Source organism: Papaver somniferum, chromosome 7 (assembly GCF_003573695.1).
Source record: "Papaver somniferum cultivar HN1 chromosome 7, ASM357369v1, whole genome shotgun sequence".
Lineage (NCBI taxonomy): Eukaryota > Viridiplantae > Streptophyta > Magnoliopsida > Ranunculales > Papaveraceae > Papaver > Papaver somniferum.
Window position 1 is genome coordinate 93,811,749 of NC_039364.1, and position 144,179 is coordinate 93,955,927.

General features: G+C 37.8%; 2 protein-coding genes across 2 annotated transcripts; one reads left to right on the forward strand and one right to left on the reverse strand.

The window, feature by feature from the left end:
• Positions 1–37,061: 37,061 nt before the first annotated feature.
• Positions 37,062–38,753, reverse strand: LOC113297889 (ABC transporter I family member 1-like). Its single transcript, XM_026546459.1, has 2 exons — positions 38,536–38,753; positions 37,062–38,004 (listed from the first exon to the last, which is right to left on the reverse strand). Exon 2 carries the CDS (start codon positions 37,986–37,988, stop codon positions 37,314–37,316), a length of 675 nt encoding a protein of 224 aa, XP_026402244.1. The 5' UTR covers positions 37,989–38,004; positions 38,536–38,753; the 3' UTR covers positions 37,062–37,313.
• LOC113297890 (probable steroid-binding protein 3) lies at positions 38,753–39,411 on the forward strand. The gene has a single exon (XM_026546460.1). It carries the CDS (start codon positions 38,837–38,839, stop codon positions 39,134–39,136), a length of 300 nt encoding a protein of 99 aa, XP_026402245.1. The 5' UTR covers positions 38,753–38,836; the 3' UTR covers positions 39,137–39,411.
• The last annotated feature ends 104,768 nt before the right edge of the window (positions 39,412–144,179 follow it).

Sequence of the window (144,179 nt, forward strand, 5' to 3'; positions counted from 1 at the left end):
AATTCTTTTGAAGAAATAGCAAGCTCATTCTCCAACTGCTCATTGCTAGCTTGAACTGTAGACTCAATTCTGTTATCGTTAGTAGCTTCAATAGTACTTGAATCTGAAGCACAAATTGTAGTTTCCTGATTTGCATGAGCTGCATGGGCAATTGCAGCCTTGTGTTTCTCAAAATCTTATTCAATTTGATTAGTATTACCATCCATGCCCACACTAACTTTTGGTAAAACAACTTTAGATTTGATTTGCCATTTCTTTCCAGCATTAGGATCATAACTACCTTTAAAAGTCTTCTCTCCCACGACTACTTGTTGTTGTTTCTCATTGTTCCCATCAATTTTAGTCGACTTCTTCTTGCATTCAGCATCATTATGACCAATAATATTACATTTTGAACAAAACTTTGGATACTTTTTGTCACAGAATAGAAATGTTTTGTGTATAATGGTGAGCGTGTGATGTAAGTGTGTCATAACTAACACGTACAGGTCAGTGTGTGTGTGCGCTACCGGCTGAACCAGTTGGCGGTATTTAGCTGTTTAAATAGTCCTGCTCTTTACCTTTCCTGTAATGAGAAATGTTAATGAATCTGAAAATCAATTGAGAGATTTGTCCAACGATATTGTTCTCTCTAATATGGTATCAGATACATTCTTTAAAACCTAAATTCAAAACCAATTGCATCTTTCAATCAAATCAATGGCAGAAATTAACAAACACATCTCATTAACTTTCAAACCACCATCAAAACTAAACACTACAAATTATCCTCTATGGAAATCTCAGATCGTTCCTCTTTTGCGTAACTATAACCTTTTTCGATTTGTTGATGGTTAATTCCATTGTCCAGTGAAATATTATCGAAAAACATCACCAGCAGGCCAAGAAATCATCACAGCAGCAGGTTTTATTGATAAAGATCCAGATAATGAGTTTGTCTTCAATCCACTATATGATTATTGGGTAAATCAAGATCAAGCCATTCTGTCCTGGTTATTCTCTGCCTGTGTTGAAGAAATTCACTCTCAGGTAATCGATTGCACTTATTCTCATGAAATTTGGAATCGTCTTGAACATCATTACAATGCTACTACTAAGTCTAGATTGATGCAATTGAACACTGATTTAGTTCATCTGAAGAAAAGTAGTGATCCTATGCTAGCATATTTTAACAAAGCAAGATCTATATCACATCAATTAGCTCAGATTGATCAACCTATATCTGATGAGGATCTAGTATTTCACATTCTTCAAGGATTACCTTCTGAATATAATGCTTTCAAAACCTCAGTCACAACTCAACAATTGAAGACTGATAATCTGATTACCTCGGCTGACCTTTTAGGATTGTTGTTATCTGAAGAAGCAAGAGTTTGTTGCGAATCCAAAATAGATCTCACCACTGCTTCTGCAAACATCTCTACTCAAGAACATCATCCTCATACCTCATTACCAACCTTTTATTCACAACATCAGAATTATCCTCCACCTTCAGCTTACTACCAACATTACTCAGGAAATTCACGTTATCCACCTCAATCTCAATTTAATTCTCAATCTCAGTGGAATTCTCAGCGAGGAACTTTCAACAGATTTGGTGGTGGTTATCGTGGTAATAAGTCTGGTGGCTCTCGTGGTGGTTTTAGAGGTGGCAGATTTGGTTCTGGTGGCCGTACTGGTAATAGATCTGGTGGTTATTCTAATAACTTCTTCCCACCACAAAATCCTGTCAAATATGATTATTACATTGAATGTCAGATTTGCTTCAAGCCAGGTCACTCAACAAATGAATGTCGATACAAATATGATCCTAATGATAACTACATGGCTCAAGCACACTACACTACTTCTTATTATCCTGGTGATGACTATGATGATTTCTGGTGTCCTGAGCCAGAAGCCTTTGCTGTCTACAATGATAACTCTGCTTCTAGTAGCTCTGGATGGGTACCTGACTCAGATGCTACACATCACATTACCTCTGATCTGTCAAATTTGAATATGCACTCATAATACCAAGGACATGATCATGTCAGAGTTGGCAATGGCTCAGGTTTGAATATCTCTCATATTGGTACTTAAATTCTTAAACATGATGATTGCACATTTACACTTTCAAATGTTCTCCATGTTCCATCGATTACTAGAAAACTAATTTCAGTACACCAGTTTACAAAAGAAAATAACTGCATCTTTGAATTTCATCATGACAAATTCTATGTGAAGGATGTGATTACCAACAAGGTTCTACTCACTGGTCCTGTTAGAGATGGTTTATATCACTTGGAATTCACTGTTGCTCAACTTAAACAGGCTCTTAATTCATCTTCTTCTTCATCATCCACATGGCATAATAAACTTGGACACCCAGCTTACAAGACTTTGAAGAATGTTCTGTCTTCAGTCAATGAGGTACTTGATAGTCATTTGTCTGCAACTCTTTGCTCAGCCTGTCAACTGGAAAAGAGTCATGCTTTACCATTTCCATCTAGATCAAACTCTGTGTATGGTCCCTTGGATTTAATCCACTCAGATGTATGGGTTTCCCCTCTTTGTTCTATTAATGGATTCAAGTATTATGTGTCCTTTATTGATTCATTTAGCATATTTACATGGGTATATCCTTTAGCATACAAGTTAGAAGTACTAGATACCTTTATTAAGTTCAAAACTCATGTTGAAAATCAACTTCAAAGAAAAATCAAATATGTTCAATCTGATTGGGGAGGAGAATATAGGAATGTATCTGCATATTTGGACAATTGTGGAATTGGTTACATGGTATCTTGTCCACATGCACATGCTCAAAATGGAAGAGCTGAGAGGAAGCATAAACATATAGTTGAAACTGGTCTAGCGTTACTATCTCATGCCTCATTACCACTTTCTTTTTGGTCATATGCTTTTGAAACTGCAAACTTTCTTATCAATAGGTTACCCACTCCTACACTCCATCAATTATCCCCTTTGGAAACATTATTTCAAACTCCACCTGATTACAACTTCTTACATACATTTGGTTGTGCCTTTTTTCCATGTCTCAGACCATTTAATGCTCATAAATTAGAACCAAGGTCTGTCAGGTGTGTGTTTTTGGGTTACAGCCAGCTACACAAGGGGTATAGATGTTTCAATCCTCTCACTGGGAAGATCATTATTTCTAGAGATGTAGTGTTTGATGAACATGTTTTTCCATATGCAAAGATTTTTCAACCTAAAGATTCTTCTAATGCAGCTATTACTTCTGTAACTGTTTTGCCTTCAAGTACTTCTGCTACTGCTATTGATCCACCTACTGCTATCACTAATGAAGTAGACACATCACTATCTGACACCATCTTCACCTACTTTTGTACCTAATTCTTATGTTCGTTCATCAACTGTCAATGCTCATTCCATGACCACAAGAGGTAAACAAGGTATTTTCAAACCTAAAGTGTATGCATCTGAAGTTCAAACAGTTTGCGAGGATATTATTGTTCCTACATGTTACACTGAGTCCTGCAAAGATCCAAAATAGAGATCAGCTATGGATGAAGAAATCACTGCATTATTGAAAAATGGTACTTGGCAGTTAGTGCAAGCAGATTCAGGATATAATGTCATTGGTTGTAAGTGGATTTTCAGAATTAAAAGGAACGCAGATGGAACCATAGAGAGATACAAGGCCAGACTGGTTTCAAAGGGCTACAATCAAGTTGAAGGCATTGATTATCATGATACATTCAGCCATGTTGTCAAGCCAACAACAATTAGAATGATTATTTATTTCTCTTTACAAAGTCTGGCAGATAAGGCAACTTGATGTCAAGAATGCTTTCCTTCATGGGCATTTACAAGAGGAGGTGTTTATGGTTCAACCACCTGGTTATGCAGATAAGTTACTACCTCATCATGTCTGCAAATTAAAGAAATCCCTCTATGGACTGAAGCAAGCACCAAGGGATTGGTTTGCAAGACTTAGTCAGTTTTTAATGCAGCATGACTTTCAAGCTTCAAAGACTGATACATCTCTCTTTTTCAGAGTTACTGCTTCTGAAGCTTTGTATGTGCCCATCTATGTGGATGACATTCTTGTCACTGGTAACTCAAGTTCTTCCATTGATCAACTTCTGAGTACTCTTAGCAGAGAGTTTGCCATTATAGATTTAGGAGAACTTCACTTCTTTTTGGGCATTCAAGCATCAAGGAATTCAGCAGGTATTCACCTTTCTCAAGAGCAATATATCCAACTTATTACACAAAACTAAGATGACATTTGCTAAACCATATTCCACTCCATTTGCACCTTCTACCACTAGTGATCCGTCCCCATTGTTTGAAGATCCTGTATTATACAGAAGTGTTGTAGGTGCTCTGCAATATGCTACCATTACCAGACCTGACATTTCTTTTGATGTCAATAAAGCTTTTCAGCACATGCAATCTCCCATAGAGGCTCACTGGACTGCAGTTAAAAGGATTCTAAGATATTTACAAGGTACACTTGGATAAGGCCTGCAGTTCAAGTGCTCCAGTTCACTTCAGATACAAGCTTTCTCAGATGCTGACTGGGCTGGTGACATCACTGATCGTTGTTCTACTGGTGGTATGGCAATCTTTCTTGGCCCTAACTTGATTTCCTGGTGCTCTCGCAAACAGAAGACTGTATCTCGTTCAAGCACAGAAGCCGAATATCGTGCATTAGCTGATGCAACATCAGAGGTTGTTTGGATTCAATCTCTTCTGACAGAACTTAGCTTTAACTTTCCAAGAGCTTCAGTTCGTTGGTGTGACAATATGGGTGCCACTTATCTTACTGCCAATCCAATCTTTCACAACAGAATGAATCACATCGAGATTTCATTTCATTATGTCAGAGAACTTGTTGCAGCTCGCTATTTAGAGGTCCAATTCATCTCTACTCAAGACCAATTAGCTGATATCTTCACTAAGGGTATGTCTTCTTCAAGGTTTGCTACTCTGCGACTCAAGCTCAGTGTCTCTGAATCCTCATTGACGCTGCACTTGCGGGGGGGTGTCAGAGAATAGAAATGTTTTGTGTATAATGGTGAGCGTGTGATGTAAGTGTGTCATAACTGACACGTACAGGTCAGTGTGCATGTGTGCTACCGGCTGAATCAGTTGGCGGTCTTTAGTTGTTTAAATAGTCCTGCTCTTTACCTTTCCTGTAATGAGAAATGTTAATGAATCTGAAAATCAATTGAGAGATTTGTCCAACAATATTGTTCTCTCTAATACTTTTGAATATCAATATATTGCCAAAACTCTTTTCCACCTGAGGTTATATGAATTCTCTCTGGAATATGCTTAGCAAAATCAATATCAATTAAAACTGAAGCATAAAACCCATAATCAAGTTGTAATGTTTTTTCATCCACCACAATTGGATTACCTAGAATCTTACCAATTGAAAGCAAAGACTTTTCAGTCCAAAGCTCAACTGGTAAATCTGGAAACATAACCCAAACAACATCATGTGAAGATCGTTGTTTGTTTGGATTGAAACCTGGATACAATCTATTAGCTTCAACAAGTGATTGTTAACTGTAGCAGCTGGACCATTACGAATCTTCTCTTTATCCTCAACACATGAAAGCATAACTATGCAAAAACCTTTAGCCATTGGAAGAAATTTTATATGTTGAAGTTTCCATTGATCAAAAAGTTGTTTCTTAACTTCAGAAAACTTCAAACCCGTGAAGTCTAACCTAGCAATAAAACTATGTTAAAATCTGATGCAACCTTCTTGAAACAATTCCAAAGGGATTTCTAACACAGGTTCTCCTTCTTTTAGAGTTGGATTAGGTAACTTGGAAAGATCAACAAAAGTTAGAGTTAGGGTTTTCTTCCCTTTGAATATATCAGCAAACGAACCATGACTACCAATAGGATTTTTAGACCCTGATGCTGTAGCTATTGTTGTTTCAATCATCATAAACCAACCGTAGCTGATTTAGATGATCAAAAACGTGAGAAAAAATCAAAACCTAAGCGTGAAAAAAAAGTTGGAGAAAAAATCGCCAAGTAGAGAAAAAACTGGTCCCAGGCAATCGAGCGATGTGATTTGAGGATTGGTTAACCGTCCACCCACTACTTTGCTAACTCCTTCAACCGCTTGCACAAATTACTCACATTTCTCATCGTGGATGAACACGCGTGCCGTAGGAAGCCAGACCAAAACCCTAAGTAATATCCCCCCATGTGACGTGATTGATGTCTCACGAACGTGGGGTCTGCAAAGCAGACGTGTATCTGATTAGTCAGTGGTTGACTATTAGACAATGAGTCTAAGTTTTGTTGAATCGAGCATGAGTGATTGAATGCTCAATGATTCTTGGATTGAACATGTTAGACGTACAGTTCTTAGATTTTGTTCGTCTGAGCAAATATCGTAAAATTCGAGCAATTGAACATCAATTCGATGAATTACTGAATATTGATAGTTGGATCAATATTCGAGCAACTGAGCAAGTATTGCTCAATTCGACGAATTACTGAATAAATTACTGAATATTGATAGTTGGATCGATATTCGAGCAACTGAGTAAGTATTGCTCAATTCGACGAATTACTGATAAATTACTGAATATTTGATAGTTGGATCAATATTCGAGCAACTGAGCAAGAATTGATCAATTCGACGAATTATTTATTGGTGACATGATCCAATAAAATATTAATTAAAATATTGGCAGACTACCAAATATTAATTAATCCAGATGTTCATTGCTGGATCAACATAAATTTATTAGTGTTTGAACTTACTCAGAATGATAATTTGTGGAGCGTTTGTTCAAAACCCTAATTTTGATCAATTGTTCGTCAATTGATGAATTGTTAGAAATAGGTCATGAGTGAGGGAGGGAACGAACAAATGGTATGATGGACGACCATGTGGTGCCCAAGTGCTCTAGTGAGCGTGCACCAGGGTCCTTAGTTGACCGGTTGGTGAAAGAATGATGATAAAATGCCGGTTTCATCATTTATTAAAATAGTGCCCGTGTGAGCGTTAGGTGATAAAACCTAATTATGGAGAAGTGATGGACCGACCAAGGATCCCTTGGTGGTCGTGGGACCAGCTGACGGTCGTTTGAGAAAATTCCAAGTTGTTGGAAAGAGTTTGGACCCAATAAGAGTAGTTGAGAAAATTAGGTCAAAATTATAAGAATACGTGGGACCGGCTCCTTGCAAGCCTTAGGGACGGCCTTGGTCGGTCAAGGAGCATGGCCGGGTCACCATAATGTTCGTGTCTCAGTCCTGAGAGTTTCGGTATTTTCCGGTGTGCGTTTGAGCAATATCTCGGATTTTCAGAAGAGTTCGATCTTTGACTGAAATTCTTGATTTTGCTCGAATGAGCAAGTAGGACTTTGCTTGTTTGATCAAAATTTGGAGAATATTAAAATAATAATATTTTAGTATTTGGCGTGAGTAACCTAGTCGGTCATGTGATCATTTGAGTTTTTGGCTTTTTCATGGTTTGAGCAATATTTGAGAAAATATGAAGAAACCATGATTTTTGCTCAAACGGAGGAGTTTCATGAGATGAGGGAAATAATGATTATGAAAATAAGGGTTTGAAACGTGTGGGACCGGCCACGGCTATGGCATGGCCGGACGGCTAGGTATCCCGGTCCCATGACACCTTTCCCTATTTTATTATTTTTCATGAAACCGTGAAAATATGGAGAAACCGTGAGTTTTGCTTAAACAAGGAAAGTTGCTTGAATGAAGAAGTTTTCATAAGTTCATGAAAATAAGAAAAATAAAAGGAAGAGGCGTGGGGGACCGGCCACGGCGGCATGGACGGTCGGTAGGCCCGGTCCCTAGGCGCCTCTTTCCTAATTTTTTATTATTATTTTCTCTCTCCTGTTTTGTGTAGGATTCCTCATCTGTCCATATTGTCGAATGCTCGTTCGTGCATTTCGGTGCTCTTTCGTGCATCATTGTTGAGTACACTTGCACCATTTCATTGAGGCTTACTCGGTGATAGTCCAGATGCCCGGTTATTGTGTACTTATTACTAATTTATGAAATTCAATGGAGAATGGTTCATGAAACTGAGTAATAAAGGTGAGTAATTATTTATTATCAATCCATAGGATCATACGTGGATGCGACCATGGATTCAGAATAATAAAATAAGTATTTCCATTCCATGGGATCGTGGATTCGACCATAGAATCAGAGTAATAAGATTATCTATTACCATTCCATGAGATCAGCCGTGGATTCGATCATGAAATCGGAATAATGAGATAAAATAAATTATTTTCTAGGAATTCAGTGGTGAATGTCACGGTAGAATTAATCTATTGTAGAACCGAGATATGAGATAGTTGAAGCATCATACTCGTTCTGAAAGGTGCATAGTCAGGGAACAATCGTGCAGCGTGTTAACGTCCCGAAGGCGTTTATCCCCCTGAACAAAAAATTATGTAGGATAGCCGCCTGAATCTATACACGGTCTCTATATATAGTCAGGGAACAGTGAGTGTCGCCGACGTCCAGAAGGCGTTTTTTCCCACTCAACAAACAATTATGCAGGAGGACCGCCCAATCATTCTTCTATGTAGAGGAGGGTCTCTCTATGTAGTCAGGGAACAACGACTGTCGCCGACGTCCTGAAGGCGTTAAGCCCTCTCAAAAAATAATTATGTAGGAGGACCGCCCAATCATGTTATTTTACATAGAGGCTCATGATGAAATGTGCATCATCGAACGTTCAGCTAGTGGGAGGCCTTTCGAGAATCATATTCATCATGGCTCTGAGAGGAACTCGATCAGAGATCGTGAAACGGTTCACAGATCGTAGATCATGAATCGTCACATGCGTTCCTGAAGCCGGGTCAGAAACATGCAGTATCATGATTTTACGATTTTGACCTTTGTCGAAAATCCACCAACAACATTAAGTCCTCTGCTTAGTGAGGGACAGTCATGTTCCGCAGTAAGCATTAGATGGTGATTTTCCAGTCGACGAGATAAGTAGTTGAACTCGGTCGCACAAAGGTATTTTCAGAATCCTCGATTTACTCCAATGGTGTCATGTACGAGGAAATGCTCAGGTAAGGACCCTGACAGTATGATAGAGCGTCATCCCGTGAGCATGGAGAGATGAGGCATAGCTGATTTGGCCGGTCAAAAGTCCAATTTTGGTCGGTTTAGTGTGAAAAAGCGGGGTACAACAACCACACCCAATATATCGCTTAGCAATCTGTATGGACAAACTCCAATATACTTTCTAGAGAATTAACTACACAGTCAGACTCAATCTAGATAAAAAGTATATCAAAGAGTTTATATCTCAATCTCTCGATTTGATCTTTACTCAAGCAAACAGAAATCTGTGAGTCTTTATCAAATACAAGAGAGATAACTTGGATAGTACCAAAGACCAATATCCAAGTATCAATCAATTTAAATCAATAACCAAAAGGTCGGATATTCTAATTGATTGATCAACGCACAACCTGTGATATTTCAATTATATAAGAAAACATAATGCGGAATAGAAATAACACAGACACCACAATTTTGTTAACGAGGAAATCGCAAATGCAGAAAAACCCCGGGACCTAGTCCAGATTGAACACACACTGTATTAAGCCGCTACAGACACTAGCCTACTTAGAATAAACTTCGGCCTGGACTGTAGTTGAACCCCAATCAATCTCACACTGATCCAAGGTACAGTTATGCTCCTATGTCTCTGATCCCAGCAGGGTACTACACACTTGATTCCCTTAGCTGATCTCACCCACAACTAAGAGTTGCTACGACCCAAAGTCGAAGACTTTAATAAACAAATCTGTATCATACAGAAAAGTCTACGGTAGTAGATAAATCCGTCTCCCACGAATATACCTACGAGTTTTGTTCCGTCTTTTGATAAATCAAGGTGAACATGAACCAATTAATAAACTGGACTTATATTCCCGAAGAGCAACCTAGTATTATCAATCACCTCACAATAATCTTAATCAACGCAGCGAAAAAAGATATTGCAGAATCACAAACGATGAGACGAAGTGTTTGTGATTACTTTTATATCTTGACTATCGGAGATATCAATCTCAAGCCAATTATTACAATTGTACTCGTACGATAGAAATAACAAGATCAGATCACACAACTACAAGAAAGTAGTATCGGTCTGGCTTCACAATCCTAATGAGGTCTTTAAGTCGTTAACCTGGTTTAAAAGAAGAAACCAAAGATTAAAGGAAAATCAACTCTAGCTTAACACAACTAGTATCACACAGAAGGTGTGGGGATTAGGTTTCCCAGTTGCTAGAGTTCTCCCTTATATAGTCTTTCAAATCAGGGTTTGCAATCAATGTTAGCTTGGCAACAAAGTATTCAATATTCATCGCTAGATAAAAACCTGATTAGATTCAAGCTAATATCTTTCAACCGTTAGATCAAAAACTAGCTTGTTACACACAAATGAAATGCACGTTTCTAGGCTTGTGTAACCGTACCCAAACTTGTACATTTTTTGGTTCAACAATAGTCAACCAAATGGTTAGCCATATGATCACTTTCATATCAACCATATTCTTCTTCACCATAACTAGTTCAAGTGACTCAAATGAACTAGTTAGAGAGTTGTTCAATTGCAAGGAAATCTTATGTAACTACACAAGACACAATCGAAGCAAAAACGATTTGACTCAGTCGAATCGGTTCATGAACTATATAGCCACGGTTTGCAATTTGTATTCCTTAGTTTATATAAGAATAAGTTCACAAACAACGTTTTTAGATATAACATACTCAAGTTCGCGGACTGGGTTTGCGGACTTAAGTTCCCGGACGGAGTTCACAAACTCCAGCAGAATTTCCCGGGTCGAGAACTTCTGCCAGTTCGCGGACTTGGCTCACGCCACCATTCCGGTTCTCTTGATCAACAAAATTCGCAAACTTCGGTTCAAGGAATAAGGACTTGTACATATATGTGTTTCCATAACAATGCTTATATCCTCCAATGGTTATATAATCTAAACTCTCATTTCAATCATTGAAACATTCTTAGAGGACGTTGATATTCTATAGTTGTTATTCACAAACTATTTTTCGTCAAAGTAAGCAATTTTCAAAGTGATTGAAAGTTGTCATGACTTTCGTCACTACGTAAAGATGAACTTGGCTAAAGTGAAAGCTTACCAACACATATTTCGAGAAATAGATAGGCGAGATAAACTCGGCTCGAAATAGCAAATGTGTATAATCTAAGTCTATATAGCAAAACGACTTTTGTCTCAAGATAGGAGATAAATAAACTTTTGATCGATAGATAAGTTCAAGTCTCCACATACCTTTTAGTCGACGAAGATCCACCGGTTCCTTGAGTAGTCCTTCGTCTTGTATGATGATTTCCATGGAGTTCTTGAGCTCAACTACACTTTCTATCCTAGTCCGAGACCTTAGCTATAGTAGACTAGAAATCAAGACTTATAGTTTTGATCACTAACATTTACAAACATGATTGAGATAGCAACGCATGCGATTTCGACCGAGCAATGCTCTAACAATCTCCCCCTTTGTCAATTTTAGTGACAAAACTGTCAATACAAATGGAATACAAAAAATAAATAAATTAACTTTTGTAGCTCCTATTCCACATGTCTAATCTTCAACATTACTCGAAATCTTCGTCACTTCCAAGTACTCCAATGATCCCAAAGGTTGTAAGTTCAGCATCATCGTTGTTGAAAATCCGTAGCTATAACAACGAGAAAACAAGAGTTCCAATCATTGTTATACAGTGTTATAGTATCATTACACAGCGTCAAAGTTCAATTGTATCACAACTTCAACAACAATACTATGGTGATTTATATCACTTCCCCTTAGTCAATACTCCATCTCACATGGAAACCACTACCCCTTACATAATGATCCGAAAACCATATGTATTTGTAGTGTGAACTACATATTAATTCTCCCCCTTTTTGTCAATAAAATTGGCAAAGGTACAAGAACGAGATCCTAATGAAATTTCCGAAAGAGACATTTCATGACCAAAAGAAAGAAACACATATCATCTTATTTAGATGAAATTATAAAGCCGAAGCTAAATGCATTCATCAAGGAGTTTACAAAGATACAATATAACCCCTATAATATTTCACAGCCGCACTCCCCACAAAGATTTGGCAATTAAGCACAAGTTCAATTAAAACTCTCCCCCATAATATGTCATTCCCGAAAGAACAACAAGAGCGATCTTAATTTCGAAAGAAAAGAAGGATTTCTTTGGACATAACAAATCACATACAAGTATGAATTTGAATCCAAAATACTCAGTTAAATTAACCACAAGACAACCCATGATTAACTTAATCGAAAATGCTCAACATAAGTGAACTTATGGAGACTCAAAAATATACAATTAGATTAATCACAAGAGAACCCATAATTAATCTAATCGAAATACACAACCAAACTAATCACAAAAGTAATCAATTTAATTGGTCATGCTCGACATATGAAAACTTACGGAGCAACAACTAAATAACCAAACAAGATGATTAATTTAGTTGAATATGCTCGACATAAAGTACCTCTCGGAGCAACAACTAGGCAAAAACAATAACTCAGTCGATAGAGCTCAAATTAAAACACCTCATGTAACAACACAGTATATACACAAAAATTGTGGATCGGAGATCGACCTTATACCGTGGAATAAGCAAGGACTCATTCTATTTTCCATCACCATTTGCACAATGACATACAATAGACATAATCCTTGTAAACAAAAGATTTTAACCTATCTTCCATCAATAATTGACATAATAGGCTTAACTTTTGTATTTTTCAAAAGTTCATTCCTTCTTTTATCAACACATGCATATCGACATATAAAGGACTTAACTTTCGACAAGGTGTGGGACAATCACGGTTCACGGACGCAAACACATATCCCATAGCAAATTGCAATATATAAAACCATAAAGATAAATACTGCAAAAATCATCTTCCAAACAATTTTTGAATTTAAACCAATAAATCTAAAAACATGAAGATGAAGACGTTGGACATAGCTATGTGTAATCACAATAATGGCTGATCCAAACTCTAGTAATCCTTCTCAAAAAAAGAATAAATTCTCATAAGAAGTTTCCTAGGCATCAGGACAAACTCGTAATGCACATATAAGATGATTTGTCCTTAGATGGTAAAATCAATCTTTTTCGCCTGGATTTACAGCAAGAATAGCTACCAAAGGCGTATAAAAAGATTTTCTTAACAAAGAAGAACATACAAAGTCATTAACGACCATGCACTACAGTTCACATAAGATGATTGTGAACATTCAAGAATCCCATAGTAATGCATACTACTGCCCGTTCTTGAACTTCCTTCTTTGTGATTCACCAACAACATTCTTGTAAAAGCTACGATGAGCTTAGAAGAGCAGTACTCTAAGAATACAAGTGACCGAGTCCAAGAGAAGTGGAACAAGTGCAACGAAACGGAGCAAAACACTCAAAAACAAGAGACAGGACAAATACCAATCTTAACTCATCCAAATTCAGAAATTCTCATCTCCATTTTGAAGAGAAATCAAAGAGGAAGAGAATGCAAAAATAACTAGGTCGTTCCGAGTTCGGACGAAGAAATTACGGTCAAAACAAGTTTACCGAATATCGACGTCTACAGGCAAGTAAGCATACGGGTTTGCGAACGAATTTTCATGACTTGGAGCAGTTTGCAAACTGGGTATGCGAACTTAAACCCCTGGATTTTTATTTTAAATGATGGTATGCATACTTGGTATGTGTACCATGAAGTCGAAACATCCCGAACTATTATTTTCAAACCTAAACATTTAAGAACCTTAAACACAGATCAAGTTAGGTAGAAAATAAAGATAAGAAAGGTACGTGACTTATTATAAGTTCTCTAAGCAAATAAAAGCACAAATCTTGCTCAAGTTTATAGACATACCTTTTTAGAAGAATCCAGTCGAATTCTACAACCTTACCAAACATAAACTAAGCGCCCCAATTTTCGTGCTTCCCTCACCGTATACAAGGCGGGGCATTCCTTGGTGAGGATGCACTAACAACACAATCAGTTGTGTTGGGGTGAACAATGTCTTGCTTACCACAAGTGACCTTTGGATTATCATGAAAAAGATCGCTTTTAGAACCTTTCACATCCAAATCCATCTTTCCAAAGAACTTGTTAAGTTCCAACATCATGGATATGCCTCCTCCATAGTCATGGAATTTTCTGGGAGATCATTCCTTTCCACACTCAAAACATCATTGACTATCTTTAGTATCCACTTCTGAGTGCGTTTAGGAACAATCAGAACCTTCTTCCCATTACTCTCTTCTAGAATTCTCGGAATAGAATTGGATTGACTATTATTTTGCAAGTTAGTCTTTCTCCAATTGGGAGCATCGGATCTTGTCTTCGTCTTTACGAAGTTATCCTTTTGATAACCATTACGATTGTGAAAAGGATTCATATGACGTTTATAGGCAAATCTAGGTTTATCACAACACTGATTCCTTTGCCTAAAGGTTGTACAATTACAACCTGTAACGTCAAGGGGATTAGTCTCAACATATGATCTTGGTTTCACAACTTCTTGTGATGCCCAAACAAGAACATCAAGAAGTTTCTCATTCCTTATACGGAAACAACATCTCCTTTCCAGGTGACCTTTATTTCCGCAATAGTGGCAAACATAAGGAATGTTCTTACCTCGATCTGTGTGTGCTGACTTTGGAGGTTGATAAACTTTGCTCTTTTGAAACTTAAATGCCGGTGAAGGTTTTTCACTTTTGCCATCAGTGGAAACCTTTTGTTGAGAAGAATCACTAGCCTAGACAAATTTTACCTCTTTGCTAATACTTGGAGCATCTAGTCCCTTATAGCCCAATCCTCGTGTATCACGATGATTTTTACTTGCTCCTATCATAGTGGTTAATTTGCTTGAACTAGAATTGAACTTTTTCAAGTCATCTTCCAACATCTTGATTTTATCAAGAGCAACAGTTAAATCAGCCTCAAGGCGTTTTTATCGAGTGAGATAAGCGCTTTCTCTGTCGTCAAAACTTGTTTGCTGGGAGTTAATCCTTGCTTCAGATTCTGCAAATTTCTCTTCCAACAAAAAATACTTTTGATGGAGATTATCACATTCAAGTGACTTCATACGTAGGTTTCCTCAGAATCCTTGAGGATCGATTCATTAGATCGATTCGAAACATAAACACCTACGTAACATCTTCTCAATTTCTTGTTTTCTCGACAAAGAGGAGTCAGAAGACGAGTGATGTAAGAAGTTGTCATCTTCTTCTTCTCTAACGAATTCAAAACCTTCACATACTCAGAGACTTCCTCATCAACATTTCTATCAATATCTGAATCACCTTCATTAGAAAGTTCATCCAACTGTTCTTCTAGGCGTGTTTCCCAGAATTCAACAGGTTTTACATTAAGAGAATGTTTAGATACTGACCTAGATGTGACAGTCCTCTCTGGTGAATCCAAGCTTTGAAAATCATATGGTAATTTATGAACATGTACGTTATTAGAGATAGACTCGTCCATAATCAGATCGCTACAAACACAGACTTATGAGGTCTTAAACGTGTTTGCCTGCTCTGACACCAATTGAAAAAGAGGGGGTACAACAACCACACCCAATATTTCTCCTAGCAATCTGTATGGACAAACTCCAATATATTTTCTAGAGAATCAACTAGACAGTCAAACTCAATCTAGATAAAAAGTATATCAAAGAGTTTATATCTCAATCTCTCGATTTGATCTTTACTCAAGCAAGCAGAAATCTACGAGTCTTTATCAAATACAAGAGAGATAACTTGGATGGTACCAAAGACCACTATCCAAGTGTCAATCAATTTAAATCAACAACCAAAAGGTCGGATATTCTAATTGATTGATCAATGCACAACCAGTGATATTTCAATTATATAACAAAATATAATGCGGAATAGAAATAACACAGACACCAGAATTTTTTTAACGAGGAAACCGCAAATGAAGAAAAACCCCGGGACCTAGTCCATATTGAACACACACTGTATTAAGATGCTAAAGACACTAGTCTACTCCAAATTAACTTCGGTCTGGACTGTAGTTGAACCCTAATCAATCTCACACTGATCCAAGGTACAGTTATGCTCCTACGTCTCTGATCCCAGCAGGATACTACGCACTTGATTCCCTTAGCTGATCTCACCCACAACTAAGATTTGCTACGACCCAAAGTCGAAGACTTTAATAAACAAATATGTATCATACAGAAAAGTCTACGGTAATAGATAAATCCGTTTCCCACGAATATACCTACGAGTTTTGTTCCGTCTTTTGATAAATCAAGGTGAACATGAACCAATTGATAAACCAGACTTATATTCCCGAAGCACAGCCTTGTATTATCAATCACCTCACAGTAATCTTAATCAACGCAGCGAAAAAAGATATTTTGGAATCACAAACGATGAGACGAAGTGTTTGTGATTACTTTTATATCTTGCCTATCGGAGATATCAATCTCAAGCCAATTATTACAATTGTACTTGTACGATTGAAACAACAAGATCAGATCACACAACTACAAGAAAGTAGTATCGGTCTGGCTTCACAATCCCAATGAAGTCTTTAAGTCGTTAACCTGGTTAAGAAGAATAAACCAAAGATTAAAGGAGAATCGACTCTAGCTTAGCACAACTAGTATCACATAGAAGGTGTGGGGATTAGGTTTCCCAGTTGCTAGAGTTCTCCCTTATATAGTCTTTCAAATCAAGGTTTGCAATCAATGTTAGATTGGTAACAAAGCATTCAATATTCACCGTTAGATGAAAACATGATTAGATTCAAGATAATATCTTTCAACTGTTAGATCGAAAACTAGCTTGTTACACACAAATGAAATGCACGTTTCTAGGATTGTGTAACCGTACCCAAACTTGTACATTTGTTGGTTCAACAATAGTCAACCCAATGGTTAGCCATATGATCACTTTCATATCAACCATATTCTGCTTCACCATAACTAGTTCAAGTGACTCAACTAGTTAGAGAGTTGTTCAATTGCAAGGACATCTTATGTAACTACACAAGACACAATCGAAGCAAAAACGATTTGATTCACTCGAATCGGTTCATGAACTATATAGCCACGGTTTGCAATTTTCATTCCTTAGTTTATAAAAGGATAAGTTCACAAACATCGTTTTTAGATATAACCTACTCAAGTTCGCGGAATGGGTTCGCAGACTTAAATTCCCGGACGGAGTTCACAAACTCCAGCAGAATTTCTCGGGTCGAGAACTTCCGCCAGTTCGCGGACTTGGCTCACACCACCATTCCGGTTCTCTTGATCAACAAAATTCGCAAACTTCGGTTCAAGGAATAAGGACTTGTACATATATGTGTTTCCACAACAATGCTTATATTCTCCAATGGTTATATAATCTAAACTCTCATTTCAATCATTGAAACATTCTTAGAGGACGTTGATATTCTATAGTTGTTATTCACAAACTATTTTTTCGTCAAAGTAAGCAATTTTCAAAGTGATTGAAACTTGTCATGACTTTCGTCACTAGGTAAAGATGAACTTGGTTAAAGCGAAAGCTTGCCAACACATCTTTCGAGAAATAGATAGGCGAGATAAACTCGGCTCAAAATAACAAATGTGTATAATCTAAGTCTATATAGCAAAACGACTTTTGTCTCAAGATAGGAGATAAATAGACTTTTGAGTGATAGATAAGTTCAAGTCTCCACATACTTTTAGTCGATGAAGATCCACCGGTTCCTTGAGTAGTCCTTCGTCTTGTATGATGATTTCCATGGAGTTCTTGAGCTCAACTACACTTTCTATCCTAGTCCGAGACCTTAGATATTGTAGACTAGAAATCAAGACTTATAGTTTTGATCACTAACATTGACAAACATGCTTGAGATAGCGATGCATGCGAGTTCGACCGAGCAATGCTCTAACATAGTGTTTACGGGCCCGAGCCCAAAAAAGGAAATCTATATTTTATTAGGTTTTGGAAATAAAATTGATATAAAAGGGAAGAAGCCCTAAATTTTTTTTTTAATTTTTTGATTGACCGACCACTCTCCCTCTTCATCACTGATTATATATTTTTCTGTGGTTGTAGTAATAAAGGTTCGAACTCTAAGATTTGTGAAGGTGAAGGATTTTTATATTTATAAAAATTATATACAAATATAGACAAATTGGTAGAGAGTTACCGGGACTAAAGATTCGGCCATTTTTCATTTTCAAGTGGTTCAGAATTTAATTCTAGGCGATTATAGTTCAAAACAAAACAAATATTAACTCTAGTTTATTGCCAAGATAGATTTTATAAAATATTACTTGTATTTCTTAAGCATGGAATATCAAAAATCCCTAGGACTAAGCATACTCCATCAAATGAAATCACAAGTAATTAATTTAAAATCTTATTTCAATTAAAATTGTTGCAAAAAGTAAATAAAGAATTAATTTAAATTACCACATGGATGAAACACAGCCTCCTCCGTCGTCCCAGTGTTGGGTTTAGCTCATCATGGTGAAAAACCTCTCAAAATATTTCATTGATGCTCAAAAGTGTTTTACAATGAAGAGAAAGATATGTAAATGTTCTAAAACAGGATTCTGCAACCCACAGAAGGCGTCCAATATAAACGACAGAGATGAGGTGCTATTGTTACCGAATCCCTAAGACCCGCACCTACGACCCACGGCTTTGAGTCTCTTTCACTGTTGATAAACGACTGCTTCTGCGAGTCCGTTCTTCGTGTTCTTGGTGTTCTTCATCAGCAGCAGCAGCAGAGTTTGATCAACTCTTGATTTCTGCGTCTGTGGCTCTCCTCTCTTCTACAAACTCTCGACGGCCTCTCTAGTACTCCCAGGGAACATATTTATACACCTACAGCTCGTTTAATCTCCCTCAATTACTCCATATAATTTTCTTTAACTCGGCAGTAAAGAAAAATATTCTTGGGAATATTTTCTTTCCATTCTTGCTCTGGTACGCATAGATTTCCATCCTGGTCACTCTAGAAGTGTTTAAACACGACCCACAACGTTGCTAGAGCCCTCATGCATGAGAAGAACACGCTCAAATCTTCTCCAATCCCGTGTCCAACCCGTGTTTCCCTGTTTTGCTTCCGTGAATTTTCCAGCTAATTGTGGCCAAATTTGATCGAACCAAAAGCCCAAAACGTGTTTTATAGGACATAACACAACTTCCTCCCAAAAATCAGCCGTTGAATCGCCCTAGAACACGTACAAAAATTCCAGCAAACATCTGCCAGTTGATATATTTTTTTCCCGCCAATTTTTGGTTTTTGAATTTGGGAAGAAGATGTCCTCCCCCCTAACCAGAACTGGGGTGCGAATAGCAGCTGCCTTGGGGTGACCTGGGGGTGCCCCTTAGTAATTAGGTTACCCCTTATCCAAAAGCGAGAGTCCGAATAACACTTGTCCTCCGGGTGACAAAATCAACTTTTCGAGCCGAATTTTCCAAAAATGTTTATTTCCAAAAAATACCTACAAATACATAAAATAACAAAATTAGTAAAAAATCGAGTGCCAACAATATATAGTATTGAGATCAAATTAGACACAAAAATGTGTCTATCAATCACCTTCACGCGAGCAGTAGGAGAAGAACATAATTTTCCCGCCGGAATACCAGTCGCCGGCGTTGACCAGGTACGTGATTATCTTTTTTCTTTCTTTTTTTTTTTTTTTTTTTTTTTTTTAAGTTCAGCTATGTATTTTTCATGAGTTGTTTGAAAACAAAAATTCATAGGTATACATGCATGTGTAGGTTTTATGAAAAATTGTTTTAGCAAATATACGCTCGTTTGTTCGCTAGTTTAAGAAACTAGCAATAATCCATAATATGAAAGAAGTACATAAATACTTGAATGAATATGATTTAGTTACAATAGATAAAGTTTTGTTTATGCGATTTCATAAAAATCAAAATTTTACTTTGAAAGCATGAATTTTTCACACAAATACCTTTAGGTTCGTACGTATCGTTCGTAGTTAAAGTAATAAACAATAATCCTAAGATATTTTTTGAAATAGACCTGCACTTCATGATAAAATTTTGTTTGTGAACTTTTTTATTTGGTATAAATGGACCTTTGTAAAAATAGAAAAGACCCTCGTTTCATAGACAAATGCTCGCTTGAGCAAAATAAGTTTTTTTTTTATTAACTCATGTAAAAAAGAATTTTTTTTTTTAAAAAAATTCTGATAAAAAATCAAATAACAATTTTTTAGTAATTGTTAGGGATAAAGAATTGTATTTTATGATGTGCGTTTGCGGCATAAAATCATGGAACGTTCACATGAAGAGTTTATGTGAATTGTTTATAGTTTCGTGAAAAGTCAGTGTCGAATCTTGAATGATAGATTTTGCTCGTCTTCGCAGGTTTGAAGGAGTGAGCAAGATCTTCGAAGTCTTACGTTATTATCACTAAGTTCGTGAATCGTAAACAGGTAAGAGTTAAGGATTACAATTTTCGTAGACGCTGGTGTGAGCATCATAATTATTACATTGCTTTAATTCCATTGTGTTGATGAAATTCGTGTATGGATGTCACAGCAACTTCGCAAAGATGACTGATTCCCGTGGTAGAGCTTCTGAAAATGATGCTTCTAGAGAGGAAACTTCCAGAGATGATGTTTCTACAGACGCGTCTTCTAGAGATGATGATTCTTCCAGAAATGATGGTTATGGGACTTCTAAGGAGAAAGAGGAAGCTCCTAAAACCAAGAACATCCCAAATGCTGATGACGAATTCTTCTTGTTTCTGTATAGACCCAAAAAGTTTCCCTCGGGTTCCTCGTTTCGGCTGCTCATAAATTCCAGGAATACTATTCAGAACAAATTAGTATCTCCTCAAGCGAAAATTAGGTTCTGTTTGAGTGGGAAACACTATTTGGGTTCACACGTAGAACTTAAGCTTTCTCGAAAGCCCCTGACACATTTCTCTGGATGGGCAAGGCATATGTTGGGTCATAGTCATGTAAAGACCATGCTAGATCGTGCACAGGTGACACGATCTATTCAGGTTGCTGGGGATTTGATCATTCATCACGACATACCAGGTGTAGATGGGGAAAGAAAAAGATTTGCTGGTTTTCTAGGGAACGAAGAGATGATCGAGCGATCGAAGACTCCTCAACCGAGCAAACTGCCTAACCTCAAACAGATGCACTGCACGGGAGTGCTTTTAAGTTCGATAGATCAATATGTAGGACTCCGTCCTAAACCAAGTTAATGGCCGTTCCAGAGTCAATTCGGTCACAAAGAGGGAAGAGGGTTGATCTGTAGGAGGGAAGCTGAGAAGTGTGTGAGATCAATGGTAATCATTGAATGTTTTGTGGGTTTCTGCAAATGATGAATAAGTTTGAGTGATTGAAAGAGTGTTGGTCACACGATTCTTGGTTAGACGATGAATTGTCTGTTCAATATCTCGTGGATTTTCTGTGTGTTTTTCGTACTTCCTTTCAACCATGGACTCAGAGACTTATTTATATTGCTGGGAAATGTAAAACACATTGATCTCCAATAAGTGTGACAGTTGCTCGAGTGAAAGAGTGGGAAAGTGGGAAATCGTGGTTTCACCATTTCCTCGTACATGAGAAGGTTGGTTAATTGTCCACCCACTACTTTGTTAACTCCCTCAACTGCTTGCACGACTTACTCACATTTCTCATCGTGGATGAACACACGTGGTGTAGGCCGCCAGACCAAAACCTTAATGGATATCCCCCATGTGACGTGATTGATGTCTCACGAACGTGGATTTGACTAGTCAGTCGTTTGATTTGATTAGACAATGGGTATAAATTTGTTCAGTGGAGCATTCATGGATCGAACGTCTGCTATAGTCTGAGTAAATATTACTCCAGAAATTGATCGATAAATTACTGTGAATCGAGCGTTAGAGAAAGTATTGCTCACTCGATGAATTACTGAATATTGATAACTGGATCAATATTTGAACAACTGAGCGAGTATTGCTCGTTCACTGAATTACTGAATATTGATAGTCGACAGTTGGATCAATATTCGAGCAGATGAGCAAGTATTGCTCATTCGATGTATTATTGGTAGTGTGACCAAATAATAATTAATTAAAATATTGGCAGAGCCGAATATTATATAATTAATTTAGATGTTGATTGCCAGATCAATCATAATATTATTAGTGTTTGAACTGCTCAGAATTGTGATTCAGTGAGCGTTTGTTCGAAACCCTAATTTTCGATCAATTGTTCGTCAATCGATCGATGAATTACTGAACATAGGCTATTGAGTAAAGGAGGGACCGACCAATGATCGCTGTCGTAGGCGTCAAAAATAATTACACTTTCTTACTACTCAAAATATATAATGAAGCAAGGGCGAGAAAGGATCGTTCCCACAGAGAGGACTTAGGTTGTCAATATGTTTTGGTTTCCTAAAAGTAACAAGGGGGTTTTCTGATTTTTATGTAAATCAAATTATATTAAAAACAAATAAAGCAAAGTAAACACACAAATCAAGATGTAAAGTTATTGGTTAAGGATTCGTTTTCATTCACAAACATGTTCTTGTCTTAATAACTAGAATTGATATTTAATTTCTCATTGTCAAAATCCCTAGAATACCTTGTCGAAAGGATGTCCCGCTAATTTCCTCTTGTCATCAACAAACACATTAAAAGATGCGAATATGAATTCTACCAAAAGAATAACCTAACGCCTTGCGCTGATCAAGTTCAATTCCCATGGAGCATTAAGATTCATGAAATTAGGCTAATCATTGTAATTGAAATACATTGCGCAAACAATTTAACAAAGGCCACGATTCACATATGATTACAACGATGTATCACTACAAGCTATAACCATATTTATGCTACTTGTGTTAAAGGATTATCCCTCGATGATTAACCCTAAACTAGCAACAAATGTGATTACAAGTTCTACCAATTTTTAACTTGACAAAACAAACAATCAAATCATGTTATAATACATCAATCATATAACTATATTTTCAGAGAATCATGAACGATAATTATGAGACAAAACTAATTCATTAAACCCAAAATCATGTTATGTGAAATCCAACTATTCCATAACCAATAATAAAATTAAGTACTCATGCTCAAGGAGTTCATAACAAGAAGAAAGAGAAGAGTTTCCATGTCTCTAAACCCTAGAACAAAGTAGAAGAGGAGATTAGATATCAGAATTAGATCCCCTTTTATATATTCTCTCCAATTCCTGTGTTTAGGTCACGACCAACCTTGCTGGTTGTCCTCTCGATCAGATTCAGTCCAAATACAGCTCAAAACTCTTCTCAAAATGTTCCACAAGAAGTTAGGCCCGGAGCCCATTAACTTGATATACTTGTTCAACAGTCTGTTCTCTGGAACTGACAGTGCATTCTATCATTCATTCCACCTCCAGGCCACGACAATTTTAACCAGCTCATTCCCTGCTGCTGCTTCAACTAACAACCATTGTAACACATCCTGCACTTCAGTTCATACACCAAGAAACTGCACTGTAGTTGCAGGAAATCCTACGCTACACCCCTCATATGATTTCATTATTAATCAACTCATTTTTAGGTTTACACTCTTAATTTTATTGATCAATCTTTGAATGTTCTTACAAGAAAATATAAAGAAATCAAGAATGATCTCTGCTCTAGATTTTCTCTCTCCTATTTACTTGTTTCTTATTCAAAAATATCTCCCCCTCTCTTTACAACTTGAACGACTATTTATAAGGAAATACATAGTGGATGACAGCTAATCTGTCCTTTATTTTCGGGTATGGTCTGCGACATTCTCGCAACCTTACAAATGTTAATTTCGCAAGCTCTCTAATTTTCGCAGTACTATCATATCTTTCTCGTGATCTTAGCTGACGTCATTTATTTTATTCTTCCTGAAATTGTTCTGCGACGCTGTTGTATTGTGTTGTTGATAATTTCGCTGAAATATTATCGTTGCGAGATTCTGATCCTACATCTTGCCTCTTCTCATATATTCTCTGCAAAGTAGAGAATGATGTGAGAAATGCTGCAGCTGTTCATCTTTTCATATTCTGCATTTATCACACGTATTATTTCTTCCATTTGTTTCTTGACACGTCTTCTGTAACCGCTGCTTTTCAACCGCTCACGTCTTTTCGTCTTAATGGTATTTATTTCTTCGAGTAAAAAAATCTCCTTTATATACTCTTCTTACTCTTCTTTCCACTTTTCTTTTTACTTTCTCTTCTATTTTTATTTTTTCATCTCTGCAACTCTGTTATTCTTCTGCAAGTTCTGCTACTGTAATTTTTTCCCCCTTCAATCCTCTTACTTTTTATTCATTCCCATACTCTATATTCAAATATGGCTCCAAGTGGTCATAGACATGAGAAGATTTTAAAAGATGTCCAGAAAGATCTTGCTGATAAAGGTTTCACACTCTCCATCATTCCTGGTGAAAATGCCAAATCAATTCTTTCTGTCAAACTTTTCTCTGATCAGTATTGTGATGATCAATCAATCATAATTTCGCTAGGTCAGATTCTCGCAGGTCTCCATATTCCTCTTTATAACCCATATCTTCCTTTATTTTATGAAATTCTCACTCACTCGGGATTTTCGCGAGCTATCTTCCAACTGAGTGGGGACTGCATCCGTTTGATGCTAGAATTCGCTACCCGTGGTGCTGGTAAAGGATCTCTATATTCCAAAGAACTTAGGGATCCTAAATTCGCATACTTAGAGATAATTGCTGAGAAATACACAGTAGTGAGTTTCTTTGAGAACTATGAACTGATCTCCATGAAGAAAGAGAATACTCGCTGGGTATTCAATTAAAAAGGAACGATAACAATGATGAAGCCAAAATTCTCATGCAAGATATTGACTGGAATTCTGGTAAAAACACAACTCCTCGCCAATCCAAAGATGATAAATGGTGTGTTTTTCCTTTAATGCTAAAAGGACCCTACATTGCTGGGTCAAATGTTCTTCCTGCGAATCTCGCTGCTTATCAACCTTGGGTTTTCTCTTGGCCCGAGAAGGAGAAATAGGTATGTTTCTTCCAATTTAACTCACTTTATATTTCTTTATTGATTTTTATTATTCTGTTCGCTAACTCTTGCGACATTCCGCAGATCCAAAAACTGAAAGATAGTTATAACAGGACTGGGAAAGATAGTACTCTGTTAGCTCTTCGCTCATACACAGATGAGGTAAGAAATTTTCTCTTATGACTCTTATGATTTTAAATTTTCTTCAATTTTCTTATGATTTTAAACAGTATACTGTTGCTTCCATGCTTCCATTTTTTATTTCTATCTGTGTGTGAAGATTATTGCTGAAGTAGAAGAATCTGCAGATGTTGCAAAGATTGGTGATAAAGGTAAAGGTGCTCTTCGCAAGGAAAAATCAACTGGTCCTCCTCCAAAGAAAAGGAAAGTTCGTTCTTCTTCTCCTTCAAATATCCCTCCTCACGAAAATTCCGAAAGTGACAAGGGTGGTGAGGACAATGATGATCTTGCTGCAAGTGAAGATTCTCCACTTGAATCTTCTATGTCTAAGATGTCTGGCCTCTTTTCTGATTCTCTACAAAGCTCTCGCTACCCTTTGCGATGTCCCTTTACTGGATGGTAATAGCTCTCTTCGTGGAGTTTCTAGATCAGTGACTCCCGACTTCTTGCATTCTCTCAATAGTCTGGTATACTTTTATCCTTTTACTTCTTCGTTGTTATAACTCAAAATTTCTTTCTATATTAATATTTTTTTTATATATTTTCTCGCAGGCTGGAAAAGCTTCTTTTGTTGTTTCCTCAGATCTAGAGAGAAGACGCAAAAATCTTGAGAAGAAGAATCTTCAATTTCGCAAAAAGAATGAAGAATTGGAAGCTGAAGTTAAAGGTCTTCGCGAGAAAAATAGACAATTAGAAATTGATTCTTCCTCGTATAAGAACAAAATCTCTAGTCTTCAGCAAGATAATAATCAACTTTACTGTATGTTACTTTTCTCTTTTCCCTTTATTTATTCATCCTGTTGTTTTATCTTATTTAAATGATCCTTTTTGCATACATTTATGGTCTTTCTGATGAAGCTACCCTTCTTCGTTCATTTCCTAATGCCTTGGATAATGATACCCTTCTTGAGCGTCTTAACAATTCCTTAAATAGTTTCTCAAATGATAGAATTTCATCTCTTTCTCTAAATGAGCTTAGATCTAAATTTCTCCTCTTAGAAATTGACCATAGATCTAGTTTAGGCTTAGCCAACCGATTTAAGTGTCTCCTTCTTGATTCTAAAGAGAAAACCAATGAGTTAAGAACCAAAATTAGCGATCTCATAGATGATAAGGATCGCATCTCTGATCAAGGTGCCAAGGCTTTGGCGAAATTCCAAGAGGCTCTTCTTGAAGTTCAACTTGAACGAGATGAAGCTAACCGCAAGAACGTCGAACTCTGCGAAAGGGAAAATCAAATTCGTTCTCGTCTTCTTATAAGTAGTGAGGATGAATTTGTTTGGGCTGCGAAAATCTTAGATGATGCTAGAAAAGATTTAGGTGTAAATGTTAGTCTCCAAGTTGAGCATACAGCCTTGATTAGAGATATGATTTCTGACAGAGAAGGTTACTAACTGCTCTTCTTTACTAATCTTTTGCTTCTTATGAATTCTCATCAAGTTAATAATTGATTGTTTTGCTCGCAGATTCTGAAAATAGATATCGTGAAAAGATTGAAGAACTCGAAGCTGAAAAGGAGGAACTCGCAAAGAATCTTTCTTCTCGCAACGACAAGTATTCTAGATTAAAGAATCAAATCAAGATCACTGTTGCGAATTTTAAGAATGATGCTATGCATTTTCGCAATCAAACTATCCAAATGGTTTGTGACGATCATAATATCCCACATTCTGATTATCCTTGTCTCTTGGAAGAAATCCCACAGAATACTCCCAGTTTGATTATCTCTGATAGCGAAGCTGACGATGAAGAATCTGATAGTGATGGAAGTTCTGATGGTGATGAAGATTCTGACGCAGACGAAGAAGGGAACAAGTCTGATGAAGATAATGAAGGATTAACTAAGAAGTAGTCTTTATTTCTTTCTTTGATTCTTTGTAATACTTGTACATTTATTTCTTCTTTCTGTATATTTGTGTTTCTTTCATTTTGACCTGCAAATTAAAACAATTCTTCTTTGCAATACAGTTAATCATAATCATTAATTCTTGAATCTTTGAGTAAATCTATCATATGGAGACAAATAACATTTTCTAATTTCATACATTCCCATACTTGCCTCTGTTATTTGAATCCAAATGAGAGATTTCATAAAAATTATTTTATGTCTTCGGTTAATTATGTATAACTTCGCAATCTTATGCGAAGTGAATTTTGTTTCTTTTCAAAATCTCATTCCTGTGTGGTCTTATTTTGCCTTCCTAATTAAAGGTCTTATTATGCCACCTCTTGTCATTGCGACAAAATCGCAGGACGTCCTTGCACTTTCATGCAAAAACCCATTGATCTTGCCTTAACTTTTTCTTTTGTATTATGGCCTCTTCAGGAATGTTGCGACAATATGACAGGCCTAAATATTCTTGCGAAAATGAAGCCCCATGACATTGCCGTCTTGCGACGAAATCGCAGGACGTCTTCGCACTTTCATGCGAAAACCCATTGATCTCGTCTTATCCTTTTTTTTGTATTATTGCCTCTTCAGGATTGTTGCACAAATATGACAAGCCTTAATATCCTTGCGAATAAAAAGCCTCATGACATTTGCGTCTTAAGACACTTATCAGCTCCCTAATGGAGGGTGCCGCCCTTATCCCCCCTGGTTCCCCTTCAAGGAGGCGTACTTCTACCATACAAGGTTAGCTCCTCCCATCCAGTCTTAACAACAACCAGTGTTTTCGCAGCCTCTTATCCCTTTTACCTATAGGGCTTATGGTTACGAGACTGCACCCTAAGTGGGGTTTTCTTCAGGCCGAGTGCAGTATAAGCCAAGACTTGTCAAGAATGGCAAAGTACGCTTCAAACGTCTCTGGCACTCTTGACTCAACCGTGTACCTCGGCGCCTTGATCAGATCTGCACTCCTTGGGAGAGTCCTTATTACCTTAGTCGCCCAACCTAAGTCATATGCTTAAGCTGAGAATCCAAGGTGCCTCTCCCGGATGGGCTTCATTGACCCCAAATCTCCATGACTCAGGTTCCGGTGGCGGTGTAGCCTTTCCCTGAGCCATGCAACAGGTACCCCCTTATATGACGTACTTTAGGTCTTACATTTGCCTCTTGCGAAATTGTATTCGCGAACTAGGGTGTACGCCATAAAGGTTCGCCTCTTTCTCTTTTGTCATTTTTCTCTGATTATTTTCTGTAAAATTCATTATCTCTGCGAGAGTCTCGCAAATCATCATATTGTATCTGAATTTCGCAATCTCAATTTTGTCCATTCAATCAAATGTATTTTTGAGAATTTTGCTTATTGCGAGAGTATCGCAACAACTTAATCATTCATACATTTCTTGTTTTTATTACCTTTGTCATCCTCTGCTTCTTTATTATTTTCTGCTACTGCTTCCTTAGTAGTGGTATGTTCATCATTTTTATTCTGAGCTAGCATTAGTTTCGCAACATCTCTTCTCCTTTCCTTTCGATTGTATCCACCATCAACCTCTCACTTCTTTGTGTATCTTTGATTTTGTGTCGCCAGTTTTCCTTCTTGTTTGCTCTTCCTTCGCAAGATTCTATCTCAGTTTCGTAACACCTCTTTCCTTCAACCCAATCTCCCTTTATGATTCCTACACCACTGGGGTGAGGGAATTTGATGCACTGGTGGAAAGTTGAAGCTACACCTAGAATCCCATGTAGCCAAGGTCGACCAATTAACGCATTGTAGGGTGATTCTACATCAACGACACAGAATAAGATTTCAGAAGATATTCCCTTCAATGGAATTCGCATAGTAACCTCCCCTTTAGGCTTGTTAGCAGTACCATTAAAACCATATATCTTATATGTTGATGGTATAAGATCATCATCTCTTCCACCCATGGTTTTATAAGTATGATAAAATAAGATGTTCACAGAGCTTCCAGTATCGATTAGAATTCTATTGATTGCCCATGAATCTTCAGCTTCATCATCCTCATCTTCTTTCGGTTTTGGATTAATTTCTAATTTTACTACCAATGGATTGTCATGCACCTCTTCTCCTTCGGGAATTTCTTCTGCGGTAAAAGAAATGATCTGTTTCTGCCATTCCTCTAGTGGCGAGATTTTCGCAATATTCATAATTTCTCTTCCATCATTATCTCTTGCGAACACTCTACTCAAAACATTATCATGAAAATCTTCAATTGTATATGAATGTACGATAGAGTGACAGAATAGATTTTTTGCTTTTGCACCAACTTCTATGAAGAATGTTTCTTTCTTTTTCATCGTATTCACTTTGTGATGTTCTGGTGGTGGTGGCAGTGGTTGAGATTGTGGATGCCCTACCAGAAAGTCGTTTAGTTTTCCTTGATCTATCATTCTCAAAATAATTTTTACATTTCTGCAATCATTTGTGTATGTCCATGAAAATGATGATAAGAACAAAACTCATTGAGTGTTTGGAGGTGGTTCCGTTCCCATGTTCCATGGTGTTGGTATATTTCCATCAAGATTATAGCTTCCCATATCTTCTCCACACTTGCATTTAGAGGTGGCATCTTGATTTCTTCCCATACTACCTTGTGACCTCCTTGTCCTCTATTATAGTTTTGTCTTTGACCTCCATAAGTTTCTTGCGGTTGATCGAGTCTTTGAATCTTGTTATTTCCTCCACGATTGTAGAAATTTTTCTCTTTCATACTCTTCTTGATCTCGGCTTCCCATAGCACCAGTTTCTGTTGATTGTTACTTGTCACCTTCTCTTGTTGTACTTGCGAAGTATTCGCCACTGTGTTTATTAGCTTGGGTAATAAGCTTGCATTCGCTGTTTGTGAGCTGGTGTTCGCAACTGGATATGATTCCATTTCATTTTGCCTTTCCTCTAGAGCAATGTATTCTTCTTGAAGTTCTCGCAATTCAGTCATTGTGATCGTATTCTTGACTCTGAAAATTTGGACATACAATAGGTTTGTTGCAAACATAGCATTGATAAATGATAATATAAGATATCTCTCATCTACACGGCCAGCCATTTCGCTACACATAGTTCTCCATCTTTTAGTCAGGTGTTTCAAACTTTCGCCAATCCTTTGTTTTAATCCAAACACATCTTCTATACCAGGTCGCGAGGAATTATTACTTATATATGCCCCCAAGAATGTAGTCTGCAAATGATTGAAGGAGGTTATTGTGTTCTTTGGTAGACCTTCAAACCATTTTAACGCCTCTCCTGTTAAGCTGGATGCGAAATATTTGCACAATACGCATCATGATTTTCCCATTGTAACATGCACCTCACATAGGCTTTAATGTGTTGAATTGCACAAGTTGTTCCATCAAAAATGCTGGTTAATGCGGGCAAATTGCATTTCGGTGGTATTCCTCCTAATTGTACTTCCCTTGTAAATGGAGTTTTCGCAGCTTCTTCTATTGCTTCATCCAATTGTCTTCTACCTACTTCTCCTCTATTATTTAGCATTCCTCTCATTTCTTCTAATTCTTTCAAGATTTGTTTATTTACACCTGAATCTTGATCCATTGGTCTTTTAATTTCGCCTCTCTTCTTCTGCGTTCATGTCTATCTTCTCTCGCGAAATTTTGCATTTTCTTCATTATCCTCATCTCGTCTTCTTCTGCGATTCTCTTCCTCATCTCTATCTTGAATTCGCATATGATGATGCCTTTCATTTTCCCCTCCATGATTTTGTTCATTTCTTATCAATTCAATTCGCTGTCTTTCAGCCATCCACTTTACTCTATCATACTCCTCATTGAGATTACCGTTATTCCGGTTTTGTGTACGCCTTCTTTCTCGATTGTCGTGATTGTTCTGGCGAATTGTCTCCTGAATCTCTTGTTCTTCCATTTCCGCTCTCAATCTTTCACATTCGCAGATTAAACGTGCTTGTTCAGCATAATGTCTTTCAATTTCTTCTTCAATTGTCTGTTGATTTCTTTGAATTTCTCTCTCATGTAAAATTCTTCTTCCTTCCTCTCGATTTCCTTCGCCATCTTGGTCATTTCGTCCCTGATGTTGTCCGGTCTCTTGATTTCTACCATTTTGCCCATCATCAAAAGTTTCATTTTGTGGAACGTAACGATCATCATCTCTTTCTCTATTTTAGCGATATTCTTCATTAGGATTTGATATTTCTTCTTGAATATTGTTTCCGGCATTGATTGTGGGTGAGCTTCGCCTCATTTCTCTTCTAGTCGATCTTGAATATGATTTTGTAATACTTCTCGATCTTCTATTCTGTAGTCTTATATTCTCCATCCTTAATTTGTGATTTTGCCTTGTTAAATTTGCACGTTCTTCTGCCTCAAATCTTCTTTCTTCATGTATTCTTTGTCTCAACGTTTCTAGCGCTCCAATTTCCTGATCTCCATGAATTATTCCTTCATCTGCTTCTTGATTTCTCTCTTCCTGTCTATAATTTCTGTTTTGTTGCTCTTCTTCTACTTCTTCTGCCGAATTTGATTGCCAAGTGTGTATGCTCACCCTATCATAATCTGTATTCCTCCCTTGAACTAGTATTTGCTGAATTGGTGGTTGAATTTTATTTTCTCTATTACTTCTCATTCTAATAGATTCTCCCATTTCACTTCTTTCTCTTCCATCAATTCTCTTGCTTCTTCTAACAGTAGTCGGTTGTTCGGATGTATTTCTTCTTCTAGCCATTTCTTCAATGTTAACAATATTGCAAGAAATTATGGAAAATTCTTAATCAATCACTCTAAATTTTCACAAATCTAAATATCAATTTTCAGCTTTTTTCTAGAATAATCTTCAATACCTCCCTGTTTCTAGCGCCATTATGTAGTTGCAGGAAATCCTACACTACACCCCTCATATGATTTCATTATTAATCAACTCATTTTTAGGTTTACACTCTTAATTTTATTGATCAATCTTTGAATGTTCTTACAAGAAAATATAAAGAAATCAAGAATGATCTCTGCTCTAGATTTTCTCTCTCCTATTTACTTGTTTCTTATACAAAAAGATTTCCCTTCTCTTTACAACTTGAACGACTATTTATAAGGAAATACATAGTGGATGACAGCTAATCTGTCCTTTATTTTCGGGTATGGTCTGCGACATTCTCGCAACCTTACAAATGTTAATTTCGCAAGCTCTCTAATTTTCGCAGGACTATCATATCTTTCTCGTGATCTTAGCTGACGTCATTTATTTTATTCTTCCTGAAATTGTTCTGCGACGCTGTTGTATTGTGTTGTTGATAATTTCGCTGAAATATTATCGTTGTGAGATTCTGATCCTACATGCACTTTATGGAGCTTCTCCATAAGCTTAAGCTCCAGAACTGTCTCCATTGCCATCTGAAACCGCTTCGAAGTAGACGTTCCACCAGTCATATTCTCATTATCATCTTGTAATTCTTGCTCATAACCAAACCATTAACCTCAAGTCCCTGAGATCCCATTCATACACACAACCAGCTGCATCTCCTCCAGATTCTTGTCTATCTGCATCAACCAACTACAACTGTATGCCTTTACTTCCCTGACTTCATCCAATCTCTGCACCAATAACTCCATCTCTTTGCGCTCAGCTGCTTCCATTGCCGTCTGCAGCTAGCCATCAGCTGTTTGTAAACACTCAGAATCACCACCATCTTGAGCCACTTCTGCTGCTTTGCAATTGAAACTGACTTGACTGCAACCACAACACCACCATTCCATTTCGATTCCTACCATCTCAACTGCACATCTTCAATCCACTATCTCTGCAGCTTCAACTGCGTTCCTTGCTGCAACAACAAATTCACAATACAAACACCACTGCTAACCGAGTTCAACCCTTGAGCATCACCAATTCAAAAATCGAAACCAGATTCGAACAACATCAACATCTTCTACTTCTCCTCTATCCCTGATTGGATCTTAACTTTGATTTCTGAATCTCACATCTTCATCTCTTCTTCACATCTTCAATGGTAGCATCAACATCATTTACTAATTCATACCCATTTCCTTCTCCTTTGAGTTGAGTCTTTGAACTCAATTTCTTAATCAAATTCTGACGTAACTTTAAATTTCATCACAAACCCCCTTAACAGAAGTATCTCCTCACCATGATTTCTTTCATCAATTCGAACAGAACCCATTCCTCTAAACTTTCTCAATCTCAGAATACCCATGAATCTCCAACAGAACCATGAATTTATTCTTCTCAGGATCATCAAACCCTAATGCATCAATTATAACAGCCTCAGATCCTCTTTTAGATTCGAACAACATCATCTCATTCTTCAACACCAACTGCAACACTTAGCTCAAGAACCCATCTATCTCTTCTGTTGCTAACTCAGCTCCTTATCTTCCATCCAAATTCCTCATCAAAATCACCTCAATGAACGTCTCCAGCTGCTGCAGAACGAAGAAATGAAAAGAAAAAAAATGTGTTCCTCTTCAATTCGACCCATGTTTAGATAAGGATAAGGATAGCACCTATGCTTCAGTTAAGGGCCACCCTGATAGCTTCTAACTGACAATACAAATTCCTCATTCTTTCGTTGTTGGCTCCGTCTTTTCGTTCTCTTCAAGATGATTGAGAAGAAGCCCTGGATATAGAGAGTTCCACTTCCCTTTGCTCAAATGACTCCAAAATACCTAATCGACTCAAAAACAAACATAAGATACATAATTTACAAGAAAACTCGCAGAGAAAGCATAAACAATAGATAAATATCAAGGTGATTATGACACTTATCAAATTCCCCCACACTTAGACTTTGCTAGTCCTCGAGCAAATCAAACAAAACAATTCCAAAACATACATACAACTCCGTGTCGTCGAGGCTACAGTCACACTTAGCACGTATAACAAGCCTTTAAACCCCTAGGTTTCCCTAATGGACAAGTTATAGTCTCGTGAAGGTTTACAAGAGGTGTACCTACAAAACCTATACTTCCAAACTCCAGCCACCTGTGAAAAGTCTAAAAATGACATTAAACATTTTGTAATTGGCACACTATCGATGATTACAGGAGGAAGTACCCACTTTCAAATCCAATTCATAAATTAGTGATATAGTTTCATTCGGAAAGTTGAACACAACCACAATACTCGGAATCTAATCAACCACAATCACATGAAAGATTAAGAAGATGAATATAGAAAGTAGATGGTGGCGGACTGTTGACTAAGGTGAACGGTGTTTCCCATATCTGTCTGAAGGTCACTGCCAAAAAAAACCTAAAAATCCTATTGGATTGAGCTGCCGGTTTGAATTCTAATATCAACACAACTGGCATATACAAGGGAACCAACGGCCGACAAACTTAATTCTAGATCAATTCACTGGCATATACAAGGGAACCAGTGATCGGTTTTATTCAACACAATAATAATATTTTTTTCTTCTTTTTCCTTTCTTTTTAAAATTTTTTTTCTCTTTTTCAAATCGACAACATGATTGGATCTTTTTGATCCAAGCGCATGATTCTTGTCAGCAGATTACATGGTAATTCCCATGGATCCTGCATTCCACGCTTGTTTAGGCGACAGAGACAGGGAGAACACACACATATTGCTATCCAAGTGTCAATCTTTTCTTTTTTTTGTACACCGTTTGGTCAAATTGGTTTCGTCTCTTTTTTCTTTTTTCTTTTGTAGTAACTCAATCACTCTATTTCATCCTAGCAGTGACAACAATTCGATGCTGGTGCCCCACCAAATCACTTAGAGAAACAATAGATAAATATGGAAAAATAAAAATAGAACATGATATGGTGAAGACTCCGAGATATGGTGACAACTATCATGTTATTTGTTTTTATATTTTATTTATTTTTATATGAATAGACTCTACTAATGGGTTTCTCAACTCCTACAACCATAATGTTTCCATTAGTGTAGAGCACAAGTTTCTAGACTTAGGAGTTTATCATCTTCTTTATTTCTTAGTTTTTCTACTTTTTTTTTTCTTATAAACACAAGGGAAAACTAACAAGGCTAAAAACTCTATATGAGAACACTCCCCCACACTTAAACTTTACATTGTCCTCAATGTAAAATTTAGTCAATCAAAGTAAAGTTCAAGATGGGAATTTCATAACATGATATATATACACAATAAGAAAATAAAATACATAATAAAAATTGATACTCCAACTAATAGCTATTTCTGAACAATAGAGGATAAACACTAAACAAGCTATTTAGTTGGCATCTAATCCCAACTCAGCCAATATATACCTCATCGTCAAGAAAAAATTCCATCTACTTAAAAAGGCTAGTGTTTATTCTAAACTGTTCAAAAATCTCTAAAAGTTGGAGTTTTGATATGCAAATATCCAAAATAAGAAAATAAAGATAAAATACTAGAGAAATAAAAAGATAGAGATAGATACACAAAACCAGTGGGTTGCCTCCCACTTAGCGCTTGGTTTAAAGTCGTCAGCTCGACTTGCAAGACGAATTCTCCATACACCAACAATCGGAAAAGTTGGGGATCCACCCATAGCACCTGGTTCGCAAACACTAGCTTCACACAAATATTAGTAATATAAAACAGAAATGAAGCTATTAACCGATAAAAGTTTCCCCCACACTTATTCTTATCCACACTTGGAAGTGGGTAAATAATATAGAATTCAGAAACTTCCAGGGTTTCTTGTTCCAAAACCTGCATAGTAAGAGAATCAAGTATCTCTAATGGCAGAAATCGAGAAACAAAGTCATTCAACAATATTCTCGAAGCACATAAATTCAAACCAATAAGAGGTAAAGGAGAAGAAACAATATGCAAAGGGTTAGACAAACCTATCACAATCTCTTGTATCACGGAATCCTCTTCATCCTTGAAAAACTCAAGTGAATTATTCACCTCTTGTGTATCATGGTCCTCTATCAAACCTTGCGACCATTCTTCATCCGTTTCTACCTTAACTAAAGTCTCGGCATTAACATCATCATTACAATCCTTTGCAAGATCAATTGGGTCTTCCACAATATTGGTCATATCGGTTTCATTCTCAACACACTCATCTTCGTTAGACTCAAACCTTGTTGCAAAGTTCTGTAAAACACTAGTTTCATCATACTCATATACCTTTTGAATAGGTGCTTGATCATTATAAAGATCAAGAGTTGAGTCAACTACACTAATGTCATCAAATATCTCCAAAGATTGGTCCTTTTCAACAAAATCATCTTCGTCTTCATTTTCAGACTCACCGTAATAAGAATCGTCGTCAGTTTCCCAACCTTTATCACGACGTCGTTTAAGTTCCATATGGATGGTCCTACTAATTTCATCGACAAGCTCTTCTGAGGCTCCATCATCTTCCAACTTGTATAATTTCTGTGCAAGTTTTCTAACGTTCACACGCTTACCACCATTGGCTACAATAGGTTCTCTTTCCCATGACTCTTCCCTTTGAATGGGTAAATGATCATAACTACGATCTAAAGTCGGGTAAGAAAAAGTGTTGCAGAAATTGGTTTGTGCGACGTTCTCTCTAACACGGTCAAGCTGGTTTAGTCTCTGTTGCATGTCTTGCAATCCATCCATAATCTGCATACAACTCGAATAAAGCCAATTAGAAATACAATTATCTCACCTTGGTGCTTGACTTACATACGCATCGTTTTATTCCGCAACTTGAGAACATTGCGTCGCATGCTCTCAAAAAATGATTTTGGCAACTAATGATTTGAAAAATGTTTCCCGTAAAGAAATGTGTATTTTGCTTGATTTCTGTCTTAAGCTTCTGTTGTGGTTATAAGAACAATGGCTGATAAATGAATAGACAGACAGATCAAGCATGCAGTTGATAGGAAAATTGTGCATCATGATGCTCTTGATGAAATATTGGTCTTTGTCATGAGATGATCATAATTATTTCAACAGTTAATCAACGTAAGGACCCTTTTTGCTTAACCGTTCTTGGTTTTTTTACAAGTCCAGGTGTGTCTCCAGAGTCTAATACTCGGTGACAAATTGGGAGCACGCCGTGTTAAGGAATGAGTGAATTGATTAGTCAATGACTAAAAAGGTCCCGCTCCCAATACCACAAAACAAAACCCCCAAGTAACCCTCTCAATACACCACTTCATAATCAATCAAGCAAATCCACCATGGTTTTCCTTCTTGGGAACCTCTCTGGCAACCTCAAAATCATCGCATCATCGATCTGGATAGGTAAATGAGTTGCGACGAACACGATCCCACCTTTCTTTCGATGCTCAGCAATAATGTGCTCAAGCAATTTCACACCTTCAGTATCCAATGCCACTGACGGTTCATCGAGCAACCAAATTGGACGGTCAAGTGCTACTACTCTAGCAAGCTGGAGTCTTTTCCTTTGACCCATGGAAAGCATCCTTGCCTTCTCATTAATAAGTCGGCCTAGACCCATGAGTTCCAAAGCTGCCTTTGATTTACCAGACTTGCCTTCAAGGACTTCAAACCATTGAACGTTATCCAGAACAGTGAACTTCTCTTTGACAGCATCTTTGAGGGATAACCAGTTGAGTTGGAGTTTGTATTGCTCAAAAACTCCTGACTTTGTGATGTCATGCCCATTCCACAGGATCTCTCCAGCCGATGGTCGTGAGAAACAAGCTAACATTCGTAAAAATGTGGATTTCCCCGCACCATTTGCTCCTGTTAACACAAGCGCACCTCCATCGTGAACTGAGGCGTTGATGTTGCGAAGAATTAATTGGGCATTTCTCATGCAAGAGACGTTGTTTAGGAGCATCCGAGGAAGTGGGGGTTTCCTTATAAACATTTTTATGTCAATCTACCTGCAAGGATTAAAACATAGAAGTCGGATGGAATTTCAAAAACGATTATAACATTTCAAAACCTAATCAGTACATCAAGTTCCCTAGAATCACACAATCTCTATAACAGTTCTCAACATAACAAATAAACTCCAGTTGAACACCCCAAGCCTATGTGCCAAGTAATCAGTCTCCTAGCAATGTGATCCCTCACCAACATTCTGTCGAACATTTGTCATATAATATCTACGTCGGTAGAAACCATGAATTTCGAAGGTGCAGTTGATCTTGGAAAGGTTAAACTCGAAACCGTACATATTAACTATCAAATTATACAATTGTTATGAAGTATAAACAAACACCCAAAAGTCTAGGGTCATGTATTTGTAATCAAGGTTTCTCAAGATTACACAATCAAACATATAAATTACCAAGAAATGTGAATCAAGATTCCTACTTCCTACAGCACTCAATCATCATATAAAGTAAATAAGTAGTCTCTATGCATTAGAATCCAGATGAAATAAATACCAGAGTTAAAAATCAACTAACCTTCGAAATCTGGGAAATGGATTAAGGGTTTGGTTTTAGACTTCGTAGAGATCCTCAGTCAGACTATTTGACCTTTAGGTCTCTTAAATCTTAAATACTCCGACTCCGGTCTCTGTTTGTATGGTCCAGAATAAATAAATAATGAGTATCCAACGGTCAAGATTGACGCATCTTGTATCAAGGCCTGTATAATAACCCAGACCCTTTCATTTCTTCCCCGATTTCTCAAATTCTCAAATTCATCTCTGCAAAATCAAAATCCTAATACGCACCTCTTTCTACGGATCGAATCGATTCAATCATGGAGTTAACTATACAACAGCTTAAACAATTTGATGGTTCGGATGCAAGCAAACCAATTTACGTGGCATTAAAAGGAAAGATATTTGATGTTACAACTGGGAAAAGTTTCTACGGTCCTGGTGGATCTTACTGTATGTTTGCTGGTAAAGATGCAAGTAGAGCTTTGGCTAAGATGAGTAAAAATGATGAAGATATTTGTGCTTCTTTAGATGGTCTCTCTGAGAAAGAAATGGGTGTTCTTAACGATTGGGAGAAGAAATTTGAAGCTAAGTACCCTGTTATTGGTTCTGTTGTTTAGATTGGGGATTCTCTATGGACTACTCCAATCAAAATTTGGGTCACTGTACTTTGTAATTTCTTGAATTATTTGCAATTTATGTTCCTGTTTAGGGTTATGGTGTACGGAAGAAATTAAGAAACAGATAAATAAAAGAAGGTTGTGTGAATCAGGAGTTGTTGTTCTCTAATTTTGTATTTTGAATATGATTTCAATGTTTCCTTGTTGTTTTGTGGTTGTCTGAGTTCTAAGGTTAGGTTATGATTTGTGGGTTAATGGATCAAGGTATTTACTGACAAATGGTGTATGAACTTGTGTTTTGGTATATTGTCTCTCGATTGAACCTTTTATTTGTGAATTTCTTTCAAGTACTTTTTTTTTTTACTCGGTCAACAAAAATAGAATAAAAAAACGAATCTGTACAGGGACTAGACTATATTAGCGCTAAGCCAAAAGACTGCACGCCAATAAAATCTATTTAAAACGAAAATAAACCTCTTCAGGCCATTCAACAGATTGAATAAAACCTGGCCTACCCTCATAAAACTCATAATTTTCCTCAGCCAACAAACAAGCTTGTTTGGCCGAGGCATCAGCTGAAAAATTAGCCTCTCTGTAACTATGAACATAACTAATATTGTTGTAAAAACTCTTCGCCATTCTCCACTTCTGCATTAGCTGCCACGACAACTCTCCTTTTTGGAGAGCAAAAATGCAACTCATCGAATCCGATCTGACGCATAGATTTTTGACATTCCATCTTTGAGCAACAACTGCGCCATAGATAACCGCACAAACTTCAGCATAGAAGTTGGTCTGCCAGCCCAGTCCAACGCACAAAACTCCCAAAACTGCCGAGTTAGAATCACGAAAAACTACACCAGAACCAGCTTGGCCCGGGTTGCCAAGTGATGCACCATCACAACAGATCATAAGCTCACCTGGATTAGGCGGCGTCCAAGTAACTTCAATTGGAACAGAGTGCTTGCAAGATCTATGCTTCAATCTAAAGAAATTCAAAATTCACAAATCATCTAAGGCATTATACATGTGGCCCTTCATTCTAATTGAGTTATCACGAATTACCTGATGAACCCGTCCCAAATTTCTTTCAAGTACGTAGATAGATATGGGTTAGTTATTTATCCTGGCTTGATTGGGGTATACCCAGATTAATTGCGGTATACCCAATAAGATAAAATCTGGTCATTATGAAGTAAAACCAAGCCACCCCTTAACCTTATATTTTCTAAATGGCTAATGTCCTTGTTTAATTAACACTAAAAATTCTGATTAGGTAATTAATTGAGTTTAGATTAAAACTTAGGAATTGAAGTTATGAAATTTTGTTTTTGACTGAACTTTTGTGGGATGATTTTTGATGAGATTTTTCTTTTTTTTTTTTGAGAATATCTCATGCAACGAAAATGAAGTACACAACCGAAACACTTCTAAAATGTGATTGCACATCTGTTGTATGAAATCATACTTAAAATCAAAGAAAAAAAATCCACACTTTCAGTTCTGAAAGTTTGAAAGGTCGGCAAGGTCGACTAATGAAGATCATGCCGACCATACTAGGCCGGCAAGGTCGACGAATGAAGAAAGTGCCGACCTAGTATGGCCGGCAAGGTATACGAATGAAGAAGATGCCGACTGTAATATTTTTTTGACACACAAGAGACTGTTATAAATGCGTAGGTAGTCGGCATGGTATTGATTTATTACTTTGTCGGATTTTTTTAGTCGGCATTTATTAACTTTCTTACCTTGCCGGCTAGAATTTAGCCGGCACTGTAGTAATCTTATAACCTTGCCGACTTTGGTTATCCCAAAAAAAAAACTGAATTATAATAGATGCAATTCACTTTATTCATGCAATTTTGGTTACTACATTGATTGAAACATAAAATACAACTCCTTGTCGACGGAAAAACGAATGCACTTAGCATGTGCATCAAGCCTTTGAACCCCTTGGCGACCCTAGTGGACGAATTATAGTCTCGTGAGGGTTTACATAGAGGTATACCCATAAAACCTATACAACAACTTCTAAAGCCATCAATCTTCCTCCTCCGAAGACGATACAACATCCAAGTAGTCCGGGTTATCCTCCGGAATTCTTTCTGCCATGAAGTGATAACTTGCATCGAATGCGAATGCTTCCCCCTTTTCCTCCAAGTAGCGCGCTTTCACAACTTCGTGCTACAAAAACACAAAAACAAACTTACATTTGTTAGTGGTGTTTCATTGGAAGATAAAACAACATGGATCACGTAAAATAAACCACAAAATTACTTACAAATTGTGCAACGGACAAGGTGAAGGGGCGAGTGTTAAAAATCCGAGGTTGGAGAGATAAAAAAGCAAGTATCGCGTTTTCGATGACTAGGTGCCTCTCATGGACTTCTTGAACACTTCTTGCATTAGGATTACCAAACTCTTGGCTAAATTTGGTGTGTACCCTAGCTCAAAAGGTTGTGGAATCCACCCTTTCGGAGGATTGACGTCTAAGTTGTTTTTCCGCATACCAAGCTTTGGTGATTTCCAAATATTCATTAGAATCAAATGAAGTCATTGTTATATGTAGAGAGTTATTGGTGAGTTAAATGGAGTGTATGATGATATGAGCTTTGGAGAGTATATGCAAATAGTTGTGTGTTGTTTTGTGGAGATAAGTAGTGTATTGATATGATGGTGCCCAAATTTGGTCGTTATAGCGTATAAGTACAAGTCAATCAATGCAATTGTACTTGTAAAAATTTGAAATTTGAATCCGCCGGCACGGTTTTTATTTCCCCAGTACGCCGACTAAGTTCGGCCGGCAGGGTCGAAATTTTGTTACCATGTCGACCTTATGATGATTTTAGGCATCAGGAGATCATTTTCTTCTTTGTAATCGCCGGAAATGTATTTGGTCATTAACATGTCGGCTATAATAAGGCCGGCAGGATAGGAAATTTATTACCATGCCGACTTTATGACTTTTAGGCATCAAGAGAACATGCAATTTTCTGTTTAACCGTCAGAACGGTATTTGGTCACTAGCGTGCCGGCCATGATGTGGTCGGCAAGGAACATAATTTATAACCATGCCGACCTTTGATGATTTTAGGCATCAGGAGAAGGTATTTGCTGCAACACATAGACGACATGGTCTATAATATAATACCCTGCCGTCTTTTGAGAAGCCTGCTAGGTTTTGATCTGATTACCCTGCCGCCCTGGTTTGCAAATAATTTCTGGTGTCAGGGTCGGCAGTATGACAGTTCAAAACCTTGCCGTCCCTGGTGTGGTCGGCACTGTAACTTAACAAATCCTTCCGGCATAAGTATTGAAACTTTACATAGCTAAACAAACCATTCATTCAACAACTAGAAATCCATCACTTTTTGTCCAAAATACGAAAACATGTCCCATAAACCTTAAAAAAACATTTGTCCAACCATTAACTTAAACATTTGTCCACCACAACATAAAGAAATAAAGAAGGAAAGGATTCATTCACGACCCCGACCACGACCCTGACCACGACCCCGACCCCGTTTAGGAACACTACTACTACTACTACCTTCACCACCACGACCGCTACGAGTCCTCTTTTTGTTAGCATTCATCTTGGATTGTGATTCACTCCTGGCTTTTTCTTCCCTCTTTACTTTAGCATCATCTTGCTTGAACAATTCATGGGCATCCTCATTGTCAATATTGCAAGCATAGTCAATGTGCTTGCTTTGCTCTTCAATCGACAAAGGCTCTCTTCTGTCTTTCGTGCAACACAACACCTTCACAAAGGTCTTCAACTGCTCCTTCTATTTTCAATTAAACAACAAACAATTAATAGAATGATTCGATAATGTAATCTTAAAACAGTAAGAGCAACTCTAAAATACTTATAAAGAACTTAAGACTTGTTGCTGGGTCTTTCGATGCCAAGTCTTCAGCAGTCGGTCCCCTAATCACAGTAGGACGAGACAAACCAAGTACCACGTCATGTATTTCTCACTAGCTTCATGACTGGTGGTCACCTCGTCCAAAAGACTCACATCGATTTTACTGGTACCTCTTCTTTCGTCCCAATGTTCTTGAGTTGGTGCTGGAGCGTAAGAGACGTTAATAGTTTTTTGGGACGTGGTGCATTCAGCCATGTTCACAATAAAGAACGGATTTTTTTCATCTAAATGAGGTTCTTCTTGGACGTAACTCAATTGTCGCATTGCCCGATGTGGATCGTACATTGAATATCCACCATTCGTAGTCATTAAGGGTCCATAGTATAATGAAACTTCATCTCTCCTTTGGATTAAACCTTGATTTCTAGCATCTCGATATGGATCAAATAACACATCACCCGCAGGCAATTTTTTGATGGCGATTCGGAGTTTTATAAGATTTTGTGGCATTTCCTTATCTTGAGTACCCTTAAAACTGTACCTTTGCGCTCTTGGCTTATCAACCGCAACATTCGCATCCACTTTGATGTAGGAGTTGGCTTTCACCAAAGAAGGGAAGTTCTCATATATCCAAACCTATGCAAACACAAAGTTTAGTAAGAATCTTATCTTACGAGAATTTTGCAAATATAAATGATTTAGACAATAAAATTACCTGGAGGAGACATGTGTTTCCGTTAACTTGTGCAGTGAGTGCCCTAGAACACTTTGTCAACTCATTGTTCAAGAAGGCGACCACCGCAGTACCCCAAGAATACTCATGCATCTTATCTAAGGGATCTAATAGTTGCATATAACTGGCTTCGACCAAGTTTCCAGAACTGTCTTGGAAGATACATTTGCCCAGGACGTATAGCAAATAACCTGACGCGTTAGCATTGATTCGCACCGGGTTCACCCTTCCTTCCTTATCAAAGATTTTCTTGGTGTCAAATAATGTGTCCCTCAACTTCTTCAGATTAAACTTCTTGCTTAGAAGACCATCATTCTTCTCAAGTATAGACTCCGTCTCAATCTGATTCCAACCTAACAATTTCCGGCTCAATTTGTAATTATCCTTGAGTGAAAAATCATCATTGAAGCCCTCACTGACTGTTTTTCCCTCAACCTCGAGGCCTAGAATTTGATGAGCATCATCGGGAGTTATCGCCATCTCACCGAATGGGAATAACATTGTATCAGTCTCTCCGTAGAACCTCTCACAGAATACAGATATAATAAATCTATCATGCTCAATATTCGAACTCTCCACCGCAGGCCACAACCCGAAGTTCTTGACAATCACTTTCACCTCCTCATATTCATCCTCAAGATCCCAAGTCTTAGTCACTGAACATGAAGCTTGGCACCTGACAAGACGGACGACATGCTTGTGATCCTAAATACCAAAAAAACAAAATGAAAAGAAACAGAAACACTTGACGCAAATTTAAGATAGATACACACTTGAATAAAAAATAAAGACGGATTGAGATTACTTACGATAGTATTATGGATCGTACATGCCCATGAGTCTTTGTATCCAAAAAGAACATTTTCACCATCTCTTGGGGTCCCCCTTGGAAGCTCACCTTTTTTCAGTCTAAGCATCAAGTGAGGGGGAGGCATGTGGGAATTAGCTGGTTTAGTGATCACCCTCTTCTTCTTTCCTGTTTCAGTTGAAGTTGAAGCTTCAGTTTGTTGAACAATATCTAGAGTTTGTTCTCCATCTCCATCTTCTTCTTCTTCTTCTTCTTCCACTGCCTCTTCAACAATTTCATCGTCGATATCCTTATCTTTATCTCCATTACCATCATCATCATAATCATCATCATCACCTCCTCCAACATTAGGCATTTCTTGATCACCATCATCATCATCATTGTTACCTCCTCCAGCAGCCGGAGTGCTTTCATCAACATCATCATCATTACCTCTTTTACCAGATGGAATTGATTGGTATTCATCTGGAGTCTCGTATGAATCACCGGGTTCCGATGGTGGTTGAGAATTATTCAGTACACGGATCTTGAGCGTTCCCGGCACAACGTATGCCCCTCGATGTGTTGAAGTCAAGAGTTTATCATCAACACGATGAGGTCTTGAAGGAGGACTAAGAGCTTTCATAACTTTCTTCTTTGCCTTTTCCAACCTGAACACGAACAATTAAGAAGAAAAAAAATTACAGGTCGGCAGGGTCGACATATATAACCTATCCGGAAGAACAACGGCCGGAAGGGTCGATATCCAAATTACATGTCGGCTAAAGCGCAACCGACAGGGTATTATTCACATAACCTGTCGGCTTATAACAAATATGAACACAGTAGAAACAAGTATTTTTCACCAAACCAGTCGGCAAGGTCCATTACCCATACATTTCCGGCCAACTAACAACATGCATGGTTTTATCCAAATACCATTCAGGTTTTAAAAATTCAAGGCATCAGGAAACACAAAAAACTTGAAATACAGCCGGCAAGGTAAAAAATTATAACCAACCCGGCTAAAAAAAAAACTACCGTCGGCAGGGTCTAAGGTTGAATAACTTGCCGGCCCTGCAAGTACCAATTACAGGTATTCAACAACCGGAAAGCTCTTCAACCTAAGAGCCCTGGCCAAACCCTAACTATGAAAATCCGGCAAGGTCGATAACATAATACCTTGTCGGCGTCGCAACTTCCAATTCACAATTTCGATTTTTCTGACCTAATTTAACATGCAAACATGAAATCGAAGTAATAGAGTGAGTTTAAGTAAGCCCCTACTTTCTTAAGCGCACCATTTCTCGTGTTTCAGCGGCTGCAAATTCTACTTCTTCGACGGTTTTTTTCTTCACTTTCTTTTGAACCATACTTGCAATTCCAGGGTTATACTCATTGGGTTTTCGATTAGCTTCTTTCATACGAGTTCCCTTCCGACGTGGTGGATCCATTGATGAAGATTAATCGGAGTTTTCGAATCGACGATTTCAATGAATTAATCGACGAGTTTTGATGGTGGTGAGGGTGATGGAGCCGGTATGGTTGTGGAGGAGAAGAAGAAGAGAAGAAGAAGATGAAATTAAAATATTAAAACTGATTTAGGGTAATAGGTTTTTAAAGGTGTAGGTTAGTTTTGTAACTTACCCATTATGACTCCCCATAAAACCCTTAAAAAGAGTCCCTTTTAAATTGGGTATACCCCAATTAATCTGGGTATACCCCAATCAAGCCAGGTTATTTATGTATTTTTTGGTCATCATTTTAGTAATTGATATTGATTCCTTAACATTGAAATTTGATGTTATTATCTTGAGTTTGGAAAATGAGTGGGAGATCTAGCAAAGAACTTAGAAACAATACATCATGCACATGGGTTGGTTGATTATGTGCCCAGCTATATATTGCTTTGTTTGGTGCAAATTCTAATGAGTGAAGATTGAACAACGATTAGATTCAAAATAAGATGAAAGAGGTTGGGGGATCAAACATAGAGGTATCTGGTATTCTGGTGAGTTTGATAATATGTTGGTGTTACTTAACCCTAATTTTTATGGTGATGCAAATTTATGGCGTTGTGGTCTCTTCAATAGAACTGTCCTTCAATTCTGGGTAAATATTAAAGTCTGAAGAATCTGAGTTAATTGATTTGATTGTCCTTTTACTCGGATCTGATTTTTTTTATCAAAAATGATGTTGTCTACGCCTGCGGGAAGAACAACTCATCATGAGATTTCAAATTTTCCTCTCTGTTGAACGGCGGGCTTCAATTCAACGGGTCCTCACTTCAAGTTCCTAGGAGTACTGTTCATCCTCTCTATTTCTGCTGTCTTCTCAGTTCCATTTTAAAACTCACCCTTGGAGATGAAGAAATTGAAGTGGAAATTGGGGATTTAAACAGGTAATTCTAAGCCTATTTTCTTGTTGTAACCAATTTCAATACATCAACTACTGCCCCATGAAAAACTGCTTAAAGTCTGGTCAGGCTATCAATTTCGATAAGTCGGGCTTCATCACCAGTGGTAAGATGCATCAGAGGCATATAAAATTGTTATCTAGAACTCTGAAAATGAAATTTCTTAGTAGTTCTGAAAAATATCTTGACACTCCTTGATTTATAGGAAAAGATAAAACTAAATCTTTTGACTTTCTCATTGGGAATTTTTATTCTAGATTAAGTTCTTCAAAAAAGTCAAATTTAAATGTCGTTGGTAGAACTGTGGTTACAAAACATGTTCTTTCTAGTTTAGCAGTTTTTCATATGGCTTGCTTTTCAATGCCGAAAACGGTTACTTATAGAATTGATTCTATTCAAAGAACTTTTTGGTGGTCTAAAAAGAATCCTAAAAATGCTGCTTATTTTCGGTCTTGGGACGATATAGGTAAGTCCAAATTGAGTGGTGGTTTAGGTATCAGGAACACTTTTGCTACTAATAGAGTTTTCATCTGTAAACTTAGTTGGAGAGTTATGAATAATATGAATATCCTGCTAGCAATTTTCTTAAAAGACAGATATTTCCCTAATCAAAATTTACTTGAAATTGATAAAGCTGCTGACACTTCTTCGTGGATCTGGAAAGGTATAGTAAACGGTTTACATTTCATTAGAGCTAATTCAGTGGTAAAAATTAATAATGGGGAGTCCACAAGAATCTGGAGTTCTTCTTGGATTCCAGGGGATAGTGCTCCTCCTGTTTCATCTCATCCTAATCATGGTAACTATATCTTTGTTAAAGATCTTATTGATACTCAAAGTAGAGGTTGGAATGTTAATTTGTTATCGTCTTTATTCTCGCAAGAGGATGTTATCAGAATTAGGTCTATTAGGTTAAACCTCAATCATAGTGACAAGTTAATGTGGGCTCATATGAGAAATGGTAAGTTTACGATTAAATCAGCTTATAAAGTCTATATGAATGATTTTAGTTCCTCTGAAGACTCAGCTTTTTGGAGAAAAGTCTGGGGTGTTGATTGTCTGCCGAAAATTACATACTTTTTGTGGAAAATATTTGCTCATATGATTCCTGTTAACTCCTTGCTTCAGTTTTATTACCCGTATGTGGATATTACTTGTCCTCTTTGTCATAGTAGTGAATAAACAGTCATGCACCTTTTTGTGAATTGTTCTATTGCTTCCCATATTTGGTTTGAACTCTCTCTTCATCATTTGGTTCTTACAGATTTTGATGGGTTGGATGATATTTTTCTATATTGGCATAATTCTGATCTTGGTATTTCTCCTTTTAAAGTCTCTTGGCCTAGCATAGGTGTTGTTGTTATGTGGTCTATCTGGAAGTTAAGATGTAATGTGATCTTTAGAAATTCTCTGATTGATCTGAACAAGATCATAATGGAAACCAAGAAAATGATTAACTCTTATATTTCTCCTAAGTTATGCTCTGTTAGTTTTTCCAGGGATTTGAAGTTCCCTATAGATGAAGTTGATCATTTTATCTTTGTTGATGGTTCTTATAAACATTTTAAAATGGGTCTGGGTCTCATTTGGTATGATACATCAGAAAATATAAGAGGATCACGCTCAGACTTTGGCTTGATGCAATATGCAGTGGGTGCTGAAGCTGCTGCTCTTATTTTTGCGTTCTCTTGGGCAGAAGAGATGAATCTTATCAAAGTGGTCTTCATAAGTTATTGTCTCCATCTGGTTGATTTTGTAAATGGAGGCAGTTCAAACATTGATTGGAGAAGTTGTGACCTTCTTGCTCAGTGTCGGAATTTATTTTCTTGCTCAGTGTCTTCTAACATTATGTATATTAACTGTGTGAAAAACCTTCTAGCAGACTTCCTTGCACGTCGGGCAAGAAAACTTAGTCTTAAGGGTCTTTGGGTCTCCTATCCTACTTTTCTCAGTTCTCTTGTTAGGAAGGAAAACTTGAACGATGTTTGTAACTCTTTTCTTTGTTAATTCCATGGTGTTTTTCTTAGCAAAAAAACTACTGCCCCATGTTTTCTGCTGAACCTTTTCTCACAGAATCAATTTTACAAAGAAAAAAAAATTAAATTTTCACCTATAAATTTGGCTCAAACCAAACACTTTTACCTAACCCATATCCTCTTCTCCCTAGTTCCTTGCCTGATTTTATTTTCTCCTTTAATGTTCTGTTATCTTTTATGTTGGTTTCACTATGTGTAGCCGTAGTTCTAGATATGTTGCATACAATGGTTTTCTTGATGCTCATGCCAGGAATGCTTATCTTCCTGTTGGAAATTGGCAGCATCAGCTGGTTGGTTGTTTTTTTTTAACAAAAATGAAGAAAAACTCCTTTTATTTAAAAAATGCTCTAAGATACAGATGGAAGTTTTCTGGTGAAATTTCAGTTAGAAAGCTTGGTAGGGGCTTTTATTTGATTAATTTTGAATCCAGCCTTGAGTTTTTTAATGTCCTTAGGCAAGGAACTAGGGTGATTTATGGAGACACTTTCATGTTTCAACCATGTAACTTCTCAGTTCTCCCTGAAAACTTTGAAATCACTACTGAAATTTTTGAGATTTCACTCCACAAACTTTACCCTGAGCAAACCAGAATCCTAAATGTCATAGAGAACACTCAAAAATTTGGAGTACTAATAGCTTTTGACGACCCTATTCACCACTATAATGGTTACATCACCATGAAAATGAGGCTTAGAATTGATATTACTCAGCCACTTCAATTTGGTACAACTGCACCTAATGATCAGGGGAGTGTCAACAGGATTGATTTTGTTTATCAAGAGCTTCCCCGATTTTTTTGCAGCCATTGTCACAAACTAGGTCATGAGCACCAAAACTGCATTGATGTTTACTTGCTCAACCACCAAGAAATGCTGCTTCAAGATCCACCACAAGTACCTCTCCAACCTAATCTTCATGCTCTTGGACCTTTCATAAAACCTGAGTATGATGATGACTACTTTCAAGAGATGCTGCACAATATGGACTTTGAAGACCCTGATCCTGATTGGAGTGACTGGGTTTCAACCCATTTTGGCTCCCATGCTATCTCTGATCAAGACAAGTCTGAGAAATCTTTCTTCTACGGAGAGGGTTACCAGCAGGAAGGCTTTCACTCTCACACATACTCATCAAGATCCATATCTGAAACATGGCTAGTTGAAGAAAATGGCATATTTGAGGCTCCTAGCTCTGAACTTGTCTCTCCCCCACCATCCCAACCTTTTGAGATACAACAGCCTTTCAGTCCTACAATTTTCCTTGTCTCCGACATAGAAGAATCGGAGCTCATATCATATTTTGACATGCCAAGTCCAGCCATAAAGATACTCAACCCTGAGCAGCAAACTTACCTTAACAATACATGCATTGGTTCTTCATCAGCACCAGATTCTTCAAGACTAGTCACTAATGAAGAATTTGATCAGTGGATTAATGTTTATCAGCATGCTAAAAAGTTTAAGCATGACAATTTGGAACAACCAGTATGTTCTCCATCTATCAGTTCCATCATTTGCACACTTAGTACAACTTCCATTGGTGACAGTTCTACACAGCCAACCACTATTGCACCACCTGCAGACAATTAATATTGATAACACCAACATCTACCTTAGTCATACAAACCCAATGCAACAAAGACACATTCAAGGGCCGGTGGATATCACTTAATATTTGGTTCACTCTGTTAAAAGTCAATATATCTATGTATAGTATGCTTGCTAGTCTCTCAGTTACTAAATATTTTGATCCACTCTGTTAATAGTCCATATATCTATGTATAATATGCTTACTAGTTTCTCAGTTAATATCTAGGTTGAGCTGGTGGTTACCACCTTTTTTTGCTTGCTCACTCTGTTTGTGTGTTTCATATATATATATATAGATATTTTCTTGGTATTGTATGCATATATTTACTCTGTTAAATTCTTCCCTTTAAGTCTTATAGTCTGTACACTAGTTTAAGTTAACATCCATACCCCTTCCCCTATTAGTCTGTTATTTTGAATTTCTTTGAATTCCATAAGCTTACCTTAAACTACCTTTAATCTGATATTGCACTGATTTGTTTAGCCCAGTAATACCTCAAATGGACTAAGACTACTTGAGGTTACTTCTATATTTTTAGATTACTTCATTACAGTCCCAATCTATACTCTTAAGTTTCACCTTGGTTTTGACCCAAAGTTTTATGAATTGTTTTAATTTTTACCTAAAACTTAGTCTGTCTTTTGTATTCTTGAACTCTGCTGTTTTTAGCATTTCCTCAACTTAGTACACAACAACTCCCTTAACTTAATCTTACAATTCCTATATTAATCCTCACTGTGTGGTTATAGAGTCTTCATAATCCTTGTATTTACCTGAGTTGACACTTTTAAAATCCCAATTGATATGTCACAACTCTTTTTTTTAAAGTACGCAAAATACTCTCTGATGTGAGCTATAAATTTCCTTGTCTAACTTTTTCTTCTCCTAATTTTCACTAGGACTCATTTCTTTCTCATATCTGTTGCAGGACCTTCCTCCATAAAAGCCCATTTAAACCTAATTCTTTCAACCCAACTTAAACTTCTCCTCTCCATCCGGATGCAAAGCTCATTCAGACTAGTACTACCAATTTCATAATGACTATTCTATCTTGGAATTGTCAAGGAATAAACCTCCCATCCTTAGGGATGGCCATTTGCCCCACCCAAACCCATCCCCGTGGATACCCGTCCCTATTGGGTAGGATTTTACCCGTACAAACGGGGTTGGGGTTGGATATGGGTAATACCCGAAATTAGTGAAGCTGGGATGGGGCGGGAATGGGATTCTAGGTCCCCGCCCCATACCCGCCCCGTACGTTCCCATTTTAGGATTTTATATTTTTATTAATTATTTATATTATATTTAAACTAAAATATTATATTATAAAAGAAAAAGTAAAAGTATAAGATATCATTAATTATTTATATTATATTTAAACTAAGAAATTATATTATAAAAGAAAAGGTAAAAGTATAAGATATCATTAATTATTTATATTATATTTAAACTAAGAAATTATATTATATTATAAGAAAGATACTTGATAAGAAATAATTAAGAACTAAAATGAGTGATGCTCGTTTATAGACCAATTTGTTTTTCTTTGCTTGTTTTACGATGAATTTATGAGTTTGAAATTTTAAATTATTATTATTATTATTGGTTGAACTTAGGTATTGATTATTAAATTAACTCATCATATTTGAGCTTAATGTTATGGGTAACCCGTAAAAAACCCGTCCCGTACGGGTATTTCCCATACCCGCCCCGTCCCAGATCAAACGGGTAATGGGGAGGGTGTGGGTTTTTTTTTTGAACGGGGCAGTGACTGGGATACAAGATCCCCGCCCCATACCCGCCCCATGACCATCCCTACCCACCCTCAATTCATCATTTGAAAGGACTAGTTTCTCTATACAAGCCTAGCATATTATTTCTCTCTGAAACTCTAGCTAACAATCAACACATAAGAATATTATCACAATCCCTTCAATTCAATAATTTTTTCAACATTCCAAAAATTGGAAGGCGGGGCGGACTATGCTTAATGTGGGAAGATAACCTAAATATCCAAATATTATTCCACTCTCAAAATTACATCCATACAAAAGTTACGCCACCACTTCCTGAACAACCATGGTTCTTCACGGGTATCTATGGCCCTTCGCATCCAGATACAAGGAAAAATCTTTGGCAAGAATTTCCAACAATCTTCAACAATATCAATCCATCTATACCATGGCTATTAATAAGAGATTTCAACGACTTCCTAAATCAATCGGAAAAAAAAGGAGGAAGGCAAGTAAAATATGCTCAATCTCAACCTCTCCTCACTCTGATGGACCAGATGGGTTTTATAGATTTGGAATTCCGAGGAGACCCATACACTTGGACAAACAACCAAATGGGGCAGGATAACATCCTAGAAAGATTAGATAGAGCTTTGGAAAACCAAATGTGGCGAACGACAAATACACATGCAGCAGTTACTCATCTTCCAAGAATAGCATCTGATCATGCCCCAATAATACTTCAGAAGAAAGCAATGGATTGGTAGGGAACAAAAAACTACAAATTCGAACATGTATGGCTCTCTCATCCCCAACTCAAGCAAGTAGTCGAATCGGCTTGGGATCAACAACAAGATAATGAACCTACCCTCGATTTCTAACTAAAGCTCATTACAACAGGACAAACTCTCTTAGAATGGAACAAAGAAACTTTTGACCACCTACCAACTAAGATCAAGAAATCGATAGCCAAGATAAAGCACGCTCAACACCAATGTGCATCCCAAACAGGCCTAGATCTGGAATTTTGGCTGCTTCAAGAAAAACAACTAAGAATAGAACATGAAAAACTATTACAATGTCATGCGACATACTGGCAACAAAGATCTAGAATTCAATGGATTCAATCAGGCGATCTCAACACAACATTTTTCCATACTAAATCTACCATTCACAGATCCTGTAACAATATGCAGCAACTACAAGACCCACAAGACAACTGGATTAGCAAAAACGAAGACGTTGTTCAGCTCATTCTAAATCACTATTCTTAACAATATACGAACCCTCCTACAGAGATAAGAAGATATTTTTACAAATATCAGGCTTAGGTTAACTCCTAGACAATCAGACCTACTTACGAAGGAAGTAACTACAACAAAAATCAAACAATCCCTTTTCTCCATAAATTCCGAAAGCGCTCCGGGTCCGGATGGCTATACAATTTTAAAGTTTTCTGGGAAACAACTCACCCCCAATTGATAGCAATGGTTAAGAGTTTCTTTAACAATCTTAATATGCACCCTCTCATGAACCACACAAACATAACACTAATACCTAAAGTCGACCGCCCTTCAAAACCTTCATAATTCAGACCAATAGGACTCTGTAACATCACATATAAAATCATCTAAAAAATATTAGTGAACCGAATTAGACCTATTCTACCCTTTTTAATAAGCCCTTACCAAAGTGCTTTTGTGCCGCAAATATCAATACACGACAATATAGCAATTGCTGGATAAGTCTTCCATCATATCAGAACCTCAAACCTCACCAAAGATCCAAAAATAGCTCTCAAACTAGATATCCAGAAAGCCTATGACAACCTAGACTGGGGATTCATCAAAACATCATTTACAAAACTTGGATTCCCATCATCCTTTATAAACTACATTATGCTATGTGTCACAACAGTTACTTACTCAATCAAAATAAATGGTACACCCCATGGATACATCACCCCAAATAGAGGTATCAGACAAGGAGACCCACTATCGTCGTATATTTTTATCATATGTGCTGAAATCCTATCTACAAACCTAGGAAACCTTCAAACCCAAAAATTAGTTCCAGGACTTAACATATCAAAAAAAGCACCACCCATAATTCATCTAATGTATGCAGATGATCTTCTGATCACCTATAAAGCGTCGGATCAGAATAACCAACACCTTAAAACCCTCCTCCACTCCTATAGCTCCTCTGCAGGGCAAGTAATTAATACTACCAAATCAGTAATCATCCATCACCCTAATTTAGACCCAATCAAGATAAATGATCTTCAACAATTCTTTAATATGCCGGATACATCAAAACCTCCAACCTATCTAGGCATCCAGTTTAAACAAGGAAGAACATCCATTCAAACTTTCACTCCCCTCCTACAAAAATTATACAGAAAAGCAAAAGGATGGATGACAAAATGCCTAACTCCATCCAGAAGACTCGTTCTCATCAAAACCTCCCTAATCCCCACCTCAAATCACATAATGCAAACACAAAACCTACCCAAAAATATTCATAAACAAATAGATCGTGTCACCAGGAATTTTTTCTGGGGACATGACTCAACAATTAAAAATCTCCACCCTATAGGATGGGATAAAACAACAAAACCATTATCCGAAGGAGGATTGGGAATAAGGAAAAACAGTGATCATAATAAGGCACTTCTCATGAAAAGAATCTGGAATTTGCATGTACAACCTAAATATATCTTCGGAAGTCTCTGGCAGGCCTCGAAAAGGGTATAGAAATTATGCGCAATGAAATGGGGGCCTACAGTAATACCGCAAGTGCACGGTCGTCAGTTGTAGCTCGTGCAAGTACGGGTCGATCCACAGAGATCGGGTGTGTTTCGGAAGTGTTTTAGCTAATTGGGTTCCTAGTTTGCTATTGGGCTTTGAATACCCCTTTGGAACTGTTGGGCTTAATGGGTTTGTTTTTTAACAATGAAATACTTTAGGTTTTGGGCCTTTGAATTGAACTGAGCCTTGGACTCAGTTGGTTTGGTCTTGGGCTTTTGAGTTTAGGCTTATGGATTAAGCCCACAGGTTGGTTGAATTGGGCTTCAGTTTGAGTTGAGCTTTGGTCTTTGCTTGGCTGCAGGAACTGGACTTGGCTTGGCAGGAGAAGAAGTGGCAGGGCAGCAGCAGCTTGGCATCAGCATCAGCAGCAGCAGCAGCTTCAGGGCAGATAGTGATGCAGCAGGAACTGCAGGAAGGCAGCAGCAGCAGCTGCAAGGGAAGAAAAGCAGCAGCACTGCAGCTGCACAAGCAGTGCACAGAAAGAAGGCAGCAGCACTGTATACAGCTGCACAAGCAGGGGAAAGCAAGAGAAAAGCAACAACAACAGAGGCAGCAGTGTAGCAGAAAAAGGCAGTGCACAACAGCAGCAGCAACAGAGTTGCAGCAGCAGCTGCAGACAACTGCAAGGCAAGTGACAACAAAGCAAATAGCAGCAAAACAGTGAACAAAAGCAAAACAAAACAAGAATGAACCAAGGCCTAAGGCCAAGGGCAGGGTTGTGGTGAAGAAACTGAAATGAAGCAATACTAAGGCAGCATACAGGCAAACAAAAAGAATGGGAAGAAAACTAGCTTGCTATGAGCACTAGTTTCTCCCAATGCTCAATCAAAGTGCAACCTAAGCATACACAGGGAATGGCAAGAAAATCAGCTTGCTTTAAGCACTGATTTCTTCCATTACACAATTAGCACAAAGCTTCAAATGTATCTAGCCTAGCATTCCATTATGTAACTGACAGTGACAGGAGCAACAACAAACATGATCACAACTAACTGAACTAACATTGAACAACATCTAAACAGGACACATGTTAACAGGAGATGAAACTAAAAACATTAACAGAAACATCACACTAAACAGGAATTAACAGAACATGAACATTAAACAAGCAGCAAATTGAACTAAAAACATTAAGCATAACAAGTGAACTGTAATTGAGCAAGTGAACTAAAAATTAACAATTTTAACATTTAACAGAACTTGAAAGTTCTGGATGTTGGCTACTCCAAGCATAACTATTACAACACACACATAAGGCTATTTATAGTCACAGACCCAAATTTCTCAAAATTATAAAATTAGGGTTTATAGAAAAATCCCCAAATTCCAACAGTGAAATTAGCTCACCTAATCGTCAAATTGACGTCGACCCATCCTTTCTCTGACTCTCCTGTATCACTCCATGCCTTCAATTTCACTCTAGCTCGACCTAATTTACCAATTTTGCACGCCTAGGGTTTCTGAAAGAGAACGTGCAAAAATTGAGAAATTAGATGGACTAGGGAGATGGGAGTAGATGGTATTGGTTGTTGGGTGATGGGGTGATGATGGTGTAGGAGTGGTGGTGGCAGTGGAGTTGGTGGTGATGATGGTGGTGCGGCAGTTGCAGGGTGATGGCTCTGCAGAGGGGGTTGGTGGAGAAGAAAGGGTTCGATGGTTTGGGAGAGAAGGGTGTTTGGTTAGGTGGATGGGTTCGGTCGCTAGGGTATTAGGCAGGTTCATCGAGTTCGATGTTTCGTGAGATGGGACGCGATATGCGAAGCTGGTAGGTGAATCAGACGGTGATGCGGAGTGAAGCTTGTAGCGACCGTCAGATTATATGATACAACAAAATCAACGATGCCAGATGGAGTTAGGTGTTGTAGTGTTAGGCGGAGATATCAAACTTTGATGCACAGCAAGGGAGCGACCGTTGGATTCAACTACCATCTAATCTGAAGGCTTGGAATTTCAGCGCTGTGGTGCTCGGCAGAGACTTCAGATTTTGATGCTCTATGAAGGAGCGACCGTCGGATGCTTCTGAGAAATGATCTGATGGCTGAGAACGGAGGCGCTTTTGTGTGTAGAAAATGAGGTTGTGCGCACCATTCTTCGCGGCTTCCTTGCGTAATTTCTCCCGGCTTTTCACTACTTTTCTGCTCTTTTCGCTCCGCGACTCATCCGAACTTTATTTACTACCTAAAAATGCAAAATTAATTAATAAAAATATTTATTCTTGAAAACAATGAAAATACAGAATATGGGATAAAATGTAGAATTAATGCATAAAAGATGAGTTAAAATGCCAACAAAAAGGGATAAATATATAAAATATTTGGCACTCATCAGTCTCCTCAGTGCAAAATACCTTAACCAACAACCAATTCTACAAGGAATCGATTTCATTCCTTCTTCCTCCAGTCCTCAATGGAGACAACTCGCGTCAATTGTTCCTACCATGCAAAATTTAATTTTCTATCGTATTGGAAATGGGTTATCAACTCCGATAGAAGCCAATTGGATTCCACACTCTCCCAATCTGGACCCAACACAATGTTACCTAATCCAAATGGTAGAAGATATCATCGACCCAATCTCCCACTCCTGGAATCATGAAAAATTGAACACCCTTCCCAATCCTATAAATTAAAAAATCATCAACATCCACCTTTTCCAAAATAATCCCCCGGATAAAATTATCTGGTCACACTCAAAATCTGGAAACTACACTACCTCTTCGGGATACAAATGTCTAACCCATGGTCAACCAACTCACACCCCTCTACCACCTACCAAATTCCCGTGGACTTTACCATGTTCACCAAAAATTCGGATTTTCTTGTGGAAAGCCATTAATGAAGGATTGCTAACCTTCTCTCTCTTACATCGAATTCATTTGACCAACTCAGACATATGCCCAGATGTACTACTGATGCGGAATTAGCAAGCCACCTATTAATTCATTGTCCAACGGCAGCTACTTCGTGGAACACCTTATTCAATCAACTTACAAATTCACCAAACTCCAACCCCACCCCGACCTTCACCTTAACTCCTCAAACAACCATATCCCAAATCCTGCAACAAACAACATCAACATCTGTAATCTCCTCATTCTGTTTTCTATTCTGTACCTTATGGCTAGCCAGGAATGATCTAATTTACCCAACAAAAGCAAACAACTGCGGAAGAAATCCTAGCCTGGGCACAACAACTACAACAAGAATATTCCAGGGCACTGCACGCATAACTACCAATCATACCAGGAGATACACCAACACTCAACCACCCAACAACAGATAAAAGGATAGCAACAATATCGGTAGGTTGGTCCATTCCGAACATAAACTGGATTAAGATTAACACGGATGGAGCAGCCAGAGGCCACCCGGGATTTGCGGGGGCTGGGTTCGTCTGTAGGGACTCTGATGCACGTAACTTTAATAACAATGGCCCAACCACTGGGAATTACGACTGCCAACTCATATATTCAAGTGATTCTAATATATTGCAATAATTAGATTTTTAGAAATAACAACTGTTTATCGAAAGCATAGAACATCAAACCCCAAGCAAGCATGCTCTATCAAAAGAAATCATAAATGTTTAACAAAAATCAATAAATCAATTTTTCTCATCAAGGAAAATAATCATAAAAAGAGTTGCAATAATTAATTAAATAAAAAATTACCACACAAATACTGGAAAATAGCTTCCTCCGTCGCCTCTGCAAAAGGGATTTAGCTCCTCATGTTCTAAATATGCTCAAAATTTGATTTCACTGCTCAAAAGATGTTCACAAAGAGGAAAAGGTATAAAACAGTGTATTCGTAACTGATATAATTGTTACAGAACCCACTGTTACAGAGAAATGCTAACAGAAGTGTTGCGAACTCTAAATAAATGTCACAGAATTATAAAAGTATTGATTTTGAAAGATACGGTAACGGTTTCTGCGACTTTCCAGCTGGGTCTTATGTTCTTCACCTTCTTCCTCTTCGCAATAGCAGAAAAACTTTTCTGCAACTCGACTGTTTTCTCTATGCAACTGCCTAAACTCCCCCAAAGTGTACGTACGTCCTCCTTGACCTCCCCACAGCTTATATATACATCACAGGTCGGCTAAAATCTCTTTTACTTCCACCAAAAGTCTTGGAATTCCCCATATATTTCTCACCTTCTTTTCACGGAAATAATCCTTCAGGATTTACTCTCTTTCCTTTCTTTCACGCCTCTCTAACTGATATAGAAAATCTGCAGAGATATTCTCCATCCTACTAGCTTCTCAAACTGCAGAAACCTGGGCTCTGCCATTGGCTTCAAGAACAACAACAGGGAGACAATGGCCAAGAATTCTCTTTAAAACAGACTCAGAGAACCTCCTGCGTTACATCACATCACCTACCCCTCCACCTTGGCACATAGTAGGAATGATTGAAGAAATAAAAAGTACGCTTAACCAGATCCTGCAAGTTGCTATACAACACAATTACAGGGAAGGAAATCAAGCAGCTGACGGATTGGCAAATCATGCAGCAGATGGAAGCCAAACATGAAACTATTCAACCAAAATATAGGACCAGGCAATCCCATCTTTTATCAGTCACATTTTATTTCAAGACTCTGTGGGTACCATATAACCACGACAAGTTGTAATCTAATCTTTTTCTAATAAATACATGCTTCAAAAAAAAAAGCTAACTTAATGTGTGTTCAAAAGTAGGATACATTGATTGTAGACACTATAATTATATTGACATGTGGAGGACGATTTGAAGCCGCATCTAGATATAATTATACAACAACACGCACAAAATCAATCATAAGTCTGCTTCAATATTAAGCTAAGGATAAAAATATCATTTGTCAGAAGATATTTTCCCCTTAAAAGCGTAAAGATTAGGTCGGACATGGGGGACTTCTTTTTCTCTTCCTACTATCTCTCAAAAATGGTCTGAACTTTGTAATGGAGCTTAATGTAACCTCAAATATCAATAAATACCTTTATCCCTTTTACCCATGGATGTAGACACTTCGTTGTCGTACCACGTATATGTAATATGCTTGTGTTGATTTCTATTTTGTTTTACTACACTTAATCTTGTTCATGATTTAAGTTTATATCTTAATTTAGCTATCGCTTTATCATTTTGATCAATTGGTTGTACTATCAAGTTAATGATAGTTACAATTTGGCGCTAGATACAGGCTACGGGTAAAGAATTTATTCTACCCGTTCAAGATCTATTTTCTTTTAAATGTTGTACTAATTTTCTAAAATTCGTTTTCAGTTTTCTATTTCTTCACATCAGTTTCCTTGAATTTGTTGTTTTTACATGGAAAGTTTACTTGGGTGCCCCCAAAATCTAACGATTACTGTGTAAAAACTCATATCTGAAAATGCTTGTAATCTGTTTAAGAAAATGATTTTGTGAATTAAAAATGCTATGTAGATACTGAGGCTTTCGTTTCCCAATTAATTATAGCCTTGTACAATTTTTTTGCAAATGTTTATATCTTTGATTAAAGAAACGGTTTAGTGAGCTTTCTCTCCTAAACCTATTTTTTGTTTTCTACCTGTTCTAAATCTATCCAATTTTAAACTTTTTACGGAGTTTCTGCGATGGGTATTAAACCCTGTACATAGCTGTGTAAACGTGAATGGAATGCAGGATTGTGTTAAGATTACAACTAGTTCCAACTGATTTCCGAACTATCACCATTTAAGCTTTCGAGTTCCTTTCTATCTTCATGATTTTATCAATTTGCAAGGGCTAGTCATTGACGGACGCTATCATCGGACATCTGAAGCACATCAGTATACACAACCAACTTAAGAAACGATGAAAGCAGTTGCATCTTCTATCTTGGAGTCAAGGCATTTGACGAACAACAAGGGACCAACGATGAAACAAAATCCGAAGACGAAAATGTAAATCCAGACGATGATTCAAAACCCGATACATGAGCGCAGCCAAGATGCTTGATTAATGTCTGGTTTAAGACATGGTGGAATACAAATACCAAAAGCAAACAGAAGGATGATTGCTGAAAGATGATGATTGTTGCTGCAAACACCATCCAGTTAGCTGCTAAGGAGCATAAGAAGCTTGGCAAGTGCGGAATAAGTAACCTGATGATACCTGATAAGCACGTAAATGCTACATTTTATACCCATATTTATATTAGATAGGACTCGATATTTGCTAATGACACCATTTTAGTGCTTTCGTAGAAAAGCACCGACGAGTGCCATACATGAATATAAACACCTAAAATTGGATCTTAAAAGGCATTTTCGACACAAATCAGTAATGATGCCATTCAAGGCACCAAAATGAAGAGGGAGTCCACTATGGCTAGTTATATTATCCTGTGCTGGTTACTAGCACCACTTACGGCCAGACCCTTTTAGGGTGGAAATAATTATTTCGTTTTACTTCGTGTCAAGCACCAGAAGGCCAACTAGCGGGAAAATGAACGTGGCCTCAGTATCACTTCTAATTGTTAGTGGAATGTAAAGTGTATATTCTTCTCTTAAACAAAACAAGAGATCCACATTTCTGAAGAAGCAGCAGATGGGGTTTGTGGCCGGAGTCAGGTGCAGATGTCTGCGAACACAGGGAGAACTGATGGGTTTATCCCAGATTTGGTGTTGATTTACAGTGCTAATGGCGGAGAACTGAGATCGTGCGAGATGGGGACTTTGAGATTAATATAGCAACATCAGGACTTGAGGATGCTTTTGAATTCAAGCTGTTGGTGGATGGCTATGAAGTCTCGTCATTTTTGTGTTGGTTTCACGTCAATATTAGATGGAACTTGGGATTTGTATGGTGCTGTGGTTGTACTACAGTGATTGAGATTCATCGGAGAACACAAATGGCAACAGTTTTGAAATGATTATGATTTATGAATGTGTATACCTGCAAACGTAATGAAGACGGAATCAAAGCTTTGAATCTAGATGATGGTGTTGGTGATCGACTGTCATTGGCTTGGACTGTGTGTTAGCTGAGTTGAGTTTTCCATGGTGCTGATGCATCCAAGATTACAGGGACCGAGATTAATCATATGAAGTGATGCTCAGTTGTTGTTGCATGGTAGTCGATGTATAGAGAAGAGGTCGGGCAAGAAATGAAGAGGATTGGCAGTGGTGTGCTCACTGGTGGAGGCTCGAGTAGAATGTAATGGTGGTTGTTAACTATCTCGGTGATGATGGCATGTGTTTTGAGATGGATTACATGTTGGCTGGATTTCATGAGAAATTGAGGAGACATAATAGCAGGCAGTGATAGCTGGTTGTGATATCATCATGGTTATGGCAGCAAGCAAATGCTTTGGACGTGACTGAGATGTTTCGCATGGGGTTGTTGATTCGAGTGAAATGGTTTGTGTTTTGGAGAGATGGTCTTAACAAACCAGCCTAGATGACCAGAAGAATGGATTGGCTGAGCTATCGGCAATCGGCAGCAAGAGCTTGCACTGAAACTGGTGAGATGAAGATGGAGAAGGTTACGTTCGTGTATTGGCTTGGTCATTTGTGTCGGCAGGAATTAGATGCTTGAGCTGACTTTGGAAACGCTTGTGTTGGCTGAATGGGATTTACTGTGAGTTGTTGGTCGGATTCAGGGAAGTGTTACTGTGGACTGGAGTTAGGAGTTGGATGGTCAGGCATTAGCCGGATTTTGGAATGGCTTGGATGTTGAAATTGGTTTGGGTCCTGTTCATTGGACTGGGCTTGAGCAGTTCACTAGGTTTCTATCACATTCTTTGGGCACTTTAATAGTCGAACAGAGAGCGAAGGGGGAGGCCGGCCGCACAGCCGAGAATTGGAGGAGAAGAGACAGAGGCCTACACTGGACTGGAGTGCGGAGACAAAGCTTCGAGGGTTTGGAGTTTTTATTCTTTCAATTCCTTTTTGTTTGGCAATTCATTCTCGTTAACATATGTTTATGGTTTTTGAAAAAGTCATGTTTTGCTAAACTTTATAATTAGGGTTTATAGTAGAAATCATTTTGAGCATTAGACCACTTTAAATTGAAACACATGATTTGGAGGCTATAATGCATTGATTTGATCGATTCTATAATTTCGTTTATTCAATAAATGATGATATTAGTTGTTGTTTCGCCGGTTTGCACAAAACCTCGTGCGCATAATCGATAGAGTACTGCGAATATATTTGTTTCATTGTTTGATAATCTATGCTTGGGTAAATGTCTTTGATGGGTTATGCTTAGAATAATCAAATATCATTCGTGAATCTATATTTAGTTTCGTTAATTTTCTCACTGATACAATTTAATGGTGCATGCTTGGGTTTAGTCTTTTGATGTGCCATGCTTAGGGTGTCCCAGTGGTGTTTGCGACTCTATACAAATAATAGGTGATGTCAATAAAAAAGAATAACAAATAAATATTTTTAGAATTGTCTCTTTGCATAAATTAAATAGAAATAGTGGTGGATACCAAGAAAACCCTGGTTACCAACTTACCGTCTTTCCCTTTGAATTTATTTTATTAGTTTAATTTTCTTATTTCGTTTTCAATTCTAAAAATCCAAAAACACCATTGTCGGTTAATCTATTGAGAATATTGATTATTGGTATTTCCACCGCTCCCTGTGGAAACAACCCGTACTTGCCTCTGTCTACTAGTTAGACACCGTGCGATTGCGGTTGACACATATAGGGTTTCCCGAAACCCTATCAATTTTTGGCGTCGCTGCCGGGGAGCGGTTGTTGAATATTGTAATTAGTATTTTTGATTTTGTAAATAGTTAGATTTTTATTTTATTTTTGTACAGTATTTTTATTTTATTTTAGGATTTCTTTTTCCTTTGACTTGTTTTGTGTTGTAGAACTTTATTTCAGGTACTTTTTGAGGATGATGAGTGCTACTCAGGAGACGTCATCTAAGATGACACTTGGAGAATATATGCGTAGAAGTTCACATCCTCAGGAGACTTCATCTCATATGATGCTTGGTGAATACATGTACGGGTCACGGTATAAGGCAGTTCTTGCTTATAATCGTCTCAGGTATGGAATTTGGAATCCACGTAATTTCGTTATGGGTGGTTATTCAGATGAGTATCAACCCCAATACCATGAGGGTGGAAATGACACTAGAAGTGATTTTAGGAAATGTGATACCGATATAATATCTGAATCTATTGTATCTTACTCAACTCATGATCATTTAACTGATTATTTGTCTATTCAAAAGGACGAGAGTTGTGTTAGAGACGCCACTTATTCAGATAATGATGATTTAGAAGAACATATTTTTACAGAAGATACTATTGTTGAGTCTGATGACTTAGAGATAGTAGACGTGCATAATGAGATATTTTCTAATCATTCAAATAATGAGTTTCCTATAAGTCACTTAGTTGCAGATAGTGATGAGGCGATTATTCATGATATTGTTGCTCCTTTGTGCTCTTGTTTTTCTGATCCATCTAGTGATTTTCTGGATGCTGATGTGAATGTTGAACCTATTAATATTGGTTAGATAACTTGTGTCGATGATTTTGAGCCCTTATCTGTTTGTTTAGCCCACTTTTCTGATTCCGATGACCCTATGATTATTGATATTGTCAATGCATTGCGGTCTCCACTGGATAATCAAGGTAACTCAACAACGGAAGTTATTTCCGCGGACTTAGAACCAGATTTAGAAGTTACTGAATTTGATGAACTTGAACCACTAGATTCATGTTTAAATCATTGTGCTGAGGTTTATGCTGTTTTTCCTTTTGACATTGTCAATTCATCACTTCCTATGATTTTTAATGAAGATATTGTGTCGATGGAAGTTATTTCAGCTGATTTAGAACCTGATTTAGAGTGTGCTTCCTGAGTAGAAACTAATATACATTCTATGTTTGTTGTTCATGTGAGTGATTTACTAATCTCGACCTTGCATGACTTGATGACTAAGGATTGTTTTCTTTTGGGAATGGATTTACACATCTCTTTGGAGGTTTATAATGTTTGCAGGTTCATATTCGCAGCTGACCTGATTTGTTGGATTGATCCCCAACTTTTCAGACTTTATATATATGCTTTGCTGCTTACTTTGGTGCAACCTCACCTTGTTTGAGGTTCTTTATGTGCGCAAACATGGATACAAAGATTATGCTTTATGGGAGTTAACCTATACAATTTCGCTTCATGGGAGTCAACCCATAATAAGATATGTTTTCTTTCCTCTATCTTTTATTTGTTTGCTTGAATTTCCCATCTTAGTTCCTACGTTGGATGACTCAATTACATTGAGGACAATGTAATATTTAAGCGTGGGGTAGTGGCACTTTCGTAAAATATTTTCAAAAAAAAAATGATGACCAGCTGTGTAGCGGGTCTAAAAAAAAAAGATGATCAGCTGTATAGCGGGTCTTAAAAAACTTTATTATCATTATGATTTCTAGGGTTATGACAAGCTGTGTAGCGGGTCTTTTGTATGGTATTTTCTATGACAAGCTGTGTAGCGGGTCTAACTCTCTCTTCTCTTTTATGATATGACCAGCTGTGTACGCGTCAGTTCTTTGTTTTGCTCGAGGACTAGAAAAATATAAGTGTGGGGGTGTTGATAAGCACGTAAATGCTACATTTTATACCCATATTTATATTAGTTAGGACTCGATATTTGGCTGACGACACCATTTTAGTGCTTTTTTAGAAAGTACCGACCAGTGCCATACATGAATATAAACACCTAAAATTGGAGCTTAAAAGGCATTTGCGACGCAAATCAGTAATGATGCCATTCAAGACACCAAAATGAAGTGGGAGTCAACTATGGCTAGTTATATTATCCTGTGCTGGTTACTAGCACCACTTACGGCCAGACGCTTTTAGGGTGGAAATAATTGTTTCGTTTTACTTCGTGTCAAGCACCAGAAGGCCAACTAGCGGGAAAATGAACGTGGCCTCAGTATCACTTCTAATTGTTAGTGGAATGTAAAGTGTATATTCTTCTCTTAAACAAAACAAGAGATCAACATTTCTGAAGAAGCAGCAGATGGGGTTTGTGGCCGGAGTCAGGTGCAGATGTCTGCGAACACAGGGAGATTTGATGGGTTTATCCCAGATTTGGTGTTGATTTACAGTGCTAATGGCGGAGAACTGAGATCATGCGAGATGGGGACTTTGAGATTAATATAACAACATCAGGACTTGAGGATGCTTTTGAATTCAAGCTGCTGGTGGATGGCTATGAAGTCTCGTCATTTTTGTGTTGGTTTCACGTCAATATTAGATGGAACTTGGGATTTGTATGGTGCTGTGGTTGTACTACAGTGAGTGAGATTCATCGGAGAACAGAAATGGCAACAGTTTTGAAATGATTATGATTTATGAATGTGTATACCTGCAAACCTAATGAAGACGGAATCAAAGCTTTGAATCTAGATGATGGTGCTGGTGATCGACTGTCATTGGCTTGGACTGTGTGTTAGCTGAGTTGAGTTTGCCATGGTGCTGATGCATCCAAGATTACAGGGACCGAGATTAATCATACGGTGTGATGCTCAGTTGTTGTTGCATGGTAGTCGCTGTATAGAGAAGAGGTCGGGCAAGAAATGAAGAGGATTGGCAGTGGTGTGCTCACTGGTGGAGGCTCGAGTGGAATGTAATGGAGGCTGTTAACTATCTCGGTGATGATGGCATGGGTTTTGAGATGGATTACATGTTGGCTGGATTTCGTGAGAAATGGAGGAGACTTAATAGCAGGCAGTGATAGCTGGTTGTGATATCATCATGGTTATGGCAGCAAGCAAATGCTTTGGACGTGACTGAGATGTTTTGCATGGGGTTGTTGATTCGAGTGAAATGGTTGTGTTTTGGAGAGATGGTCTTAACAAACCAGACTAGATGACCAGAAGAATGGATTGGCTGAGCTATCGGCAATCGGCAGCAAGAGCTTGCACTGAAACTGGTGAGATGAAGATGGAGAAGGTTATGTTCGTGTATTGGCTTGGTCATTTGTGTCGGCAGGAATTAGATGCTTGAGCTGACTTTGGAAACGCATGTGTTGGCTGAATGGGATTTACTGTGAGTTGTTGGTCGGATTCAGGGAAGTGATAGTGTGGACTGGAGTTAGGAGTTGGACGGTCAGGCATTAGCCGGACTTTGGAATGGCTTGGATGTTGAAATTGGTTTGGGTTTTGTTCATTGGACTGGGCTTGAGCAGCTCACTAGGTTTCTATCACATTCTTTGGGCACTTTTAATAGTCGAACAGAGAGATAGAAGGGGGAGACCGGCCGCACAGCCGAGAATTGGAGGAGAAGAGACAGAGGCCTACACTGGACTGGAGTGCGGAGACAAAGCTTCGAGGGTTTGGAGTTTTTATTCTTTCGATTCCTTTTTGTTTAGCAATTCATTCTCGTTAATATATGTTTATGGTTTTTGAGAAAGCTATGTTTTGCTAAACTTTGTAACTAGGGTTTATGGTAGAAATCATTTTGAGCATTAGACCACTTTAAATTGAAACACATGGTTTGGAGGCTATAATGCATTGATTTGATCGATTCTATAATTTTGTTTATTCAATAAATGATGATATTAGTTGTTGCTTCGCCGGTTTGCACAAAACCTCATGCACATAATCGATAGAATATTGCGAATATTTTTGTTTCATTGTTTGATACACTATACTTGGGTAAATGTCTTTGATGGGTTATGCTTAGAATAATCAAATATCATTCGTGAATCTATATTTAGTTTCATTAATTTTCTCGCTGATACAATTTGATGGTGCATGCTTGGGTTTAGTCTTTTAATGTGCCATGCTTAGGGTGTCCCCGTGGTGTTTGCAACTCTATACAAATAATAGGTGGTGTCAATAAAAACGAAGAACAAATAAATAGAATTGTCTCTTTGCATAAATTAAATAGAAATAGTGGTGGATACCAATAAAACCCTGGTTACCAACTTACCGTCTTTCCCTTTGAATTTATTTTATTAGTTTAATTTTCTTATTTCGTTTTCAATTCTAAAAAATCCAAAAACATCATTGTCGGTTAATTTATTGAGAATATTGATTATTGGTATTTCCACCGCTCCCTGTGAGAACGGCCCGTATTTGTATCTATCTACTAGTTAGACACCGTGCGATTGCGGCTTATTACATATAGGCATCTCCGTATCAATACCAATAACCAGGAATACAACCCATACAACAATTTCGATCCAAGGACGACGATAATACAACTCTGATCCTCACCCCAATATTGTTGCTCTACTCCGATGATGCAGCTCCGATTCAACATGGACCACCAAGCTAAAAGAATAGTGGAGAACGATTAAAAGAGAACTAGATGACATGGATGGATTGAGTACTGCCAAAGTCCGAAGACGGTGGACCAAAGCCCGATGGTTCATATCCCGGTAACAATGATGCAACTCACCTCAATTCCGATGATTGCTCTTCATCTCCGATGAAGACGATGTAAGCTGGAGGACGATTCAAATTCTGAAGCCGACAATGCAAAGCCATGCAACAATGAGCTAAAGTACAGATGGTGCAAAGTTCTTTGATGATCATGAAAAATCTGATGACGTTGTATCTGTGATCCCCATCCCGATGGTCAGCTTCGGTTTCATGTTCCGATGATACTGTTCCAACAATACTCAAGTAACCAACATGCTAGACGATGATGCAAAGCTTTGTGACGACGTGCCAAAGTCCGATGATCAAGATCCAGTTCAATACTCTGCTGCCGATGACACCAACCGAAGTGCAAACCCGATTATATCTCAGGTCCTCATGCCGATGATCATATGCACAATGATGATGCATGCCAGAGGACGATGATTCAAATTTCGTAATGATTCAGTACAAATTTCACCCCCAAGTACAAGTCCAACGATGATTCAATATCCAATGTGGATGTAAGTAACCCGAAGTGTAAAGCTGCTGCATATCCACCAATGTTGCTGCCAACGTGAAGATACAATATGAAGACAAAATCACTTTGAGGAGAGGAGATCCAGAGGAGCGAAAATCAACGCAGGTACCTGACCAGATGGTCTATCCACTAAAATCTCACTAGCAAATGGTTCAACTCGAGGTGAAAATGACATAAAGCCACTTTTGACCTACCCGTGTTGCTGCCATGAAGAGGAGATCCAAAGTTCGATAACGAAGGTGAAAATTGTGCAAAGCCGGCGATGAAGCAAAATCCTGCACCGAATAATCAAACTATCATGCCAATGATGCAATCCAAGCAACGATGTTAAGACCAATGATGATGACCGATGGGGATGATTAAAGTAATCCGATGATCTAAAATCTGACGACAGACCATTGCTCACGCTAAGAGTATTCTTAGTTGTGTATATTTCATACTCTATTAGTCACGCTTCATACTTTTTATACTAAGAGTGCTACTTCAAGAATCGATACTTCCTCTTTATAGTATTCTAGTTTTTCATACTTTTCCAAGGATCGATATTTCTTATTTCTTGTACTCTATACTTCTTATGCGAAGCGCACCCCTTCAGATTCTTCTTGTTAGAGCATTGCTCGGTCGAACTCGCATGCGTTGCTATCTCAAGTATGTTTGTCAATGTTAGTGATCAAAACTATAAGTCTTGATTTCTAATCTACCATAGATAATTCTCGGACTAGGATAGAAGTGTAGTTGAGCTCAAGAACTACATGGCAATCATCATACAAGACGAAGAACTACTCAAGGAACTGGTGGAACTTCATCGCCTAAAAGATATGTGGATACTTGAACTTATCTATCACTCAAAAGTCTATCTACTCTATCTCCTATCTTTGAGACAAAAGTCGTTTTGCTATATAGACTTTGATTATACACATTTGCTTTTTCGAGCCGAGTTTATCTCGCTTATCTATTTCTCGAAATATGTGTTGGTAAGCTTTTGCTTTGGCCAAGTTCATCTTTACCTAGTGACGAAAGTCATGTTATGTTTCAATCACTTTGAAAATTGCTTACTTTGACGAAAAATAGTTTGTGAATAACAACTATATAATAACGTCCTCTAAGAATGTTTCAATGATTGAAATAAGAGTTTAGATTATATAACCATTGTTGGATGTACGCATTGTGTGTCAACACATATATGTATAAATCCTTTTTCCTTGAACCGAAGTTTGCGAACTTTGTTGATCAAGAGAACCGGAACAAGAGTTGTGAACTCAGTCCGTGAACTCAGTCCGCGAACTCAGTCCATGAACTCAGTCCGCGAACTGGCGGAAGTTCTCGACTCGAGAAAATCTGCTCGAGTTTGTGAACTCCTTCCGGGAACTTAAGTCCGCGAACTAAGTCTGCGAACTTAAGTTGGTTATATCTGAAAACGATTGTTTGTGAACTTATATTTATATTAACTAAGGAATGCAAAATGCAAACCGTGGCTATAAAGTTCATGAACTGATTCGAGTAAATCAAATCATTTTTGCTTCGATTGTGTCTTGTGTAGTTACATAAGATTTCCTTGCAATTGAACAACTCTATAACTAGTTCATTTGTACTAGTTATGGTGAAGAAGAATATGGTTGATATGAAAGTGCTCATGTGGCTAACCATTTGGTTAACTATTGTTGAACCAACAAATGTACATGTTTGGGTACGGTTACACAAACCTAAAATCGTGCATTTCATTTGTGTGTAACAAGCTAATCTTTCGATCCAACGGTTGAAAGATATTATCTTGAATCTAATCAGGTTTTCATCTAACGTTGAATATTGAATGCTTTGTTACCAAGCTAACATTGATTGCAAACCCTGATTTGAAAGACTATATAAGGGAGAACTTTAGCAATTGGGAAACTAAATCCGCACACCTCCTGTATGATACTAGTTGTATTAGCTAGAGTCGATTATCCTTTAACCTTAGGTTTCTTCTTGTAAACCAGGTTAACGACTTAAAGACTTCATTGGGATTTTTAAGCCAAACCGATACTACTTTCTCATAGTTGTGTGATCTTATCTTGCTGATTCTATCGTTTTGAGTACAATCGTAACGATTGGCTTGAGATTAATATCTCCGATAGGCAAGATATAAAAGTAGTCACAAACATCTTCGTCTCATCGTTTGTGATTCCACAATATCTTCTTTCGCCGCGTCGATTAAGATTATTGTGAGGTGATTGATAATACTAGGCTGTTCTTCGGGAATATAAGTCTGGTTTATCAATTGGTTCATGTTCACCTTGATTTATCAAAAGAAGGAACAAAACTTATAGGTATTTCTGTGGGAGACAGATTTATCTATTACCGTAGACTCTTACGTGTGATACATATTTGTTTATTAAAGTCTTCGACTTTGGTCGTAGCAACTTTTAGTTGTGGGTGAGATCAAGTGCGTAGTATCCTACTGGGATCAGAGACGTAAGGAGCGCAAATGTACCTTGGATCAGTGTGAGATTGATTGGGGTTCAACTACAGTCCAGACCGAAGTTAGTTTGTAGTAGGCTATTGTCTGTAGCGGCTTAATACAGTGTGTGTTCAATCTGGACTAGGTCCCGGGGGTTTTCTGCATTTGCGGTTTCCTCGTTAACAAAACTTCTGGTGTATGTGTTATTTCTTTTCCGCATTATATTGTTTATCTTTATAATTGAAATATCACAGGTTGTGCGTTTGAATCAATCAATTGGGAAATCCAACCTTTGGTTGTTGATTGATACTTGAACATTGGTCTTTGGTACCGTTCAAGTGATTTCTCTTGTTTTCAACTAGACTCACAGATTTCTATTTGCTTGTGTAAGTATTGAATCAAGAAAGAGAGATATAACTCCTTGATATACTTTATTAAGATTAAGTCTAGTTGATTCTATTGAAAGTATATTGGAGTTAGTCCATACATATTGCTAATCGAAATATTGGGTGTGGTTGTTAGACCTCCTCTTTTTCAATTGGTATCAGAGCAGGAAAACACGTTAAAGACCTTATAAGTCTGTGTTTGTGGCAATCTGATAATGGACGAGTCTATCTCTAATAACGTACAAGTTAAAAAATTACCAGATCTTTTTCAAATCTTAGATTCACCTGAGAGAACAGTCACATCTAGGTCAGTATCTAAACATCCTCTTAATGTAGAACATGTTGAAGTCTGGGAAATACGCCTAGAAGAACAGTTGGATGAACTTTCTGATGAAGGCGATTCAGATATTGATAGAGATGTTGATGAGGAAGTCTCAAAGTATGTTAAGGTTTTGAATTCATTGGAAACGAAGAAGATGACAACTTCTCATGTCACACCTCTTCTGACTCCTCTCTGTCGAGAAAATAAGAAATTGAGAAGATGTTACGCAGGTGTTTATGTTTCGAATCGTTCTAACGAATCAATCCTCAAGCATTCTGAGGAAAACCTACGTATAAAGTCACTTGAATGTGATAATCTTTATCAAAAGTATGTTTTTTTGGAAGAGAAACTTGCAGAATCTGAAGCAAGGATTAACTCCCAGCGAACAAGTTTTGATGACAGAGAAATCGCTTATCTCGCTTGAGAAAAACACATTGAGGCTGATTTAGCTGCTACTCTTGATAAAATCAAGATGTTGGAAGATGACTTGGAAAAGTTCAATACTAGTTCAAGCAAATTAACCACTATGCTAGGATCAAGTAAAAATCATCGTGATACACGAGGATTGGGCTATAAGGGAATAAATGCTCCAAGTATTAGCAAAGAGGTAAAATTTGTCAAGACTCGCGATTCTTCTCAACAAAAGGTTTCCACTGCTGGAAAAAGTGAAATACCTTCACCGGAAGTTAAAGTTCGAAAGACCAATGTATACCAACCTCCAAAGTCAGCACACACAGATCGAGGTAAGAACATTCCTTATGTTTGCAACTATTGCGGAAACAAAGGTCACCTGGAAAGGAGATCTCGTTTTCGTATAAGGAATGAGAAACTTCATGATGTTGTTGTTTGGGCATCACAAGAAGTTGTGAAACCAAGATAATACGTCAAGACTAATCCTCTTAACGTTACAGGTTGTAACTGTCAACCTTTAGGCAAAGGAATCATTGTTGCGATAAACCTAGATTTGCCTATAAACGTCATACGAAGCCCTTTCACAATCGTAATGGTTATCAAAAGGATAACTTCGTAAATACGAAGACAAGATCCGATGCTCCCAATGGAGAAAGACTAACTTGCAAAAGAATAGTCAATCCAATTCTCTTTCGAGAAATCTCGAAGAGAGTAACAGGAAGAAGGTTCCGGTCGTTTCTAAACGCACTCATAAGTGGGTTCCAAAGAAAATCAATGACGCTTTGAGTGTGAAAATGGATGATCTTCTAGAAAATTCCATGACTATGGAGAAGGCAGTATCCATGATGTTGGAACTTAAAGAGTTCTTTGGAAAGATGGATTTGGATGTGAAAGGTTCTAAAAGAGATCTCTTTCATGATAATCCAAAAGTCACTTGTGGTGAGCAAGACATTTTTCACCTCAACACAACTTGATTGTATTCTAAGTGCATCCTCACCAAGGAATACCCTGCTATGTATACGGTGAGGGAAGCACGAAAATTGGGGCGTACTGATTTTGATCGGTAAGGCTGTAGAATTCAACTGGATTCTTCTAGAAAGGTATTTCTATAAACTTGAGCAAGTTTTGTGTTTTTATTTGCTTAGAGAACTTATAATGATCCACGTACCTTTCTTATCGTTCATTTCTACCTAACTTGACATGTGTTTAAGGTTCTTATATGTTTAGGTTTGAAAATAATAGTTCGGGATGTTTGGACTACATGGTATACTTACCAGATATGCATAACATCAATTAAATTCAAAATCCAGGGGTTTAAGTACGTATACCCGTTTGCATGCTGCTCAAGGATACGAAAGTTCGTTTGCAAACCCGTATGCATACTTGACATCGATATTCGGTAAATTTATTTTGGCCGTAACTTCTTCGTCCGAACTCGGAATGACCTCATTCTTTTTGAATTATCTTCCTCTTTGAATTCTCTTCAAAATGGTGATGAGAAATCCTAAATTTGAATGAGTTGAGGTTGGTCTTTGTCCCGTATCTTGTTTTTGAGTAATTTGCTCTGTTTCGTCGCACTTGTTCTACTTTTGTTAGACTTGGACACTTGGATTCTTGGAGTAATTCTCTTATAAGATCATTTGTAGCTTTTACAAGAATGATGTTGGTGAATCACAAAGAAGGAAGCTCAAGAATAGGCAAGTAGTACGCTGATTGACACATTTTTGTGTCTAAGTTGTCCTCAATTTTCTGTATTGTTGGTACTCGATTTTGTACTTATTATGGTGTTTTATATGTTTGTAGGTATTTTTGGGAAATAAACATTTTTGGAAAAATCGGCTCGAAAAGTTGTCTAAAGCACCCGGAGGACACGTGTTATTCGGACTCTCCATTTTGGATAAGGGGCACCTCAATTACTAAGGAGCACCCAAACTGTTATTGACACCCAAACAGCTGGATAAGGGGCTCCATCACCCCCTTCGTTTGAAACTGGTTTTTGGCGGGAAAAGGTCTTCTTTAGAAAACAGAATTAGGGTTCGTATTTTGGAGGCAATTTAAGTAGACTCAATGGATGAAATTGATTGGGAAGACTTGATTAAACTTCACAGGCATGGTATGATTAATGTTTTGGATGAGAATTGGCTGGAAATTCAGATTGTATAACTCAGGGAGTTTACGTATTTTGAAGAACCCGATACTGCTGATTTGGTTCTGGAAGTCGTCTAGAGAGATTCAACCGCTAAAATATGTTGTGTTGAGCATGTTTCATATAAACATGAATGGTAAGTCCAACAAATTCGAAGAAATAGGGTTGCAACGCCGGAATTGAAGAAATAGGGACGTGTATTTTTTTCGTGAGAAAAACTCGAGGTTCTGTGGGTTTACTTGTGGAAGATACGTGAATATTTGTTGCTGCATGAGTGTGAATCAACATTATATGGATATACAACGTGTTTGGAGCGTATCTGTTGATGATTATCGCATGCAGGAGAAGAAACAAAAAAGAAAATATTCCCGTGGATGGCAGCATTAATGAGGATGATTCCGGAGTTATTACAGTAACTTTTGGAGTCCTGAGAGTATATAAAGGTGATACGAGACTCAGAGATGGGATATGAAGTGATAGGGGAGCGAACAGAGAGTTGAGGATGGAGAAAAACAAGTTGCAGAGACGAACCAGTTCTGCTGGTGAAGAAGAACACGAAGAACATAATACCATAGAAGACAGTCGTATTTCTACAGTGCCAGCGACATTTGATAATTATCATTTTCTGCAACAGTTCAGTTTGTAAAAAATATAATTGTTACAAACCCCATTTTTATTAATTTTCTCCTATTTCATTATTGTGAACACCTTTTTGAGCAATGAAAAATTCCTTTGAGAGTGTTTTCACTATGAGAAGTTAAACCCCATCACAGGGACAACGGAGGAAGCAACTTTTCATGATTGTGGTAAATGAATTAATTCTTTTATTGACTTTTTGCATAGATTTAATTGCTTTATGATTTCTATTAATTACTTGTTATTTTGTCTGATGTCGCATGCTTAGTTTAAATTACTTTTGATGTGTCATGCTTACAACTTATAAAAAATGTTTTGTGAAATCTATTTTTGGCAAAGAATTAGAGTCACAACTTCTTTTGTTTGAGCTATATTGTCTAGAGTTAATGACTGAACCATAAGAATATGAAAAGTAGTTGAAATCCTGCGTCTCAGTGCCTCTTCATCTTGTCACCATAATTTGTATATTTTTTGGTAGTTTAAGTATTTTTGTTTATTAATTATTAAAATCAATCTCATCAAGTCCGAGTGAACGACAACTTACTTACCACTATATAAAATTTGATCAATTTTTGGCGTCGCCGACGCGGACTTGTTTTTAGGTTTTGCTTTATTTTTATTATTTTGTTCGTTTTTATGCGTTTTGGTATTTCTGTTTGCTTTCAGACTTGGAGCTAAGCTAAAGAAAAAAAGAAAAGAAGTGCTGAAATGAAAAGCAAAGCCAAAGACAGAAAGAAAAGGAAAATCCAAAATGAGTGAAGAAGAATATTATATAGTTATTTCAGTTTTATTAGATTTTTTTTTTTTTAGAAACTGTAATTAGGATTTTATTGTTGTAATTCTTCTTTTTATTTTTGGACAATTTTTGGACTTTATTTTTGGACTTTTGGACATTATTATTTTTAAACCCTAAGGAAGGGTTAAGTTAAATAAAGCTGCTGCAGGGAAGGACGACGGTTACGATACCGTCTCGGCCCCCCAGGTTCGTACACTGACATAGGAGTCGGTGGCCTGAGTCGACTTCAACGGTTCATCCCCGTATAGAACGGGAGGTAAGTTTTTCTGAACACCCGCGAATCCCCTGTCAGTGGGTTTATTTTGTGTTGAGAATGTCGAACCGGTATTATAATAGCCAATACAACAAATATCCGACTGATTTTCAAAATGGACATTACTTTGACCATAGTGTGAATAGTGGTTGGGAATGCCAACCTTTTGAAGATTATGGCTCATACCATGGTGAGCCCAATTACTATACACATGCGTACCGGTCATGCGAGCAAGATTCTTATATTTCTCCTCAACTAGAGTCGGCACGTAGGATAATTGAGTCAACACGTAAGTTACTTGAGTCGACATATGAGTCAAATGAGACAAATGAATTAGTTATGGACGAAATAATCGTAACCAAGAGTGAACCTTCTATACATGATACCATCAGGAAGTCTTGTGAGTCGATTCAGAAGCATTTGTTAGAGGCGCAGAATGCTCGATATAGTGTTTCCAATAGTACCCTTGAAAATGAGGACAATTTTTATAATCAAGATGACGAGGTTAGAATTTTTAACACTACTTGTTTAGATGAGGTTCGATCATTTTCATGTTATTATAATGATGATCATGATGTGGATAGTGTTGATGAAGAATCCGAAGTTTTTAGGCATAGTGATCAGGAATTTGTTACTCCAATTGAGCTTTATAATGATAGTAATATTTCTGGTTTAAATCCAAATAATTTTAATAATTATTCACCTATTCAAAAGGATGAGGATTTGACTAGAAATACTCCCGTTTTAGACGATGTAGTATTTCCTTTTTACGAAGCCGATGATAGTTTTGAGGAACGAGTTTATTCTGAGAATATTATTTTAGAGTCTAGCGATTTAGAAACATTAGACTTAGAAAAAGAAAATGAACTCGTAGAGATGAGTGAGGATGAATCTGACTTAGAAGAATCAATTGACCATTTCCAGGAATCTGATGACCTAGAAATTAGGGAAGTTGTGACTAGTCTTTCTAGAGACCCTGAAAACTCTAAGTTTGGGGGTGATTATCATTCTCCATGTGCTTTAACTCTTAGAAAGGTCCCTCACTTGGGACTTGACATATTTGCCTCAACCATTTTACAAGATTATCTTCATACACGTTTTCCTGAACCTAATGATGTTTAGAAAGAAGTTCAGTTGTTAGAAACTCATCCTCTGGTTGATGTGGTTACCCAGGCTACGATACCTCGAACGACTTTGTTTTCCCACCAAAAGATTTTTCTTCAATTGTGGGAACTTATGAAATTCAAATGTGTCAAATATTAAGTTTTAAGACTAAACCTAATTACTTTAGGAGATTAGGGTCGACACATTTGTTTAAGGAAGACCACCACTCTCATTGTGGTCAGCGGTGTAAGTCAAATTTGATTGACTTTAAGGATCCATAATTATTTAGGTTATTATTATGTGCTTCTAAGTTTTTATTTGAATTTTTCCAGACTCTAGAACCTGAACATTCGGATCTAACTTATGAGGAAATGCAACCCATGAAAATATTTTATCTAGACCCAGTTATAGAACCTGAACCTGAACCACAACTAGTTGTAGTTGTCTTAAACAGGAAACTATACAAGGGTATATGCTTTATTTGTTAATTTTATTGTCATGTTGCAGATTCCTTTTACTTGTGATAGCCCTATTTGGTTTTGGTTATCCGAAGTTATTCCGGCTATTACTATATGATTCTATAAGGTGGCTAATTCTTTCTTAGTCTGGTTGAAGACTTAAATTTAGCACTTTTTGGGAGGTAACCCATGCTCATGCAACACGGTAATATCTTTCCTTAACTCTTTTTTTCAAGTAGTAACAGTTTCTCCTTGTTCATGCTTTTAATTTCATCTTTAGAACATTGAATACAATGTTAGATTTAAGTTTGGGGGTATAGGAGAAACTTTTTAGTTGCGATATAAATAAATAAACTCCAGAGCGTAGAAATTTATGCTTATTAAGGTTGGTACTAACCAATCTAAGTGGATGGGAACATCTTGATTGTAGGAGTTGAGGAACCAATCTGATTAGATGTAAACATCTATAGAGTCTATTCATAAAAGCACAGAGCTCAGGTGTTAGGAAAAAAAACATGGTAGTTTCGCCATATCTCGTTGAATCCTTTTCACTTATGTTTTTATTTTCTTTTCTTTTAAATATGTTTCTAAGTGATTTTGTGGGGAACACAATTCAAGTTGTTACCATTGTTAGGGTGAAATAGAGTGATTGAGATAAAAAAAAAAAGACCAGACTATCATACCAAATGGAATAAATTCAATAAAGTCGACCACTCGTGCCCTTGTATATGCCAGTTGTGTTGACCTAGAGTTAGTATTATCACCCGCTGGTCCCCTTGTATATGCCAGCTGTGTTGATATTAGTCAGACCGGTATCTCAGTCCATTAGGATAGGTTCATCCTAGTAGTGGCCTTCAGACACATATGGGAAACACCGTTCACCTTAGTCAACGTCAAAACCATCTACGTTTTTCTCTACACCCATCTTCTTAATCTATCCATGTGATTGGTTGACTCCGGTTATGATGTACAGAAACTATCTGAGTAGAGCTCTGTCACTTATATATGAATTTTAGTATGCTTGAGTGCAAACTCGTGTACAACAATTGGAATTTCACATCGGGGTACTTCCTCCTATAGTCAATGATTATATGACAACCAAGGAGATTCTTTAGTGCCTTTCAAGGTTCTTCATAAATAGCTAGGGTCTGGAGTAAAGGTTTTGTTGGTACACGACCACCTAGCGGTTTAACGGCTTGCTGCACGTGCTAAGTGTAGATTTTTTTTTCTAGATTAGATTTGCTCGAGGACTAGCAAATAATAAGTTTGGGGGTATTTGATTGACACGTTTTTGTGTCTAAGTTGTCCTTAATTTTCTGTATTGTTGGTACTCGATTTTGTACTTATTATGGTGTTTTATGTGTTTGTAGGTATTTTTGGTCAATAAACATTTTTGGAAAAATCGGCTCGAAAAGTTGTCTAAAGCACCCGGAGGACACGTGTTATTCAGACTCTCCATTTTGTATAAGGGACACCTCAATTACTAAGGAGCACCCAAACTGTTATTGACACCCAAGCAGCTGGATAAGGGGCACCTTCATCCCCTTCGTTTGAAACTGGTTTTTGGCGGGAAAAGGTCTTCTTTAGAAAACAGAATTAGGGTTCGTATTTTGGAGGAAATTTAAGTAGACTCAATGGATGAAATTGATTGGGAAGACTTGATTAAACTTCACAGGCATGGTATGATCAATGTTTTGGATTAGAATTGGCTGGAAATTCAGATTGTATAACTCAGGGAGTTTACGTATTTTGAAGAACCCGATACTTCTGATTTGGTTCTGGAAGTCGTCTAGAGAGATTCAACCGCTAAAATATGTTGTGTTGGGCCTGTTTCATATAAACAGGACTGGTAAGTCCAACAAATTCGAAGCAATAGGGTTGCAACGTCGGAATTGAAGAAACATGGACGTGTATTATTTTCGTGAGAAAAACTCGAGGTTCTGTGGGTTTACTTGTGGAAGATACGTGAATATTTGTTGATGCATGAGTGTGAATCAACATTATATGGGTATACAGCGTGTTTGGAGCGTATCTGTTGAGGATTATCGCGTGCAGGAGAAGAAACAAGAAAAAAAATGTTCTCGTGGATGGCAACATTAATGAGGATGATTCCAGAGTTATTACAGTAATTTTTGGAGTGTTGAGAGTATATAAAGGTGATACGGGACTCAGAGATGGGATATGAAGTGATAGGGGAGCGAACAGAGAGTTGAGGATGGAGAAAAACAAGTTGCAGAGACGAACCAGTTCTGCTGGTGAAGAAGAACATGAAGAACATAAGACCATAGAAGACAGTCGTATTTCTACAGTGCCAGCAACACTTCATAGTTACCGTTTTCTGTAACAGTTCGGCTATATTTGTTACAAACCCGGTTTTTATTAATTTTCTCCTATTTCATTATTGTGAAGACCTTTTTGAGCAATGAAAAATTTCTTTGAGAGTGTTTTCACCATGAGAAGCTAGACCCCATCACTGGGACAATGGAGGAAGCAACTTTTCATGATTGTAGTAAATGAATTAATTATTTTATTGACTTTTTGCATATATTTAATTGCTTTATGATTTCTATTAATTACTTGTTATTTTGTCTGATGTCGCATGCTTAGTTTAAATTACTTTTGATGTGCCATGCTTACAACTTACAAACAATGTTTTATGAAATCTATTTTTGTCAAAGAATTAGAGTCACAACTTCTTTTGTTTGAGTTATATTGTCCAGAGTTAATGACTGAACCACAAGAATATGAAAAGTAGTGAAATCCTGCGTCTCAGTGCCTCTTCATCTTGTCACCATAATTTGTATATTTTTTGGTAGTTTAAGTATTTTTGTTTATTAATTCCTAAAATCAATCTCATCAAATCCTAGTGAACGACAACTTACTTACCACTATATAAAATTCGATCATACGCATTGTTATGGGATTCTTGAATGTTCACAATCATCTTATGTGAACTATGATGCATGGTCTTTAATGACATTGTATGTTCTTATTTGTTAAGAAAATCTTTTTATACGCCTTTGGTAACCACTCTTGGTGTAAATCCGTGCGAAAAAGATTGATTCTACCTTCAAATGGGAAAGATTGTTTTTGCAGTATTAATATTTATTGGTTTTATATATTGCAATTTGTTATGGGATATGTGTGTTTGCGTCCGTGAACTATGATTGTCCCATACCTTGTCAAAAGTCAAGTCTTTCATATGTCGATATGCATGTAGTGATAAAAGAATGAATGAGCTTTTGACATTACAAAAGTTGAAGCCTATTATGTCATTATGCAAATATTGATGGAATATAGGATGAACTTTTGTTTACAAGGATTATGTCTCTTGTATGTCATTGTGCATATAGTGATGGAAAATAGGATGAATCCTTGTATATTCCGCAGTATTGGTCGATCTCCAATCCATATTTTTGTGCATATACTGTGTTGCTCCATAAGGGTTCTTGTGTTTGAGCATAAACGATTGAGTTGAACATTCTCTTATGTCTAACTTAGTTGTTGCTCCGTAAGTTCTCTTATGTCGAGCATGATCAATTAAATTTATCACTTTTTGTGGTTAATTTGGTTGTAAATTTCCGATTAAGTTAATCATGGGTTTTCTTGTGGTTAATTTAATTGAGTATTTTGGACTCAAATTCATATTCGTATGTGATTTGTTATGTCCAATGAAATCCTTCTTTTCTTTTGAGATTAAGGTCGCTCTTGTTGTTCTTTCGAGAATGACATTTTATGGGGGAGAGTTCTTAATTGAACTTGTGCTTAATCGCCAAATCTTTGTGGGGAGTGCGGTTGTGGAATATTATAGGGGTTATCTTGTATCTTTATAAACTCCTTGATGAATGCATTTAGCTTCGTCTTTATGATTGCATCTAAATAAGTTGATATATGTTTTCTTTTGGTCATGAAATGTCTCTTTTGGAAATTTCATTAGGATCCCGTTTTCGTACCTTTGCCAATTTTATTGACAAAAAGGGGGAGAATTAATATGTAGTTCACACTACAAATACATATGGTTTTCGGATCAATATGTAAGGGGGAGTAGTTTACATGTGAAATGGAGTATTGACTAAGGGGAAGTGATACATATCACGATAGTATTGTTGTCGAAGTTGTGATACAATTGAACTTTGATATTGTATAATAATACTATGACACTGTATAACAATGATTGAGAACTCTTGTTTTCTCACTGTTATAGCTACGGATTTTCAACAACGATGATGTTGAAATTACAACCTTTGGGATCATTGGAGTACTTGGAAGTGATGAAGATTTCGAGTAATGTTGAAGATTAGGCATGTGGAATAGGAGCTACAAAAGTTAATTCATTTATTTTTGTATTCCATATGTATTGATAGTTTTGTCACTAAAATTGACAAAGGGGAAGATTGTTAGAGCATTGCTCGGTCGAACTCGCATGCGTTGCTATCTCAAGCATGTTTGTCAATGTTAGTGATCAAAACTATAAGTCTTGATTTCTAGTCTACTATAGCTAAGTCTCGGACTAGGATAGAAAGTATAGTTGAACTCAAGAACTCCATGGCAATCATCATACAAGACGAAGAACTACTCAAGAAACTGGTGGAACTTCATCGACTAAAAGGTATCTGGAGACTTGAACTTATCAATCACTCAAAAGTCTATCTATTCTATCTCCTATCTTTGAGACAAAAGTCGTTTTGCCATATAGACTTTGATTATACACATTTGCTATTTCGAGCCGAGTTTATCTCGCCTATCTATTTCTCGAAATATGTGTTGGTAAGATTTTGCTTTGGCCAAGTTCATCTTTACCTAGTGACGAAAGTCATGTTATGTTTCAATCACTTTGAAAATTGCTTACTTTAACGAAAAATAGTTTGTGAATAACAACTATATAATAACGTCCTCTAAGAATGTTTCAATGATTGAAATGAGAGTTTAGATTATATAACCATTGCTGGATATAAGCATTGTGTGGCAACACATATATGTATAAGTCTTTTTTCCTTGAACCGGAGTTTGCGAACTTTGTTGATCAAGAGAACCGGAACAAGAGATGTGAACTCAGTCCGCGAACTGGCAGAAGTTCTCGACCCGAGAAAATCTGCTGGAGTTTGTGAACTCCTTCCGGGAACTTAAATCCGCAAACTAAGTCTGCGAACTTAAGTTGGCTATATCTAAAGAAGATTGTTTGTGAACTTATATTTATATTAACTAAGGAATGCAAAATGCAAACCGTGGCTATAAAGTTCATGAACTGATTCAAGTGAATCAAATCGTTTTTGCTTCGATTGTGTCTTGTGTAGTTACATAAGATTTCCTTGCAATTGAACAACTCTCTAACTAGTTCATTTGAGTCATTTGAACTAGTTACGGTGAAGAAGAATATGGTTGATATGAAAGTGCTCATATGGCTAATCATTTGGTTAACTATTGTTGAACCAACAAATGTACATTTTTGGGTACGGTTACATAAACCTAAAATCGTGCATTTCATTTGTGTGTAACAAGCTAAGTTTTCGATCCAACGGTTGAAAGATATTAGCTTGAATCTAAATCATGTTTTCATCTAACGGTGAATATTGAATGCTTTGTTACCAAGCTAACATGGATTGCAAACCCTAATTTGAAAGACTATATAAGGGAGAACTCTAGCAACTGGGAAACTGAATCCCCATACCTCCTGTGTGATACTAGTTGTATTAGCTAGAGTCGATTCTCCTTTAACCTTAGGTTTCTTCTTGTAAACCAGGTTAACGACTTAAAGACTTCATTGGGATTGTGAAGCCAGGCCGATACTACTTTCTCGTAGTTGTGTGATCTGATCTTGCTGATTCTATCGTTTTGAGTACAATCGTAACGATTGGCTTGAGATTAATATCTCCGATAGGCAAGATATAAAAGTAGTCAGAAACATCTTCGTCTCATCGTTTGTGATTCCACAATATCTTCTTTCGCCGCGTTAATTAAGATTATTGTGAGGTGATTGATAATATTAGGCTGTTTTTCGGGAATATAGGTCCGGCTTATCAATTGGTTCCTGTTCACCTTGATTTATCAAAAGACGGAACAAAACTTGTAGATATTTCTGTGGGAGACAGATTTATCTATTACCGTAGACTTTTCTGTGTGATACAGATTTTTTTATTAAAGTCTTCGACTTTGGGTCGTAGCAACTCTTAGTTGTCGATGAGATCAGCTAAGGGAATCAAGTGCGTAGTATCTTGCTGGGATCAGAGACGTAAGGAACGCAACTGTACCTTGGATCAGTGTGAGATTGATTGGGGTTCAACTACAGTCCAGACCGAAGTTATTTTGTAGTAGGCTAGTGTCTGTAGCGGCTTAATACAGTGTGTGTTCAATCTGGACTAGGTCCCGGGGTTTTTTCTGCATTTGCAGTTTCCTCGTTAACAAAACTTCTGGTATCTGTGTTATTTCTTTTCCGCAGTATATTGTTTATCTTTATAATTGAAATATCACAGGTTGTGTGTTTGAATCAATCAATTGGGAAATCCAACCTTTGGTTGTTAATTGAAATTGATTGATACTTGAACATTGGTCTTTGGTACCGTTCAAGTGATTTCTCTTGTTTTCAATTAGACTCGCAGATTTCTATTTGCTTGAGTAAGTATTGAATCAAGAAAGAGAGATATAACTTCTTGATATACTTTATTCAGATTCAGTCTAGTTGATTCTCTTGAAAGTATATTGGAGTTAGTTCATACAGATTGCTAATCGAAATATTGGGTGTGGTTGTTAGACCCCCGCTTTTTCACTTCTTACGTCTAGTACTTCACATACTCCTTATACCAAAAGACTTGCTCGAGAACAGTGACCATTGTTACTTCGTGTACTTCTTGGCGACGATGATCCTATATCCGACGGAAATGATGATAAACGAAGGAGCACACTGGTCGATACTCCAATTCGAGATAAACAGACGTAAAGATGCTTCTTATCCACCGATGTCACTGCCATGATGCGAGGAGACCAACCAGATGCATACCAGCTCAACTCCGACGTAGCGCAGCTCAATTCATCGAGATGAACAGAAGTTCGAGTTGAGATGGCACCAAAATGAAGGAAAAAAGACGGTAACGAAGGAGTTCAGTTAAGGACGCTGGCAGTGATATTTTGATGCAGTTCCGCTCCTCATCACAATGATGCAGTTCCACTCCTCGATGCAGTCACCATCATACCAAGAAGAAGAGAATTACCAGTTCCTAAATAGGAGCAAGGGACCATCCACAAGCACCATATACGAATTATGGTGCAACCATAAATCCCCAGATTCACAAATGTAAGAATTTCTGTGTTTATCTTCGTAGATACCCTATCTGAAACAGAAGTCTAATTTCACCCAAAGAAAAAATTCTAAGACAATGCTTCGGACGAGTCCAATAGTGTTGTACAGCTGAGGACAACGTAAAATCCAACAACGATGATGTCAAGTCCTATGACGACGATGTCAAGTCTTGTGACGATGAATTAAAACCAAACGATGATGCAAATTCCGATGACCTGAAGCATTTGTTCCCCCTATATGACTTGTTACGTGATGACTGCCCTTTGATGCAAAATCCGATGACACTAAGTGCAAAATCCGATGATAGATCCTATCGGCCTTGCCGAAGCCGAGGACGATGATAGTGCCAAGCCCTCCGATGATGGTACAACGCCTGATCACAAGGATGTTCCAACAACGATGCTGAAAGTACTTGGTGGTGTAGCTCATACGATGACGCTATAAATTCTGTCGATGCAAAGCGCAGTCTTGGTCCAAAGATGCTTAGTCATGTAACGCTGAAGAAAAATTGGACGATGATGACGAAAGCCCGAAGCACAATTCATCTAGCAACCAGCACAAGCCTGACGATAGCCCTGATGCAGTTCCAGTACCACTCTGATGATAGAGCTTCGTTCCCACAGCACCATGATGTTACTACGCTCCAAGGTTTTTGAATCACAACTGTTCAAACCCACCAGTTCTGTGGTGGAGAGTTCAATTTATGGAAAGTTCAAAGTCTTCGTCTCTATGAATACGAAGCACATGCAATTCAGCTCAAGTTCAAGTTCAGGTACAGCCGCGATCTCACTGGAACGACAGGTAGGATGATCAGCTAATGCACTAGTACGAAGTACAAAGGACCAATGTGATACAACTAGTGACGATGATGTCAAGCCAGACGATCATGCTTAATAGGAGGACGATGACCAACGCAACACGAATCACGGCTTTCAAATGGGACGTGTAGCATTTCAGTTCAACACGGTGGTCTCCAAAGATGCACAACACAAAAGAAGACACATGTTCACTTCGCAGATGCTCAAAACTCTGCCATTGAGGAGTGCAAGTCATGGGGACATATAAACTTCAACATGCCAAAATTAATTAGTCGCAGGGAAGCATAGATGCAGACGCAGCAACTAGCGTGAAATTCAGACGACAAATGATCAATGGGTGCATAACGTGGAATATCAAAGAGCTCTTCTGTTGTACAGGTATCAATGTTGACAATTTTGAAAGACTCATCGGCCGATCAATCATCGGCATCTCAAATAGAAGATATGGACAGTAACTCGATTTGAAGGAAGGGGCAGCAGTTCCGTTCAAAGGCCAATAACGCACGCAGCGGCAGAGACGTATGACAAGATCCAGGAGCCCAACAATTCAAGTGAAGATGCATAAGTTCCCTAGCTCTAGACAGATGTACATACTCTACAATTAAGAGGAGGATGCTCAAGGAGATCCATACTTGCCATATGCCGCACATGCAGTTCAAAGTGTATTTCGCACATGCAGCAACTCCAGCCGACGACCAACAATTTAAGGGGTCTTATGAATTACGAAGCTCCATAATTCCCAAATTAGGCATCCACAAAACCGCAACAACAATGAGCACTTGAACCTGAGCAGCAGCAACGACGTACTCTTTATAGCAAGAGCTGAATCCGCAAAGGTTAGGAAGAAAAGAGGCTGGCGCTACTTTGGATTAGTCCGAAGGCATTGGAAATACAGCAGTAGACGAGGCGATAGGCGAGCCAAAGACCAAAAGGCGAAGGCGCTCTCGCAGCTCATCTGATGATGTTCCCATGACATAATACGAGAGACATGGCGCACGAAGCTTACGTCCCAGCAGACCAAAGTTCTGCCACAGACAAGCGCAAGTCAAAGAGACACACCAAGGTTCAGAAATTGTGCTTGCTTGGCAAGGCAGTGTCATTGCAACAAAGGATTGGACATGTAATTCAACTTTTCCAGCACCGCAAGCGCATGACCTAGTCAACAAAGACAAAAGAGATTGTGATCGTAATTAGTGTCCAACCTATGATCTGCAGACATCCCAGAGAAGGTGGCTACAACGATAACATCTGCAATAGAGGCAGAGGCAGTAGAAGCAGTGACAGACATATACAGAACTGTATGTCTCCCGTATCAACTACCTTCCGACAGGATACACATTATGATTGAAGAGACGATGAAAACCAGCTACCTGCAAGCATATCATATACAACTTACTACGAAGAGTCGAACTTCAGCATCAACAAAAGCTTACTCGATGTACCTGCAAAGACCCTACCAGGACAATTACTTTTGCTTTCACAAGCTTCGGCAATCAGCTTCCAAAATCAAAAGGGGGATGCACACATCACCCACAACAAAAGAGTTTGCAAATTCAATACTTGTGATCCTTAATCCTTTTAACACTTCTAAAATTCACAGAATCGCATATGTTGTATATACACATACATTTTCAAAGAACTTCGTAGTTTCGTTTCATACATTGTGAATAATGCATACATTCCCAGAAATTGCATACATTTTTTATACTAACGCATACAACGGAGAACCGGGGCAAGCACTACCGGTCTCATATCATCATACTGGGGAAAGCATTTGCATGCAATCTCTCCGGACTCCCCCGTAAGCGTCTATGAGTGTATGACCGGAGAAGACATCCAGCAGAAAGAGATACCCAAAAACCAAAAACCAAAACTCATTTTCCAGTAGCAAGTATCGGGTTTGGGTAGGAGACTAGCTCCCAAAATATAGGACATAGCTTTTACGCCGTCCTGAACAAGCCTTGCACAACCCGTAGGCAAGGCTTTAGACCGAGACTAGCTCCCAGAAAGAAATACTCATCATGTCTAAACTTTAGACCCACCGTTCGGTAATCCCTTATTCGGGATTGGCCAACGGGGTGACAGGTCCCAAATATAGCACAAGGTAATCCTTTCGTGACACTATGGTCTCAAATACTCACTGTGCTCAGCGATAATGAATTCATAAATCTGCACAAGGCAGGGGCAAGAGCACCCATATAAATACTTAATGAGCCTCTTACTGCTTAAAGAATCTTACATTTATTCACTAATCTTTATTATTTATGCCATTAATTTATCTTATTACTTAGAACATAGAAAACATTTATTTAAGAATTCCGTACACTCATGCTATTTTGAAGTTACACAGGAACGTAAAATTTCTAAGTGATCCAACGAAGACCATTCGTACAGATGGACTCAACGTTGCCAGCAGACGAACAAGCATTGATCGATGAAGGAGAAATAATTCAAAATGGAGCATAAAATCCTCAACGTGGAGCAATCCAAGCAAGAACAATTGGAGATTAGGCTCGATTAAAGAGAGTAAACCAAGTCACCGACCAAAGAAGGGATTAGCAAGGTGAGAAGTTTTTACTCGAGAATCATTTGCCAACGATCCAGTCCATGATGTTGCGAACAAGGTGATGTTGCAGACGTGCTCTTGCTACATCGTACCTGCTGCCGACGCGTCTATGTGATTAAAGCAATGCCGCTGCCCGATAAAGCTCATTTCCACACCCTGATCAAGTATTCGGTCTAAGGAAGACAAGATATTAAGCTGCTGCATTGACGACGGATGCACGGGTTCATGCTGCTGTTATTTCACAACACCACTGATACTACTTGATGGCGTTATTCACGTGACGCTGAAAACTGCTTAATCAAGACGATGTGCAGGACTGGCGCATTAGTACTGTGGTGACGCCTTGTAAATCAGTATTAAGAGATGGCTGGTAGTCGAGAAATCCCTTGCTCTTTGTTGGTACCCTAGGAACGCTGACTTATCAATAACTGCGACCGCGGATCAAAACTTTTAGCTTGGAACAAGGAGCAATAAATCAACTCTCTCAGCACTGTGGTTATATCACGATCAAAGCATCAACTCAGCTCAAAGCAGGGGCGGTAATAGGAGCATACCATGAACAATGCAGTTCAGATAAATCGCTGACATTATGCGCTGTGATGACACGGACAAGATGGTGGTACGAACACTGACAACGTTGGATACACAAGGATGTGGAGTTGATGCTACAGACAAGTTTACGGATCTGGAGTTGTTGCTACGAACAATATGCTGCCGACGTTACAAGACCGATGGTGCTATTATCAACATAACGTTGCAAAGTTGCTGCGATGCCTAATCAACTAATGGAGGACCATTGTCGTCACGCCACTGTTGCTGAGATGATACACCCAAAGTTGCTGAGGAAACGGAACACTGCCGCCCAAATGCCAATCGCCACCTTATCAAGCATTACATTAAGCAAAGCGCATCGAATCGCTATTATGGACGTACCTGAAGCCATATTGACATACCAAAAGCATACAGGGGGCAATGCCGTGTACTGCCATGTCGAACAGTGTTGCGAAGCTTCTAATGATGCAAGCTGCTGCGTACAAACTGAGACTGTGGTGTAAAAGCCATAATTTGCAAGTTGTTGCCGCTACTACTACAGACAGTCCCGCTGTGGCGTATACGAAGCTACTGCAAGAGTGGGGCGCCACTGCATAACTGCATCTAACAATTGCATCCGACAACTACAGCTGCTGCTATATACCCAAGGACCTGCCAAACGGAGCAGTTATCGATACACCGAACGCAAGGAGAATGAAGCACCACTTCCCATCGAATACTAAGTACCAACATGAGAAGAAAACAAAGAAGACTGGAGAAATGATGATAGACCCTCCGTTACTGTGAACGCCGTTAGTTTGGTTCCACAACCAAACTATTGAAATAACAAAATAGTAGACAAATTGAATGAAAACAAGAATCATAAGCAAAATATAAAGTACAATAAAAGTAAAAGTAAGAAAACTTTAACACAAGTGATTTATGTGGTTGGGCATTGCCTACATCCACGGGTAATGACAGTGTCAGTTTTATTAAGTTTGGGTTTGATTATACTTGATAAGATCATGAACTCTTTAGTTCATGAAGATAGAAAGAGGCAAGGAGTAAATGGCTAGATGAACTCTTCAGTTCATGAGAAAGCAAGAGATATCTTCATTTCTATTTTGTCAGGGATATCTTCATTCATGATGATATAAAAGAGATATCTTCATATATCCTATCTCTATTCATGAAGATATCAGAGGAGAGGAAAAATGGGGTTTCCAAAGGTGTCGGTGCAAGAAGGGAGGAAAAAGTCTCCCTTCAGCGAACATAATTGGCCCCTATTTATGGACAAAATATGTTCTGGCAGATTACGCTTCTATCCTTAGTTTAGGATTGAAGCTGTGTTGGGCTGATATGATGCGCACTGCCATATGGTTATATCTTGCTTCATCTTGCTTCAGCTTACGATCTCCGTCCATGTGTCATGGTATTATTTTGTGTATACAGTTACGATGTTGCTGTCCTGGTCATTTTTCCAAAAATACAGCTCCCGATCATACACTCCACGGATGATTGCTCCGACCAGGATGTGAAGTCCGAAGAGGGTGACAACAACCTCTACCACAGTCGAGGCAGTACTCAATCCCTGATTTCCACCACCTTTGACGAAGGCTACTGGGACGTCCAATAGTGTCTCGAAGTGTATGATGGAAGGTCTCATTACAAGCAAAAGATCTGTGGACCAGGAGGAGCAAAAGATCTGTGATCGTTTGAAGCCTCAACGCAGTCGAAACGAGGACATTTCTCCCCATCTACCTTGACGTGATTCGTTGTCACGAAGCAGGAGAAAGTAAAGCAGTCTATCCAGTCCAAGGATGCAGTCCCGACCATCCAGCCCGACGATCCAGTTCCACTCCGATGATGGCAATCACAATCATATAAACCAAGGAAGCAGTCACAATCCCGCAGATGCATGAAGCAGTCACAATAATGCCACGAAGAAACCTGGATGGTTGATATGCAGACCATGTTATAAGTTGTAGTGACAAGGGAAAGTAGAAAGACGAGTCATTCTATCATCATTCCAAGCGGAACCAGTAGACTCAACAAATTCTACAGACGCTAACTGTGACCACGATGCATCAACGCGTCTCAAAGCAGTGGCAGTGCTGGATGGCCAAGTCCCGATTAACGACGAACAAAGCATTGACGTACATACATCGACAAGCCTGAGGTGTTGCAAAAAAGCTAGGGTTGTCCATGGGTCCAGGTCCTCCCGGGTACCACTAGACCCGGACTCGGATCCTACTTAATAAAAACTTATGGTGACGGTGTTGCCTACCCAAAGCTATACAGACGTTGGTGTCACGGACGAGCCAAAATCTTGCTACGATGGTCCAAAGCACGAAGATGACACAAAACCTAGCTAAGCCAAAGTCCGATGCATGGATAGATGACAGTATTATTCTACATTAAGCCAATAGTCGAAAAGATATTATTTTGCGAAAGACGAAAGAAGTGTTGTGAACCTGGCTCCTAAAGTGATTATTCAGGACATAAAAGCTATTAGCAGTACAACTATATACACCAACGCGAAACCCCATAGACGCTATGATGCTTGTTGCTGCTTCGCACATTGCTGATGATGTACGTTGCTACTACTCAATGAATGCTATGGAGTTCTTTCAACCCGCAACAGAGCATGGGGAAAGCAGATAACCAATATCGTTCAAACCGAAGCGAAAGGGTAAGATATATTTAAAACACTCGACTTGCAGGGACGTTTCGGAATTCCGACGAAAAATAGGGACAAGTATTAATACTTTGACGTAGTGTATTCTTCACCAAAATTTCTCTACAAAAATCGCAAAAACTGAACGAAGGAAGTACAGAAGAACAAGGCAAAAGTAATTTTCTCAAGTATCGTTCACCAACAATCCTCAAGAAAATGGGCAAATTGTAGACACTATAATCTATATTGGCATGTGGAGGACGATTAGAAGCCGCAGCTAGATATAATTATACAACAACACGCATAGAATCAATCCTAAGTATGCTTCAACATTAAGCTAAGGATAAAAACGTCATTTGTCGAAAGATATTTTCCCCTTAAAAGCGTAAAGATTAGGTCGGACATGGGGGGACTGCTTTTTCTCTTCCTGTTATCTCTCAAAAATGGTCTAAACTTTGTTATGGAGCTCAATGTAACCTCAAATATAAATAAATACCTTCACCCCTTTTACCCGTGGATGTAGGCACTCCGTTATCGGACCACGTATATGCTTGTGTTGGTTTCTATTTTGTTTTACTACACTTAATCTTGTCCATTATTTAAGTTTATATCTTAATTTAGCTATCGCTTTATCATTTTGATCAATTGGTTGTACTATCAAATTAATGATAGTTATATTGATTTATGAGTGCACGGAAAAAGAAAGATTATTTGGCTTAAGATGTGCCGCCAGCTGTATAGCCACCTGCTGCTCCGGCCAAATTTCATTTAGACCCATCAAGCAACACGTTATTGGCATAAGAAATCTTGGCGAAATGTAGGAGCCATGAGCTCGGCCTTTGAGAATTTGAAGTTTACGAGTTAGACCTTGCCAGAGCTGACAGAGACTTTGCAGAAGGGTTCACCTTTGTAAGGAGTTCTTTTTTTGGTTTGTTTATAAGCAACTAGCAATAAAGAGTTTAGTTGCAGTGTGATTCAATTTGGTGTAGGAGGCCTGAGAAAACTAACCTCACGAACAAGGTGTACAATGGTATTGACAATAGTTGACATTCCCTTCTCTTCATGTTTGCTACATACCTCTAGTATTAAGAATTATGGCCAGGATAGACAAATGACATATGCCCCGCCTTCGTCAAATGAGTTTCTGTTACTGAAGGGAAAATTAGATATTTTCCAGAATGTTAGTGCATAGATTGCCTTATAGTAAATCCTCAAACAGGAGTAGCAATTAGTGAAAATGCAAATTTTGAGCTTATTTGGTCGGTAGTCAGTACATGTGAAGTCGAACTCGGAAATCTAGGGATTTTCAGCAGTAAGGCCTTCCGGTGTTTTGATCATATCTCTTATATTGTATCTCAGAATGTCATGCCCTTCTAACACATGGTAGTAGGGACATAGACGAATATCTTTCATCAATGGAGCATTGTCTAATTCTCTACCCAATTCTATCAGTTCGTCTAGTTAGCTGGCTGAAAGGTGAGCCAAGTCTGAGTAGAGTAGAAACTATAGACTCTTCTTCAACTCGATTGCAAACCCTAATTTGTCTCATGCATGCATCTAGATTTGAGGGATGTTTTGAATTTTTCTTCTACTTCATTTGAGTCCTGGTGCACGCGTAAAACATCTTGTAGCAACAAAACTATCCTGTACATAGTTGTAATTGTTGAATGTAAAGAAGATACTGGCGGCAATAAGTTCGACAAGAAGAGAGATGAGATTTTGATCTCCCGAGTCGCAGATAAGCTCCCCTCACCACTTTGAATGCCGAGCTTTAGTCCCCAGTCCCCAAGTAATAATATTTGGGTATGTTGTGATGTGGGTGTAAGGACTGAAACGTGCAACAATAAGAAAATAACCATGTCGAAATGTGTTTGGTTATCTTTGGTGATAAATCCTTAACTCTGAATGTTCTTGATGTACTCCACTCTCCAGAGACCCTTGTTGATGGTGTTCAACTGCTATCTGAGAATTGAATGTCTAGGTCGCTTTTTGTTGGACATGCAGATGTCTGATGTGTGGTTCTTCGTCAGTCTCCTGTTTGAGACTCGACCAAGGCTTCTTGTTAACTCGGGAAGCTTGGAAGTTGAAGTAAGACCCTCATAGCATTCGAGATTGAGTCTTCAGGATGAGATAATGACACTTTGGGGACGTATGTAGAGAGTCATGTCGAGGTTTATTTTTCTTTTGGGAGATGGTAAACCAAACTTGAGAGTCGTAAACGCCTTCTAGTACTAGCAGAGCAATAGATACACTTCAGGGCTAGCTGAACAATCGATTTGTGTTGTCCCTGTTGATGGCAGAGTTCTCTGGAAATCCGCTAGGTACTGCTTCACGTGGAGGAGTCGTGTGTTGACCTGAGGAAGTTGTAAGTGGTCGTCGTATCTTTTCTACTGGTCATCACATATAACTCCGAAATATGGGACAACTTGTTGAGCTGGTCTTTTTGAGAGAAGAGGCTTTGACTGCGAGAACTTCTAGAAGCTATCTGAATGAGTAGCTTATGGACTGAGTGATGAAGAGTTACGTTCTTGGATCCTTCCCCTATTTACTTCAGTGACAGAAGCTTCTTGTGGTTGTACGTCGAGTAGTGGAGTTTTTATTTGAATAGTTGACCTCACGAGTATCACTACAAATTTATTTTCCCTTGGTAAGTTTGGCAGCAAAGGTATTCTCTTTCTCTGTATTGGTCAACTGAGGTCCCATCGTATAATAACACTGGATAATCATTGGTGCATTTTGTTTGGAGGTTCATCGAGACTTGGTCATACAAGTGTTACGCCTAGTTCATCTTATTTATGAAAGAACATGTGTTAAGGTAGCATGTCGATTAGCAACTTTGCGTTTTTGGATAAGTATGAGCTTTGGTTGATATTCGTCTTTGGATCCAGTCTCGTATCATACTTTTGTCACGTTTTGGTCATGAAACTCTATAGCAGGAAGTGCGACAAGGTATATCTTGAATGTATATGGTAGTCTGTGACAGTAGGTGGCTCTGCAATGTTTTTGATTAGGTGGAGAATATTTTGGAGCCTTTCCAAGTATTTACTAACTTTATCTAGTAGAATATGAAATAAAAAATCCAATGAAAAAAGAACGAGGCCAATCGGATAAAGAATGAAGGAAATGTGAGTAAAATAATGAAGTGTAGTAAATTTCCTGAGTCCCTTGTAATTGAGTTGAGGAGCCTTGACCTGAGAAAATTTTTGAGTAAAATTTCGTCAGAATCTTCAAGTTTAGAGCGTCATATGGTCATTGGGAGTGATGAGTTTGGATAGTTGGAGGGTTGCGGTTTTGCTATGTCACATTTATTATGAGCTCCATCTTCTCCGGTAAGGCCGATTGCACAGTAGCTCCCATCCGTACAATTCTCAATAGTTTTAGTACTCCTTCTTTGTAAAATGGGTACTCGATTTTGATTTGTTGTATCTATCCCTACTGGTTATTTTACAAGTATTTTCAGATAAGTCAGGATGTTGATCTGAGGTTTTGCAAGATTCCGTTGAGTCCCCGGGAGCTCTCTTAGGTCCTTACCCAACGTTTTCATGGTTTAGTGGTAGATTTTTGTGGAATAGGTTAAAAATATATGTTTTCCATGAAGGGGAAAGATTCAAGTTATTCAGAACATTATTAACCTATTCAACAAGGCCAAATAATCGTCTGAGATAAAAAAATGTTGGTAAGGATAACCTTCTCGACTACGTCTGTAGTGGATTTACAGAGACTGAATCAATGAAACGTCTTTGTATTTGGACTGATAAAATCAACTTCCTTCCTAATACTGGCCATGATTGAGATCTGTAACTGGGTGAATAACCTCCCATTGTGGTCGCCAAATTGTATTTACCTAAAATCGGTGAGGCACTGAAAGTGGGATTCTAGGGTTTTAAAATGAGTTACGGGAGGTTGAGCATGAATAGTCTTTGCCTAAACCACGCATAGTGTTCATTAAAATGTTGCTTCAGTTACATGGAAGGAGGCTTAGGTCCGGTCTTAGATGGATCAGAGAATATTAGGGTTTGAAGAAGAATTGTGCTGAGAGTTCATGAAAAAACTTTGTGCTAGCTTGGAGAAATAAAGGACCTATTTATAGCTGAATTCTTTAATCTCAGGTCGGTGAAGATAGGGATTACTTGTCGTTCGGATCATTTTTCCCGTCTCTTCCGGAATAGATAGAGATAAACTAGGTTGAGTTTATCTGCTTATTCCAACACCTTTACTTTATTTTTCGATGAGTAATAGGCCGGCTAATTCTCACACGTTTCATAGACCGCCAAACCAAAACCCTATTTGATATCCGTCATTTTTGTATGACTAAGTCATCCTTTGTGATGATGTATTGAGAGAGAAATATTATTTATAGCCAAGTTGTACAAGATTGAGAATTATTCTCTTGATTTGTGATCAGCATGACTAGGATGAGTCACGTGAAAAAGCAAAGAATGTGAGAGGAACTGAGATTTTTCTCTCACATTTCATGGTCGGTCACACAAGCCACGTGGAGGTCGTATTATTACTGTTGGGTCCCTTTGTTGAATATGAGAATCTCAAAGGGGTTTATCCACATTTTTGGATAAACATGCACAGTTTATGCTCAATATACTAGCCGCGAGTGTGTTTGGGACGCTGAAAAAAAGGCTTGTGACCTAAGCAAGGTTTGTCCCTGAGTCTTGTGCTTGTACAAGATTCTTCATACGAGATGGTTTAGCTAGGATCATCATGAGGTCGGTTTGAGGCTTAACTCATAAGATTGAGCCTCTTCAGAGTCAGTTGAGACATGTTTGAGACAAAGAGGGAGGCTTGCACGTATAATAAGTGACACCTCCACTCACTCGCTTTGACCAGTGTATTTTGCAGAGATGTGCTAAGAGTCAATTACGATTGTTCTTGTATGGTGGGGATGTAATAATCCATATATCTCGCGGGGAGGTACTAGGAATCTGTCGAAAGGGGCCCAAGGATGAATAACCATTGTATCTAGCGGGGGTGTACTAAGAATTATTTAGGAAGCCTCAGTAAGTCGAGACGAGGCCTAGAGTAGACATGATCAGTGTATGTCGCGATGACTTACTAGGTGTCAGTCACTGGTCTCAAACAGGGAAAAATTGTTACGGGAGACATAAATGTCTCTGCTTTGGGTCATAAGTCCGTTGGGGATGTTTTTACGCATCTACAGATCCTACGTGACCAGTAATGTCCGCATGGACGTATGGTAAGGATCACGACATCAGGGTCAGCCGCGTCTTGCGAAGACATGCTGAAACCATGGTTGTTTAGTTTCGTAAGCCCGTCGAGGAAGTTTTTACGCTCTAAAAAATCTACGTGACCAGCAGTGTCCTCCGGGGACTATGCTAAGGATCACGTCTTCATGACCAGCAGTGTCCACCGGGGACGTATTCCAGAAATCGTGGTTGTGGGTACCTTGGGACCAAGGGCTTAGTATCTCCCTAAGAGTTGAGTTTTGTCCTATAGGACCGAGCTTATCTTTTGGCTATGAGGATCGAATTTTTTTTCAGAGCTCTTTTTTTACATCCAACTCTCTCTCATTTTGGTCTTTGTTGAACTTTGAAGACAATTATTGGCTCAGACTGTGACTCACTCCCTAGTCATGGAATTACCATTTTTCCTTTGGTTTTGAAATGAAAAGTTTGTGTTTTATCAAAATTTCACTATCTACAGACTGGTGCATAACACGAGCACAAATATAGTATATATAAAGGTAGCTTATACTAATTTTAAGCTCCGATTGAAATTGATTTTTTCTACCTAAAGCATTTGTAACAAACTTTACCAAAAAATGGGTTTGGTAATTTTTCTCAAAGTGCTTTTATAGAGAAGCACCTCCATTTTAGACCTGTTTTAAAAAGTTCCTAAAGACTAGCTTTGAAAAGTTGAGAAAACAGAAGTTGTGGACCCACATGATTTTATTTATTTGACTCTCCATTTCAACCGTGTTATTTTACTAGAAATAACTTGTATCGTGTCAGCATGCATTACCATTTTGCCTCTGGTTTTGAAATGACAAGTTTGTATTTTATCAAAATTTCATTATCTACAGACTGGTGCATAGCATGAGCACAAATCTAGTATATATAAAGGTAGCTTAGACTAATCTTAAGCTCCGCTTAAAATTGATTTTTTCTACCAAAAGCATTTGTAACAAACTTTACCAAAAAATGGGTTTGATAATTTTTCTCAAAGTGTTTTTATAGAAAAGCACCTCCATTTTAGGCATATTTTTAAAAGTTTCTAAAGACTAGCTTTTAAAAACTGAAAAAAGAGAAGTTGTGGACCCACATGATTTTATTTATTTGACTCTCCATTTTAATTGTGTTATTTTACTAGAAATAACTTGTGTCGCGTCAGCACTGCATGCTTTCTTCTTCTTTTTTTGTGAATGGTGTAACCTATTTAATTTGAATCGTTTGAATTTTTGGAGCTTCCATCCACATATTTTAGATATTATATACTCAGAAGGAAGGCCCTAAAAACTCCAAACTTATGTGTTGGTGATGTGCATAACTAAATTCCCAATACACACGAATTCTTTTTACACAGAACTGATGTTCAAAATCTGCAAAAGTAAAAAAAGTCTACGGACAATGTATTCACAAATAGAAAATGATTTATTTATTTATTATTTATGTTGGCAAAGGTTCTGATGTTATTCTTTGTTTACATGTTAATGAAAGATGAATAATTTCTTAAAAATAATAATATCAATTATGCATGTCAAACAAAGGTCTTAGAAATAATCACATTAGAGTTTTCTAAATGAACTTAATTGCGAGCGAACCCAATAAATGCATATATATATTCATAATGAAAAGATGCTACGACATTTACATTTGTCAGATGTCTTTGGCTGGGATGAGATTCAGATGGTCGGACATAACGTTTGTCTCTCAAAATATTACGTGTCAGTCCAAGGCTCAAAAATCTTGGTTGTTTTGTATTATAGATCACAAATTTTACCTAGAAAATTGTACAACTATTATTAAATTTTCACTTTCAGTATTTTTAGTTTTCTTTTACGATCAACAATATTGATAATTAAAGATAAATATATAAAAATATTTATTAAATTATATTGAGATAAATAAAACTATTACTTATATTAATGCATATATATATTGGAATTAGAAAAATATTTTATCAGATTAAAGTGTATTTAAAAAAATTAGTACATGTTTATTTTCGTCATTAGTTATATCACCAGCATTTAAGTATGAAAAACTATAGTTTATCAGACGTCTTGTTGTTTTATTTTCACAACACAACACTGCAAAGCACAACAAAATAGAGAAAAGCATTATTTTAAAACTCACAGCAATACCAAACTCGCCTTAATAGTAAATTGTAATTTTAATAGATGGGGAGAGCAGTTAAAAGAAATTTCTCATAGATCACTGGATAGATGACAATAAGAAATCAATAGTAGTGACCTTGTAATCAAAATTCTGTTAGGATAATGAATAACGTTTAAGATGAGAAAGTAAATAAAGTTATTTAAGATTGCAAATAAGCCCTTCAAATATTCTATAAAATGCTGAAAGACCTTGCTTTCATAATTAACGGTTGTTCACTCCAAATATTAGCATTGGCGTCACATTTTTTACATAACATCATCCAAACCCTAGTTAGAAATTTAGCGTGCGGCAAGAACTCGGACGAGAAAAAATGCGCGCATTAACCTCATAGGTTAAGTACCTAGAGTGTGATCTATTGGTCATGAGATCAATCCAATGGGCGAAGGATGTCCGGGGTAAAAAATTGTCCCCCATTTAATTCGGTAATTCTTTATTCACGAATTATTCAACAACTAGTTAGTTACCAAATTGCTAACTAGGATCCAAACAATAGATAATTACTTAAAACATTTTTTTTAAATCAAATGGTCAATACATTTTGAAATCAAATGCACTAAGGGATGGAATATATGGTTTGTTTGATTAAATCCTTTTTGTAGGATCAGAATCTCGCAACGACAACGTTTCAGCGAAATTATCAATGACACAACACAACAGCGTCGTGGAACGATTTCAAGAATGATAAAATAAATGACGTCAGCAAAGATCACGAGAAAGATATGATAGTTCTTCGAAAATTAGAGAGTTTGCGAAATTAACATTTGTAAGGTTGCGAGAATGTCGCAAACCATACCCGAAAATAAAGGACAGATTAGTTGTCATCCACTATGTATTTCTTTATAAATAGTCGTTCGAGTTGTAAAGAAAGAGAGAGATCTTTTTTGAGTAAGAAACAAGTAAATAGGAGAGAGAAAGTTCAGAGCAGAGATCATTCTTGACTTCTTTATCTTTTCTTGTAAGAACATTCAAAGATTTATCAATAAAATTAAGAGTGTAAACCTAAAAATGAGTTGATAACAATGAAAATATGAGGGGTGTAGTGTAGGATTTCCTGCAACTACATAATGGCGCTAGAAACAGGGATTGAAGATCGAAAGTTGAAGATTGTTGTTGAGAATATTCAAATCAAGAAAGTGATTAAATAAATCAGTGAATCAGTTAAGAAAGATGAATAAATAATAGATGACAAAAGATTGGAGTGTAATATGATAACAAAAACGATGATTAATGAATTCCATGAAAACATCAAAGGAAGAATACATAAACGAAATTTTGAAGGAAGGAAAGTTATGGCGGTAGGTAGAAAAGACATCACCCTTGAAAGATTGGGAAAAGCAAAAAATTACATTCATGGCGGCAGAAATACCAAAAGAAAATTTGAACCACACATCTCCATTGGTTGTCACAGTGCCTATTACGCGAAAAAGAGGGAGACAACGACAAAATCCACAGGAGAATGGATATTGAACAGAACTTTAATCGATACAGGAAGTTCAGTGGATATAATATTTTATCACGCATTCCGGGGAATGGGATTTAAAGATGAAGAAATGTCCAGTTCAACATATTTTGTTCACGGCTTTGGAAAATCCAACAAAACCTAAAGGGAGATAGTGGTACGAATTCCACTTGGAGAAATCGAAACACATGTAACTTGTGCGTGGTGGATATGGAATCGCCATATAATATGTTATTAGGAAGACCATGGATACATGCGATAAAAGCTGTGGTATCAACGTTGCATCAATGTATTAAATTCCCCACACCAAATGGAATAGGTGAAATCAGAGGAGATGTTGACAATGCGAAATTATGTCATCAATTGAAGTAAAGCATTATGAAGGACAAGCAAAAAAAGAAACAATTTCACAAAAGTTGGCAAAGGAAGCAAAGAAAGAAGAAGAATTTAGAGTATATATGATAAGGGCAAAAGAAGGCAAAGGAATACCCAGCGAAATTTCGGAAGAAGGAGAAGGACCTATGAAAACAATAAAAGAACCAACACCAATGGGAGAACCTAAACCCAGTTACACTGCCGCAGAACCAACAAAAGAAATAAACGTTGGGACTATAGAAGAACCTCTAATATGAGAATTGGAACCAAAATGGATAGGAAGAAGAAGAAGAAGAACTGTTAACTTGTTGCGAGAATATAAAGATGTTTTCGCAAGCATGGATGAGATACCGGGAATAGATCCATCAATTGCATGCCACAAGTTGGAGATTAACAAAAATGTGAGACCATTTAAACAGAGAATAAAAAAATTGCAACAACTTACCATTCCCAAATAGAAGAAGAACTACAGAAAATGCTTGAGGCGGGAATCATAAGAGAAGCTAAATACCCAGAATGGATAGCGAATATGGTCATTGTCCCAAAGAAAAACAAAGGAATCAGGATTTGCATAGATTTCACTGATTTAAACAAAGCTTGCCCCAAAGATAGTTTTCCGTTACCAGATATTCCTCAAATGGTGGAATCCGCAGCGGGAAATGATAGGGTATCATCTTTAGATGGTACAAAGGGTATAACCAAATCCCTCTCGCTGAAGAAGATCAAGAACATACTGCTTTCTTTGCCCTAGAGGTTTATATTGTTACACGAAAATGCCATTTGGTTTGCGAAACGCGGGAGCGACATACCAAAGAATGGTAGAGAAGGTGTTCGCAAAATGGATACAAAAACATTAGAAGTATACGTGGATGACATGTTAGTAAAGAGTAAAGAAGCTAAAGACCATGTACAAGACCTGAGGGAGATTTTTGAACAAATGGGCAGTATAACATTAAATTGAATCCTGAGAAGTGTACTATTGGAGTTGCATCGGGAAAATTTTTAGGCTACATTGTATCAAAGGAAGGAATACAGGTTGATCCAGAAAAAGTGCAAGCAGTTCGTGACATGCCAACACCAGCAACAATAAAAGATGTACAGAAGTTGAATGGGATTCTAGCTTCGCTGGGGAGATTCATTTCGCGATCATCAGACAAATGCAAATATTTTTCGATATACTCAAGAAGGGTGCGAAATTTAAATGGACTGATGAATGTGAAAAATTTTCAAGGAATCAAAGAACATCTTATGAATACAACTATTTTACAAAAGCAGAATCAGGAGAAGAATTATTGATCTATCTTGCGACGACGTCGCATGCATTAAGTGTTGTGTTATTGCGAGTAGACGCAGGAGTGGAGAAACCCATTTATTACATTAGCAAAACTTTTAATACTGCTGAGAAGAATTACTCAAAGATTGAAAAGTTAATCTTAGCATTAGTTTATGCATCATTTAAGCTCCGCATATACTTTCAAGCACACAAGATAAAGGTATTAACAAAAGTACCAATTGAATCAGTGATGAAGAATTCTAAAAGATCAGGAAGAGTGGAGAGATGGAATGCACAAGTAGGCCACTTTGATATTAAATATGAAATTTTGTCTTCACCAAAATCACAAGTTGTTGCAGATTTCTTGGCAGAATTTCCTTTAGAAGAAGATGAAGCAGTAGAAGAAATGATGGATGTAGAAGAAGAACATGGAGATCCAAAAGATTTATTAACAGAACCAAATAGATGGGATATTGGTAGATGGATCATCAAATGGAGAAGGAAATGGAGTTGGAATTGTTTTAATTTCGCCAGAAGGAATAAAATGGCTTTTTCATTCAGATTGGAATTTGCATCCACTAATAATGAAACAAATATGAAGCTGTGATACATGCCTTAAAATTCGCAATAGAAATGAAACTAGAAAATGCCAGGATCACTAGTGATTCGCAGCTAGTTATTCGCCAAATAAAGGGAGAGTATACTACAAATGAACCATCCTTGAAGAAATACAAGAAGCTGGTTGAAGAATTGTCAGCGAAAATCCCAAAAATAAAATGGAGGCACATTTCAAGAAAGATAACAGACTCGCAGACGCTTTTGCTTTCATCTCAAGCATGATGACAGATCCAACTGCGAGATGCATAAAAATACAAACACTTCTGTCACCATCAATCAATAAAGAAGAAGACGTGGATGATGATAATAGACAATGAAGAAGAAGAACAAATGAACAATATCGCAGACTGGAGAATGGAACTTCATGCATATTTGGCGAAAGGAGAAACACCAAGAAATAGATTGGAAACACACAAGTTAAAAAGTGCAACGAATTATGAATTAAGAGATGGGTTGCTATACCGAAAATCCTTTAATGGACCATCACTCAGATGTTTGACACGAGAGGAAGGAGAAAAGGTGCTAAAAATGTTACATAGTGGGGATGCTGGCAATCATAGTGGAGGAAGATCTTTGGCACATAGAGCAAAAATGCAAGGTTATTACTGGCCATATACATGCATGAAGATGCAAAACAAATATCAAGACGTTGCGAAGATTGTCAGCGGCATGGAAAGAAAATACATGCACCTGGAGCACCATTGTCATCTTCAACTAGTGTATGGCCTTTTGGAAAGTGGGGCTTAGATATTGTGGGGCCATTTTTACCAGGACTGGACAAAGAAGATACTTAATAGTCGCAACAGATTATTTCACAAAATGGACAGAAGTGAAGGCAGTACAACATATTCGCGACAAAGATATCTTTACATTCATATTCGAAAATATCATTTGCAGATTCGGAATTCCTGCACAGTTGGTATCTGATAATGGGAAACAATTTGAAGGACAGAATATAAATGCTACTTAATGCATTCAAGATAAAATGTGGAAATCTACTCCTTTGTATCCACAAGCTAATGGGCAAGTAGAAGCAACAAACAAAACAATTGCAGATATATTAAAGAAGAAATTGGAAGGACATCACAGAGCATGGTGCGAACAAGTACATAATGCAGTATGGGCTTATAATACAACTAGAAGAGAAGCTACTGGAATGTCACCTTTTTGTTTAACATACGGAGTTGAAGCGGTGTTACCAACAGAAGTTGTTATTCCGACAACAAAAAGAGAAGCTTGGGAGAAAAATCTTAGTGCGGGCTTGATTTTAAATAAACTTGATGAATTAGAAGAAAGAAGAGAAAAAATTTACAACATATGGAGAATTATCAGCGAAGATTAGCCGAGAATATAATAAACGTGTCAAAATACGCGAATTTCAACCAGGAGATTTAGTTCTGCGAGAAACACCAATATATCAGCGAGAAAATGGTGGAAAATTAGCGAAAAAATGGGATGGACCTTACATCATTAAGGAGATAGTTGGAACAGAGCTTATAGATTAATGGATCCAGAAGGAAGAGATGTTGGTCATAGATTAGACAGACCATGGAACAGGTTGTACTTAAAAAGATATTATCCGTAAGAAGCTTTGAGAAGTTATGGATTCTGAAAGAATAATTGCAAGATTACTCATATCAAAACAAGATCATGATGTGCGAAATTTTCGCAGAGATAATCACAGAACAATGACATAAAAGAAAGGGGCGAACCTTTATGGCGTACACCCTAGTTCGCGAATAAAATTTCGCAAGAGGCAAATGTAAGACCTAAAGTACGTCATATTAGGGGGTACCTGTTGCATGGCTCAGGGAAAGGCTACACCGCCACCGGAACCTGAGTCATGGAGATTTGGGGTCAATAAAGCCCATCCGGGAGAGGCACCTTGGATTCTCAGCTTAAGCATATGACTTGGGTTGGGCGACTAAGGTAATAAGGACTCTCCCAAGGAGTGCAGATCTGATCAAGGCGCCGAGGTACACGGTTGAGTCAAGAGTGCCAGGGACGTTTGAAGCGTACCTTGCCATTCTTGACAAGTCTTGGCTTATACTGCACTCGGCCTGAAGAAAACCCCACTTAGGGTGCAGTCTCGTAACCATAAGCCCTATAGGTAAAAGGGATAAGAGGCTGCGAAAACAACTGGTTGTTGTTAAGACTGGATGGGAGGAGCTAACCTTGTATGGTAGAAGTACGCCTCCTTGAAGGGGCAACCAGGGGGAGATAAGGGCGGCACCCTCCATTAGGGAGCTGATAAGTGTCTTAAGACGCAAATGTCATGAGGCTTTTTATTCGCAAGGATATTAAGGCTTGTCATATTTGTGCAACAATCCTGAAGAGGCAATAATACAAAAGAAAAGGATAAGACGAGATCAATGGGTTTTCGCATGAAAGTGCGAAGACGTCCTGCGATTTCGTCGCAAGACGGCAATGTCATGGGCTTTATTTTCGCAAGAATATTTAGGCCTGTCATATTGTCGCAACATTCCTGAAGAGGCCATAATACAAAAGAAAAAGTTAAGGCAAGATCAATGGGTTTTTGCATGAAAGTGCAAGGACGTCCTGCGATTTTGTCGCAATGACAAGAGGTGGCATAATAAGACCTTTAATTAGGAAGGCAAAATAAGACCATATGATAAAAAAAATATTATAAGTATTCGTAACAGATTATTTTTTGCAAGAAAGATAATGAGAGGCAAGTATGGAATAATACACAAGAAGCATTATCTTTTCATCAACAAAATATTAAAAGGAAAAGTTGACTCCAAAGTTGGTTGAAAAATGTAACTCGCAAAAGTGATAAAAATAAGACAGTTCAAGAAGACAAAGCTAGATAAGAAGCTCAAGCTTCAGTATTAATTTCAGTAGCAGGAGATAACAGAAATTCTTCGCCAATATTCTCGCAAGCCTCTCCTTCATTTCGGTTTTGATCTTCGCCTTGACTAGCATCTTGATTATCGCCAGCAATTACTTCTTCAGGAGAAATTTCTTTCTCATTCTGATTAACACCAGCAGATGCTTCTTTAGAAGGAACCTCTTCTTCATCTTCTAAGAAATTATCCTCTGCACCGCTTTCGTAATCATAATCACTATCAGCAGGACGAGGAACTTCATCATCATCTACTTCTAAAGGATCAATTGATATAGGAGGAAGAGAGTTGGACAATAAAATGTCATTTACAAGGACTTCAGCCGGGAGATGAATTTGGCGAAGAAGTGCTCTATGATGATTCTTATCTTGGATATCCTTAAAATAAGCAAGATAATCAAGTCTTCTTTCTGCTCGGTCGCGAGAACCATTAAGGGTAGAGACGAGCAATGCATTTTCTTTGCGAATTTTGGCATATTTAGCCTCCAAAACAGAAATAGAAGAATGAAGATTCTTCTCAGACTCTGCGAAAAATAGAATACAAAATTTTATTAAGATAAGGAATTCAGAGAGATATGACAAAGAAAAGATAATTAAGGAAGTCAAACTATTATGACTACCTTCCTTTTGCGAAATAAGGTGTTGAATCAAGGACAAACAACTATTCTCCCAACTGTCCATTGCGTCATCAAATTTATCTCCAACTAAACCTTTAAGTCGAGACTGAAGATTTTTCTCTTTAGAAATAGGAAAGGCATTTTTCTTCACAAGAGAAGAATAAGATTCTTCTAATTTGGAATATTGTTCTTTAAGATGATTCGCCTTTACACTTAAAGATATTCTACCTTGAATGAGTGTATCTCTTTCAGCGATAGATGACTCTGTTACTTCTTTAAGTTCATTTCTCAAAGAGCGAAGAGATTGCTCTTGGTCATCACATACTTTTTGAAGAATACTAAGTTGTTGCAAAGATATCGCCATCTTGTTTAAATAAGTTCTCTTCTCTTAGGACAAGGTTTTATTCTCATATGATAAAGTTTCCATCCCTAAATTAGCTTTAGTTAAAGAATAAGAAAGACGAGATACTTCATTACTTAATAAATCTTGTCTTTGAATTAATTGAGTATTTTCATTGGTAAGGTTATTTATATGATCAAGAGAATATGAATAGAGGTTATCTAATTGGTTATATTGATCCATCAAGATTTCTTTATCAACACGAGCTTCTTCAACAGCAGATTCAAATTGATATCTCTCCATTATTCGTTTCTGGTTTAAAGCTTAACATGCGAAAGAGGGATTTCAAGGATAATTAAATATGGGAAGGATAAAACCATTCAAAAGGCAAATTAAAGACACAGAAAAGAAAATTATACCTCTCAATTCATCATTCTTCCTGCGAAGATTATCACGATCCAGTAAAACATTCCGAAGCTTCTGATTTTCGAGACGAAAAGCATTACATTCTTTTTCCAAAGCTGTCTGGGAAGCAGCTCTGTCAGAACCCAAATGCTTGCTCAGAATTTCGCAAACATTAGACTTGATGGGATCAGTATAAGACTTCTTGACATCATCCAGAACTTCAGATAAAACTTTTAAGGCAATATCTATCCCTTCCACGGTTTCTTTCGAAAGAGGAAGAGAAGAGGTTTCATTCACAGCAGTATCAACAAGGGGAGTTTCAATCATTGAGAGGTCAGCTGAAGAAATGAAGTCTGAGGCAGATTTTTCACGAATTGGAGATAAAGGTTTATCTTGCGAAGATGTCGCAGAAGATTTAGAAGAGATGAGTAAATGGAAGGGAACAGAAGTTGGAACAGTTTTAAGGTGGCGAGATTTCTTGTTTGGTTTATTAACATCTTTATCACCCTGCGAATTACAATCCAGATAAGAAACAGAGGCAACAATATTGTTATTATAAAAGGATAGTGTTTCTTACTACCTTCTCATTCACAGACTTTCTTATATGCACAACAACCTTATGCTGCGACTTGGGAATGTTAGGGTTCTGAACTATAAATCTAGTGTTGGAAGCGCTTTTGCTGAAATAGCAAGAGTATGGAAATCACATAAACAACATCAAATAAGGCAATAAACAAGTTCAATTTCAGCAAAACTCATAAAGAAGAAAAAAGAAAACTAACCTTGATGAATCCATGGAAGATAATAGCAGGGAGATCGTTTCGAAGAAAATTATGAACTATGAAGATTTGCAGAAGAAATAGTATGAAGATGAAAAAGAAATTAAAAAGATTGAAGAAGATAGAAGAAAAGTTGCAATAATGGAATTTGCAGAAGAACGATGAAGTTGCAAAGAAGATAAAAAGAAAGAAGAAGAGAGTGAAAAGGAATATATATATAGAAGGAATTTATCCTCGAAAAAATAAACACGATTAATACGGAAAGATATAAGCGGTTAAAAAGTAACGGTTACAAAAGACGTGTCGAGAAATAAATGGAAGAAATAATACGTGTGATAAATGCAGAATATGAAAAGATAAGCAGCTGCGGCATTTCTCACATCATTCTCTACTTTTCAGAGAAGATATGAGAAGAGGCAAGATGTAGGATCAGAATCTCGCAACGACAACGTTTCAGCGAAATTATCAATGACACAGCACAACAGCGTCGCAGAACAATTTCAAGAATGATAAAATAAATGACGTCAACAAAGATCACGAGAAAGATATGATAGTTCTGCGAAAATTAGAGAGTTTGCAAAATTAACATTTGTAAGGTTGCGAGAATGTCGCAAACCATACCCGAAAATAAAGGACAGATTAGCTGTCATCCACTATGTATTTCTTTATAAATAGTCGTATGAGTTGTAAAGAAAGAGAGAGATCTTTTTTGAGTAAGAAACAAGTAAATAGGAGAGAGAAAGTTCAGAGCAGAGATCATTCTTGACTTCTTTATATTTTCTTGTAAGAACATTCAAGGATTTATCAATAAAATTAAGAGTGTAAACCTAAAAATGAGTTGATCAACAATGAAATCATATGAGGGGTGTAGTGTAGGATTTCCTGCGACTACACTTTTCTACAAAGTTCGTCATTTTGAATTTTACATATTAATTATCTCGTAAGGTTGTACGTCCATTATTGAATCATTTAATCAGTTGATAATAAAATTTCGCATTTACATACGATTAGCTATCCTAACAGTTTCACTAATCACCCAATCAACTAAGTAGAAAAATAAGATTAAAATATTTTTTCAAATAAATATTTTGTTTTATACGCGCCGATTTGGGTATACTAAATTAATTATGGTATACAAAAATTAAAGTGGGCCAGAAGAAAGGCTAAAAGGTGTCAAAATAGAGTAAAGTTATGAAACCACCCTCGTCAAATCCCAATAAAACTACCCTTTTTTTTATTAAACTCAAATCAATTTATTCTTTTTCCTTCTAACTTGACGGCCACTACGTCTCTTTTTCCATCGTTTTCTTCTCCCTCTCCATCATTTCATCGTTTGAAAAAATCGTTGATTAATTCTTCGAAATCTTCAATTCGAAAATTTCATCGTCACTTATGTAGAAGCGTATGAAACAAATTTCTGGAAACCTAATCGTGATGACCTTGGAATTGCAAAAACTATCTAACATACAAACGGGAAAAAAACAATGGGTGAAGAAGAAATCTCTGAAGGTGAAGAAACCGAAGAAATGACGAGATTGATGAAGTAATTGATTATATAAACTCAATACAATACTTTATTTTGTTATTTGAATGTCAAATTAAGTCGGAAAAATTGAAAATTTTGAATTGCAGTTCTGCGGTCGTTAGGGTATCTCTTCGTATACCCTGAAGACTTTTCACGTTTACCTTTAGTCGTTATCTTCCTTGGTTGAATATGGTGACGACTTTCCATCTCTGAAAGTAACATTCGCAGGGTCGATACAATATTCATCCCAAATCCTTGACGACTAGTTGATAGTTATGACTAGTCATCGGGTTATGAAAACTATATTAGGGTTTTGAGATCCAGAATTGTCGAAGAACCCCTGAAAAGACGAGGGTACCCAAATACACCACAGTCTTTTATTTATCCACCTATAAGTCCTCTTACCGAAAGTGATCGTCTATGGACAAAGTCGAGATAATGCAACAAATCAGTATTCACACTTTGTGTGATTGTCTATGGATACGAGATCGAGAAAATACGACTACCAAATTATGATACTTGATAATAGGGTCGGACTTAACCAAACTCTATAAGATCACTATCAAGTATATCCGAAATGCATTCATTTCCTAGAATCTTACTGCATGAACCAACTCTTGGTATAGGTTTTGGAAATGCATTCATTTCCTCGAATCCTACTGCGTGAACCAACTCTTGGGTATAGGTGAATGCATTTCCAAAACCTATAGCAAGAGTTGGTTCACGCAGTAAGATTCGAGGAAATGAATGCATATCCAAAACCTATACCAAGAGTTGGTCCAAGCAGTAAGATTCGAGGAAATGAATGCATTTCCAAAACCTATACCAAGAGGAGTTAACGTTTGTGTAATTTACTTTTAATTATAATAAAACAATTATAATTGCGGAAATAGAAAAGTAAAAGACACAACAAGATTTTGTTAACGAGGAAAATTGCAAATGCAGAAAAACCCCGGGACCTAGTCCAGAATTGAATACTCTCAGAATTAAGCCGCTATACAAAATCTAAACCAACTTCGTATAGTTGAGACCAAGAAACTACCCCTAGTTCACTTAGTTTCCTCAATATCCGTGCGCTTCCGACTTCGATGAGTGCACCCAATGGAAAAAATTCATTTAGATCGGATTCCAAACAGTAAAGGAACAACAAATTTGTTTAGTAAACTCTTTCGATTTTTTCAACATAAAGATATCTCACGTCATATGCAAAGGATCTTCCGTTTAATCTAATAAACTCCTTTGTCTGGTTAGATCAATCTATCCAATAACTACGAAGTAGTCAAGTTTAGATTCCAACAAGAAAATATAAAGTGATGCCGATCTCACGCATCTAATCAATCGAATAAATCTGATTCTAGTTGGATCCTAGCCGATCAAGATTTGTGCACACCCAAAGATAAGAGAACTAATAAGAAATTTTCTTCGTCTTCAAATCTTCTTTAATCTTGAATAAACACCTGCACAACACCACTTGAATCTCTTGTGATCAATCACACATAGAATGGAGTCTGTTAACAATAAATTATCACAAGATGTCTTTAGATCTACAAACATTCTAAATATCTCGTCGATACTTCGATCTAGTTTGAGTGAATCTTATATCAGAAGAGAAGATTCTCAAGACTAAACAAACTAGGTGCAATCAAAGTTTCAACAACCGTTAGTCAATCAAATCAATCGAAAACTAATAACACTGTGATTATCTATTTTCCCACCAACGGTACTCGTAGAGCTTCTTGATACCACAAAAGTCTATAAACGAGCGGTTGTAAGAGATTTCACCTAATTAGGATACTTTCCTCTCCGATTAGACGGCTCCACCAGAAACAACAAAAAGATGAAGTTTGCCTGGCTCTTAGAATAGTTTGCTAGAAATGCAAACTAAGGTATTTACAGACCAAGGATGTTTGGACACCAAGGAATTTTCAAAACCAAAAATATTCTCAAGATATGCAGTGAATAGCAAAATTCGGTTTTCCTATTTCAAATAAATGCTTGTCCAAAATTTCCGAAATCTCTGAATAGAAAATCTCCAATTAGTAAATGCACATTACTAATTTTTATTCTCTAGAGATATGCACTTAATTGCTGGTAATTAAAGCATATAAAACCAAAACCTTAAATAAAAGATTCTCAATTTATTTCGGCACAGGATCTCCTTAAGTACTACGGAATATATTTGAACAATAAATGATAAGAGTTATTGTACATGTTCAAAGTATGTTAACATATTTTTCACTGTAAATCCTTATTCATATTTACATGGATTTACATTCTTGGAATCGGTTATACCACATTTCCAAACAAGTTTATAATTGGTTCACCAGTATTTCCAGATCACTATGTGATTGATCAAATTTCAAATCACATATATGGGCTCAATTGGGTCTACCAATCACTAGGATCGGTTATACTTTAATATGGAAATACTTGTGATCGGTCACACAAGTTACCAGGACTGGTTACATCAGTTAGCAGGATCGATTACATCAATTACCAGGACCGATTACCATATACTCATGGTGTAGGATCAGAATCTCGCAGCAATAATGCCTCAGCGAAATTATTAACAACGCAACACAACAGTGTCGCAAAACAACTTCAAAAATTACATAATAAACGACGTCAGCTAAATCATGAGAAAAATGTGATGGTCCTGCGAAAATTAGGGAGTCTTCGAGATTAACATTTGTAAGGTTGCGATAATGTCGCAATCCATATCCGAAAATAAAGGACAGATTAGCTGTCATCCATTATGTAATTCCCTATAAATAGCCATTCAATTGTAAGGAAAGAGGAGAGATCTTTTTGGAGAGTAGTAGCTAACAAACAGGAGAGAGAAAAATCAAGTGTGGTTGATGTTCTTATTCCCTTTCTCTTTTCTTGTAAGATTGTTCAAAAGATTAATCAATAAAATTAAGATTGTTAATCTAAAATGAGTTGAATATTAATGAAATCTTGTGAAGGGTGTAGTGTAGGATTTCCTGCAACTACATAATGGCGCTAGAAACAGGAAACAATTGAAGATTGATGATTTTTCTAGAAAAAAATTGAAGATTAATATTGAGATTTTTGAAGATTTGGAGTAATTGGTTAAGAATTTTACATAATCTGTTGCAATTCATTAATATTGAAGAAATGGCTAGAAGAAGAAATACATCAGAACAACCAACTACTGTTAGAAGAAGCAAGAGACTTGCTGGAAGGGAAAGAAGTGAAATGGGAGAATCTACTAGAATTAGAAATAATGGAGAAAATCAAATTCAACCACCAGTTCAACAAACACTAGTACAAGGAAGGAATATAGATTATGATAGGGTGAGTATACACACTTGGCAATCAAATTCAACAGAAGAAGTAGAAGAAGAGCAGCAAACCAGGAACCATAGACAGGTAGAGAGAAATCAAGAAGCAGATGAAGGAATAATTCATGGAGATGAGGAAATTGGAGCATTAGAAATGTTGAGACGAAGAATACATGAAGAAAGAAGAGCTGAGGCAGAAGAGCGTGCAAATCTAACAAGGAAAAATCACGAATTGAGGATGGAAAATATGAGATTACAGAGTAGAACATCGAGAAGTACTACAAGATCATATTCAAGATCGACTAGAAGTGAGATGAGGCGAAACTCACCCACAGTTAATGCTGGAAATAATATTCGAGAAGAAATACCAAATCCTAATGAAGAACATTGCGAAGATAGAGAAAGAACTTATGATCGCTACGTTCCACAAAATGAAACTTTTGGTGATAGGAAAAATGATAGAAATCAAGAGAATGGACAACATCATAGACTAAATAATCAAGATGGCGAAGGGAATCGAGAGGAAGGAAGGAGAATTTTACATGAGAGAGAAGCTCAAAGAAATCAACAAACGATTGAAGAGGAAATTGAAAGACACTATGCTGAACAAACACGTTTAATTCGCGAACGTGAAATATTGAGAGCAGAAATGGAAGAGCAAGAGCTGCAGGAGGCGATTCACAAGAATAATCACGACAATCGAGAAAGAAGGCGTACACAAAACCGGAATAACGGTAATCTCAATGAAGAATATGATAGAGTACAGAGGAGGGCTGAAAGACAACGAATGGAATTGATAAGAAATGAACAAAATCATGGAGGGAAAAATGAGAGACATCATCATATGAGAATTCAAGATAGAGATGAGGAAGCGAATCGCAGGAGAAGACGAGATGAGGATGATGAAGAAGAAATGCATAATTTCGCAAGAGAAGAAGGACATTAACGTAGAAGAAGGGAGGCGAAATTAAAGAGACCAATGGATCAAAATTCAGACGTAAGTGGACAAATCTTAAAAGAATTGGAAGAAATGAGAGGAATGCTGAACAATAGAGGAGAAGTAGGCAGAAGACAATTAGATGAAGCTATAGAGGAAGCTGAGAAAACTCCATTTACAAGAGAAGTACAGCTAGGAGGAATACCCCCGAAATGCAATTTGCCTGCATTAACCAACATTTTTGATGGAAAAACTTGTGCAATTCATTCAACACATTAAAGCCTATGTGAGGTGCATGCTACAATGGAAAAATCATGATGTCGTATTATGCAAGTATTTTGCATCCAGCTTAACAGGGGAGGCGTTAAAATGGTTCGAAGGTTTACCAAATAAGTAACAATTTGGTAACAATTCTTTTATTATGCAAGTATTTTGCAGACTACATTCCTGGGGGCATATATAAGTAACAATTCTTCGCGACCTGGTATTGAAGACGTGTTTGGATTAAAGCAAAGGATTGGCGAAAGTTTGAAGCACCTAACTAAAAGATGGAGGACTATGTGTAGCGAAATGGCTGGCCGTGTGGATGAGATATCTTATCTTATCATTTATCAATGCTATGTTCGCAACCAATCTATTGTATATCCAAATTTTCAGAGTCAAGAATACGATCACAATGACTGAATTGCGAGAACTTCAGGAAGAATATATTTCTCTAGAGGAAAGGCAAAATGAAATGGAATCATACCCGGTTGCGAACACCAGTTCACAAACAGCGAATGCAATCTTGTTACCCAAACTAATAAACACAGTGGCGAGCACTTCGCAAGTACAACAAGAAAAGGTGACGGGCAACAATCAACAGAAACTGGTGGCTATGGGAAGCCGAGATCAATAGGAGTATGAAAGAGAAATAAATTTCTACAATCATGATGGAAATAACAAGATTCAAAGACTCGATCAGCCGCAAGAAACTTATGGAGGTCAAAGACAAAACTATAATAGAGGACAAGGAGGTCACAAGGTAGTATGGGAAGAAATCAAGATTCCACCTCTAAATGCAAGTGTGGAGAAAATATGGGAATCTATAATTTTGATGGAGAATATACCAACAACATGGAACATGGGAACGGAACCACCTCCAAACCACAGAAGTCATGAGTTCTGTTCTTATCATCATTTTCATGGACATACTACAAATGATTGCAGAAATACAAAAAGAATTATTCTGAGAATGATAGATCAAGGAAAACTAAACCACTTTTTGGTAGGGCACCACATTCTCAACCATTGCCACCACCACCACCAGAGCATCACAGAGTAAACACGGTGAAAAAGAAGGAAACATTCTTCATAGAAGTTGGTGCAAAAGCAAAGAATCTATTCTGTCACTCTATCGTACATTCATACAAGACAATTGAATATTTTCATGATAATGTTTTAAGTAGAGTGTTCGCAAGAGACAATGATGGAAGAGAAATTATGAACATTGCGAAAATCTCGACACTAAAGGAATGGCAGAAACAAACTATTTCTTTTACCGCAGAAGAAGTCCCCGAAGGTGGAGAGGTACATGACAATCCATTGGTGGTAAAATTAAAATTAATCCAAAACCGAAAGAAGATGAGGATGATGAAGCTGAAGATTCATGGGAAATTAATAGGATTATAATCGATACTGGAAGCTCTGTGAACATCTTATTTTATCATACTTATAAAACTATGTGAGGAAGAGATGATGATCTTATACCATCAACATATAAGATATATGGTTTTAATGGTACTGCCAACAAGCCTAAAGGGGAGGTTACTATGCGAATTCCATTGAAGGGAATATCTTCTGAAATCCTATTCTATGTCATTGACGTAGAATCACCCTACAATGCATTAATTGGTCGACCTTGGCTACATGGGATTCTAGGTGTAGCTTCAACTTTCCACCAGTGCATCAAATTCCCCCACCCCAGCGGTGTAGGAATCACAAAGGGAGATTGGGTTGAAGGAAAGAAGTGTTACGAAGCTGAGGTAGAATCCTGCGAAGGAAGAGCAAACAAGAAAGAAAGTTGGCGACACAAAATCAAAGAGACACAAAGAAGTGAGAGATTGATGGTGGATGCAATCGAACGAAAAGAAGAAGAAATGTTGCGAAACTAATGTTAGCTCAGAATAAGAAATGGTGAACATACCACTACCAAGGAAGCAGTAGCAGAAAATAACAAAGAAGCAGAGAATGGCAAAGGTAATAAAAATAAAAAATGTATGAATGATTGATTTGTTGCGACACTCTCGCAAAAAATAAAATTCTCAAAAATACATTTTATTGAATGACAAAATTGAGATTGCGAAATGCAAATACGATATGATGATGTGCGAGAATCTCGCAGAGATAATGAATTCTACAAAAGACAATCAGAGAACGATGAAAAAAGAGAAAGGGGAGAACCTTTATGGCGTACACCCTAGTTCGCGAATACAATTTCGCAAGAGGCAAATGTAAGACCTAAAGTACGTCATATAAGGGGGTACCTGTTGCATGGCTCAGAGAAAGGCTACACCGCTACCGGAACCTGAGTCATGGAGATTTGGGGTCAATAAAGCCCATCCGGGAGAGGCACCTTGGATTCTCAGCTTAAGCATATGACTTAGGTTGGGCGACTAAGGTAATAAGGACTCTCCCAAGGAGTGCAGAATTTGACCAAGGCGCCGAGGTACACGGTTGAGTCAAGAGTGCCAGGGGCATCTGGAGCGTACCTTGCCATTATTGACAAGTCTTGGCTTATACTGCACTCGGCCCGAAGAAAACCCCACTTAGGGTGCAGTCTCGTAACCATAATCCCTATAGGTAAAATGGATAAGAGGCTGTGAAAATAACTGGTTGTTGTTAAGACCGGATGGGAGGAGCCAACCTTGTATGGTAGAGGTACGCCTCCTTGAAGGGGAAACCAGGGGGAAGATAAGGGAGGCACCCTCCATTAGGGAGCTGATAAGTGTCTTAAGACGCAAATGTCATGAGGCTTTTAACTCGCAAGGGTATTAAGGCTTGTCATATTTGTGCGACAATCCTGAAGACGCAATAATACAAAAGAAAAAGATAAGACGAGAACAATGGGTTTTCGCATGAAAGTGCGAAGACGTTCTGCGATTTCGTCGCAAGACGGCAATGTAATGGGGCTTTATTTTCACAAGAATTTTAGGCCTGTCATATTGTCGCAACATTCCTGAAGAAGCAATAATATAAAATAAAAAATTAAGGCAAGATCAATGGGTTTTTGCATGAAAGTGCAAGGACGTCCTGCGATTTTTTCGCAATGACAAGGGGTGGCATGATAAAACCTTTAACTAGGAAGGCAAAATAAGACCACACAAAAATGAAATTTTGAAAAAAAATAAAATTCACTTCGCATATGATTGCGAAATTATACCGAAACAACTGCGAAGCTGAGGCACAAAATAAGAGAAATCTGCAAAATCTCTCATTTGGATACAAATAACAGAGGCAAGTATGGGAATAAATGAAATCAGAAAATGTTATTTGTCTCCACATGATAAATTTACGCAGAAAGTTAAAAATTAATGATTATGTTGATTAACCATATTGCAAGGAAGAATTGTCTTAATGAATGCAGGTCAAAATAAAAGAAACTTATATATTAAGGAATATGGGGAACCAAGAGAATTCGCAAATATACAAAAAGAAGGAATAAATGTACAAGTATTACAGAAGATCAAAGAAAGAAACAAAGACTACTTCTTACTTGATCCATCATCATTTCATCAGATTTGCTCTCTTCTTCATCCTCATCAGAACCTTTACCTCCATCAGAACCTTCATCACCATCAGATTCATCATCATCAGCTTCGCTATCAGAGATGATCAAACTAGGAGCGTTCTTTGGGATCTCCTCTGAGAGACAAGGATAGTCAGAATGAGGAATACTATGGTCATCGCAAACCATTTGAATAGTTTGATTGCGAAAATGCAGAGAGTCATTCTTAAAGTTCGCAACAGTGATCTTGAATTGATTCTTCAATATAGAATATTTGTCGTTGCGAGAAGAAATACTCTTTGTGAGTTCCCCTTTCTCAGCTTCAAGTTCTTCAATTCTTTCGCGATATCTACTTTCAGAACCTGCGAGTAAAAGGCAATCAATTAATAACTTGATGAAAATTCATAAGAAACAAAAGACTGGTAAAGAAGAACAGTTAATAACCTTCTCTGTCAGAAATCATATCCCTAATCAAGGCTGTATGCTCAACTTGGAGACTAACATTTACACCTAAATCTTTTCTGGCATCGTCTAAGATTTTCGCAGCCCAAGCGAATTCATCCTCATTATTTATAAGGAAACGAGAACGAATTTGGTTTTCTCTCTCGTTAAGCACGGCATTTTGGCGGTTAGCTTCATCCCGTTCAAGTTGAACTTCAAGAATAATTTCTTGGAATTTCTCCAAAGTCTCAGCACCTTGGTTAGAAACGTGATCCTTATCATCTATGAGACCGCTAATTTTGGTTCTTATCTCATTGATTTTCTCTTTAGAATTAAGAAAGAAACGCTTAAATTGGTTGGCTAAGCCTAAACTAGATCTATGGTCAATCTCTAAGAGGAGAAATTTGGATCTCAGTTCGTTCAGAGAAAGAGATGAAATTTTATTATTTGAGAAACTATTTAAAGATTTATTAAGATGCTCAAGAAGGGTGTCATTATCCAAGGCATTAGGAAATGAACGAAGAACGGTAGCTTCATCAGAAAGACCATAAATGTCTGCAAAAAGGATCAATCAAATAAGATAAAACAACAGGATGAATGAATGAAGGGAAAGGAGAAAAGTAACATACCATAGAGTTGATTATTAGCTTGCTGAAGACTAGAGATTTTATTCTTGTGCGAAGAAGAATCAATTTCTATTTGTTTGTTCTTCTCGCAAAGACCTTTGACTTCATCTTCTAATTGTTCGTTCTTCTCACGAAGACCCTTAGGGAAAGAATTTCGCGTCTCCTCTCCAGATCTGAGGCAGCAGGGAAAGAAGCCTTTCCAGCCTGCGAGAAAATACAAGAAATGTTAAAATAAAAAGAAATTTTGAGTCACAATAATGAAGAATTAAAAAGACGAAGGCATACCAAACTATTGAGAGAATTTAGGAAGCTAGGAGTCACTGATCTGGAGACCCCACGAAGAGAACTATCACCATCCAACAAAAGAGTATCACAAATAGTTGCGAGGGCTTTTCATATATTGGAGAGGCAATTATCTCCCATCCCTTGCCAAGAATCAGAGAAGATACCAGATAACTGTGCCATAGAGGATTCAGGTGGAGAATCTTTATTCGTAGCAGAGTCGTCATCATCATCTTTGTTGTTTTCATCATCTTCAGAACCATCAGGGAAATGAACATCTGAAAGAGGAGGAGAATTCCCTCTCTTTCTTTTCTTTGAAGAGGATGCAGATGATTTTCCTTTGCGAAGAATATCTTTACCCTTATCACCAGCCGTCGCAGCTTTGGTGGGTTCTTCTACTTCAGCAATAATATTCACACACAAATGAAGATAATAAATAGAGGCAACAATATATTGTTTAAAATCATAAAAGAATATTTCTTACCTCATTTGTGTATGAGTGAAGAGCTAACAAGGTATTGGCTTTCCCAGTCCTATGGTAGCTATCTTTCAGTTTCTGGATCTGTAGAATGTCGCAAGAATCAGCGAACAAAAGAGTAAAGATAAATAAAGAAATGTAAAGTGGGCGAAACTGGAAGAAACATACCTCTTGAGGACCAGTTGGTGAAAGAATGATTAAATGCTGGTTTAATCATTTACTGAAATAATGCTCGTGTGAGCAACAAATCATAAAACCTGATGTAGAAAATATGATGGGCCGACCAAGAGGTCATGATACCGGATCTTGATGATCTTGATGGTCGTTTGAGCGAACTTCCAATTGTTTGGAAATAGTTCGAACCTAATATGAGCAACTGAGCAAATTAGGTTAAAATCACTAAAACATGCAGGACCAGCTGTTTGCAAGCCTCAGGGTCACCCTTGGTCGGTCAAGGGGATGTGCCCTTGTCACCATAGTGTCCGTGCTTCAGTCCTGAGAATTTTGATATTTTCTGATGCACGTTTGAGCAACATTTGGAGAAAATATGCAAAATCCATGGTTTTGCTGAAACCGGCAAAAATACATGAGATGATGAAAATAATAAATAAACAAGGAATCACAAGGTGTGGGACCGGCCCCGGCTAGGGTATGGCCGGCTGACACGCGGTCCCACATGCGTTTCCCAGTTTTATGTGATTTTATGTATTTTTCTCTGATTTAAGGGAAATTCCATGAAACTGGAGAGTTTGGCGAAATTAGGGAACTTCCATGAGATGAGAGACATAAATTAAAATATAAAATAGGGAATGGGAGTGTGGGACCGACAATGGTCGTGGCATGGCCGGCCAAACAATGGGCGCGGGCCCCAAGGCACTCTTCCCAATTTTATGTAATTTTGATGATTTTAGATAATTTTTCATAAAATCAATGGGATTTGTTGAAAACTAAGTTATTTTGTTGAAATCAGGGAGTTTTCATGAAATCAGGAAACCAAACACCAAATAATAATAAAATAATGGGCGTGTGGGTCCGGCTAGGGCATGGCCGGCCGGCTAGAGCCCGGTCCCACAAGTTTTCCTAATTTTTTTAATATTTTCCATGATTTTAGAGAAAATACATGAAATTAGGTAATTTTAGGGAAAATTCATAAAATCAAGGAATTTTCATAATTTGAGAAGGAATAATAAAATAATGGTACGTGAGGTGTGGGACTGGCCACGGCCAATGCATGACCGGCCGGCCGGCGGTCCCGCGACACCTTTCCCTAATTTTATTATTTTTTGATAAAATCATGTGATTTAGATAAAAATACATAAAATTAGGTAATTTTCCTGATTTTAGGGAAAATTCATAAAATCAAGGAATTTTCATAATTTGAGAGAAATAATAAAATAATGGAGACGTGAGGTGTGGGACCAGCCACGGCCAAGACATGGCCGGCTGGTGCTCGGTCCCGCGACACCTTTCCCTAATTTTATTATTTTTGATAAAATCATGTGATTTAGATAATTTCTCTGAAATAAAGGAAATTTGCTCGCACAAGAAGATTTTCATGAGATCGTGAAAATAGTAAAAATATGATAAAATATAAAATTGGGCGCGGGACTAGTCACGGCATGACTGGCCGGCTGGTGAGACTAGTCCCCTGGCGCTTTTGCTTAATATTTATTATTATTATTTTCTCTTCCTATTTTGCATAGGTCCCTCGTTCGTTCGTATTTTTGAAATGCTCGTTCGTGCATTCAAAATACTAGTTTGTGCATTATCTGCTAATTACACTTGCACCATTTTTGTCAGGGCTTATTCGATGCTCAGATGCCTGTTTCGTTGAATATTTATTACTAACCTATGGAATTCTGCTGGGAAGAACCACAGATTGAAGTAACGAAATATAACGGGAATCGTAGAGTATTGCTGGATATTCAGGCGATTAATTGAAGACTCGTAGAATATTGCTGGATATTCAGACGATGGCTCGTAGAATATTGCTGGATATTCAGACGATTTAAGATAATTAATTTTTGGCTCTATACTAGAAGAGCTTCCTGTCTAGGAGCATTAATTATCTGAGGGTTGAGAAATATGAACTTTTTGGAGTGTCATATTCCTCTTGCATAGTCGGGGAAAACCTGGTTACATCCCGAAGACGTTGTCGCTCTATACTAGAAGACATGCTGTCTAGGAGCCGCCCAATCTTTCGATTCTATACAGTATGAGATGTGTCGTGGCCTCAGCTGAGAGACTACACATCTTCATCTTCCCTGAGAGACTTTCTCCATCAGAGGTGGCATGATCTTTCATGCATAGAGACATGAGTCTCGATACTCATCCGATTTCCAGATCCGGAGTAATTACTGAAATTGCTCAGTATTCATGAGATGTGTCGTGGCCTCAGCTGAGAGACTACACATCTACATGTACTCTGAGAGACAGCCTTCTCAGTCAGAGATTTTATGGCATGAGCTTTAATGCTTAGAGACATGAGTCTCATTTTTTTTAGCTGGTTTTAGCATTTTTTTTAGAAACAAGAAAAAGAAAATACAAAAAAAAGTGAAAATAAAACAAACCATGTCCATGGGAAAAGTATTTACCACTTGATTCTTCACAACTTGTATCGTCTCGAAATCATAAACTTCAATAATTCTCACCTTTTGATTTTCTTTGCACTTGTAAATAAGTCTTCAACATGTATATACTTCCGCTCCTTGTCTTGTTGCTTTACTTATGAAATTTACTCTTTTCTTGTTCCGTTGCTTGTTAACCTTGAATGTCTTCAACTTTCCTTGTAGATTTTGATGTCGCTCCCTTGTTGATGATGATGATGGTGGTTCTATGGACCCATTGTTGTCGAGAAAATGGTGCTAACTGCAAATCGAATTACAAGAAGGAGGCTTTCATCTATAGACGTCACCCTCATGATTGAAAAAATTAGCACTCAAGAGATCAAAAATAGTGCTGAAAATTGGTGTGAAGTTGGGTAGCTCACCATTCTACCCGGAATTAACGTACGTTGACACACACTCAAAACGAAGCTTTTTAGTCAGCTACAAAGAATTTATGGTCGGTGCCTCACATGATATAAACACGAGTAGTCTCCACTAATGGTTTATCAGCAACTCTAATAATGCATTTCCCTATGTACCTCATTTTCCACCGGCATAATTAAATCCATTATTTAACACTCTAACAAGTAAGAAATAGGAACGTAGTTCCCTAACACTTCCAAGTTCAGTTATGTCGGTCTGAATTCTCTATGTAAACATACCTAGAAGTATGCTAGTGACTCTAAAATCTCTACAAGTTGGAGGTTTTATGCAATTTTTTTTATTTATGTTTAAGCACTCCCCCACACTTAAACCTTACATTGTCCTCAATGTAATTGAATCGTCCTAGTAAAGTCAAGGTGGGAAATCCTAACATGATATGGAACAAGAAAAATAAATAAACAAGACAAAAAGCAAAAGGATAATAAATACAAAACCTATGGGTTGCCTCCCATGAAGCGCTTGTTTTAAAGTCGACGGACCGACTTTGCTCTTGTATGATTCATTCCCCATATACTAACAATCTGAAAATTTGGGGATCCACCCATGGTAACTGTTTTGCAAACAATATCTCCATACAAATGTTAGCACAAGAAAACAATAGTGAAATTATTGCTCGATGGAAGTTTCCCCCACACTTATTTTTATCCACACTCGGAAGTGTATAAATAGCATAGAATTTGGGAACTTCCATGTATTCCTCTTGGCAAACCTGCATAGTGTTAGTATCAAGTGTTTCCAATGGTGGATATCGAGAAACAAAGTCATCCAAAAATACTTTTGAAGCATATACATTCAAACCAATAAAAGGTAAAGTAGAAGAATCAATATGCAAAGGGTTAGACAAACCTTGCACAATCTCTTGTGTCACGGAATCCTCTTCATCCTTAGAGAATTCATATGAATTACGTACCTCTTGTATATCTTGGTCCTATATCAAATCTTGCAATCATTCTTCATCTTTTTCTACCTTAACCAAAGTCTTGGCATCATTAAAATCATCGGAAAGTTTAATTGGGTCTTCCACAATATCATTCAATTCGGTTTTATTCTCTAGCATCATCTCTTCAACATTCTCATCATCGGATCGGGCCATTCCTCTCTCATAAAATCTTCTTCGGTGTAAATTGTAAGATCTTCTTGTGAGTGTGTTATACCGTTTATAGCAATAGGTAAGTCACATCCAATCTCCTCCTTTTGAATAGGAGAAGGATCGTTATTATGATCCGGAGTTGGAATAACTTCCATATTGTTGCAAGGAATTTGAAAAGGTTCCTCTTCTTCATCGGAATCTTCATCAATCTCAAAATCTTCAACATTGAAACGACGTTCAAATTCCGTGTCTATGACCTTGTTAATTTCATCAAGAGTCTTTTGTGATGCACCGGATTCTTCTAGCTCGTGAAAATAGTAAAAATATGATAAAATATAAAATTGGGCGCGGGACTAGTCACGGCATGACTGGCCGGATGGTGAGCCTAGTCCCCTGGCGCTTTTGCTTAATATTTATTATTATTATTTTCTCTTCCTATTTTGCATAGGTCCCTAGTTCGTTCGTATTTTTGAAATGCTCGTTCGTGCATTCAAAATACTAGTTTGTGCATTATCTGCTAATTACACTTGCACCATTTTTGTCAGGGCTTATTCGATGCTCAGATGCCTGTTTCGTTGAATATTTATTACTAACCTATGGAATTCTGCTGGGAAGAACCACAGATTGAAGTAACGAAATATAACGGGAATCGTAGAGTATTGCTGGATATTCAGGCGATTAATTGAAGACTCGTAGAATATTGATGGATATTCAGACGATGGCTCGTAGAATATTGCTGGATATTCAGACGATTTAAGATAATTAATTGTTGGCTCTATACTAGAAGGGCTTCCTGTCTAGGAGCATTAATTATTTGAGGGTTGATCAATATGAACTTGCTGGAGTGTCATATTCCTCTTGCATAGTCGGGGAAAACCTGGTTACATCCCGAAGACGTTGTCGCTCTATACTAGCAGACATGCTATCTAGGAGCCGCCCAATCTTTCGGTTTTATACAGTATGAGATGTGTCGTGGCCTCAGCTGAGAGACTACACATCTTCATCTTCCCTGAGATACTTTGTCCATCAGAGGTGGCATGAGCTTTCATGCATAGAGACATGAGTCTCGATACTCATCCGATTGCCGGATCCGGAGTAATTACTGAAATTGCTCAGTATTCATGAGATGTTCCGTGGCCTCAGCTGAGAGACTACACATCTACATGTACTCTGAGAGACGGCCTTCTCAGTCAGAGATTTTATGGCATGAGCTTTCATGCTTAGAGACATGAGTCTCAATACTCATCCGATTGTCGGATCCGAGTAATTACTGAAATTGCTCAGTATTCATGAGATGTGTCGTGGTCTCAGCCGAGAGACTACACATCCACATCTTCTCTGAGAGAAATTTCTCAATCAAAGGTTTTATGGCATGAGCTTTCATGCTTTATTGAGAGACATGAGCCTCAATACTCATCCGATTGCCGGATCCGGAGTAATTACTGAAATTGCTCAGTATTCATGAGATGTGTCGTGGTCTCAGCTGAGAGACTACACATCCACATCTTCTCTGAGAGAACTTTCTCAATCAGAGGCTTTATGGCATGAGATTTCATGCTTTATTGAGAGACATGAGCCTCAATACTCATCTGATTGCCGGATCCAGAGTATACTTTTATAATTTTACCCTTTGTCGAAAATCCACCATCTACATTATGTCTTCTGCTTAGTAAGGAACAATCATGTTCCTCAGTCAGCATTGAATGGTGATTTTCCAGGTACAAACAAAAATAAGTAATTGAACTTAGTCATAAGATAAGACATTACCGGATTTCGACTGAATGAGCAAACCATGGTTTAAGCGGAACCCCAGTGGCGTAATAGAGCATCATTTAGTGAGTATAAATTGGTGTAGAACCGCTGATTCGATGGTGGAACCTTGGTCGATTTAGGATTCACGGGTCCGGGACCAAGAAAGGGAATCCGCGGACGTTCGTTAGTTTAAAAAACAAACAAGATTGACCTGAGTCTAATGATAAAATTTTGTCTATGAGCTTTCACGAAAAACAATTTTTTTTTTTAAATATGTGAGATTTCACAAAGTGGAATAAACTCTCGTTTCAAGGTGAATGCTCGTACGAGAAAAAAGTTTTTTTTTTAATAGACATTGCGTCTGTTAGTAATAAAATTTTGTTTATGAGCTTTCATGAAAATTTTATCTTCGAGCTTTCAGAAATATTTGAAAATATACTCTCGCTTCAAAGACAGATGCTTGTGCGAGGGAGCAAAATATATAGACATCTTTTTTCAAATTTACGTGAGTTTCACGTTAAATATTTATATATTTTGTAAAATCATGTTTTGATTTTCAACAACTGTTGAAAGTAGACAATTATATATGATGAAATAATGTCTGTATGTGAGTTTTCATAATTGTAAAATGGACGTCTGTCCAATTTTTGAAAAACCAGTGAATGTTAAAATTGACGTGGGTGGTTCATGGTTTGATGAAAATCAACTCATGATTTTGAATAATGAATTTTGCTCGACTTTGCAGGTTTGAAGGAACGAGCAAATTTTCGAAATTTTGACGTTATAATCACTACAACTAGTGAAATTATAAATAGGTAAGAGTTGGATTGTTACCATTTCAGCGCGTGCTTGTTGTTGGTATATCCATGACTCCATGTATTTCGCCTCAGATAGTGATGACTTCTGGTTACAACCACCCTTCTGGATCTTCCGGCGAACACTCCAGAAATATCAAGTCAAACATGAAGACGTTTGCAGATGTTCATCCTGGGATGAATCAACCTTTCGGAGATGCTGGAAAGCTGGTACTTTGTATATCTCTAGATCATCTGTGAGTCATCCCTTATCAGCATAAGCACCGCTGACTTCAGCAAATGAGACTATTGGCTGAAGATGAAGTTCGGCTTTGTGTTGATGGTGTAGCTCCTGATTCAGATGTGGATGAACGAAGAATTTCGCCATAATTCGTCATCAGAAAATTCAGAAATTAGGTCTTCACTGAAATTGTTGTAGAATCTTCGTTCGATGTTGGATTTTCGCGGTTTACCCATGTATCCTCATGCCCAGGAAATTTCCAAACTTTAGCAAAGAAGATTTTTGGGTTCCGAGCATGTTTAGGATCCGAAATTGACGAAACAGTAAACTTCCAGGAGACCTTCAGAAAATTTTCAGCTGGCATGTGGTCCAATGTTTTGGCCACAACTCTTCGCTCGTTTCTTCAATTCCTGTGAATTTTGGATATGTTGAAGAAGACATCCATACGAAGAGAATGGTGTAAGACCCATCCACAAATGATTCACCAATTGCTCCCAGCTCGTCGTTTTGTACAGGGAAGTGTAAAATCATCTCAGACGAGCTTGTTGTAAAACATTCATGTTGTGTCTTTAGACCATTCACTTGTATCTTGAACGGTTGGTGGAGGCTTTTAATGTCATTGATTCCTTTGAGATCAGGACCCTTTGATTGATACATGAGCATTGTGCTTGCAGCGCTATCTTGCTTCTGTCAGTCGTAGAACATCACTTCTGAAACCCTGGTCACGAGACCGTAGCTGAGGTTTCTCTCGAGACGGGATGATGTAATGACCATGGTTTCATGTCCCGGTGGTAGCATTTCTTTTATGATGAATGATTAGCACATGAGAGTCTGGTGTCACGAGTCTTGGACTATAAAAATGATCGTCATGATCAGTGGATCGTCAGTCCCCAGTATTTTGTTAAATCTCTCCTTTTCGTTTCCTCTTCTTTTCTGGAAAGACTTGGATAGAGGACCCAGGTAGAAAAATTGATGTAAATACCTAGGTGTTCGAAGTTGGAGGTACCTTGATGAAGGACTTAGCGAAAAGACCTGGTGGACACCGATCGACTGTGGAAGTTATGAATCCCGTCTAAGAATTGCTGCTTACATGTTGTACGCTCTGGAAGCTGTAGGAACCTCATACGACATCTTAATTTGATGCTTGACCACAACTTTTGAAGCTAAGAGACTTAGTTGTCTAATGAGACAAGAATCACTCAATTTGGAGTTATAGAGGTCATCCAACGGAGCGTGCACATTTGTAATTTGTAATCCCGTACAAATTTTTCAGATTTCGTAGACCTGACGGTAAAGGCCATATCTTTCAGCTCGTATGTCCGATTGATGCACCATTTTGGTATGTTGTAGAAGAGACATAGACGAACATCTTTCGTTGAGGAAACATTGTCCCATGCCTCAACCATTGGTACGATTTTGCAAACCCATGGCCTGAAGTGTGTTGTATCTCATTTGTAGAGGTGATGAAAACATCTTGTAGAAGACTTTGGATTATGCCCACCAGTCGTGCCATCTTTGGGAAGACTTTCATGTGAGAATGTTATTAGGTCTACACATATTTATATGAATCATTGGTTCTTAGAGAAGTCCGCTTCATATGTAACACTTCAGAGAATGATTAGTTGATGAAGCCCTAAGGATGTTGCTCCTGAGACCGTTGTTGGTGCTGAAACCATGAATGATTACACTCCAGATATCTTTGTCGATGCTAAGATCATGGATTGTGTTCCTCTAGAGATTATTGTTGATGCTGATACCATGGTTGAAGTTGCTCCAGAGACCGAAAAGGCTACAATCATGATTATATATATAATCTTTGCTCCTTCATCCAGTGAGCCTTTTACATTCACGAACTAGTTGACGAGTTGCGCGTCCGTAAGATGAAGATGTACTGAGAGTTCAACATGAATGCTCCTGAAAGCATAACTTTACCATGAACTGGCTTTGTCAGTGAGTCGACATTGTTACGGTAGATAGCATCAGCAGTTTTCATACTGGATGTGATTGGTGAAGAGAGAAAGTTCCTCAATCATGCAGGGGATTGTGATGTAGAGAAATACCGTTGATGAAGTTTCACGGAATCACCTCAGGTTGCCCAGTGTATATTGAAGGAGTTAGTGCCATCCATGCATGAATGATGTTGCATATCCTTCAGAAGTCTTATCATGGGATAATCAAGACTTATCGATTGTAGTTTAGTTACACTTTGATCGTGCTGGTGTTGAATCAATGTGTCACCGTCGAGATATTTATGCTCAAGTTGTACTCTTTGATTGGGAGTACAATTTTATGGCCTTTTAGATGCTTGAGCGTTGAAGTGTATATTTCTTAAGCATCGAGTGTCTTAGGGGTTTGATCATCTCGGACCTGGAGTATCTTCTGTTGATTCAGCACCCCTTTCGTTGCAGTAGTGGGATTCGACACTTGTGCAGACATCAGAGCTTTCTGAATTTGTGGAACACATGAACTTGCAGGAGAAACGCCCAAAGTGTTCTTTGCCATGCTTGGACGTTAGTAATGAATGTTTCAATGCTTGATTCGGAGAAACGTCATATTCAACCACTTGATAAAATACTAATGCGGTGAAGCTACCATTCATAACGTCTTGTAGAGTTGCTAGCATAATTAAGTCCCAATGCTAGGATAACATGTGGGGAAATAAATGGCATCGACATAGAATGAGACTTTCCTGAGTGCGGAACCTCTTGATGAATGTCTATGCATCTTTTGCAGGTTCTTGGTTCAACCTCGTCAAAGTTTGAAATTCCTCAAAGTACTCTGATGATGGAATGTCCGTCAAATCTTCTGGATCAGAACTTTCTTCGTTGGAGAGATGTGTAACCAAAGGTTCTTTGCAAGTACCCATCTTTTCATCGCGGATCCACGCTCGTCTGAAGGACATGTCATATCCTGGATCTTCCTGATTATGTAAAACTTGGTTGAACTTATGTTCACTTTGAGAATGATGTATCCATAAGTATCTCCGAGCGCTCCTTCAAGATCTATGATTGAGATGGAGCATGAGTATCTTCTTGTCGAGTGATGCATGTGAATCCGATGGTTTTCAGTAGAATGTTATTGATGGCGGTGTCAGCATCGATCAACGTTCTTCCGAATTCGTTTCTTCTGAGATTGACTGTGATCAGCAGTCCCAAGTCGTATATCTCTTGATCGGAATGGACTTCTTAACACGATGTGGTTCAGTACTGTGAACGTCTCTCCTTTGTTCCTTAGATAGATAAAGAAATTCACGTTCGACCAAGGATTGGACTGCCTCTTTGATAGGTTGTTCAGAGAGTGTAAAGGTTCTGACTGAGAGAGGATTCTTGTGTACTCCTTTAGTCCCCAATTGAAGCTATTGTGGATCAACCTTCTGTTTGAAAATGTGCTTCAAAACTCCATAGTCGCTTGTGGGATGATTGACGAACCTGTGGAAGTCACCTCTTCAATGAAATCAGGTGCTTCTAGATCAGGAACTCTTGTGCGTTGGTCAGAGGCTTGTGCATCTTGCTTATCCTTCCTTTGTGCTTTTGAAGGAGCTGAGGTATGCTTGCGCGGCGGTTTGGCTTTCCGTTTTCTTCCTTCTGCAACAGTGTTTGTGGAAGGCTGGAGGTTTTAATGCTTCTTGATCAGACGTCTGCTACCTCGAGTGTCTCGCGGTTCTTCAGTCTTTGTAGCTTTTGTTCTTTCCATTAAAGCGGGTGCAGTAGTTTCCGATCTCTTCGCTGCTTCATGAATCTCTGAGAAGGTTTGGAAACGAAGATTTTCCAATAAAGCTCTATAGACTGGGATCATGCCGTTGATACACAAGTCTACCAGTTGTTGCTCCGTGACGTTTGGATCATGACAGTACAGGGTCTGGACTCTGAATCTTTTCACGTAGTCATTGGGATGTTCATTGTTCTTCTGAAACATTATTCCAAGATCAAAGAGAGTGACTTGCTCGGACACAAAGAAGTACTTTTTGTAGAAGGCATTGATCATTTTTCCCCAATTGTTGATAGTTCCTGGTGTGATGTTGTTGTACCAGGTGTATGCCCTTCCTTTCAAAGATTTTGAAAAATCCTTGAGGCGAACAACGTGGTTGTGTTCATGTTCTCCCAAAGATTCTAGGAAACGAGAGACATATTCTCGAGCATTGTCTGTTCCATCATATAGAGTGAAGGTTGGAGAAGTATAACCTTTTGGAAGAGGGATCTTTTGCGTAGCAGCAGGGTACGGAGGCTGGTGACGATGGACATGTGATGCCTTGTCCTCTCCATGGTTCTCCAAAAGGCGCTCCAAATCTTCCCGGGTGATGAAATTTGATGATTCCTTTGTTGATGAATCGTCTGCAGCTTTGCGGACTTCGTTGTCATCCACTGTATGAATTGGAACCACCTCAGGATCAGCATATGAGGCTGCCTCCTTTTCTTTTCCCTTTCCTTGAGCTTTCTCTGACATCTTGTAAGTGAGAGTTTAAATAGCTCCTTCTATGCAGCATCCATGTCAGTCTGATTCTTGGCAAGAGTTTCCTGCACCTTCATGAGATCGCCTATGGTAGGCGGATTTTCTCTGATTTCTTCGGGATGCCGGTTGAAGAGTGAATCATTCCGGCGTGGAGTAACATCACTACCATTGTTAGAATCAGGAATAGTTTCTGGAATATCATCGTTAGTGTTGCTAGTCCTAGCATTATTTGTGTTAGGATTTGCAATTGCGCGTGACCTAAGATCAACCATCTTGTGAAAGCTTGAGATTGCAACCGAGAGATTAATCTCCCACTGTGGTCGCCAATCTGTGGATGGGGAAAAACGATTTGCTGGTTTTTACGGAATTGAAGAGTCGACCGTGTGGAGACTCCTTAAACCGAGCGAAATGTTGAACCTCACACAGATGCACTGAAAGAAGGGAGTGCTTTAAGTTTGAGAGATCAATCTGTAAGACCCCGGCCTAAACCAAGAACAATGGTCATTCCAGAGTCAATTCGGTCACAAGAGAGGATGGGTTGATCTGTAGGAGGGAATCTGAGAAATGCGTGAGATCAATGGTGATCTGAGATTATAGGTGTGTTGTGAATTCAGCGTGAAAATGTTCTGAATGATTGAATTTTGCTCAATTGAGAGTAATTTCTGTGAGTTCGTGTAGACGAAAGATTGTCTGTATGAACTTTGATGAGAAATTGCTCGTCTTGGCGAATGTTGTTCGAATGTTCGAAATTTTTTGTCTTTTCAATCAGGATTCAGAGACATTTTATAATGCCGTAGTTGAAAACACCAAGATCCCTTGAAATGTGACAGTTGCTGGAATCAGAGAATGGGAAATGGGGAAATAGTGTTATAACCAATTACTCATCGTGCGGAGACTTGGTTAACTTACCACCCACTACTTTGCTGACTCTTCCAACTGATTGCACGACTTGCTCACATTCTCATCGTGGGTGAACACACGTGCCGTAGACCGCCAGACCAAAACCCTAGTTAGTATCCCCCCATGTGACACGATTGAAATCTCGTATTGTGGAGTTAGTTGCTGACTTTATGGGACGATGAGTCCATGTAGCGCTGAGTTGAACATGATTAGCAAATGTTTCGAAACTCATGAATTTAATGTGTCTGCTGAGACGAGGTATCATTATAACCTAAGACGAGCAAAACTGTGTTGCTAAATTGTTGAATATTGGTAGTTGAACCAATATTATTTGATTTGAGCAAATATTGCTAGTCTGACCGAATATTGCTAATTGAATAAATATTGCCGGTTCGAGCGAATATTGCTAGTTCGAGCAAATATTGTTCTTTTGATGAATTGTTGGTAGCTGGACCAAATAAAATATTAATTTAAGTTACTGACTACTGGGTCGAGCAAAATAAATATGAATATCAATCATGGAATCAACATAAAATTATCAGAGTGTTCGAATCTGCACAGAATCACGTTTCTGCAGAGCTCTGGATTCAAAACCCTAATTTTACCGAAATGATGATTTATTGCAAATCAACACGGGACCGGCTACATGGGATGATGGGTTCACCATATAACGCCCAGATGCTCGAATGAGCAAAAAATACCAAAGTCTCTTGAGGACCAGTTGGTGAAAGAATGATTAAATGCTGGTTTAATCATTTACTGAAATAATGCTCGTGTGAGCAACAAATCATAAAACCTGATGTAGAAAATATGAGGGGCCGACCAAGAGGTCATGAGACCGGCTCTTGATGGTCGTGGGACCAGTAGATGGTCGTTTGAGCGAACTTCCAATTGTTTGGAAAGAGTTCGAACCTAATATGAGCAATTGAGCAAATTAGGTTAAAATCATTAAAACATGCGGGACCAGCTGTTTGCAAGCCTCAGGGTCACCCTTGGTCGGTCAAGGGGATGTGCCTGTGTCACCATAGTTTCCGTGCTTCAGCCCTGAGAATTTTGATATTTTCTGATGCACGTTTGAGAAACATTTGGAGAAAATATGCAAAATCCATGGTTTTGTTGAAACCGGCAAAAATACATGAGATGATGAAAATAATAAATAAACAAGGAATCACAAGGTGTGGGACCGGCCACGGCTAGGGCATGGCGGCTGACACGTGGTCCCACATGCTTTTCCCAGTTTTATGTGATTTTTATGTATTTTTCTCTGATTTAAGGGAAATTCCATGAAACTGGAGAGTTTGGCGAAATTAGGGAACTTCCATGAGATGAGAGACAGAAATTAAAATATAAAATAGGGAATGGGAGTGTGGGACCGGCAATGGCCGTGGAATGGCCGGCCGGCCAATGGGCGTGGGCCCCAAGGCACTCTTCCCAATTTTGTGTAATTTTGATGATTTTAGATAATTTTTCATAAAATCAATGGGATTTGTTGAAAACCAAGATATTTTGTTGAAATCAGGGAGTTTTCATGAAATCAGGAAACCAAAGACCAAATAATAATAAAATAATGGGCGTGTTGGTCCGGCTAGGGCATGGCCGGCCGGCTAGAGCCCGATCCCACAAGTTTTCCTAATTTTTTTAATATTTTCCATGATTTTAGAGAAAATACATGAAATTAGGTAATATTAGGGAAAATTCATAAAATCAAGGAATTTTCATAACCTTTCCTAATTTTATTATTTTTTGATAAAATCATGTGATTTAGATAAAAATACATGAAATTAGGTAATTTTCATGATTTTAGGGCAAATTCATAAAATCAAGGAATTTTCATAATTTGAGAGAAATAATAAAATAATGGAGACGTGAGGTGTGGGACCAGCCACGGCCAAGACATGGTCGGCTGGTGCTCGGTCCCGCGATACCTTTCCCTAATTTTATTATTTTTGATAAAATCATGTGATTTAAATAATTTTTCTAAAATAAAGGAAATTTGCTCGAACAAGAAGATTTTCATGAGATCGTGAAAATAGTAAAAATATGATAAAATATAAAATTGGGCGCGGGACTAGTCACGGCATGACTGGCTGGCTGGCTGGTGAGCCTAGTCCCCTGGCGCTTTTGCTTAATATTTATTATTATTATTTTCTCTTCCTATTTTGCATAGGTCCCTCGTTCGTTCGTATTTTTGAAATGCTCGTTCGTGCATTCAAAATGCTGGTATGTGCATTATCTGCTAATTACACTTGCACCATTTTTTTCAGGGCTTATTCGATGCTCAGATGCCTGTTTCGTTGAATATTTATTACTAACCTATGGAATTCTGCTGGGAAGAACCACAGATTGAAGTAACGAAATATAACGGGAATCGTAGAGTATTGCTGGATATTCAGGCGATTAATTGAAGACTCGTAGAATATTGCTGGATATTCAGACGATGGCTCGTAGAATATTGCTGGATATTCAGACGATTTAAGATAATTAATTGTTGGCTCTATACTAGAAGGGCTTCCTGTCTAGGAGAATTAATTATCTGAGGGTTGAGCAATATGAACTTGTTGGAGTGTCATATTCCTCTTGCATAGTCGGGGAAAACCTGGTTACATCCCGAAGACGTTGTCGCTCTATACTAGCAGACATGCTGTCTAGGAGCCGCCCAATCTTTCGATTCTATACAGTATGAGATGTGTCGTGGCCTCAGCTGAGAGACTACACATCTTCATCTTCCCTGAGAGACTTTCTCCATCAGAGGTGGCATGATCTTTCATGCATAGAGACATGAGTCTCGATACTCATCCGATTTCCAGATCCGGAGTAATTACTGAAATTGCTCAGTATTCATAAGATGTGTCGTGGCCTCAGCTGAGAGACTACACATCTACATGTACTCTGAGAGACGGCCTTCTCAGTCAGAGATTTTATGGCATGAGCTTTAATGTTTAGAGACATAAGTCTCATTTTTTTTAGCTGGTTTTAGCATTTTTTTTTTAGAAACAAGAAAAAGAAAATACAAAAAAAAGTGAAAATAAAACAAACCATGTCCATGGGAAAAGTATTTACCACTTGATTCTTCACAACTTGTATCGTCTCGAAATCATAAACTTCAATAATTCTCACCTTTTGATTTTCTTTGCACTTGTAAATAAGTCTTCAACATGTATATATTTCCGCTCCTTGTCTTGTTGCTTTACTTATGAAATTTACTCTTTTCTTGTTCTGTTGCTTGTTAACCTTGAATGTCTTCAACTTTCCTTGTAGATTTTGATGTCGCTCCCTTGTTGATGATGATGATGGTGGTTCTATGGACCCATTGTTGTCGAGAAAATGGTGCTAACTGCAAATCGAATTACAAGAAGGAGGCTTTCATCAATAGACGTCACCCTCATGATTGAAAAAATTAGCACTCAAGAGATCAAAAATAGTGCTGAAAATTGGTGTGAAGTTGGGTAGCTCACCATTCTACCCGGAATTAACGTACGTTGACACACACTCAAAACGAAGCTTTTTAGTCAGCTACAAAGAATTTATGGTCGGTGCCTCACATGATATAAACACGAGTAGTCTCCACTAATGATTTATCAGCAACTCTAATAATGCATTTCCCTATGTACCTCATTTGCCACCGGCATAATTAAATCCATTATTTAACACTCTAACAAGTAAGAAATAGGAACGTAGTTCCCTAACACTTCCAAGTTCAGTTATTTCGTTCTGAATTCTCTATGTAAACATACCTAGAAGTATGCTAGTGACTCTAAAATCTCTACAAGTTGGAGGTTTTATGCAATTTGTTTTTTATTTATGTTTAAGCACTCCCCCACACTTAAACCATACATTGTCCTCAATGTAATTGAATCGTCCTAGTAAAGTCAAGGTGGGAAATCCTAACATGATATGGAACAAGAAAAATAAATAAACAAGACAAAAAGCAAAAGGATAAGAAATACAAAACCTATGGGTTGCCTCCCATGAAGCGCTTGTTTTAAAGTCGACGGACCGACTTTGCTCTTGTATGATTCATTCCCAAATACTAACAATCTGAAAATTTGGGGATCCACCCATGGTAACTGTTTTGCAAACAATAGCTCCATACAAATGTTAGCACAAGAAAACAATAGTGAAATTATTGCTCGATGGAAGTTTCCCCCACACTTATTTTTATCCACACTCGGAAGTGTATAAATAGCATAGAATTTGGGAACTTCCATGTATTCCTCTTGGCAAACCTGCATAGTGTTAGTATCAAGTGTTTCCAATGGTGGATATCGAGAAACAAAGTCATCCAAAAATACTTTCGAAGCATATACATTCAAACCAATAAAAGGTAAAGTAGAAGAATCAATATGCAAAGGGTTAGACAAACCTTGCACAATCTCTTGTGTCACGGAATCCTCTTCATCCTTAGAGAATTCATATGAATTACGTACCTCTTGTATATCTTGGTCCTATATCAAATCTTGCAATCATTCTTCATCTTTTTCTACCTTAACCAAAGTCTTGGCATCATTAAAATCATCGGAAAGTTTAATTGGGTCTTCCAAAATATCATTCAATTCGGTTTCATTCTCTAGCATCATCTCTTCAACATTCTCATCATCGGATCGGGTCATTCCTCTCTCATAAAATCTTCTTCGGTGTAAATTGTAAGATCTTCTTGTGAGGGTGTTATACCGTTTATAGCAATAGGTAAGTCACATCCAATCTCCTCCTTTTGAATAGGAGAAGGATCGTTATTATGATCCGGAGTTGGAATAACTTCCATATTGTTGCAAGGAATTGGAAAAGGTTCCTCTTCTTCATCGGAATCTTCATCAATCTCAAAATCTTCAACATTGAAACGACGTTCAAATTCCGTGTCTATGACCTTGTTAATTTCATCAAGAGTCTTTTGTGATGCACCGGCTTCTTCTAGCTCATTATATTGCTTATAAAGTTTTCTGACATTAAAACGTCTCCTATCATCTTTTATAACATACGATATCTCTTCTCTTGTCATAAATGTAGAAAGAGCATAATAAAGAGGAGTACGGCTAGGTTTGCTATCGTAAGAATAATCCCATCCTTGTGCTGGCTCACTTACATACCCTTCATAAGGTTGTTGATATGCATGAGAGTACCCGTAAGGTCCCGTAGTATTTGATCATAGCCAAAAGATTGGTTTTGATTGTATCCTAAGGATGGTTGGAAGTTGCCATAATGTTGAGGTTGAACACCGTATTGATTGTTGCGATATGCTTGCCCTTGTCCACCATACATGGAGTACCTGAAATAAAAATTCTAGAAAATAAAGTTAGAAAATAAAATAAAATCTAAAAGCAAAAATAAAACGAAAAGAAAAAAAACAACGACAGCTGCTCCGCTGCTCCCCGGGAGCGACGCCAAAAATTTGATGCGTGTCGTAACCACAACAAATTACTGAATATGTTTCCACTCAATTAACAAGTAATATGGTGGTAGTTAAGTTCGTTCCCACGAGGAGCAAGAGGTTTTAGTTGTATTATAATGTCACAAAAGGGGGGTTTTGGTTTTAGATTTTAAAAGTAAAAGAAAGTAAATAAAGCAATTAAAAGTATAAGTTGAAATCAATAAGAGAGATTAGATCAAGGAATCCTTCTTCGTTGCAAAATAATGATTCAAGTTATGTTCTTTTCCACTTTTTATTAGTCACAGATTATCACCAACCGTAGGTAAAGCAGCTAGATCAGTGCTAACCCCTAAATCCCTTGTATCACTGGATACGGAAGTTCTCGACTACCAGATTATATTTACCAAACCACCTAGTAGTAGATCACTCAAGATATAATTTAGTTAGACGCATTAAGATTTATGAATTTATTAGGTTGATATTAGTAGTTAGACTCTTCGATCAAGGTCTACTTGCTAACGTTGTTTTCACACACAATTTATCCACGGAATCCCTCCGCAAGGTCTCGTGTTTTCTACTTGTGTAAAGAGTCAAGAAACTATTATTTATCCCCTAACTTTCACTAGCTTTAGACCAATTAAAAAATCAATTTAGTTGCGCACCTGAACGACCTATCAATCAAGCATAAACATTATTATTAGTAAAAACAAACGATAATCATGTGAAAACTTCAAAGTAGATTTAAAACAAAACTAAAAACATGTCAAGAGCTAGGAATTCATCCCCAATCAATAAGAAAACTAGTTACTCATGTTTTTGAAATTCACACCAAGAATAAAGAAAAGAAAATCAAAGACCAAAGTGTTGTGTGTGTAGAGGTGTAAAAGTGTAGAAGTGTGTATATAAAATTAGAGAACTTCTCTATTTATAGGATTCAATTTGATTGCAATCCTCTTAGGAAAAGAATCCCTTTTCCATTATAAGTCTTCTTTCCAAGTCCAAGTCTTTCTCAAATCTTCCATCTCCTATTTCCAAGTTCAAGTCCAATTCCTCAAACCCATGAGTCTAGAAAATTCTTCACAAATATTTGTACTTTTGGTCACCTTAAAAGTTCTCGGGATCACCGAATTCGTCCGAGAAAGTCACCACCGACCACCTGAGTTTTGTCGCTATCGACGAAATATTCCGTCAGATTCCATTATTCTACCGTTAGTCAACGATCAAGCTGTTATTCACTGGGTCAAGTCATTCAGCTTGAGTTAGCTGTCTTGATCAGAGCTGAACTATTAGGGTATCCAAGTCACTGAGTCGACTCGTTGGAGAATATAATTAGACAAAGTCTCCTCTGTTTTTGAATGATTTCCGGTCATCTTTCAGGCCATTTTCTTCTCCCTGCACACCTAACATACATCTATTCGCACATTAAATCAATCAATCATCTGAGTTCTATTTTGAACTCTTTCCATGTGCCATGAGAATCAGAACTTCTCAATCTTCCCTTTACTGCATCTTGCAAACTCAATTTCAACACATCAACAACATCAATATGTACAACTGCAGCACGACTAAATCAACCATAAACCCATCTTCTAATTCTTGTTCTTTCATGAGTTTCTTATCTTCAAAACACCAAAAGCAACTCACCGCGTCTCAGAAGTATCACGACAATAGTCTGCTTCAGCCTAAACTCATCACAGATTCACATTCCATCTCTATGTATCACCCATGTCTTCCAATTTCACCACACCCTTTCCAGCTTATCTTGACTGCAATCTCCATGGCATCAGTAGTTCCAACCAACTTCAACTCTACATTTTATAACTCATTTACACCTGCAACTCAGCTCACCACATAGATCAACCATCTTGCAACTACACCATAAGAACAAACCCATTCTATCACCTCAGCGTCTTGCATTTCAGGCACTCAAACAGCATCACCACTTCTGCCTTAGACTCACTACTTCAATCCACCTTGTTCTTCTCTGCAATTTCACATGAGAGACCAACCCATTCTTCTTAAGCACCTGCGCCAGCTTCTTGAACTCTCAGTAAACATCCACCAACATCAAAACCATCTCGACTCTGAATTTGAACTCATCCACATATCCATGTATCTTCATTACCAGCTGCAGTAGCTCTCAACACCAAGCTCTCTTTCTTGACAGCAAAACAATGATAATCACCATCTCCAATTGCTAATCCTATGAACACAACCCACAGAAACAGCTCCACCACCTGCTTCTCCACAAACTACATAAATCTCTCAAACCGATTACATCTGAATCGGTGTTCTTCACTGATGGCTGTCGTAAGTGCAATCAAATTAATAATCTTATTTCGACATAATTAACTGGTAATATAATGGAAGTAAGGATTGTTCCCACGAAGAGCAGTGAGGTTTAGTTGTCAAAGTGTCACAAAAGGGGGGTTTTGTTTTAGATTTCGAACAAAGTAAATAAAAGCAATTGAAAATATTAAGTTGTAAGCAATAGAGAGAGATATGATCGAGGAATCCTTCTTCGTTAATAAACCGTTAATGAATTAATATATTCATCTATTCATCATTAATCATAGATTATCAGCAACCGCAGAAAATCACTGGGTACCGAAGCGCTCGCATACCAGATTCTATTCACCCAAACCACCTAGTAGTAGATAACTCAAGGTGTAATTTAGTCGAATGCTTTATCTTTTGTGAATTTATAGGTTGATCCTACTAGTTAGACTCTTAGATCAAGGTCCACTTTTTAGTGTTGTTTACACACACAATTGCTCCACAAAATCCCTCTGTAAGGTTTTGTGTTCTCTACCTGTGTACAAATTATTCGACGATTACTTATCTCCTAACTCAATACTAGCAATAGATTGAATCAACAAATCAATTTAGTTGGCCACCTAAAAAATTTATCAATCAATCAAAAATATTAATTAGTATAAACAAACGATAATCATATGAAGAACTTCAAAGTAGATTAATATAATAACTCAAATCTTTCTTACAACTTAGAATTCATCCTCAGTCAATAGGTGTTTAGCTACTCATGGATGTAGAAACATCCATGATATACATATGAGAAAAGTAAAGATATAACATTACGATTGAGAATCGCTTCGTGTGTTGTTTCTCCTCCCCAAAGCATACAATTTCGTGACCTAATGATATGATATCATTTTACATAACCTAACACCTTTTTATAGGTTTACATTGCTTGGTCTTCACGTATTTAGTTCGGTTCAAGAACCCGACCCAAAATAACGAAATAACGCTCCCAAACGTGCCCTTAGGCCTTCCAAGGAGTTTATACACGTTTTCCTAATGGCCAGGTATGCGTACCCGTACCTCAAATTCCATCAGAAATTTTCGGAACTAGGGTATGCGTACCCGTACGCGTACCCTAGTGTCTTCGGTATTCAATAAAAACTCGTTTTGGCCACCACTTCTTCGTCTGAACTCGGAATGACCTCATTCTTTTTGCATTCTTTTTATCTTTCAATTCTCTTCAAGATGGTGATGAGAAATACTTAATTTTAATGAGTTAATCTTGGTATTTGTCCCTTCTCATGATTTTGAGCGTTTCGCTCCTTTTCGTCACACTTCTTCTACTTCTCTTGGACTTGGGCCCTTGGATACTTGGAATACTTCTATTCATAGTTCTATTTAGCACTTTGTAGCTCCTTTTTGGATGATTCACCTATTGGAGGCAAATAAGAGAAAAAAAGAGTAATAATACGAAAATATGCAAGAATAATAGCTAAAACAAGTATGGAATGGACACTAAAATCATATGAATTATGCACTTATCAATTTCCCCCACACTTAGCTTTTGCTAGTCCTCGAGCAAACTATGTAGGATCAGAATCTCGCAGCAATAATATTTCAGCGAAATTATCAACAACACAACACAACAGCGTCGTGATGAGTGCCAAATATTGTATATATCTATCCCTTTTTGTTGGCATTTAACTCATCTTTTGTGCATTAATTCTACATTTTATCCCATATTCTGTATTTTCATTGTTTTCGAGAATAAATATTTTTCTTACTTAATTTTGCATTTTTAGGTAATAAATAAAGTTCGGATGACTTGCGGAGAAAAAAGAGCAGAAAAGTAGTGAAAAGCCGGGAGGAATTACGCAAGGAAGCCGCAAAGAATGGAGCGCACGTCCAAAAAGCTGGAAATGGGCTCAAGAAGGAAGAATTGTTCTTAAGGAAGATATGGGCTTGGCATACCCAAGGCCCAAAACCCTTACCCAAACCCATTTTCTATATCCATACCCGCCTCCATTCTCAGCCGTTAGATTGGATCCATCTCATCATCCAATGGTCGCTTCTTCATCGTGCATCAAAATCTGAAGTCCCTGCAAAACACTACAACACCTAACTCCATCTGGTGTCGTTAATTTTGTTGTATTGTATAATCCAACGGTCGCTACAGGATCCACTTCATCTCACCGTCAGATTGATATTTCATCTCCATATCCCACGGTCGAGATTCGCCAAACATCTAACTCGATGATCCCGCTACACACCATAGGGACCGAACCCTACACCCATTAGCCAAACACACCCTTCTCCCAAAACCATCGAATCCATCTTCTTCCCCTCTTCTGCAACAGTGACGCTCCCCCCAAATCACTCCACCATCTTCTCCCACAAACCACCTGCTCCACCATCTCTACCACCTCACCTCTGCAGCGCCATCACTTCTTCACCATCATCACCCGACACCACACCATCCCCCTAGCCGAGTTGCTTTAACTCCTCTCACCAACTGACCTAGGTGAGGGTTGATAAAACACCTCGAATTAGGGAGCAATTGACGCAATTGGAGGCAGAGAAGGACCGAGAGAGAAGAAAAGAGATAAAGCATGGCTCGACGATGTGGTGAAGACCTGTCAATCAAATTAGGTAAAAAAAAATCAAACCCTAGGTCTGTAAAATTAGGGTTTTTAATTTAGGGTTCATAGGTCCCTTTTTGTATAAATTGAACACAAGGGTGTCGAATAGAAGGTGTTCTTGGACTAGCCAAGTTACCAATTAGGTTTAATTTCAATTTTAATTTCACTGTTAATTTTTAGGGTTCTTGTTTTGCAATTTTCATTCCCTGTTTAGTAGTTTACATGTTGTGTTGATCCTGTTCAATGTGTGATGTTCCTGTTAATGTTAAATGTTGTTTACATATGTTCCTGTTAATGTTAAATGTTGTTTACATATGTCCTGTTAATATGTGTTGTTCCTGTTAAATGTTGGTGTTCCATGTAATGTTAGTTTAGTGGAATGTTAGGCTAGAAATCTCAGTGCATTGTGTTGATTGAGTAGTGGGGAGAAACTAGTGCTCACTAGTGACAATGAGCAAGCTAGTTCTCTTCCCACTCTAGATGAATGCCTAAAGCCATTGCCTTGGCTTTGCTTTTCTTTCCTTTTTTTTTTAACTGTTTTGTTACTTCTTCTCCTCCCTGCCCTTGGCTAACAGCCTTGGTTTATTTGGTTTTGTTTCCAGTTACCTTTGCTTCACTATCACATTTACTTTACTTTCTGTCACTAATTCAGTTACACCAAAACAGCTCAGTTGTGTTTTAACACAACACAAAAATCTCTAGGAAAACAACAATAGCTCCCTCCAAGTCCCTGTGGACAAACCCCTGCTTATTCACTTTCTACTTTAGATCCTGTGCACTTGCAGGTGTAAATATAACCATAGTTTTAGGTTTAATTCCTTAGCTATCAAGTTTTTGGCGCCGCTGCCGGGGACTCGGTTAGCGGCGCTGTTGTTGTTTTTGTTCTACATTTGTTTGCTGTTCTCTGCATTTGTTTGCTGTTATAGGTCTTGTTGCTGGCTAGCCTTTGCTAGCTAGCTAGCTAACTGTTGCCTGTTGCTGCTAGACCTTTCTTAACCTTGCTGTTGCATCCTTAGTGCATCCTGTTGCATCTTCACTGCATTTACTGTTTCATTACAACTGCATTCTTGCATTCTTTCATTTACTGTCATCTAGCCTCACAGAATTCTTAACTTGCACCATCTAGCCTTTATGGATGCATCATTAGCTTTAGCTTGCATCTAGTTTTGTCCTGCATATTCAGTTATCAACTCATCTTGCAGCTCATTGATTCTGTCCTGTAACTTTCTTATTTGTCATCTGAAGCTTGTGCCATCTGCATTGCATCTTACATCATCTTGGCATACTTGTCATCTTATATTCTTGCATATCTTCTTGCACTGCATCCATTTGCATAAGCATCACTGTGTAACTGCATTTTAGTCTCACTTGCTTCTGTGCATTTAGTGTAAGCATTTAACTGTTCTTGCATACTGTTTTGCATTACCAAGCATCTTTGCTGTTCTTGCTTACTTAGTTGCATCTTTTAGCTTAGCTTAGTGTAAGCATAGTCCCTGTTCTTGCACTTCCTGTTAGGAATTGTCTTACCTCTTTAGTGCATTGTCTTGCTTCTTTCTCTTGCTCTTGTTATTGCTCTTGCTTTTGCCTTGCTGTTGGGTTCAGAACAAAAGCTGCTCCAATTGAACAAGCCCACTTGCTGTTGAACAATTCTACTGGGCTTGCTGTCTGAACTGCAGTAGTGATCCTGCTGCCAAGCTTCTGTTGCTGGGCTGTGCAATAAAGAAACAAAAGCCCAACTGGGCTGTAAGCTGCAGAAGGAGAGGAAATTGAACCAAGCCCAACTGGGCCTTAAGTATTGAAGCCAAAGCTTAGGAAGATCCAAAGCCCAACTGGGCTTTTGCAACCAAACTGAACAGCTGGGCTGTGCTTCAAAGGTAAGCCTAAACCCATTAAGAGAACCCAACCTGTGGGCTTCCATTTTTAATCTGTGGGCTTGTAATAATTTTTTTTTTATTTTAATTTTATTTCTTTCTTTATTTGGGATTGTAATAATTTTAGTTTTATTTTTATTTTCTTTTTTTTTTGTGGGTTTGTAATAATTAGTTTTATTTTTATTTTTTTCTTTATTTGGGCTTGTAATTTAGTTGTTTGTTAGGTTTGTAGTTTCTTTTAAACTAAAATTTGGGCTTCAAAACCCAACACAAAAAAAAAAAAAAAAAAAAAAAAAATAAAATAAAAATAATTGCTCCTAATTTCAAAAACCAAAATTTTTCTCCCTCCTTAAAAACCAAATGTTTTTCATTCCCATCAAAACCAAAATTTTCCCATAAAAAAACCAAATTTTGAAAACCCATTAAAACCAAATTTTTTTTAAAATGGGCGAGTGTGTGAA

What these genes read in the sequence shown, in the direction of transcription:
- LOC113297889 (XM_026546459.1), bottom strand. Translation starts at nt 37,988, where the DNA reads ATGTTTATAAGGAAACCCCCACTTCCTCGGATGCTCCTAAACAACGTC.
- LOC113297890 (XM_026546460.1), top strand. Translation starts at nt 38,837, where the DNA reads ATGGAGTTAACTATACAACAGCTTAAACAATTTGATGGTTCGGATGCA.